At 40.0% G+C, this 128,335-nt stretch overlaps 1 protein-coding gene and 1 long non-coding RNA gene across 5 annotated transcripts; one reads left to right on the forward strand and one right to left on the reverse strand.

Moving 5' to 3' along the window:
• Positions 1-32,377: 32,377 nt before the first annotated feature.
• On the forward strand, positions 32,378-118,563 carry LOC143023158 (amino acid transporter heavy chain SLC3A2-like). Of its 3 annotated transcripts, XM_076181674.1 has the most exons (7): positions 32,378-32,484; positions 73,310-73,391; positions 97,929-98,146; positions 112,931-113,266; positions 113,422-113,589; positions 114,086-114,157; positions 114,521-118,563. In XM_076181674.1, the coding sequence occupies exons 2-7, from the start codon at positions 73,331-73,333 to the stop codon at positions 114,746-114,748; spliced, it is 1,083 nt and encodes a 360-aa protein (XP_076037789.1). In that variant the 5' UTR covers positions 32,378-32,484; positions 73,310-73,330; the 3' UTR covers positions 114,749-118,563. The 3 variants fall into 3 exon arrangements, with proteins under 3 accessions (XP_076037789.1, XP_076037788.1, XP_076037790.1); XM_076181673.1 differs by lacking the exon at positions 32,378-32,484 and having other exon boundaries at positions 73,257-75,183; XM_076181675.1 differs by lacking the exons at positions 32,378-32,484; positions 73,310-73,391 and adding an exon at positions 84,507-85,903.
• On the reverse strand, positions 38,850-40,572 carry LOC143023310 (uncharacterized). 2 transcript variants are annotated; one of them, XR_012966174.1, is made up of 2 exons: positions 39,994-40,572; positions 38,850-39,854 (listed from the first exon to the last, which is right to left on the reverse strand). It is a non-coding gene; the product is annotated as an uncharacterized LOC143023310 (long non-coding RNA). The 2 variants fall into 2 exon arrangements; XR_012966173.1 differs by lacking the exon at positions 39,994-40,572 and adding an exon at positions 39,902-39,938.
• Positions 118,564-128,335: the final 9,772 nt, after the last annotated feature.

Here is a 128,335-nt window from a genome sequence, read left to right on the forward strand (position 1 = left end):
CTTCGTATCTTTCAGCATCAAGTTTTTTCTTAACCTCTTCACTCCGGGGCACATCGCACGTCTGGCAGCATTAGCTGCCTAACGTGTGATGTTGCGTCATAATAATCGTATTATAAAAAATAAAGTCAGTCCTCAATTGTTCATTCTCTTTCACCCATGAATTTTGATAACAATAGAAAATATGATGAAGCCAGTTTAGAGATAATGGAGGTTACTTAGGTATGACTACAATAAATATAATCAAGACGCCGACGTCGGCATCATTGCGTACCCACTTGCTCCTCATGATGCCTACGTAGGTGTCACCATATGGAAGTGGTTAAAATCTTGAATAGTGTTTGCACACACAGTTTCTTTATCTAAATTATTCCAGGTATCCAGCACTTTATGTGGGAAGCTATTCTTTTTTAGATCTCTTCTATAGTTATCCTTTTAGAGTTTCTTTTTGTGTCCTCTTGTTTTTCCATTGTCCTATTTTAGTAAATCATTCCTATTAAGGATTTCTATTTCTTTCATGACTCTGTAGATCGTCTGTAGGTTTTCTCTTTTTCTTCTTTGCTCCAGTGTTGGTAATTCCAATGTAGACAATCTTTGTTAGTATGTTAATTTGGAAAGAGCTGGTGCCAACTTTGTTGTTGCTCTCTGTATTCTTTCTAATTTCTTTATATTCTTTTTAGTATTGGGTGCCCATAGTGATGCTGTGTATTCCAGTTTTGGTCGTGTGCAACTAATATTTTTTCAATAATTTCTTCATCCAAATAGTCAACTGCCACTTTCATTGATCTTAATAGGTTGAAGGTTTCTTCCAATAATTTTGTTGATATGTTTGTCCAGTGTTATGTCTTTGCTGATTATTACTACAAGGTCTCTTTCCAAGTTCACTTTTTTGACTTCTTCACAAATTTGATAATTTTTTTATATTCTGTTTTACTTTTTCCAGACTCCATTATACTACATTTCTTGATATTGAATTTCACTTCCCATTTTTGAGTCCATTTCCAGATTTTGTCCATGTCTAATTGTAATGATTCACAATCCTTCTTTGTTCTCACTTTCTTTAGTATTTTTGCATTATCTGAGAAGAAATTCATATAACACTCTAGTCCCTCATCCATGTTGTTTATATATACACTACGACCGGAGATAATAGTCCATGATGAATTTTTACCATATCTCAATAACTACTACGTCGATTTAGATGAAAATTTACATGGCATTAGATTACACTATCAGTAGCCTTTCATTAAAATTTGAAGTCAATATCTTTGTTAGTTTTTTAATAATCCAATTTTTTTGTTTTTCAGGTGAACAGAGATAATAGTCCTGTTAAAAGGATTTATGTATTTTTGTTAATTATAAGGATAAATATACAAAGTAAAGCAAAGTAACAATTTTAAACAACCCATACCATAAGTATACAACATAACAATCAATTACAAGAATGAAATATTAAATATACATCTCATGAATTTATTATTAGTATTTGATATATGATCCCTTTTGTCTGATGACCTCAAATATGCAATTGGTAGTTGAATCAGTCAGTTTTGTGATAGTGGCGGGTGGTACTGTTCTAGCAGCTTCTTTTATTGCTTCCCACAGTGAATCCTTAGACGTATATTGCTCGCCATTTAAGTAGATCTTCTTTTTTATGATACTCCACAAGTTTTCAATCGGATTTAAATTCGGATAACAGGCTGGCCACTTCATCAAAGTGTCTCCATTAAATCCCATGGAAGAGAGCATTTCCGTTGTTCTCTTGGCAGCATGTGCTGGTGCATTATCATGCATAAAAATGACTTTTGTGAGCTTTGATAATGGGAGTTCATCTAGCCAGTCTGAGAGGACATTTTCAATAAAGTCACAGTATGTTGTTGCAGTAATTTTCACACCTTCTGGCACTTTAAATGGGCCAATCATAGTGTCTCCCATGATACCTGCCCAAAACATTACTCCTCCACCCCCTTGTTGACGCCACAAACGCATGTGAGCTGGGTTATCATTAAATATCCAACCTTTGCTCCATCCATCAGGCCCGTCTAACGTGGCTCGGCACTCATCTGTAAATAATATATTCTTAACATCGGTTTTCATGTGTTTCCTCGCCCATTCTAGCCTAGCTTTTTTATGTTTCGGTGCCAATGGAGGCCTACATGTAGGTTTATTATATTTAGCAAGTTTAGACAATATCTTATTTCGGGTTGTTTTGGAGACATCTTGAATTCCAGCATCTGCAAACAAGGTTTTACTTGTGGTTCCAGGGTTTTTCTTTACGCATCGCTTAAGATGAGAGATGTCACGCGATGTAACAGACTTGAACTTCCCTTAATCACTGCGCACTTTCCTAAATTTGGGATTTTGTAAAAATCTACGAATTGTCTTTATACGTCGACCTAGTTTCTTGGCTACTTCACCAGCTGACTTTCCTTGCGCTATTTCCTTTATAATTTTGTTTCTCTCACACTCTGTAAGATCTTTCCCACGCCCCATTCTTTAATATTCAATAGGAGGACTATTATCTCTGTTCACCTGAAAAACAAAAAAATTGGATTATTAAAAAACTAACAAAGATATTGACTTCAAATTTCAATGAAAGGCTACTGATAGTGTAATCTAATGCCATGTAAATTTTCATCTAAATCGACGTAGTAGTTATTGAGATATGGTAAAAATTCATCATGGACTATTATCTCCGGTCGTAGTGTATATGGCAAACATGATTGGAGCCAGTAGCCATGCGGCACACCAGTTATCATTTCATCCCATTTCGAGCTATTTATCTCTTATGAAAATTACATACATACACATACCAAGGCTTTTTCCCCCTTACAAGGGGGATAGCCAAAAAGAAAAAGGCATAAAATCATTTCCACCCATTCCATCCCTGAATACACTCCACACCCCTCCACCCTCCCTCTTATCTTAGCACCTCCTGGATGACGGGTCATCCCTCCACCTTGTCCACTGCCCTGGGTCAGAAGCAGTGTTGCAAGACACAGCACATCCACAGCAAGGCCGCTTCATTAAATCGGCGACCCCCCCTCTCCGTCCCCCCATTGCATAAAAGGAGAAGACAGGGAGAAATCCCTTCGGGCTGTGTCAAATTTGCTCACACATACTACCTCACCCTCCATCCCCCCGCCCATTCCACCTCATGCAATCACAACATCATCCATATACAACCATCCTAATACTCTTTCATCAACCCTATCTCCCAGCTCCCTTTCCACCCCTGTTCTCCTCCTCACCCCCTCATTTCTCACCCCCCATCCCCCTGCCCATTCCACCTCATGCAATCGCAACATCATCCATATACAACCATTCTCCATTCACCCCTGTCTTCTGTCCTCTCCCGTCCTTCCTCAACAGACATTCCCCTCTTCCCCAAAGCCCCCTTCACCCCATCCATCCACCTCATCCTAGGACGTCCCCTCATGTTCACTTCCTCCACATCTGCCTTCCATACTTTTTTTTTACTAGTCTTTCTTCACTCATTCTCTCCATGTGTCCAAACCATCCTAATATTCTTTCATCAACCCTATCTCCCAGCTCCCTTTGCACCCCTGTTCTCCTCCTCACCTCCTCATTTCTCACTCTAGCCTAGTAACCCCCATCATACTTCTCAGACACCTCATCTCAAACACATTCAAACTCCTTCTCTCTTCTTCTCTTATGTTCCATGTTTGTGCCCCATACAGTGCTGTTGGCACAATCACTCCTTCATACAGTCTCCTCTTCGCATCCATTCCCAAATGTCTATTCCTCATTACACTTTTTAATCCACCAAGGCATTTACTCACTTCTCTCAATCTACATTCTACCTCGACCTTCACTCCACCTTTTCCTGCCACATTTGCACCAAAGTGTCTAAAACTATCCACTTCCTCCAGTTGCTCTCCCTTAATGCTCACTTCCAGTCTACTGCCACTTTCACCCCTTGTACATCTCATCACCTTACTTTTACCCACATTTATCTTTAGCTTTCTTCTATCACATACTCTCCCAAACTCTGCCACCAACTTCCTCAATCCCTCCTCCGATCCTGCCACAAGTGCAGTGTCGTCCGCAAACAACAGCTGGCTCACCTCCCACTTTTCTCCATTTTCTTTAACCATCTCCAATCCCTTGTCCACTACCCTTGCATTTACCTCTCGCACCATCCCATCCATGTATAAGTTGAAGAGCCAGGGCGACATAACGCATCCTTGACGAAGTCCCACCTTTACCTCGAACCACTCACTCTCTCCATTTCTGATCCTGACACAAGCTCTACTACTCTCATAAAAACTCTTGACAGCTCCCAGAAGCTTTCCTCCTATCCCACAGTGCCTTTCTGTCTACCCTATCATAAGCCTTTTCCAGATCCATAAAAGCCCAAAAAACATCCTTCCCCTTTCCTATAGCTTTCTCACATATCTGTCTTACCACAAAGATCTGATCTACACAACCTCTACCTGTTCTAAATCCACACTGTTCCTCACCAATTACTCCTGTTCCTCTCCTAATCCTCTCAATCAAGATCCTCCCATAAGCCTTCCCAACTACACTTAACAAGCTAATCCCTCTGAAACTACTACATTCACACTTGTCCCCTTTTCCCTTGTAAAGGGGAACTATACAGGCACTCCTCCAGTCCTCCGGCACTCTACCCTCTCTCCAGCAAACATTGAATAACCTCACCAGCCAGTCCACCATCCAGACCAGGTGCTTTACCTGCTTTCATCTTAACAACTGCCTTCACTTCATCCTTCCTTATTTCTCCTCCATTCTCCTCACTCATCACTCTCATTTTCTTCGCATTTCCCACTGCAACTATCTTTCCTTCCCTATCCTCCTTCACATTTAGCAACTCCCTAAAATATTCTGCTCATCTTCCCCTTACTGCCTTCTCTTCCATTATCATCTCTCCATCTGCACCTTATACCTTTTCTTCTCTACTTGATTTGCCTCCTCTTCCTCTCTTAATTTCTTTCCAAAAGATCTTTTTATTACTTTCAAGATTTTCTGTCATACTCTTACCCCATTTCACATCTGCTCTCCCCTTTGCCTCCTTTCCCTTTTGCTTTACTTCTCTTTTCTTTTCTTTGTACCTCTCATACGACTCCCTCGTCCTATTTTGTAACCAATCTGTGAAAGCTCGCTTTTTCTCTTCTACAACCTTCTTTGTTTCCTCATCCCACCATTCACTAACCTTCCTTCTATTTCCTCCTGTCCTTCTTGTTCCACACACCATCCTTGCACACTTTATGACTCCCTCCTTGAACCATCCCCATTCCTCCTCCACACCTAGCTCTACTCTATCCTTCACTCCCTCCCACTCCTCCTTCAGCTTCTTTTTGTACTCCTTCTCCTTTTCCTTTTCATTCAAAGAGTTCACTCTAAGAACCTCCCTACCTTTTGTCCCTTTCCTCTTTCTCCATCTATCCTTCACTCTCAACTTACCTTCCACCAAAAAATGATCTGATATTCCCCCACCCTCTCCCCTTAGCACATGTACATCCTTAACTCTTCCTATCATAATCCTATTTACCACTACATAATCTATCAACGCTCTATCTACCAACCTTCCATCCACCACCCTCTCCCTTGTGTACTTATGTTTGACTTTCTTCCGAAACACTGTATTTGCTATCATCAACTCTCTTTCTAGACACATTTCCACCATCAACTCTCCACTACGATTCTTTCCTGGAACTCCACATTTCCCAACCACTCCATCAATTGGAACATTTCCTACCCTAGCATTAAGGTCTCCCAGTACTATTACATTGACATATCTTCCTAAATCCTCTATGCACTCATTTTAATCTATCCAAAAAGCCTCCCTTTCTTCTATACTCTTCTCACTGCCAGGCCCATATGCACTTACAAAGACCCACATCTCCTTTCCCAGTTTCACCTTCATCCACATTATCCTTGAGGAAACCTCCTTCCACTCCACTACACGTTTACCTATCTCTTCACTTACTAGTATAGCTACCCCTTCCCTCCCTCGCCCTCTCTTCACTCCTGATAACCTCCCACTCACACTCCCAAACTTACACTCACCCTTCCCTTTCAACTTAGTTTCACTCAAAGCCAACACATCCATCTTTCTTCTCACAAACATACTACCTATCTTTTCCCTTTTACTCTCATCTGTACCACATCCACGCACATTAAAAGACCCAAACCTTAGGGTGCTGGTTGGAAAACTCCCAGACCCTCTCATGCCTTTACTTTTTTGTTTAGGAATATCCCCTGTGGGGCTACAAGGAGAAGGATGCCTAGTCCCAATCCCCATCCCTTTCTTCTCGCCTCTTACGATCCAAGTGGGAATACTTGGTGGCAGTATTCTTTTCCCCCACCACAGGGAATTCCCCCACCACAGAAAAAGAATACTCAGAGAAATGGTACAGGACAGCAACAAGGGGTTTGGGAACAGCATAACGGATGGACAGTCGTAGTATAAAAGTGTCATCATTTCTCTATGAACAGAGTTTTCCTCTATCATAGACAAAATGATGTGTGGCTCTGGTCCGTAGGGGTGCCCCATATAGACCCTAAAGTATCAACTGCATGCTACTTTGCCACAATAACAAGCATCCAATACCCCAAAAAACTGAGGTTTGATAAATATAAGAATACATTTGAGAACTTACCGGTCACTTTTATACCAGGTTAGTTGCTCAGATGGTGGTATCTTGAAATTTTAAGATCTTGGAAGCCTAAAAAAAAAAAACGAAGATGTAAGGTCCCTTGCCAAGAGGTTTCTAAATTAGAGGTCTGTCTGGAACCAGAGCTCTGGGATGTCTGTCTCGACGTTGGTGCGGACTGTATTCGGAGGGACTCTTACGAGTTCCAAAAAGAGCTTAAATGGCCATGGGTTAATATTCACTTTCAGTAATTTCTCAAATTTAATCCCCGAATTATCAAACTAAATTTATTACATAGATTTAACAAATAAACATAGAGAAGGGGAGTTAAATCATATCTTATTTAAAGTTACAATAGGCGTGGTTCGAAGTTTCTGGAAAGACTCCTGAATCAAAATAAATAAGCACTGAGGGAAAGTTTCCCGAATGAAGGTAAGCACTAAGATTCCCAATAACAATTACCACAACCTCCCTGACAACAAAAAGAAAGTGTTTAATGAATACAACACTTTAGAAGAAAATTGACAATAATCCTTATGCAGCTAGAGACATTACTTGGTCTCTAGAGGCTAGCGCAGTCTTACGAGGTTTCAAAGAGGTAGGTTCTGAATCAACATAGTCGTCTTCCAAAGAAATAACCTCCTTCAAGTTTGAGGCCTCTTCAAAGGGCTCCAACTCACTAGCCTGCAAAGTAGGATCCACAGGGGATTCATCCTCATGCAAGGAATGTAACTCAGCATGGAGCTCTAGTGGCATTAAAAGTCTAACATTGACCTTAACAGAGTTTCCATCAGGGTTAATGACAGAGACTGTACGAATCACTTGATCTTGGTCAGGATAAGTGTCAACAACACGAACCAAGGGCCAGAAGGATCTGGTCTAAAAGGGCAGTTTCAAAAAGGCAATGTCACTCTTTTCTCAGTTTCTAGAATTGTTGTAGGTAGGCAGCTCTATGCCTTTCTCTTAAGCTGACCAAGTACTCTGTCAGCCAATGTTTCTTAAACTGTTCATAAAAAAAATCCCTAGAGTTCATGACTAAGAAGAGAAGGATAGTCTTCTCCTAATTCCCATTCAGGGACTTGTTCCAAGTCACCAAACATCAAGGAAGGAATGGTCCTTCCTATAAGGAAATGATTAGGGGTAATAACATCTACTTCATTTTCACAGGAATGATAAGTTAGAGATCTATTCTTCAAAATTTTTAGAACATTGGACAAAGGAGTGGCACTCTCTGCCAGGGAAGGAACAGACCTATCCAAAACCTTATAGAGACATTGTTTCACCATCTGAATCAACCTTTCCCAAGTAGCACCACCATACTATTCAGCATAAACAGGGATGGTTGTGTGCTGAACAATGGAAGTTTTAAACTTCTCTTCAAATTCAGATGATGATAGAATTTGTCCAATAATACTTCCCGCTTGTAGAAAGGATTTGGCATTATCCAAATAAACCACTGAAGGAATTCCATATTTGTTTGTAAATCTAACGAAAGTGAAAATAAACTCAGCAGTGGACTTAGAATCCACAACCTCCAAATGGACAGCTCTTGTATCAAAACAAGTAAATATCAAAATATAAGCCTTGACCTTATCTCCATTCCTGTCTCTAACTCATAAATGCCCCATGTAATCCACACCAGTATGGTAAAAAAAAAAAAAGGCACACTTAAATCTACTCTAGAGGCAGGTAAAAAAGAAGGAGAAGGATAGGTAACAGCACGGGAATTATATTTCTTACAGACTATACAATCCTTCAAAGTGTTTAAAACTGCTTGTCTGGCCTTAAAGATCCAGAATACATGCATACGAAGGAAATTAAGAGTAGCTTGCAGTCCCAGGTGCATTATTTGGCAATGAGCAAAAAGTATCAAGATTTTTGTCAAGTGATGGGATTTGGACAAAAAAGGGGGTTCACAACCTCATATTTGAGGTCAATGTTCTTGTCACTTCTGCCCTTGGACCATATCAAACCATTATTGTCCAAAAACAAGTCCATTTGACTTACCAAAGGTGGTATGTCATTAGTATTGGTGTTCTCTAAATATGCCAATTCAGTGGGGAAGGCATCTTTTTGCATCATACCCATCAAAGGAACAGAAGCGGCTTTAACAGGGTCAGCATTAGATTTCTTAAACAAAAAGACAGCTTTAAAGATCAAGAAAGTATGGCGTAAAAGTTTGCTGTAAGAAGAAAACTTTAAGACATCAAGTAGAGGAGGAATGTCAACTTGCACAACAGCCGCATTGACAATGTCTCCCTTGATGTTGGAGGGAATACGTCCCAAGTGACACTTCGGCCAAGCATGAGGTGGCAACAACAACCATTCCAGTCCATAAACCCACCAATTGAATCTTTCCTTAAACACCCTAGCACTGCAAGGTTTGGTTACAAAATCAGCCATATTATGTTCAAAAGGAACAAGGTAAAGGAAATAGGAGTATACTTTGCCTTGAAATTTTCCAAAAGATTGGAAATTTCCTTCAATCTATTATTAACAAATGTATTCTTCTTAGGAGCTTTGTTGGTCTGGATCCAAGAAAGAGCAGCTTGACTATCAACAAGGAGTATAACAGAATCAACCAGAGGGGCAGACACCAATCCCTGCTCAAAAATGGTTGAGGCATTTTAAAGATAGTAAAGCTGTCATAAGCTCCAGAGAATGCAATGTTCTTGGCAAATGACCTTGGCAAATAAAAGAGAGCCATTAGACTCCTTTATCTCTCTTCTTTCGTGCCCTGCATAGGTGGCACAGCCATAAGCTTCCTTAGAAGCATCAGCAAAAACAAACAACTTAGGGGGAGATTCCGAATAGAAGGTTTTCCTTATAAAGGAAAAGTCATTAACCTCCCTAAAGTTTTCACATAACTCCTACCATCTTGTAAGCAATTTGCTATCGAATTTCAAATCCCAATCTACCATTCTTTGGCACATCTCTCTAATAAGAATTTTTCCTTCTAATAATACAGGAGAAAAAAGACCTAATGGATCAAATATAGAAGACAAAACCTGTTTTGGTTGAGGCATCTTTGTTAAGGGAAACCTCTGATTCTCAAGGTATCATAATTCTTATTATGAATATATCCCAACACCTTTACCTCTTCCTTATTGCAAACTACTTCTTGTTCAAGTCTTGAAAGAATAGAAGAAAAGTTGCATGTCCACTCCGTAAGAGGTAAACCTCCATTAACCACTTCCATACGGTGACGCCTACGTAGGCGTCATGAGGAGCAAGTGGGTACACGATGATGCCAACGTCGGCGTCTTGATTATATTTATTGTAGTCGTACCTATGTAACCTCCATTCTCTCTAAACTGGCTTCATCATATTTTCTATGGTTATCAAAATTCACGGGTGAAAGAGAACGAACAATTGAGCACTGACTTTATTTTTATTATAATGCGATTATTATGATGCAACATCGCACATCGGGCAGCTAATGCTGCCAGACGTGCGATGTGCCCTGGAATGAAGAGGTTAAGCATGATCTTATTAATCCTCTCGACCATAACAGGGATGGAACGAAATTCATTGGAAGTGTAGATCAGATTGTCTACATAGAATTTATCCTTTGAGAGTCAGCCTGCATGGAAAGACAATTTTGGATGATGAAGTTCAGTATAAAGGGAGAGCAGATGAAACCAAAAATAATAGTATTATACCTATAAGGAATATATTGGTTGTTAATCCTAAAGAAACAGAACCTATTACAATCACCCTCATCCTCCAAAAGGATCTGCAAGAAGGCCTTCATAATATCTGCTAAAATAACAAAATTGTTGGTTGTGAAGTACAACAAGAGAGAGAGGAGGATGTTCATCAAATCAACTCCTGGGAATGCAGCCTCATTTAAGGAAGGGGCCTTTCCTATTTTAAGAGAGCAGCTGAAAACAGGTCTTGTTTTAGAGGTGGCAAGATCATCATTCTTGAGCACATGTCTATGGGGTATAAAAATTTGGCCAGGGACTCTTTTAGTAACTGGTTCAATAATGCCCAAGGCCTCTTGCTGATCAAACATAGCCTCATATTCCTCCCTAAGGCCCTTTTACTCAAGCTTATCATAGACCTTGTGTGCCACTGCCAAAGCTATCTTTAGATTTGAGGGAACAAGGTCCACCAAATCCTTCTTCCACAGGATCTTTACATAATAATGACCATCCTCAACAGATATGGACTTTAAATTTATCAGCTTCCAAAGCATCAATGTCAGTGGTTTATTATTCTTTAATGCCAGTGGATTCTAAAGAATAAAAATTATCAAGACCGTACTCTACATTAGAGTTAACAAAAACTTCCTGCTAAGGATCAAATTGTAAACTTACTGGTTCTAAACAGAAACTGACAAGTAACTTTTCCTTGCCTAACCTTTTGGGAGGAAAGTATTTAACAGTCCTCTTAGACTGAGTACATGAAGTTCCTTTTTCAGGTTTCTTTAGAGAAATTCCATTGGCTTTCAAAGAAGTATTGTAGGAAATAAGAGAATCCCCATTGTATTTCTCAAAACAATTTAATAAATCTACTCCAAGGTCTGATTCGGGATTTATCCTCAAAGGGTTTCCTTTAAATTTGAAACCATCAGACCTTTGTACTTCAGTAGAGGACATTTCAGAAACCCCTGTTATCATCCCTCTTATATAGAAAGGTTTCTTGCTAGGAGGGATATATTGAACCCCAGTCCCCTAAGGAATGAAACCATCAGCAAGTTTAATAACCTTGCAAGGCGGGCTACCATATAAGGGGGCTCTTTCAATAGAAAACCGCTGAAAGTTTTGCGGAATGGCATTTCCAGTAATCTCCAGAACCTTCTGTTGATATCCTTTCACCTTGGGAAAACTAGGGGAAACAAAAAATTCATGATTATTCACACTTTGGAGTACAGAGTACAGTAGAAGCCCGATTTAACGAACTAATTCAGCCAAGGTCCAGTCCGCTAAATCGAATTTTCCATTAAATTGAGTGAGTGAGTGTTGGTGTAACAGTGTTGCCAGAGCGGATTATAAAAATGATACGTACCTAAAAATTCCGTAGTGTACACACACACATACAATATATATATTATTGTAAGTGAATTATAGGCAGCACAATTGTGAATTGCAAATGAACAGCAACGTGCAGTAATTTGTTGCATAATGTGTGTGTATTTACCTAGTTGTATTTTACAGGAAAGGGAGCTATGCTCATGGTGTCCCGTCGTCATATCTCATTTTATCTAAACTATTTTTAGATTCATGTATTGTTTTTGCACACACCACTTTCTCATCTAACTTGTTCCAACTGTCTATTACTCTGTGAGGAAAGCTGTTCTTTTTCAAATCTCTTCTATAGCTGTCTTTCTTAATTTTCTTTCCGTGCTCTCTTGTATTTCTATCATCCCATTTTATCAGATTCTCTATATCAATAATTTCTATGCCTTTCATGATTCTGTAAATAGCTATCAAATCTCCTCTATCTCTTCTTTGCTCTAGTGTCTGTAGTTCAAGTTTTGCTAGTCTCTCTTCATATAATAGTTTTGAGAGTGTTGGTGCCAATTTTGTAATTGCTCTTTGTATTCTTTCAAGTTTTTTTATACATTTTTTTGTACTTGGTGACCACATCATTGCTGCATATTCCAATCTTGGTTTTATCAGAGTGATTAGAATTTTCTTCATTTCTTCATCCAGGTATGTAAATGCCACATTAATTGTTCTTATTAAATTATAAGTTTCTCCAAAAATCTTATTTATATGTTTCTCAGGTGACATATTATTCATAACAATGACTCCCAGGTCCTTCTCATTTTCTACTTTTTTTTATTCCTTCTTCTCCCAATTTATATGATCCTGTTATTCTGTTTTTGCTTTCTCCAAATTCCATTATACTACACTTTTTAGTGTTGAACTCCATCTCCCACTTCCTACTCCATTCCCATACTTTATTTAGATCACTCTGTAGTGACTCACAATCTTCTTATGTGTTCACTTTTTTTAATAGTTTTGCATCATCTGCAAAGAAGCTCATATAACTTTCAGTTTCTTCATCCATATCATTAATATATATAGCAAACATTATTGGGGCCAAAACTGTTCCTTGTGGAACACTGCTTATTACATCATCCCATTTTGAGTGTTTGTCTCTTATCACTATTCTCATTTTTCTTTCTTGTAAAAAGTCTTCCATCCATTTAAGCAGTTTGCCCTGTATTCCTCCTTCAGTTTCTAATTTCTTAAGCAACTTCTTATGTGGTATGTTGTCAAAAGCTTTTTTTAGGTCTAGAAATGCACAATCAGCCCATCCATCTCTTGTATTATATCTATTAGCCTTGAATAGAAACATATTAAATTAGTGATGCATGATCATCCTTGTCTGAATCCAAATTGCCTTGGATTTAGCACGCTGTTTTTTTTCTCAATATTTTACCCATTTACTTTTGATAATTCTTTCACAAATTTTTACTATTGTGCTTGTGAAAAAGGTTTTGGGAGAGAGGGTTGATGAAAGAATATTAGGATGGTTTGGACACATGGAAAGAATGAGTGAAGAAAGACTAGTGAAAGAGGTATGGAAGGCAGATGTGGAGGGAGTGAACATGAGGGGACGTCCTAGGATGAGGTGGATGGATGGGGTGAAGGGGGCTTTGGGGAAGAGGGGAATGTCTGTTGAGGAAGGAAGGGAGAGGACGGAAGACAGAGGTGAGTGGAGAATGGTTGTATATGGATGATGTTGTGACTGCATGAGGAGGAATGGGCGGGGGGGTGGGGGGTGGGGTAGTATGTGTGAGTAAATTTTGACGCGGCCCGAAGGGATTTCTCCCCGTCCTCTCCTTATATGCAAGGGGGGACGGAGAGGGGGGGTCGCTAATTAAATGAAGCGGCCTTGCTGTGGATGTACTGTGTCTTGCGACACTGCTTCTGACCCAGGGCGGTGGGCAGGGTTCAGGGATGACCCGTCATCCAGGAGGTGCTCAGATGAGAGGAAGGGTGGGAGGGGTGTGGAGTGTATTTGGGGATGAAATGGGTGGGAGTGTTTTTATGCCTTTCCCTTTGTGGCTACCTCCCTTGGAAGGGGGAAAAAGCCTTGGTATATGTATGTATGTATGCTTGTTATAGAGACTGGTCTATAGTTGATAGGGTCTTCTTTATTACCTCCTTTATATATAGGTACTATATTTGCTTTTTTCCAATCTTCTGGAACTTTTCCTTCTTTCAAGGAACTATTTATTATGCTATGTATTTTGTCTGCCAGTTCATTTCTGCATTCTTTCAAAATCCAGTTTGCTATTTCGTCTGGTCCATGCGATTTTCTAACATCAAGATTACTCAAGTGTTTCATTATTTCATTCTTTGTTACTTCTATTTCTTTGATAGGGGGGACTTTCTCTTTCCATTCGATCTCTTCCGGTTGTATATTCTCCCTTGTAAACACTGATTTAAAATGCTTGTTCATAATTTCCGCCATTTCTATTTCCTCTGTGTATTCAACTCCTCCTTGTCTTAATTTCTCCAAATTTTGTTTGTTTTTTCAGTTTGTTGTTTACAAATCTGTAGAATAGTTTTGGTTGATCTTTACATTTTTCTATGACATCTTTTTCATATTTTCTCTTTTCCTCTCTGCACGCTTGTACATATTCATTTCTATAACAAGTATATTTTCCATTTTTCAGGTCTTTTGTGTTTTTTCCATTTGGTCCAAGCTTTGTCTCTTTTGTCTTTTAACACTCTACAACTTTTGTTGTACCAGCACTTTACATATTCTTTTTCTTTTTTTTTTTTTGTCTTGGGACATACTTTTCCATTCCTTTTTTTTTTTTATAATTTTTTGTCAAAATATTCCATTTCTCTTCTACTGTTGTATCTTCTTTGTGTATTCTTTCCCAGTTTTCATTTTGAAAGAATTCTCTTATTTTATCAAAATTTGTTTTTTCATACATCAATCTTCCTTTTCTATATTGTTAATTTCTTTTCATGTATTTTTTCTCATTTAGTTGTAGTTCTATCAATATGTGGTCACTTTTACTTATTGGTGCCTGGTATTCTATCTTTTCCACTATTTCAGGTTCTGATGTGATTATTAGGTCTAGTCTCAATGGTTCTTCATTTCTATACCTATATTCTCTTGAATCCATTGTGTCATTGTGTGGTCAATAATCATCACAAGTAGAACATTTCCCCATGAGTCTTCTCCACCCTTGACGGTCATCTCTTCCCAGCAGATTTCTTTGCAATTAAAGTCACCCATCATAACTATTCTTCCTCCATCTTCCATGATCTTGTTTAATGTTATCTTTGTGTCTTCTAACATACTTTTATGTTCACTCTCTTCCCACGAGGCTGTTTTTGGGGGCACGTAGTTTATTACAAACTTGCTGCTCTTCTTATCTCTGTCTTCTACTTCTATCATAATCATCTCTATTCTTTCCATATGTGACACTCTTCACATTTATATCCTTCTTAGTCAGGAACATAACTCCACCCCCTTGTTTTATCTCTCTGTTTCTAATTCAATAATGATATGGATTGTGGCCTATGCTGTTGGGTGGTAGTGGACCTTTTAATTTTTTCTCTACAAATCCCATTATGTCCGGTTCTTTTTCCTTCAGATACTCGTTCATTTCATTCAGTCCTGTTACTAATCCATCTATATTTGTGTAGGACACTCCTAACTTTCTGTTATTTCCATTGTATTCTCTGTTTCTTTTTTGTTTCTCTCTGTTATGGTCCATTTCCTCAATTTTATATTCACAACTCTCCAGTAGAATTCTTCTTTTTCTGACTCCATTTTGGTCTCGTTTTTTTCTTTAGCTTCTTTCCTTTTCATTTTTTTCTTCCTCTCTTTCCTCTTTATTCATTTCTCTTTTTATCCATACCTTTTTATATTGTTCACTTGCTGCTAGCTTCCCTGTTTTTGCTAAGATATTCTCTGCTGTTGTTTGTGATCTGAATTTAATCTTAATTAGTCTGGTCTTATCTGTACCATATTTTCCGAGCCTAAACATCTCTTCGATTTGTTTCATTATTTCAGGTTCATCATCCTGAACTAATTCTAGTAAACTGCTTACTTTTTCTTTTTCCTCACTGATTCTTGAAGTTCTATCTAGGTTATGTTTCTCTTCCATTCCTAATATAATTATACATTTCTTTTTATTGGCTAAGTCTCTTACTATATTCTCCTTCTGTCTCATCACTTTGATAACTAAGTCTTCAGATTGTTCTTTCATTTGCTGTTTAATTATATCAGTAAATGCAACTTTACTGTTTTCCTGGATTTTTCTCCAACCCTGTGCTTCTTTTGCTATGGCCTCTTTATTGTCTTTATTGTTCCTTTTTGATTCTTCATTCTCCTCTTTTACTTCTTTTAACTGTCTTTTTAATTCTTCTATTTCATTAGTTAAATTTTTGTTCACCTTCTCTAGTTCTTCCAATCTTTCAACTCTGCGCAATGTTGGTTACGTTACCGAACCTGTCTTCCCAATGTTCGACCATCTTATCAAGTTTCTACTCTAGTCTTGTCAATCGGGGAGGTTGGTATCCCCCCCCACCCTCATTAAATCCCTGGAAATTATCATCCTCACCTTCCATTGTGCTGCTCTTATCTATATTTCTAATCTTTACAATTTTGTTAATCCCATCACCAGAATCATTGGTCCTTCGTTTGTTTACAAGACGTCTGGCCTCTTGGGCCAAGTCCTGCCCTTCCTCATTTCCTTCCATTTCTGTCAGTAATCCCTCCCCTTCTCCTTTTTCCTCACTTTCCCACGACACCACAAGTTATCCCCTTCCCTGTAAATACAATAGGTACTTTGCATTGAGGTCCACGAATATTTCACTTTTTCTTCAGAACTCCAATCCTCGCCGTCCATCCGACAAAAGTGTATTTACCTAGTTGTATTTACCTAGTTGTATTTTACGGGAAGGGGAGCTATGCTCGTGGGGTCCCGTCTTCATTTCTCATTTTATCTAAACAATTTTTAAATTCATGTATTGTTTTTGCACACACCACTTTCTCATCTAACTTGTTCCAACTGTCTATTACTCTGTGTGGAAAGCTGTTCTTTTTCAAATCTCTTCTATAGCTGTCTTTTTTTATTTTCTTTCCGTGTCCTCTTGTATTTCTGTCATCCCATTTTATCAGATTCTCTCTATCAGTAATTTCTATGCCTTTCATGATTCTGTAAATAGCTATCAAATCTCCTCTCTCTCTTCTTTGCTCTAGTGACTGTAGTTCAAGTTTTTGTAGTCTCTCTTCATATGATAGTTTTGAGAGTGTTGGTGCCAGTTTTGTAATTGCTCTTTGTATTCTTTCAAGTTTTTTTTATACATTTTTTTGTACTTGGTGACCATATTGTTGCTGCATATTCTAATCTTGGTCTTATCAGGGTGATTAGGATTTTCCTCACCATTTCTTCATCCAGGTATGTAAATGCCACTTTGATTGTTCTTATTAAATTATAAGTTTCTCCCAAAAATCTTATTTATATGTTTTTCAGGTGACATATTATTCATAACAATGACTCCCAGGTCCTTTTCATTTTCTACTTTTTTTATTCCCTCTTCTCCCAAATTATATGATCCTGTTATTCTGTTTTTGCTTTTTCCAAATTCCATTATACTGCACTTTTTTGTATTGAACTCCATCTCCCACTTCTTACTCCATTCTTGTACTTTATTTAGATCTCTCTGTAGTGATTCACAATCTTCTTCAGTTTTCACTCTTTTCAGTAGTTTTGCATCGTCTGCAAAGAAGCTCATATAGCTTTCAATTCCTTCATCCATATCATTAATATATATAGCAAACATTATTGGGGCCAGGACTGTTCCCTGCGGGACACCGCTTATTACTTCATTCCATTTTGAGTGCTGGTTTCTTATCACTACTCTCATTTTTCTTTCTTGCAAAAAGTCTTCCATCCAATTTAGTAATTTACCTTGTATTCCTCCTTCAGATTCTAGTTTCTTAAGCAACTTCTTATGTGGTACTTTGTCAAAAGCTTTTTTTAGGTCTAGAAATGCACAATCAGCCCATCCATCTCTTTCTTGTATTATATCTATTAGCCTTGAATAGAAGCATATTAAATTGGTGACGCATGATCGTCCTTGTCTGAATCCAAATTGCCTTGGATTTAGTACGTTGTTTTTTTCCAAGTATTTTACCCATCTATTTTTGATAATTCTTTCACAAATTTTTGCTATTGTACTTGTTAGAGAGACTGGTCTATAGTTGGTAGGTTCTTCTTTATTTCCTCCTTTGTATATAGGTACTATATTTGCTTTTTTCCAATCTTCTGGAACTTTTCCTTCTTTCAAGGAACTGCTTATTATGCTATGTATTTTGTCTGCCAGTTCATTCCTGCATTCTTTCAGAATCCAGTTTGCTATTTCATCTGGTCCATGTGATTTTCTGACATCAAGATTACTCAAGTGTATCAATATTTCATTCTTTGATACTTCTATTTTTTCTATAGGGGGGATTTTCTCTTTCCATTCAATCTCTTCAGGTTGTATGTTCTCCCTTGTAAACACTGATTTAAAATGTTTGTTCATAATTTCCGCCATTTCCATTTCCTCAGTGTATTCAACTCCCCCTTGTCTTAGTTTCTCCAAGTCCTGTTTGTTTTTCAGTTTATTGTTTACAAATCTGTAGAATAGTTTTGGTTGATCTTTACATTTTTCTATGACGTCTTTTTCATATTTTCTCTTTTCCTCTCTGCACTTTTGTACATATTCATCTCTATAACTGGTATATATTTTCCATTTTTCAGGTTTTCTGTCTTTTTTCCATCTGGTCCAGGCTTTGTCTCTTTTGGGGGGGAGGGGGGGGGTTGTGTCCCCCCCACCCTCTTTAAATCCCTGGAACATATTCTCGTCACTTTCTACTGTATTGCTCCTCTCTATACTTCTAATCTTTACATTTTTATTTGCCATTTCGTCATCACTGAGCTGGTCCGGTGGTCGTTTCATGTTGACCTTACGCTTGTCTGCTTGGGCCAAGTCCTCCACATCCTCATTTCCTTCCATTTCCCCAGCAATCCCTCCCCTTCTCCTCTTTTCCTACTTACCTACTGCCCCACGAGCAATTTCCCCCCACCCTGCAAATACAAAAAGGTACTTCTCTTTGCGTTGGGATCCACAATCGGCACTTTTCTTCAGAACGTTCTTCAAGCCGTCCGTTCGTTGAAAGTGTGTATTTGCCTAGTTGTATTTACCTAGTTGTATTTTACGGGAAGGGGAGCTATGCTCGTGGGGTCCCGTCTTCATATCTCATTTTATCTAAACTATTTTTAAATTCGTGTATTGTTTTTGCACACACCACTTTCTCATCTAACTTGTTCCAACTGTCTATTGCTCTGTGAGGAAAGCTGTTCTTTTTCAAATCTCTTCTATAGCTGTCTTTTTTTATTTTCTTTCCGTGTCCTCTTGTATTTCTGTCATCCCATTTTATCAGATTCTCTCTATCAGTAATTTCTATGCCTTTCATGATTCTGTAAATAGCTATCAAATCTCCTCTCTCTCTTCTTTGCTCTAGTGTCTGTAGTTTAAGTTTTTGTAGTCTCTCTTCATATGATAGTTTTGAGAGTGTTGGTGCCAATTTTGTAATTGCTCTTTGTATTCTTTCAAGTTTTTTTATACATTTTTTTGTACTTGGTGACCATATCGTTGCTGCATATTCCAATCTTGGTCTTATCAGGGGTGATTAGGATTTTCCTCACCATTTCCTTCATCCAGGTTATGTAAATGCCACTTTGATTGTTCTTATTAAATTATAGGTTTCTCCAAAAATCTTATTTATATGTTTCTCAGGTGACATATTATTCATAACAATGACTCCCAGGTCCTTCTCATTTTCTACTCTTTTTATTCCTTCTTCTCCCAAATTATATGATCCTGTTATTCTGTTTTTGCTTTTTCCAAATTCCATTATACTACACTTTTTTGTATTGAACTCCATCTCCCACTTCTTACTCCATTCCTGTACTTTATTTAGATCTCTCTGTAGTGTTTCACAATCTTCTTCAGTTTTCATTCTTTTCAGTAGTTTTGCATCATCTGCAAAGAAGCTCATATAGCTTTCAATTCCTTCATCCATATCATTAATATATATAGCAAACATTATTGGGGCCAGAACTGTTCCCTGCGGGACACCGCTTATTACTTCATTCCATTTTGAGTGCTGATCTCTTATCACTACTCTCATTTTTTTTTCTTGCAAAAAGTCTTCCATCCAATTTAGCAATTTACCTTGTATTCCTCCTTCATATTCTAATTTCTTAAGCAGCTTCTTATGTGGTACTTTGTCAAAAGCTTTTTTTAGGTCTAGAAATGCACAATCAGCCCATCCATCTCTTTCTTGTATTATATCTATTATCCTTGAATAAAAAAAATATTAAATTGTTGACGCATGATCGTCCTTGTCTGAATCCAAATTGCCTTGGATTTAGTACGTTGTTTTTTTTCCAAGTATTTTTACCCATCTACTTTTGATAATTCTTTCACATATTTTTGCTATTGTACTTGTTAGAGAGACTGGTCTATAGTTGGTAGGTTCTTCTTTATTTCCTCCTTTATATATAGGTACTATATTTGCTTTTTTTCCAATCTTCTGGAACTTTTCCTTCTTTTAAGGAACTGCTTATTATGCTATGTATTTTGTCTGCCAGTTCATTCCTGCATTCTTTCAGAATCCAGTTTGCTATTTCATCTGGCCCATGCGATTTTCTGACATCAAAATTACCCAAGTGTGTCAATATTTCATTCTTTGTTACTTCTATTTCTTCCATAGGGGGGGACTTTTTCCTTCACTCAATCTCTTCAGGTTGTATATTTTCCCTTGTAAACACTGATTTAAAATGTTTGTTCATAATTTCTGCCATTTCCATTTCCTCAGTGTATTCAACTCCTTGTCTTAATTTCTCCAAGTCTTGTTTGTTTTTCAGTTTATTGTTTACAAATCTGTAGAATAGTTTTGGTTGATCTTTACACTTTTCTATAACATCTTTTTCATATTTTCTTTTTTCCTCTCTGCACTTTTGTACATATTCATTTCTATAACCAGTATATATTTTCCATTTTTCAGGTCTTCTGTCTTTTTTCCATCTGGTCCAGGCTTTGTCTCTTTTGTCTTTTAACTCCCTACAACTTTTGTTGTACCAGCATTTTTACATATTCTTTTTCTTGTTTTTGTCTTGGGACATACTTTTCCACTCCTTTTTTGTAAATTTTTTTTGTCAAGATATTCCATTTCTCTTCCCCTGATGTTTCTTCTTTGTATAGTTCTTCCCCGTTTTCTTGTGGGAAGAATTCTCTTATTTCTATCAAAGTTTGTTTTTTCATACATCATTCTTCCTTTTCTATATTGTTCATTTCTTTTCATATATTTTTCTTCATTAAGTTCCAGTTCAATCAATATGTGGTCACTTTTACCTATTGGTGTTTTATATTCAATCTTGTCCACTATTCTAGGTTCAGATGTAATTATTAAGTCTAGCCTCGATGGTTCTTCTTCATTTCTATACCTAGTGTTCTCTTGTATCCATTGTGTCATTGAATGGTCAGTAATCATCTCAAGTAGAGCATTTCCCCATGAGTCATCACCACTCTTTACTGTCATTTTTCTTCCCAGCAGATTTCTTTGCAATTAAAGTCGCCCATCATAACTATTCTTCCTCCGTCTTCCATTATTTTAGTTAATGCTATCTTTGTGTCCTCTAACATACTTTTATGTTCACTCTCCTCCCATGAGGCTGTTTTCGGAGGCACATAATTGATCACAAATTTTCTGCTCTTCTTATCTCGGTCTTCCACTTCTATCATAATCATCTCTACTGTATTCTTTCCATATATGACACCTTTCACGTTTATATCCTTCTTTGTCAGGAAACATAACTCCACCCCTTGTTTTTTCTCTCTGTTTTCTAATCCAATAATTGTATGTATCATGTCCTACACTGTGGGTGGTAGTGGGCCTTTTTTAATTTTGTTTCTACAATTCCCATTATGTCCGGTTCTTTTTCTTTCAAATAATCATTCAGTTCATTCAATCCTGTTATCAATCCATCTATATTTGTGTAAGACACTCTTAGTTTTCTGCCACTTCCATTGTGTTCTCTGTTACCAATATGTTTTTCTTTAATATGTAGAACAGATTTATATTCATGTACAATACTCTCCAATAGAATCTCTCTTTCTCTGACTCCGTTCTTTCCTCGTTTTTTGCCTTAGCTTCAATTCTTTTCTTCTTTTCTGCGTCTCTTTCCTCCTTATTCATTTCTCTTTTTATCCATACCTTTTTATATTGATCATTTGTTGCTAGTTTCCCTGTCTTGGATAGAATTTTCTCTGCTGTTGTTTTGTGACCTGAAATTTAATCTTAATTGGTCTGGTCTTATCTGTACTATATTTTCCTAGTCTGAATTTTTCCTCAATTTCCTTTATAATTTCTGGTTCATCTTCCTGGACTAATTTTAATAAACTGCTTACTCTTTCATTTTCTTCCTTGATTCTTGCGGTTCTATCTGGGTTATGTTTCTCTTCCATTCCTAATATAATTATACATTTCTTTTTGTCAGCTAATTCTCTTACTATATTCTCCTTCTGTCTCATCACTTTAATAACTGAGTCTTCATTATGTTCTTTCAATTGCTGTTTGACTATGTAAGTGAATGAAACCTTATTTCCTTCTTGAGTTATTCTCCAATTTTTAACTTCTGTAGCTCTTTTCTCTCTATTTTTCATTACAATTCTTCTTCAATTTCTCATTCTCCTCCTTTACATTTCCTAACTGTCTGTTTTTAGGTCCTCTATTTCTTCAGTTAAGTTTCTGTTAGCCTTCTCTAGTTGTTCCAACCTTTCAATTCTCTGGAAAATGGAGTCTTACATTACCTAACTTACGTTCCAAGTCCCTCGATCACCATATCAACTCTCTCCTCTAGTCTTATAAGTCGGGGGGGGGGGGGGGGCCTTGTGTCCCCCCCACCCTCTTTAAATCCCTGGAACATATTCTCGTCACTTTCTTCTGTATTGCTCCTCTCTATACTTCTAATCTTTACATTTTTATTAGACATTTGATCCTCGCTAAGTCTTTTGTTTACCTTCCGCTTGTCTGGCTGGGCAAAGTCTACTCCCTCCTCATTTCCTTCCATTTCCCTCAGTAATCCCTCCCCTTTTCCTCTTTCCCTACGTTCCCACTACTCCACGAGCAATTTCCCCCCCACCCTGCAAAAACACTAGGCACTTCTCTTTGCGTTGGGATCCACAGACTTCACTTTTCTTCAGAACGTCTTCTAAGCCGTCCATTCGTTGAAGTGTGTGTGTGTGTGTGTGTGTGGTGTAACAATGATATGAGCTGTCTGTGAATTTCATGGAATATTAGTCATAGCTTTGTGTTTGGTTCGATATACTTAATTCTAGCAATTAATAGGACTGGGCAGTTGGTTTTTGGATAGTGAGTGTTATTGTTGTGTTGTTGCAGAAAACGTAGTTCATTGTTATAGAAGTGTTTTTCGTGGTGATTACTCTCATGTACTAATTTTGAATTTTCCCATCAACTTACTGTTTCATTATTTTGTTTTCCCATTATACCGTCTATTTCTACTTGAATATATTTATGCTACTATTATACTTTATACATATACTGAATTATATATTATTGTATATATATTATAGTACGTATATATATATATATATATATATATATATATATATATATATATATATATATATATATATATATATATATATATATACACCTCCAAAGTACTAAATTATAGATTTTTCCTTGACTCCACCACCACAATCTGGTAACATCTGGTAACATTGGACTCTGAGACACGCATGTGGCCAGTTGACGGAAAATGCTCAGCTTAGCTTGCCGTTCCCGCTAAATTGAGCTATTTCCGTAGATGCGCGTCTGGCCAGCTAGCGGAAAATGGTCAACTTAGTGGACCATTCTATTTGCAGTTCGCTAATTTGAGCTTCCGCTAAATTGAGATTCGTTAAATCGGGCTTCTACTGTATAAAGAAGGAATTAGTATGGACAATTTGAATCCTATTGCTAAAAACAAACTAAACAGATTCATCCCGGAGGAAAACTGGGCTCCAGTGTCTAATAGGAAAAGACAATGGGCAGTTCTCTTGCCTCTACTAACTGGAAGGGAAACCAAAGTAACAGTTGAATCGGACAAACCATGGAAATTAAACATTTACCCTTTGGAAGGAGGCAAGTTGTTGGCCATAGGACACATGGCTCCATGGTGCTTGGATTTGCTACACACACAACATTTATAAGGCAGAGCAGCCTTTAACCCAGGGCATTCCAAAGAGCCATGTCCATGATTCTAACATTGATTGCACAGTCCTAATTGAGCTTCTCTATCTCTTCTGTGTTCAAGAGAAATATAGGAAGAGCACTTTGAGTTTGCATGGTCAGAAGCAGGGCAAAATCTACATCTGAACATTGACTTCTTAACGGACTCTGGATTAACTGCAAGGGAATGGCTAACTCCCTTGCTAGAATCAACAGCAGGTTTTTTCAATGAATTTTCCTTGAAGGCAAGGGAGCTGCTAGCATCACTTTGTCTGGGTTTGACATTAAGGTCATCAGAACCCATTTTAATTCAAACTAAAACTAGGGTAATTCGAATTAATCATCTGAGACAATTCTTTCAAGAAAAATTTGGGTAGTTTATTCAAAATTAACTTGCTAATCAAAAAGAGGCCCTTTCTTCCAGCCTTAGTAAAGTCAACTCCAATCCCTTTAAGGTCTTGTAGTTGAGAATCTACAGACCTAATATAACCTAGGTCCTTCAATTTAGAGACCGCAGGTGCATTAATAATAGAATTTAACACCTTGTCTAAGATCTCTTCTTTATTAAAAAGCAAATCATCAAGAAGAAGGAACACAGTGTCATAATTAGAATCATCTATTGGTAAATTTTTCACTAAGTGAAAAGCATCCCCTCTGAGATACCCTTTTAAATAAATTGATTTCTGACTGTTAGTCAGGTTAGGAATGCCAGCAATGGCATTTTGAAAACCCTTTTTTAAAATTGAAGTAGGCAAAGGGATTGTGAGAATTGCTCTCAAAATGTTGAAGAACAATAGGAGGGGGGGAAGTTTTACTGAATCAATTTCATTGGCCTTGCTAGAACTACCAACCTTAGAAGTTTAGACTCCCTTTAATTCTTCTCTCTGTTCTTTGAAAGGAGATTATTCTAGGAGGATAGACAGGCAGTAAGCCCTGGAATTTTCCATATCCTCATCCTTTCTTTCTTCAGGGAGTAACAAGTAAATGTCATTGTCAAATATTTGAATTTCCATGAGGAAATTTTCAATTTGGGATCAAATGGAATCAAGGACAGAGAGTGATAAAGTATCAAGTTGAGAATTCTTCAGAGCTTTTAAGTCTTTTGTGATTAAGCATTTTTTGTGGGCTCTTTGCCTTCAGACTTTTTTTAAGTCCTCAGACTCAGGAAATAACTTTTCATTGTTTGCCATTTTGAAACAACCACCCAAACAAAGACTCGTCCCCAATTTAAGTGTGTATGACTGTTGTACTGAAAACTGTCTTATAGACCAACCAATAAGTCAGATCTTGGAGAAATTTCATCAAGAGATAATTTAAAGACATACTTATACCAAGGCTTTTTCCCCCTTACAAGGGAGGTAGCCAAAAAGGAAAAGGCATAAAATCATTTCCACCCATTCCATCCCTGAATACACTCCACACCCCTCCACCCTCCCTCTTATCTCAGCACCTCCTGGATGACAGGTCATCCCTGCACCTTGTCCACTGCCCTGGGTCAGAAGCAGTGTTGCTAGACACAGCACATCCACAGCAAGGCTGCTTCATTAAATCGGCGACCCCCGCCTCTCCGTCCTCCCATTGCATAACGGAGAAGACGGGGAGAAATCCCTTCGGGCTGTGTCAAATTCTGCTCACACTTACTACCTCACCCCCTGCCCATTCCACCTCATGCAATCACAACTTCAACCATATACAACCATTCTCCATTCACCCGTCTTCTGTCCTCTCCTGTCCTTCCTCAACAGACATTCCCCTCTTCCCCAAAGCCCCCTTCACCCCATCCATCCACCTCATCCTAGGACGTCCCCTCATGTTCACTCCCTCCATATCTGCCTTCCATACCTCTTTTACTAGTCTTTCTTCACTCATTCTTTCCATGTGTCCAAACCATCCTAATATTCTTTCATCAACCCTATTTCCAAACTCTCTTTCCACCCCCCCTCTTCTCCTCACCTCCTCATTTCTCACTCTAGCCTAGTGACCCCCATCATACTTCTCAGACACCTCATCTCAAACACATTCAAACTCCTTCTCTCTTCTTCTCTTATGTTCCATGTTTGTACCCCATACAGTGCTGTTGGCACAATTACTCCTTCATATAGTCTCCTCATAGCATCCATTCCCAAATGTCTATTCCTCATTACACTCTTTAATCCACCAAGGCATTTACTTGCTTCTCTCAATCTACATTCTACCTCCACCTTCACTCCACCTTTTCCTGCCACATTTGCACCCAAGTATCTAAAACTATCCACTTCCTCCATTCGCTCTCCCTTAATGCTCACTTCCAGTCTACTGCTACTTTCACCCCTTGTACATCTCATCACCTTACTTTTACCCACATTTATCTTAACTTTCTTCTATCACATACTCTCCCAAACTCTGCCACCAACTTCCTCAATCCCTCCTCCGATCCTGCCACAAGCGCAGTGTCGTCCGCAAACAACAGCTGGCTCACCTCCCACTTTTCTCCATTTTCTTTTACTATCTCCAATCCCTGACCCACTACCCTTGCATTTACCTCTCTCACTACCCCATCCATGTATAAGTTGAACAACCAGGGCGACATAACGCATCCTTGACCAAGTCCCACCTTTACCTCAAACCACTCACTCTCTCCATTTCTAATCCTGACACAAGCTCTACTACTCTCATAAAAACTCTTGACAGCTCCCAGAAGCTTTCCTCCTATCCCGTATATCTGCATAACCTCCCACAGTGCCTTTCTGTCTACCCTATCATAAGCCTTTTCCAGATCCATAAAAGCCCAAAAAACGTCCTTCCCCTTTCCTATAGCTTTCTCACATATCTGTCTTACCACAAAGATCTGATCTACACAACCTCTACCTGTCCTAAATCCACACTGTTTCTCACCAATTACTCCTTCAGTTCCTCTCCTAATCCTCTCAATCAAGATCCTCCCATAAGCCTTCCCAACTACACTTAAAAAGCTAATCCCTCTGAAACTACTACATTCACACTTGTCCCCTTTTCCGAAAGTAAATGGAAAAGAACAGACAAAGCAAAGGAAACGAAGATTAGAAAGAATAGAGGCCACCAAATTCTATAGAACAATTCGATAAACCTTGTAAAAAAAATATGGGAATAATTTGTGCCCCCTTAGTGCCGGTTACCTTCCATCAAGGGGAAAGCAAGGTCCTCAAATGAGGAAATGACCAAAGTCCAAACAAACTCTCAAAATGAGAGAATATCAGGAAGCTGGCTTTTGTAACCACTTATCATACATACATATACCAAGGCTTTTTCCCCCTTACAAGGGGGGGTAGCCAAAAAAGGAAAAGGCATAAAATCATTCCCACCCATTCCATCTCTGAATACACTCCACACCCCTCCACTCCCCCTCTTATCTTAGCACCTTCTGGATGACGGGTCATCCCTGCACCTTGTCCACTGCCCTGGGCCAGAAGCAGCATCGCAAGACACAGCACATCCACAGCAAAGCCGCTTCATTAAATCGGCGACCCCCCCCTCTCCGTCCCCCCATGCATAAAAGGAGAAGACGGGGAGAAATCCCTTCGGGCTGCATCAAATTTTGTTCACACTTACTACGTCACCCCCCATCCCCCCGCCCATTCCACCTCATGCATCACAACATCATCCATATACAACCATTCTCCATTCACCCCCTGTCTTCTGTCCTCTCCTGTCCTTCCTCAACAAACATTCCCCTCTTCCCCAAAGCCCCCTTCACCCCATCCATCCACCTCATCCTAGGACGTCCCCTCATGTTCACTCCCTCCACATCTGCCTTCCATACCTCTTTTACTAGTCTTTCTTCACTCATTCTTTCCATGTGTCCAAACCATCCTAATACTCTTTCATCAACGCTATCTCCCTGTCAACCACTTATCGTAACTTTAAATAATAAAGTGCTAGATTGTAGTTTACGACAAAGGGGGAATTAAATTAAAAGTTAAAATCGACTACAAAAAATTATTAACAAGTTGAATTCAAACATTGAGAAGATTAATCCAACCAATGTTTGTAAAGATTAATTTCATCAAGTTTGAGAAAGATAATTTCATGACATTTGAGAAGTTTTGACAATGTTTGAGAAGGTTAAACCTATGAAAATTGAGGTTTAATAAATACAAGAATATGTTTGAGAACTTACCGGTCACTGTTTTCTACCAGGTTGGTTTCTCAAATGGTGGTATCTTGAAATTTGAAGATCTTGGAAGCCTAAAAAAACTCTGAAGATATAAGGTCCCTTGCCAAGAGGTTTCTAAGTTAGAGGTCCGTCTGGAACCAGAGCTCTGGGAGGTCTGTCTCGCCATTAGTGCAGACTGTATTCGGAGGGACTCTTACGAGTTTGAAACGAGCTCAAAAGGCCATGGGTTAATATTCACTTTAAGTAATTTCTTAGTTAATCCCTGATTTATCAAACCAAAATTTATTACATAGATTTAACAAATAAATAAAGAGGAGGGGAGTTAAATTGTATCTTATTTAAAGTTACGATAGGCATGGTTCAAAGTTTCAGGACAGGCTCGGCTCTTGAATCGAAAGAAATAAACACTTTGAGGGAAAGTTTCCCGAACAAAGGTAAGCACTAAAGATTCCCAATAACAATTACCACACTCTAATTACTACCCTTATTTTTCTACCAGTCAGGAAGTCCTCCATCCACTCCAATAATTTTCCTCCGATGCCACCTTCTGATTCTATTTTTCTTATTAATTTCTTGTGTGGTACCTTATTAAATGCTTTTTGTAGGTGATAGGCACAGTCTGCCCATTCATCCGTCTCTTGTATTATTTCTATTAGTCTTGAATAGAAGCAGATAAGGTTTGCTGTACATGATCTTCCTTGTTTAAATCCAAATTGATTTGGATTGAGTATAGTTTTTTTTTCCAGATGTTTGACCCATCTACTTTTCATAACTTTTTCACATATTTTTGACCGGTCTGTAGTTAGTTGGATTTTCCTTGTTTCCTCCTTTATATATTGTTACAATATTTGCATATTTCCAGTCTTGTGGTACCTTTCCTTCTTTGGGCAAGCATTTGATTATGTTGTATATTTCATCTGTTAACTCCTCTATGCATTCTTTCAGTATCCAATTTGCAATATCATCCAGACCATGCAATTTTCTGACATAAAGGTTTTTTATTTGGTGGCTGGTTTCTTTCTGTGTTACAGTTATTTCTTTCATTGGGAAGGATTTCTGTCTCTCTATTCCCTCACAGTTAGGTGAGTTCTCAATATACCTAGTATTTACTTAGCTGTATTTACCTAGTTGTATTTTGCGGGAAGGGGAGCTATGCTCGTAGTGTCCCATCTTTGTATCTTGCAGTGTCTAGTTTGCTCTTAAACTCATGAATGGTTTTTGTGCACACTATTTCATTGTCCAGCTTGTTCCAAGTGTCCACCACTCCATGTGGAAAACTTTTTCTTCAGATTTCTTCTGTAGCTATGTTTTTTTATTTTCTTTCCATGTCCTCTTGTGCTTCTCATGTCCCAGATTAACAAGTCCTCTCTATCGAGTATTTCTGTGCCCTTCATGATTCTGTAGATGGTCAGTAGGTCACCTCTCTTTCTTCTTTGCTCCAGAGTTGGTAACACCAGTTTAGCCAATCTCTCCTCATATGACAAGTTTGCAAGTGCAGGTGCCATTTTTGTGGCTGCTCTCTGGATTCTTTCTATTTTCTTTATATTCTTTTTGGTACTGGGTGACCACAATGTCGCTGCATATTCTAGTCTAGGCCTTATCAATGTGACCAATATTTTTTTAATAATTTCTTTGTCCAGATACGTAAATGCCACTTTTATTGATCTTAGCAAGTTGTGGGATTCTACGACAATTTTGTTTATCTTTTTATCATAGGACAAGTTGTTTGATGTAATTACACCCAACTCTTTTTCGGATCTCTCCTTCTTTACCTCCTTGGTTCCAATTTTATATTGTCCTGACATTCTATTTTTGCTTTTTCCAAACTCCATTATGCTACACTTGTTAATAAAGACCACTTTCCATTTCTGACTCCAGTTCCATACCTTATTCAGGTCTTCCTGCAGTGATTCGCAATACTTTTCAGTTTTTACTTACCTTAACAGTTTGGCATCATCTGCAAAGAAGCTCTTGTAACCTTTCACATCATCATTCATCTCATTCACATAAATAGCAAACATTAAGTGAATATTTTTCTCTGAGCACTACTCTCATCTTTCTACCAATCAGGAAGTCCTCCATCCATTTTAGTAGGTTCCCTTGTATCCCCCCTATATGTTCCAATTTGAAATGATTGCTCATAATTTCTGCCATATCTTGTTCTTCTGTATATTCATAATTTCCCTGGCACAGCTTTTCTATTTCTTGTTTGTTATTTAGTTTACCATTCACATATCTGTGAAATAGTTGAGGTTGTTCTTTGCATTTTTCTATTATTTCTTTTTCATAGTTTCTCTTTTCATCTCTGCATGTGTGTGTATTGCCATTAAGCAGTATGTTAGGTATGTGACAAACAAGAAATATTGCAGGTGACAGCAGCAAGGGATAGCAGTACTAGTACCCCTGTTCTACAGCCAGGCTCCAGCAGTGACCCTGTTCTGCAGCAAGGTGCCAGCAGTGACCCTGTTCTGCAGCCAGGTAGGTGCCAGTTATGCTTCACTCTAGCCATACTCATCCCCATCATATGTAGGTTATCTTGTTGTTTGTATTATTCCAGTATCACACAAACACTTTTCTCACTTCTTTTGTTTTTGCATTTCAAAGATCTATTTTTTCTATGAAATGGTTATGTTAGGTTTAAGTTAGGATATATTAGATGAGTCAGCCCTGTATTTTGCCTACTGCCCTGGTTCAGAAGCAATGAAACAAGACACAGTACCGTATTTTTTGGTGTATGACCCGCGGCTTTTTGCCTCAGAAAGGGGCCAAAAATCGGGGGTGCTGGTGATATAAAGGTGTGGGTCATCTGTGGATTCTGGTTAGAAATTGCCCTCTTATGCAATAAGAAAAAAAAAAAAAAAAATTGAACGATTATAGTCAACGCAAGGAGAAATGACCGATAAGGCGTGGCTTGGAGATTTCCCGGTGTTGCCACATATGGGCATCCATGGCGAGAACGTGCGTGTGGATGCAATGTTTTCTGAATGCAGTGTGAGGGGGGCGGGGCCAGAGATTAGATGTAGTGGCAACGTCGCTCTCGCATGCACATATGCCATATCTACACTTAAAGAAACGAAACCTTTGTATAGAAAACATTGCTTTGATTTTTATCTCAGTGGTGGTGTGTGACAAAAAATCATAATATAATCATATGAGGCAACATTATAAAATTATAAAATAGAATTATATAATAAAATAAAACTATAAAATAATTATATGTGGCACCACAGGGGAACTCCCAGTGGTCCGCCCTAACGGCCAGATCTCAGTGCATAGGGTATAGTTTAGTTTAGTTGGGTGCCCTCTCGGATCGGGGATTTGCAGGAGGACCGACCGGGTTCGTTGAATGAAAGTTGATCAATGTCATAATACAGCGCGCACGATCAAGACAAACGACAAAGAGAAGGTAGGATTTGTCAGTATCTTACCCACTTTACATGTTCTTGTTATTAATAAAGGCATTGTCACAAATAAAACAGGCTTAACTAAACAGCATGAACATACAGTACAAGACTGACTGGTACCAACACCAACATCGTGTGCCGCAATCAAACAAAAACAAGCGGGCAGCCATTTTCGCAGTTACAAATTACAAATTGTACCTGATTCCTTAATGCTAAATTTGTGCATTACATGTGCATAATGGGTCGTTCAAGCATGGAGAAAAATTAAAGAATCGACTATTCAGAACGATTTCCGTAAATCAGAATTGTGCCATCCTGCAATGTTCGATGCATGCTACGACTCGGAAAAGGAATCGGACAAATCCGAAATGGAAATGGAAACGGATGAGGTCACTGCATCAGAATTGGCCGATTTATACCACAACCTCTTCCATGACGAAACAGAGGAAGAGGAATTCGATGGCTTCGTGAGCGATGATAGGCCTTCATAAACATTATTGACTCTGTCGTCTGTGATCACTGATTGTGCTTTTTTTCTAATAACGATGTGCTCCATTGACTCTGTTCATAACAGTTCAGTAATGTGCTCTATTATTGTTCTATTCTATTGATGAAACAGAAAATTTAGAAAAAGCCTCAGCTTTGAAATTACTTTGATCACCACGTCAACGGCCGGCCATAACAACAACCGCCGTGAGCTGTGCCTGGGGCCACCCATGCATGGGTAGTATACATCGTCGGATCTACAGTGCCGTGCATGCCATATGACTGCAGGTCATACAGCGGTGTGGGTCTTGTGTGGATTTTCACTAAGGTGTAAGGGGGTGCAGGTCATATAACGGTGCGGGCTATAGTCCGAAAAATCTCTGCATGTGTGTGTATTGCCATTAAGCAGTATGTTAGGTATGTGACAAACAAGAAATATTGCAGGTGACAGCAGCAAGGGATAACAGTACCAGTACCCCTGTTCTGCAGCCAGTCTCCAGCAGTGACCCTGTTCTGCAGCAAGGTGCCAGCAGTGACCCTGTTCTGCAGCTAGGTAGGTGCCAGTTATGCTTCACTCTAGCCATACTCATCCCCATCATATGTAGGTTATCTTGTTGTTTGTATTATTCCAGTATCACACAAACACATTTCTCACTTCTTTTGTTTTTGCATTTCAAAGATCTATTTTTTCTATGAAATGGTTATGTTAGGTTTAAGTTAGGATATATTAGATGAGTCAGCCCTGTATTTTGCCTACTGCCCTGGTTCAGAAGCAATGTAACAAGACACAGTACATCTACAGCAAGGCCATTCCAGTTAGCAACCTCCCCTCTTTGTCACCTCATGCAGAAAAAAGAGAAGACGGAGAAATTCCTCTGGGCTGCATCAAAACATCATTCACACTTAACAACTCCATCCCTCTATCCCCCACCTGCTCCCATCCTTGCATCATGGTGTATGCATGTAATAGTTATGTCATCTGTATAAGAAGAAATGTTCATTTCTGAGGTGTTGGGTGTAGGTATATTGTATATGTAAAGATTAAAGAATGTGGGAGATAGAACTGATCCCTGTGGTACTGTTCCTAAAGTTTCTGGTGTGCAATGATTGGACATTATATGACATGTAGACATTTCTACACAGCCATTCTCCACTCACCCCTATCTCCTGCCTTCTCCCTTCCTTGCCCAGCAGACATTCCCACATTGCTCACTGCCTCTTTCACCCCAAATATCCATCTCATCCTTAAGTTCTTCACTCATTCTTTCCCTATATCCAAACCATCCCAGTACTCTTTCATCAGCCTTATCTGCCATCTTCTTTTCTGTTCCTGCACCCCTCCTCAGCTTGTTTCTCGCTCCAACCAATGTTGTAACTCCTACCATACTTTTTAGACATTTCATCTCACATTTAAACTTTCCCTCTCTGCCTTAAATTCCAGGACTCTGCCCCAGACAGTGCCATTGGCACAATCACCACTTCATATAATCTCCTCTGCATCCATTCCCAGGTGCCTATTTCTCATGACACTTTTTAATCCCCCAAGGGATTATCTCCACCTCCACTTCCCCCAATCCTACCACATGTGACCCCAACTACCTCCAGCCACTCTCCTTTAAGACTTACTTCCAACTTACTGCCATCCTGTCTCCTTGTACATCTCATCACTTTACTTTTACCCATATTTACCTTCAAATTTTCTCCTATTGCATACTCCATCACTAACAATCTTAATCCCCCTCTCACCAAACCACAAGTGCAGTGTCCTCAAAGAGCAACTGACTCACCTCTCAATTTTCTCCATTTTTTTAACCACCTCCAGTCCCCTGCCCATTACCCTCGCATTTACCTTCTGCACCATCCCATTCATGTACACATTGAACAGCCATACCAACATGACGCATCCCTGTCGCAGTCCCACCTTTACCTCTAACCACTAACTCTTTCCATTTCTAATTCTAACAAAGGCTCTACAACTCTCACAGAATCTCTTGAATGCCCTTGACAGCTTCCTCCAATCCATATATGCAAAACCTCTCATAATGCCTCTCTATTCTGTCATAAACCTTTTTCTGATCCTTAAAGGCCCAGAAAAGATCCTTACATTTTGTTAAAGGTTTCTCATATATCTGCCTTACCACAAATATCTAATCCACGCAACCCCTACCTTTCCTAAACCCACACTGTTCCTCAACAATTACTCCCTATGTTCCTCTCCTAAACCTCTCAAAACCCTCTCAACTAGTGTAGTCTTCTCAACTACACTCAACTAGTGTAGTCTTCTCAACTACACTCGACAAAATTATTCCTCTGAAACTACTACTCACATTTGTCCCCTTTTCCCTTGTAAAGCAGATATATATAGGCACTCCTCCAGTCCTCTGGCACTCTACCCTCCCTTAGAGACACATTAAACAACCTCACTAGTGCATATGGGCCTGGCAGTGAGAAGAGTGTAGAAGAAAGTGAGGCCTTTTGGACAGAATTAAATGAGTGCATAGAGGATTTAGGGAGAAATGTCAATGTAATAGTACTGGGAGACCTTAATGCTAGGGTAGGAAATGATCCAATTGATGGAGTGGTTGGGAAATGTGGAGTTCCAGGAAAGAATCGTAGTGGAGAGTTGATGGTGGAAATGTGTCTAGAAAGAGAGTTGATGATAGCAAATACAGTATTTCGGAAGAAAGTCAAGCATAAGTACGCATGGGAGAGGGTGGTGGATGGAAGAGTGGTAGATAGAGCATTGATGGAATATGTAGTGGTAAATAGGACTATGATAGGAAGAGTTATGATGTACATGTGCTAAGGAGACAGGGTGGGGGAATATCAGATCATTTTTTGGTGGAAGGTAAGTTGAGAGTGGAGGATAGATGGAGAAAGAGGAAAGGGACCAAAGGTAGGGAGGTTCTTAGAGTGAACTCGTTAAAAGGAAAAAGAGAAGGAGTACAAGAAGAAGCTGAGAGAGGAGTGGGAGGGAGTGAAGGATAGAGTAGAGCTAGGTGTGGAGGAGGAATGGGGATGGTTCAAGGAGGGAGTCATAAAGTGTGCAAGGACGGTGTGTGGAACAAGAAGGACAGCAGGAAATAGAAGAAAGGGTAGTGAATGGTGGGATGAGGAAACAAAGAAGGTTGTAGAAGAGAAGAAGCGAGCTTTCACAGATTGGTTACAAAATAGGGCGAGGGAGTCATATGAGAAGTACAAAGAAAAGAGAAGTAAAGCAAAAGGTAAAGGAGGCAAAGAGGAGAGCAGATGGGAAGTGGGGTAAGAGTATGACAGAAAATTCTGAAAGTAATAAAAAGATGTTTTGGAAAGAAATTAAGAGAGGAAGAGGAGGCGAATCAAGTAGAGAAGAAAAGGTAAAAGGTGCAGATAGAGAGATGATAATGGAAGAGAAGGCAGTAAGGGGAAGATGGGCAGAATATTTTAGGGAGTTGCTAAATGTGAAGGAGGATAGGGAGGGAAAGATAGTTGCAGTGGGAAATGCTAAGAAAATGAGAGTGATAAGTGAGGAAAATGGAGGAGAAATAAGGAAGGATGAAGTGAAGGCAGTTGTTAAGATGATGAAAGCAGGTAAGGCACCTGGTCTGGATGGATGCCATGCAGAATGTCTAAAAAAAGGAGGTACAGTGATGGTGGACTGGTTGGTGAGGTTATTTAATGTTTGCTGGAGAAAGGGTAGAGTGCCGGAGAACTGAAGGAGTGCCTGAATAGTTCCACTTTACAAGGGAAAAGGGGACAAGTGTGAATGTAGTAGTTTCAGAGGGATTAGCTTGTTAAGTGTAGTTGGGAAGGCTTATGGGAAGATCTTGATTGAGAGGATTAGGAGAGGAACAGAGGGAGTAATTGGTGAGGAACAGTGTGGATATAGGACGGGTAGAGGTTGTGTAGATCAGATCTTTGTGGTAAGACAAATATGTGAGAAAGCTATAGGAAAGGGGAAGGATGTTTTTTGGGCATTTATGGATCTGGAAAAGGCTTATGATAGGGTAGACAGAAAGGCACTGTGGGAGGTTATGCAGATATATGGGATAGGAGGAAAGTTTCTAGGAGCTGTCAAGAGTTTTTATGAGAGTAGTAGAGCTTGTGTCAGAATTAGAAGTGGAGAGAGTGAGTGGTTCGAGGTAAAGGTGGGACTTGGTCAAGGATGCGTTATGTCGCCCTGGTTGTTCAACTTATACATGGCTGGGGTAGTGCGAGAGGTAAATTCAAGGGTAGTGGGTCAGGGATTGGAGATGGTTAAAGAAAATGGAGAAAAGTGGGAGGTGAGCCAGCTGTTGTTTGCTGATGACATTGCACTTGTGGCAGGATCGGAGGAGGGACTGAGGAAGTTGGTGACAGAGTTTTGGAGAGTATGTGATAGAAGAAATCTAAAGATAAATGTGGGTAAAAATAAGGTGATGAGATGTACAAGGGGTGAAAGTGGCAGTAGACTGGAAGTGAGCATTAAGGGAGAGCGACTGGAGGAAGTGGATAGTTTTAGATACTTGGGTGCAAATGTGGCAGGAAAAGGTGGAGTGAAGGTGGAGGTAGAATGTAGATTGAGAGAAGCGAGTAAATGCCTTGGTGGATTGAAGAGTGTAATGAGAAATAGACATATGGGAATGGATGCTAAGAGGAGATTGTATTTACCTAGTTGTAATATACCTGGAAGGGAGCTATGCTCGTGATGACCCGTCTTTGTATCTCTCCGCATCAAGTTTTATCTTAAAATCTTTTAAAATGTTTGCACATACTGTTTTGTTGTCTAATTTGTTCCATGTATTAATCACTCTGTGTGGGAAACTGTTCCTTTTCAAGTTTTTTCTATAACTCTTTTTTCAGTTTTTTTCGTGTCCTCTCGTTTTACCGTTGTCCCACACTAACAAGTCATTTCTGTCTAAAACTTCCATTCCTTTCATTATTCTATAGATAGTCAGCAAATCTCCTCTTTCTCTTCTTTGTTCCAGAGTTGGTAGGTTCAGTTTGGATAGTCTTTGCTCATATGTTAGTTCGGCGAGATTCAGTGCTAGTTTGGTTGTCGCTCTTTGTAATCTTTCTAGTTTCTTAATATTCTTTTTGGTACTGGATGTCCATAGTGATGCTGGGTACTCAAGTATTGGTCTTATTAGTGTAGTTAGTATTTTCTTTATCATTTCTTCATCCATATAAGTAAATGCCACTTTGATTGACCTCAATAAATTTTAGGTTTCTCCGAATATTTTATTCATATGATTATCAGGTTTCATGTCCTTTCCAATCATCACTCCAAGATCTTTTTCAGAGTTTTCTTTTTTTCTTTTTTCTTCTCCAATTCTTTAATCTTTTGATATTCTGTTTTTACTCTTCCCAGATTCCATTATACTGCATTTTTTTATATTAAATTTCACTTCCCACTTTTGAGTCCAATTCCATATTGTGTCCAGATCTTGTTGCAATGAGTTGCAGTCCTCTTCCGTTTTTACCTTCTTAAGTAATTTTGCATCATCTGCAAAAAAAATTCATATAGCACTCCATGCCTTCATTCATGTCATTGATGTATACGGTGAACATGATCGGGAGTGATTGTGCCAATAGCACTGTATGGGGGATGAGGTAGTATGTGTGAGCAAAATTTGATGCAGCCCCTTCTCCTTTTATGCATTGGGGGATGGAGAGGGGGGGTCGCCGATTTAATGAAGCGGCTTTGCTGTGGATGTGCTGTGTCTTGTGACACTGCTTCTGACCCAGGGCAGTTGACAAGGTGCAGGGATGACCCGTCATCCAGGAGGTGCTAAGATAAGAGGGAGGGTGGAGGGGTGTGGAGTGTATTCAGGGATGGAATGGGTATCTATACTTGTTTGTCTTCAAATTGTGCTGTGTTAGGGGTGCATGTCGTGGGAAATGCAAGGTAAGCAAGAGGAAGTCTCGCTCTGTTGCAAGCATGTGGATCACGTGCGTGGTGGGTGATGATTAATAATGGTGAAGGATACATTGCCTCCCTGACCTTTTTGAGGTACGTCCTCGTACCTTGGGTTAAGGTCGTGACAGTGGGGATGGCATACATAATTGAATATAGATATGATAATTTGTAAGTTTGCTAGTGGGTGATATTGATCAACAAAATATGTTTGAATGAGTAAAAAAGGTGGGATTTTTTTACGTATATTATCATATCTTTTTTTTTTTTTTTTTCAGTAAGCTATGTACAAAACATTTTACACTAGTATAATCTCTTTTCAATGAGGACAAATTTCACTGTTCACCATACACTTGTTTCTCTGTTCAATGAGAATTTATTTTATAATCTCTTTTCTATGAGATAGTACTATTTCACTACAGTCATAGCTTACTGAAGACATGACATCCTAAGTGGTTAGTGTGTTTTTAATTAATATGTTAGTTTGTGTAGAGCTAAAAATACATATTATTATAACATTTTATAGACATATAAACTTATACAAGTTTGTTATTTAAGGCAGTTAATTTATTTTATTTATCTATTAATATATTTTTATTTATTCATCTTGTTTGAGTGGGTGGGGTTTTGAGTGTATTATTCCGGGGCTTCACGGTCGGAAGGAAGTAGAGAAGTACTTTTATAGTTATTTAAAATAAAAAAAAAAAATTTATAAGGAAATGATCGTGAGGACCTATCCCATCGAATCGCATGACGTCCTGCGTCCGATGGGGGAATAATTTTTACGTGTTGGATATGTTCATCTTGGGAATTGTCGTTGTATATTGATTTATCTTAATTTACTATGTTTCGGGTGACTGCCTGGGAGATTTCTTCGCAGTGACATTTTGATATTCTAATTCTACGTTAAAATTGAAAAAGTATTTGTAAGTTAAAATTACATAGTGGATGTTTTGATTATTAGGTTTTGTTTATCGTGGACTTTGAATTTCTATAATTGTAACTAATAGATAGTTCTACGTGAGCTAATTTACATTTAAAAAAAAATTGTAATTAAAATTATTATTACATTTGTTATGCATATACACTATGGGTGTATGATGTACAAGAATAAGATTAAATAATTACTTAACGCAGGTCTGCGCTGAATTCTGGAAGCACTGTTCTGCTCTGTTGGTGAATGTGACACTGTCGTGGGTTAAGTTGTTGACGTCCAGCTGACGCTGAACAGCAGTGTCAGCAATTCTCGGTATGCCAAGGGTGGCGGTTGTGGTTGGGGTGGGTAAGCGAGAATGCTGACCCGATGTAAGCCTCTGGTCTGGCCGGTCATAGCGAAGCTTCCGGTCTGGGTGGACTTGGAGGGGGGGGGTGGAGGTGGTTTCTCGTCCGGCTTCTGAATTATATATAAAAAAAGGGGGGAATTAGTGGGAGTCTATGGTTTATACTCACGGAGATTGGTGACGGTAGTTTGGGTGGCGGACGAGTGTCTCGTCGGCCTGGGTTTTCGTCTTGACTGAAGTCGTGATGTCGTGTTGATCTAGGAGTTGGTGCGCTGGATCTCTACAGGTGATTAGCTTGGGTTTACTGCTTGAAGGGATATAGGTTAGATATGCTTACCGAGGTGCTGAGCTTGCAGATTTCGCGTTGTTCTCAGGTGAAGTTCTATCTCTTGGTTTGGAGTCGTGATGAGGTGCGGTGTAGAGTTGACCGGTTCTTCTATGTCGCTGTAGATATCTGTCTACAGAGACTATGGTAGCGTACTGCCACCAGGTGGTTCAAAATCGAATGGGTTCGATTTCACCACCGTTGCTCCTTCTGAATGTTCTGAATGGTAGGCGTGGCTTGAATGACTGAAGAATGTATTCGGCCTTCTGTGGTAGGCATGTGTGAAACCAGTGTTTCTTGGTATAAGGTAGGCTTGTATCTTCGGAGGTTGGAATAGAGTACCGCTCGCCAGTTGGATTGGTTGTGTAACCTTGTGTAGTATGGCTGATGACGGCGCTTCTATTCAGGACGTGGGCGAACCGCTGCTGCCGCCAGTTGTATACCTGTATAGGTATGGGGTTGTGGCCACCGCTCGCCACCAGTTGTATACCTGGTGTATACCAGTGTATATCAGTGTAGTATGGTTGAATAACCGTTAAAATATGGTGTGGGTGAGAGCACCGCTGGACACCAGTTGTATACCTGGTGTATACCAGTGTATACCGTTATGGTATGGTTACGTAGGGAAGTCTTAATGTGGCGAGATAGACTCCAAAGCGGGAGCTTTCTATTTTATTTTAAACAAGAAGAATTTCAGGTTGGTACAAATGCAAATGGCCCTTTGGGGCTAAATACAATAAGTGCCAGGCCTTGACCTAGGGCACGATAGCTCTGACCTCCGGCCGGTAGGTTCGTGACCTACCCAGCCTCTGGCAGTAGGTTCTTCACCTACTCCAGCTCTCCCAACATTACATGGATGTCATAGAATATATAGGGTTAGAAGGGTTGCTGTAAGCAAGGGCGTTAGTCTCGTTAATCTATGGATTGGGGACGGTTTAGATATATAAGGGTTAGTTGTATAATTGGTGGATATTGTTAGGTATATTATATCTATGTTAGTTTATGCGTAATACACTAGGGCAGTTATAATAAAAGGATTTATGATACGTGTCTGGTGACACTAGGTATCTATACTTGTTTGTCTTCAAATTGTGCTGTGTTAGGGGTGCATGTCGTGGGAAATGCAAGGTAAGCAAGAGGAAGTCTCGCTCTGTTGCAAGCATGTGGATCACGTGTGTGGTGGGTGATGATTAATAATGGTGAAGGATACACCCCCCTTGTAAGGGGGAAAAAGCCTTGGTATATGTATGTATCCGACCTAGATATGGACCAAAAGGTCTCCTGTCGGCATGCTCCGCCTTTGTAATCCTTTGTATGTATGTACTAGTGGAGGAGGAATGGGGATGGTACAAGGAGGGAGTTGCATGGCGTGCAAAAACTGTGTGTGGAACAAGGAGGATGGGAGGAAATAGAAGAAAGGGTAGTGAGTGGTGGGATGAGGATGCAAAGAAGGTTCTAGAAGAGAAGTGAGCTTTCACAGATTGGTTACAAAATAGGACAAGGGCATCATATGAGAGGTACAAAGAAAAGGAAAGAGAAGTAAAGCATTAGATAAAAGAGGCAAAGAGGAGAGCAGATGTGAAATGGGGTAAGAGTATGAGAGAAAATTTTGAAAGTAATAAAAAAATATTTTGGAAATAAAGAGAAAGAAGAGGTGAATCAAGTGAGAAAGGGTGAAGGGTGCAGATGGAGAGTATGGTGTAGGAGATTGCAGTAAGCAGAAGATTGGCAGAGTAGTTAAGGGAGTTACTAAATGTGAAGGAGGATGGGGAGAGAGGGGTGGTTGCAGTGGAAAGCACTAAGAAAATGAGTGATGAGTAAAGAAAATAGAGGAGAAATGGGGAGGGATGGGGTGTGGGTGGTTGTTTACCTAGCTGTATTATATGGAAAGGGAGCTATACCCGTAGTGACCTGCCATTGTATCTTTCAGCATCAAATTTGTTTTTAAATTCTTGAATAGTATTTGCACACACTGCCTTATCTAATTTATTCCAGATATCCACCACTCTGTGTGGGAAGCTATTCTTTTTCAGATATTATCCATAACTATCCTTTTTGAGTTTCTTTTCATGTCCTTTTGTTTTTCTCTTGTCCCACTTTAATAAATCTAAAGGACTTCCATTCCTTTCATGATTCTATAAATAGTTGCTACAGTAGATATCCTCTTTCTCTTCTTTGTTCCAGAGTTGGTAGTTCCAATTTGGACAATCTTTGATCATATGTCAATTTGGAGAGTGTTGGTGCCATCTTTGTCGATGCTCCGGGGTATTGGCTGCATGTTATTGTGGCAAAGTAGCATGCAGTTGATACTTTAGGGTCTATATGGGGCGCCCCTACTGACCAGAGCCACACATCAATTTGTCTGTGTTAGAGGAAGTCTCTATTCATAGGAAAATGATGACACTTATTATACTGCGACTGTCCCTCCATTAGGCTGTCCCCCCACCCTTTGTTACTGTCCTATACCATTTCTCTGAATATTCAATTCCTTTTTTTCACCTACCCTGTGGTGGGGAAAAAGAATGCTGCCACCAAGTCTTCACACTTGAGTTGTATGAGGAGACAAAAACGGGATGGGGATAGGACTAGGAATCCTGCTACCTGTAGCCCCAAAGGGGACATCCCTAGAAAAAAGTAAAGGCATAAGAGGGTCTAGGAGTTTTCTAACCAGTGCCCTAAGGTTTGGATCTTATAATGTGCGTGAATGTGGTACAAATGAGAGTACAAGGGAAGAGATAGGCAGTATGTTTGTGTGAAGAAAGATGGATGTGTTGGCATTGAGTGAAACTAAGTTGAAAGGGAGGGGTGAGTGTGAGTTTGGGAATGTAGTTGGGAGGTTCTCAGGAGTGAAGAGATGGACGAGGGAGAGAAGGGGTGGCTATACTAATAAGTGAAGAAATAGGTAAGCGTGTAGTGGAGTGGAAGGAGGATTCATCAAGATTAATGTGGATGGAGGTGAAGCTGGGAAGGGATATGTGGGTTTTTGTAAGTACGTCTGGGGCTGGTAGTGAGAAAAGTGTAGAGGAAAGGGAGGCATTTTGAATGAAATTAAATGAGTGCATAGAGGGATTGGGGAGAAATGTTAATATAGCAGTATTGGGAGACCTTAATGCTAGAGTAGGAAATAAACCAATAGATGGAGTGATTGGGAAGTATGTAGTTCCAGGAAAAAATCATAGTGGAGAGTTAATGGTAGAGATGTGTCTCAAAAGAGAGTTGATGATAGCAAATACAGTGTTTAGTAAGAAAGTTGAGCATAAGTACACATGGTCGAAGGGTGGTGGATGGAAAGGTGGTAGAGAATTAATGGATTATATAGTGGTAACCAGGAGTATAGTAGGAAGAGTTAAGGATGTACATGTTCTAAGGGGAGAGAGTAGGGGAACATCAGATCATTTTTTGGATGGAAGGTAAGTTGAGAGTGGAGAATAGGTGGAGAAAGAGGAAAAGGTAGGGAGGTATTTAGAGTGAACTGCTTAAATGAGAAAGAAAAGGAGAAGGAGTAGTAGAAGAAGCTGAGAGAGGAGTGGGAGGGAGTAAAGGAGAGAGTAGAACTAGCAGTGGAGGAAGAATGGGGATGGTTCAAGGAGGGAGTCATAAGGTGTGCAAAGATGGTGTGTGGAACAAGGAGGGCGGGAGGAAATAGAAGGATGGGTAGTGAGTGGTGGGATGAGAAAGCAAAGAAGGGTGTAGAAGAGAAGAAGCAGGCTTTCATAGATTGGTTATAAATTAGGATGAGGGAATCATATGAAAGGTACAAAGTGAAGAGAAGAGAAGTAAAGCTAAGAGGCAAAGAGGAGAGCAGACGTGAAATGGGGTAAGCGTATGACAGAAAATTTTGAAAGTAATAAAAAAATGTTTAGGAAAAAAATTAAGTGAGGAAGAGGAGGTGAATCAAGTAGAGAAGAAAAGGTAAAAGGTGCAGATGGAGAGATGATAATGGAAGAGAAGACATTAAGGGGAAGATGGGCAGAATATTTTAGGGAGTTGCTAAATGTGAAGGAGGATAGGGAGGGAAAGATAGTTGCAGTGGGAAGTGCTAAGAAAATGACCGTGATGAGTGAGGATAATGGAGGAGAAATAAGGAAGGATGAAATGAAGGCAGTTGTTAAAATGATGAAAGCAGGTAAGGCACCTGGTGTGGAAGGATGCCATGCAGAATGTCTAAAAAAAGAAGGTACAGTGATGGTGGACTGGTTGGTGAGGTTATTTAATGTTTGCTGGAGGGTAGAGTGCCGGAGGACTAGAGAAGTGCCTGTATAGTTCCACTTTACAAGGGAAAAGGGGACAAGTGTGAGTGTAGTAGTTTCAGAGGGATTAGCTTGTTAAATGTAGTTGGAAAGGCTTATGGGAGGATCTTGATTGAGAGGATTAGGAGAGGAACAGAGGGAGTAATTGGTGAGGAACAATGTGGATTTAGGACGGGTAGAGGTTGTGTAGATCAGATTTCCGTGGTAAGACAGATATGTGAGAAAGCTATAGGAAAGGGGAAGGATGTTTTTTGAGCATTTATGGATCTGGAAAAGGCTTAAGTCAGGGTAGACACGAAGGCATTGTGGGAGGTTCTGCAGATATTCGGGATAGGAGGAAAGCTTCTAGGAGCTGTCAAGAGTTTTTATGAGAGTAGTAGAGCATGTGTCAGGATTAGAAATGGAGAGAGTGAGTGGTTCTAGGTAAAGGTGGGACTTCATCAGGGATGCGTTATGTCTCCCTGGCTGTTCAACTTATACATGGATGGGGTAGTGCGAGAGGTAAATGCAATGGTGGTGGGATAGGGATTGGAGATGGTTAAAGAAAATTGAGAAAAGTGGGAGGTGAGCCGGCTGTTGTTTGCTGACGACACTGCACTTGTGGCAGGATCAGAGGATAAATGTGGGTAAAAGTAAGGTGATGAGATGTACAAGGGGTGAAAGTGGCAGCAGACTGGAAGTGAGCATTAAGGGAGAGTAACTGGAGGAAGTGGATAGTTTTAGATACATGGGTGCAAATATGGTAGGAAAAGGTGGAGTGGAGGTAGAATGTAGATTGAGAGAAGCAAGTAAATGCCTTGGTGGATTAAAAAGTTTAATGAGGAATAGACATCTGGGAATGGATGCTAAGGGGAGACTGTATGAAGGAGTGATTGTGCCAACAGCACTGTATGAAGCAGAAACGTGGAACATAAGAGAGGAAGAGAGAAGGAGTTTGAGTGTGTTTGAGATGAGGTGTCTGAGAAGTATGATAGGGGTTACTAGGCTAAATAGAGTGAGAAATGAGGAGGTGAGTAGGAAAATAGGGGTGGAAAGGGAGTTGGGAGATAGGGTTGATGAAAGAGTATTAGGATGGTTTGGACACATGGAAAGAATGAATGAAGAAAGACTAGTAAAAGAGGTATGGAAGGCAGATGCGGAGGGAGTGAACATGAGGGGACGTCCTAGGACTAGATGGATGGATGGGGTGAAGGATGCTTTGGGGAAGAGGGGAATGTCTGTTGAGGAAGGACGGGAGAGGACAGAAGACAGGGGTGAATGGAGAATGGTTGTATATGGATGATGTTGTGATGCATGAGGTGGAATGGGCGGGGGGATGGGGGGTGAGGTAGTATGTGTGAGCAAAATTTGACACAGCCCGAAGGGATTTCTCCCTGTCTTCTCCTTTTATGCATTGGTGGGACGGAGAGAGGGGGTCGCCGATTTAATGAAGCAGCCTTGCTGTGGATATGCTGTGAATTGGAACACTGCCTCTGACCCAGGGCAGTGGACAAGGTGCAGGGATGACCCGTCATCTAGGAGGTGCTAAGATTAGAGGGAGTGTGAGGGAGAGTGGAATGTATTTAGGGATGAAATGGGTGGGAATGATTTAATGCCTTTTCTTTTTGGCTACCCCCCTTGTAAGGGGGAAAAAGCCTTGGTATATGTATGTATGCATCAACAATTCGATTAAGGTAGAGGACTGTACAGAATCTATTTGGGTAGAGATTATAGGCAAGAATAAGAAAGTTATTATTGGCGTCTTTTATGGGCCTAACCTCAGCATTGAGCAGACTGACCCCCTGATTCATGAAATTTGCAGAGCATCCTAGTACAAAAATATTGTGATCATAGAAGACTTTGATTATAGAAAAATTGACTGGGAAACTTTTAGTAGGAGATCAGGAAAGGAAACTGTTCTTATATGTGGTGTAGGATAATTTCCTAAAACAAATAATTACTGATCCTATGAGGGGAGAAAATACTCTGGACTTACTTTTAACTAATAATGAGCACCTAATGAGTAACATAAAAGTGGGAGATAGTCTAGGGCTCTAGGCTCTAGAGATCATCAAGAAATAAGATTTAATATTATTTGGGAAGAATTAAAAAGCACGAACAATGTCCAAGTACCAGACTTCAGGAGAGCAAACTTTGACAGTATAAAAACCTATTTGAAATTGAATATGAAATGTCATATAGGCGTTACGGACGTTTCGGGCATTATCTTCACGGTTAGGTCTCGGTACATGACCAGGGGTCGGGTCACGGAGGGTAATATGCATACCTTGGGTCAGGTCACTTGGGGGGCCGAGGCTCAACAGACATGTCAGCAATTTGAATGAAATGTATTGCAATCTAAATTATTTAATTATTACTACACAAAATACATTTATCCCCCTGAAGTCAATACAGAAAAATAGTAATACTCCCAAATGGATGGTTGACAGATTGAAACATGAGATTGGAATGAAAAGAGGACTTATCGTAAAAATAAAAAATGGGGAAATGCATCTTGGATCAAGATATAACGAAATGGCAGTGTGGGTTAAAAAGAATACACATACAGCAAAACGTAATTATGAAATTAAGGTTGCCAGTCAAGCAAGATCCAATCCAAAGGGTTTCTTTCATCTCTATAGAACAAAAAATAAAGAAAGAATAGGACCAATTAAAAATTATGAAAATGTCATGACAGAATCGGAGGAAAAAATGAGTGAGGAGTTTAACAAATATTTGCTCTCAGTGTTTACTAATGAGAGGTTATATAAAGTACCTGACTGCGATCCGATTTTCAGTAGGGATGAAGAAAGTAGTCTATCTAATAGTAGCATTAGTAAAGTAGAAGTAGTCAAGCAGATTGAAAGGCTTAAAGCCACAAAATCCCTGGGTCCAGACGAAGTTTTTCCGAGAATGCTTAAGGAGTGTAAATTTTGAAATCTGCGACCAGTTAACTAAAAAAAGTAGGTACACTGATGGTGGACTGGCTGGTGAGGTTATTTAATGTCTGCTGGAAAGAGGGTAGAGTGCCAGAGGACTGGAGGAGTGCCTGTATAGTTCCATTTTACAAGGGAAAAGGGGACAAGTGTGAATGTAGTAGTTTCAGAGGGATTAGCTTGTTAGTGTAGTTGGGAAGGCTTATGGGAGGATCTTGATTGAGAGGATTAGGAGGAACAGAGGAAGTAATTGGTGAGCAACAGTATGGATTTAGGACGGGTAGAGGTTGTGCAGATCAGATTTTTGTGGTAAGAGATATGTGAGAAAGCTATAGGAAAGGGGAAGGATGTTTTTTGGGCTTTTATAGATCTGGAAGAGGCTTACAACAGGGTAGACAGAAAGGCACTGTGGGAGGTTTTGCGGATATACGGGATAGGAGGAAAGCTTCAAGGAGCTGTCAAGAGTTTTTATGAGAGTAGTAGAGCTTGTGTCAGAATTAGAAATGGAGAGAGTGAGTGGTTCTAGGTAAAGGTGGGACTTCATCAGGGATGCGTTATGTCGCCCTGGTTGTTCAAATTATACATGGATGGGGTAGTGCGAGAGGTAAATCCAAGGGTAGTGGGTCAGGGATTGGAGATGGTTAATGAAAATGAAGAAAAGTGGGAGGTGAGCCAGCTGTTGTTTGCTGACGACACTGCACTTGTGGCAGGATCGGAGGAGGGACTGAGGAAGTTGGTGACAGAGTTTGGGAGAGTGTGTGATAGAAGAAAGCTGAAGAGAAATGTGGGTAAGCGGTAAGGTGATGAGATGTACAAGGGGTGAAAGTGGCAGTAGACTGGAAGTGAGCATTAAGGGAGAGCAACTGGAGGAAGTAGATAGTTGTAGATGCTTGGGTGCAAATGTGGCAGGAAAAGGTAGAGTGTAGGTGGAGGTAGAATGTAGATTGAGAGAAGCGAGTAAATGCCTTGGTGGATTAAAGAGTGTGATGAGGAATAGACATTTGGGAATGGATGCTGAGACTGTATGAAGGAGTGATTGTGCCAACAGTACTGTATGGGGCAGAAACATGGAACATAAGAGAGGAAGAGAGAAGGAGTTTGAATGTGTTTGAGATGAGGTGTCTGAGAAGTATGATGGGGGTTACTAGGCTTGATAGAGAGAGAAATGAGGAGGTGAGGAGGAGAACAGGGGTGGAAATGAAGTTTGGAGATAGGGTTGATGAAAGAGTATTAGGATGGTTTGGACACATGGAAAGAATGAGTGAAGAAAGACTAGTAAAAGAGGTATGGAAGGCAGATGTGGAGGGAGTGAACATGAGGGGACGTCCTAGGATGAGATGGATGGATGGGGTGAAGGGGGCTTTGGGGAAAAGGGGAATGTCTGTTGAGGAAGGACAAGAGAACAGAAGACAGGGGTGAATGGAGAATGGTTGTATATGGATGATGTTGTGATGCATGAGGTGGAATGGGTGGGGATGGGGGATGAGGTAGTGTGTGTGAGCAAAATTTGACACAGTCTGAAGGGATTTCTCCCCGTCCTCTCCTTTTATACATGGGGGGATGGAGAGGCTGGGGGGTCGCCGATTTAAGGGGGTACGCGACAACTGGAGGTCATTTTCTAAAATATTTAGAGTAAAGAGCTGAAACTTCTCAGGTAAATAGGTATCCATATTGCCTACATTTTAGGTGAAGCAGAATGATGTATGTACACATGTACACATGTACGTATACCAGTAGCGACATTTAAAAGTGCACAGCACCATAATACGTGGACCAATTTGTTTTATATTTTGGCTATGATTAGTCAGTAGGCACACCTAGGGCCGGTCATTGAGTAATTGAACAATTTCCTTTATACTTTTGCATACAGGCATTTCAATTTAAATGTCTGGCAAACATCGTGAAAAATACAATTTTTTTGCTCTTGTTTCCATTATTACTCCGAACTCTTTCATCTTATTCAAAATATTCGAACGATCGGCCCTAGCAGTTACTATAAGTAATATTCCCTGTAAGTTTCATCTAAATTTAATGTATATTAGATTTTTTTATGATTAAAAAAAGTAGAAAAATATCGAACGGAGATATGGCAACTTGAAATATGAATATATCTGTAACTTGCTTATAGTTTCACCAATTTGACTGATTTTTTCATGGCTTAATTCTTATTATATAATAAGTAAGTACAGTAAAAAATATCAACATATTTTAATTATAAGTACTTTAAATACTGAAAAACTAAAGTATAAGTATGTCACAGTAGTGATGACGCACAGACGACAGCATCATATAATTTGCTTTTTTGCACCTTTGGCGGTTTCTTCATATGAAACCTCTCTGCTGGGGGTCTTCAGGGTATCTAAATCATTGGAAAGAGGTTTATTTTCCAGTAGTGGGCGCCTTCTCTTTCCTCATCAGATTCCCCTCGCCAATCTATGTTGGTAGGGCACCCCCTCCAGCATCATATGATGTCCCTTCTTCTTTCTTCTTCCTGTATAGCCTTGATCTTTTTCCTCTTGCTTTCTTCTTTGGATTTAATCTTCCTCTTTGAATTGTTTGGTCTAATGTTGTCCTTTACCTCTGTCACCGTCACAGAGGTGCAGGTGAGGGCAGTGGTGGAGTGAGAGGTGGTGAGATCTTTAGTCGTCTTTGACTGCTTGCCATCTTTAACTGCTGTTTTTTGTCATTGTGATGTTCTTTTGTTCTTTTTGCTACCCATGATGACTGTACTAAAGAGTAATATGTACTAGCTAAAGTAATAGATTGCAATGAGAGCTCATGAGACATGCGTACTTCCTTTTCAGAGCTAGCCGGGAACTAACGCTTAGTTTCGCACAAAGTTGGCAAAATATTCTCCCTCCGCCTTCCTCCCTTCCCCTCCACAATCGTATTGGCCGTTGATACACGGGCGAGTGTAAATTCAATCAAATTTCAATGTTATTCGCTGCGCCTGAAGGTCCTAAGTGGCACGCCTCCCTCTAGTGTGGGTTGCGCCTTTAAACCTCACCCAGGACCTTTAAATTGCGCGCGGCTGGAAAATTATTTGTCGGGATTTATTTCTAAGTGGTATACGAACATTTTGAACACAGTTTTGAAAAATGCCATATCTTGACCAAATTCACCCCCCCAGGTGTCGCGTACCCCCTTAATGAAGCAGCCTTGCTGTGGATGTGCTGCGTCTTGTGACACTGCTTCTGACCCAGGGCAGTGGATAAGGTGCAGGGATGACCCGTCATCCAGGAGGCTCCAAGATAAGAGGGAGGGTGGAGGGGTGTGGAGTGTATTCAGGGATGGAATGGTTGGGAGTGATGTTATGCCTTTTCCTTTTTGGCTACTTCCCTTGAAAGGGGAAAAAAGCCTTAGTATATGTATGTATGTTAACTAAAATATTTAATGAATCGGCACAAACACGCAAACACCTCCGTCGTCGTCGCGTGACCAAGAAGAAGAGGATTTATGATGATAAAGGAAACCTGGTTTGTATTGTAGGGGTGGGGAGTGATCGTGAGTGTCCGAAATGATATCTCTGCAGTGCTAGTCAATTGTATTAACATGGAATTAGCGAAAATGAATGAAAATAAAGACTTGAAAGCCAGTCACGAACCAGAGCCATCTGGCGTCAGTCAATCGAACTGCGACGTAAACAAACCTTGTACTAACACGTGCGATGGAAAAGATTTTCCAGGATTTAAGTATGAAAGCAGGAACTTAAGTCGATTATTAGAGATAGAGAGAGATATGAGCAAAAATAGGATTCAGTGGGAAAATGAAATTATGGACTTAAGGAAAGATATCATAGGATTAATAGACTGCTTAGCACAGGCGAATCACGAAATTTCTGACCTAAGAAAAACCAACTTGGATCTTACAAACGAGATTAAAGAAATGAAAAGGGATTTAAATGAGTTGAAGAATGATAACGAAAAGAAGAAAACTAATGAAAATAACAGCAGCGAAAATTTAAAGATAGTAGTGAACAATAAATTACAAGAATTGACACAAAAGATTGAAGAGAACCTAGGTGAGGAAAGTATTCAGAAAATTAAGTGGAAGGAAAACATCGAAAACAAGGAAATTGCTTTTAAAGAAATAGTCAAGCAGCAAATGCAGGATAATGCAAAAGACACAATTATCCAAGTGATTAACGAAAAAGCTAACTGGGTCAGGGATACAGTAGATAGGAAAAAATGTATTGTGGTTTATGGACTAAAAGAAAAACAGGGATTGGCGAGGTACATGAGAGAAAAAGAGACTGCAGTAGAAATCCTAAATGAAATTCAGGGAGGAGAAAGAGATGCAAGCACAGACCTGGAAGAGAGGTATAGAATCGGTCGTTATTCTAAGAATAGAAATCGACCTCTAAAGATAAAATTATGGTCACAGATGGTAGTAGAAGACATATTTGAAAAAGTAGGCAACTTGGCAAAGAGTGAAAAATACAATAAGATATGGATAAAAAGAGAAATGAGTACTAAGGAATTAGAAAAAGAAAAGTCACTAAGAGAAGAAGCAAAGGAAAAAAACTTGATGAGAATGGAGACAGAATGCAAAGAATTCCATTGGAGAGTAATCGACATGAGATTGAGACAATGGCACATCAAAACGAAAAAACCTAGGACAGAAAAAATAATGGAGAAGGAAGAAAACTAAAAGTGGCCTATACTAACATTGATGGATTAATTTCAGGTCTGAACGAACTCAATGATTATCTGTTAGAAGAAAAACCAGACACAATGGGAATTGTAGAGACTAAACTAAGAAGTGAAATACCATCCATTGTTATAGGAGAAGGCCTATATAATTACTGGATAAAAAACAGGGATAAGAAACAGGGAGGGGGAATCATGTTCTTGGCCAAGAAAGACCTAAACGTGACAAAAATTGCAGAGGGCAAAGGTAATGTTGAACTGATCATGATAAAAGTCGAAGGCAAGAATATGAAAAGTAGAAAGATTGTGGTGACCTATGTACCCCCAAAAACGAATGCTTGGAAAGAGAACGAACATACAAAAATGCTAAAAGATACAAGAAAATCACTAAATGAGATACTAATGGGTAAGGGTAACCTGGTAATTATGGGGGACTTCAATTGCAAAGAAATTTGTTGGGACAACATGACAGTGCGAGGAGGAGATGACTTGTGGGGCAACGTACTGCTAGACATGACCATGGAGTACACAATGACCCAATGGGTCAATGAAAACACAAGGTACAGAAACAATGAAGAGCCATCAAAACTAGATTTAATATTTACAACAGAACCTGAAATAGTGGACAAAGTCCAGTACAAGACACCAATTGGAAAGAGTGACCATGTACTCATCGAAACTGTACTAAAGGAAGAAATAGACATGGAGAGGAACGAAAAGCATAGGAAAGGAAGATTGATGTACAACAAAACAGACTTTGCAAAACTAAAGACATTCTTCTGGAATGAAAACTGGGAAAAACTCTATATGGAAGAGACAACAGTGGAAGAGAAATGGAATATATTGATGGATAATTACAATGAAGGGGTAAACAGACATGTACCAAGACAAAAGTGAGAGTGAGAGTACATTAAATGTTGGTTCAACAAAAGATGCAGTGAAGCAAAAGACAGAAGGGATAAAGCTTGGAAAAAGTGGAGAAAAGACAAAAAACAAAGCAAATGTCAAATTTACATAAACTATAGAAATGAGTATGTTAACTTGAGAAGAGAGAAAAAAAGGAACCGTGAGAAGGATATTATAGATAAATGCAAAGATCAACCCAAGCTATTCTATTGGTATGTGAATGGTAAACTTAAAACCAAACAGGAAATGGTGAAACTACGCCAAGGAAATATAGAATACACAGAAGAATTAGAGATGGCCGAAGTCACCAGAGAGAAAATACAAAACTAGGACGTAGATAATAACAAGCAATCTCCCCACATGAGTGAGTTCACAATATCACAAAAAGAAATATCAGAACATCTATCGAAACTGAACGTCAGAAAATCACATGGCCCGGATGGTATTTTAAATTGGATTCTAAAGGAATGCAAAGAAGAACTAACAGACAAAATACACATCATAATAAATAGCTCACTCAAAGAAGGAAAGATACCTAATGACTGGAAAAATGTTAACATTGTACCAATATATAAAGGAGGAAACAAGGAAGAACCCACCAACTATAGGCCAGTATCACTAACAAGCACTATAGCCAAAATTTGTGAGAAAATCATCAAGAATAAATGGGTAAAACATCTGGAAGACAACAACATATTAAACCCAAGACAATTCGGGTTCAGACAAGGAAGATCATGCACCACAAACTTAATATGCTTCTACCCAAGGCTAATAGATATAGTGCAAGAAAGAAATGGATGGGCTGATTGTGCATTCCTAGACTTTCAAAAAGCCTTTGACAAAGTACCACACAGAAAATTACTAAAAAACTGGAACACATAGGAATACAAGGGAACCTACTAAAATGGATGGAGGACTTCCTGACTGGAAGAAAGATGAGAGAAGTGCTCAAAGAAAAATATTCAGATTGGAAAGAGGTGATCAGTGGAGTACCGCAAGGATCTGTACTGGCACCAATAATGTTTGCTATCTATATGAATGACATGGACGAAGACGTGAACTGTTACATGAGCTTCTTTGCTGACGACGCCAAACTGTTAAGGAAAGTAGAAACTGATAAGGACTGTGAAGCACTGCAAGAAGACCTGAATAGGGTATGGAACTGGAGTCAGAAATGGGAAGTGGACTTTAATACTAAGAAGTGTAGCATAATGGAGTTTGGAAAAAGCAAAAACAGAATATCAGGAAAATATACAATTGAAACCAAGGAAGTAAAGAAAGTAGGATCCGAAAAAGACTTGGGAGTAATTATCACAAACGACTTGTCCTATGATAAACAGATTAACAAAATTGCCGGGGAGACTTACAACTTGCTAAGATCAATAAAAGTGGCATTTGCATACTTGGACGAAGACATGATAAAAAAAATATTGGTTACATTGATAAGGCCTAGACTAGAGTATGCGGCGACATTGTGGTCCCCCAGTACCAAAAAGAATACTGTATAAAGGAAATAGAAAAAATCCATGGGTGCAATATACATACATACATATACCAAGGCTTTTTTCCCCTTACTAGGGAGGTAGCCAAAAAGGAAAAGGCATAAAATCATTCCCACCCATTCCATCCCTGAAAACACTCCACACCCCTCCACCCTATCTCCCATCTTAGCACCTCCTAGATGACGGGTCATCCCTGCACCTTGTCCACTGCCCTGGGTCAGAAGCAGTGTCGCAAAACACAGCACATCCACAGCAAGGCCGCTTCATTAAATCGGCGACCCCCTCTCTCCGTCCCCCCATATAAAGGAGAGGACGGGGAGAAATCCCTTCGAGCTGCGTCAAAATTTTGCTCACACATACTACCTCACCCCCCATCCCCCCGTCCATTCCACCTCATGCATCACATCTTCCATATACAACCATTCTCCATTCACCCCTGTCTTCTGTCCTCTCCCGTCCTTCCTCAACAGACATTCCCCTCTTCCCCAAAGCCCCCTTCACCCCATCCATCCATCTCATCCTAGGACGTCCCCTCATGTTCACTCCCTCCACATCTGCCTTCCATACCTCTTTTATTAGTCTTTCTTCACTCATTCTTTCCATGTGTCCAAACCATCCTAATACTCTTTCATCAACCCTATCTCCTGACTCCCTTTCCACCCCTGTTCTCCTCCTCACCTCCTCATTTCTCTCTCTATCTAGCCTAGTAACCCCCATCATACTTCTCAGACACTTCATCTCAAACACATTCAAACTCCTTCTCTCTTCCTCTCTTATGTTCCATGTTTCTGCTCCATACAGTGCTGTTGGCACTATCACTCCTTCATACAGTCCCCTCTTAGCATCCATTCCCAAATTTCTATTCCTCATTACACTCTTTAATCCACCAAGGCATTTACTCGCTTCTCTCAATCTACATTCTACCTCCACCTTCACTTCACCTTTTCCTGCCACATTTGCACCCAAGTATCTGAAACTATCCACTTCCTCCAGTTGCTCTCCCTTAATGCTCACTTCCAGTCTGCTGCCACTTTCACCCCTTGTACATCTCATCACCTTATTTTTACCCACATTTATCTTCAGCTTTCTTCTATCACATACTCTCCCAAACTCTGTCACCAGCTTCCTCAATCCTTCCTCCAATCCTGCCACAAGCGCAGTGTCGTCCGCAAACAACAACTGGCTCACCTCCCACTTTTCTCCATATGGGCGCAATATAGCAACAGAAAATTAAGTACAGTATTAATTTTGTAAATTAAAATGTATCAATGTAATATGCAATTTTGTGGGTGGAAATTAAAATAAAAATACCTTGCTACAAGCAATTATGCTAATGAACAAAGTCAGTAGCATAGGATCGGGACACCATCTTGTCGTCTGTCAATTGACGGCCTCGGTACTTCCGACAGTACCTCGGCAGGTACATTTTCTTGAAGGAATGTTATGGAGCGGAGATACATGCATTCCTTCAAGCTGCAAGAACTTTGTATACCCCACAAGCTGAGAGAGTGGTTGAAAAGCCCGCCAACGTCTCTCACGACGATGACAACGAGGACGAGCCGGATGACATTTAATTTGCAGGTAATGATTTATTAAACACAGGTTAGGTTAGGTTAGACGAATTTATCATCCTTTCATTTCTTCGACGTCAGCATCTATCATAACAAACATGGCGTAGCATTCGTCTGACATGACTTTGTTACTTATGAAATCTGTTTTAGCACCTTTTTTGTTTTTAATTTCCACTCACAAAATTGCATATTACGTTGATACATTATAATTTACAAAATTGATAATTAATTTTCTATTGCTATATTGCGTCCATGGTCAAAACTAAAAATTTACCATCATTTGTAATAAATCTTGTGTTTTTAAGTGAATAGAGAATTCCAGGAATAAAACTGCTAATGTTAGTTTTACTCCCCACAATTCCTTTAATGTGTTTATGTTGTTTTTTAGGGGTATTGGCAGGGCAGACCATCCATGGAGGTGGTCTGATTTCACTGACCAAAATAAAAAAATATATCATTTATTTTTGTAATTGTGCTAAATCCCAACCGATTTATCTCGTTCAACAACAAAAATGTTTAGTTCTGAATGCACTCACATATGCATGATTATCTGATGACGAGACCAGGTGCGCCTTATTGTCAGGCGCCTTATGTAAGGACAGGGAATAGCAATTTACGGGTACGCCTTATGGTACAAAGCGCCTTATGGTCTGAAGAATATGGTACTGTTTAATCTTCCTCATTGTTTGCACTATCATCCTCATCACTCTGAGCAGAGCAGTCAACACAAATGTGCATAGCATGTTCCAAGCAGATGGGTTTGTAACACTTCTGGCAGCAATTTCTTGTCTTGCGATCTTTTGACCTTGGGCACAATGAGCATCTTTGAATGGATTCTTCATGATGACGTTTTGGAGGCAATTCCTTTGATGCCGAGATATGATGAATCTTCCTTTTCAAGTCTTTCCTCAAATATGGGTTTGTCTTATGATGATGAATGTGGTCCTCCACCAACTTGAGTCCCAATTCCTTTAGAAACTTTTGGCACCTAATAGCTGTTTAAGAGTTGGCCATGAATATATTGTATGCATTTATTCCTGCAATATTGAGTATGGTGTAGAAAACTACAACTAGCAAACGCCGAGTATTTCTGGAAACATTGTAGATGGAACACAACTGATCCACAGTGTCTACCGCTCCTTTAGTACTGTTATAAAAGGTAATAATCTCTGGTTTCTTTTTTTCTTTAGTGCTCTCATCAATTGGAGCGTCATGATGCATTGTGCTCAGTAAGACAACATTTTTACCTTTCTTGGGAACATATGAGGTCAGTGTAACATCCTTGTGGAAACCAAACAAACTTGTGTATTCAGTTCTGCCTTTTGTGGCAACAGACTGAGGGGGAAGTTCTGGCTTATTCTTCCTCAGAGTGCCAACTAATGTTAATCTATAATTCTTCAAAAGATCAACTGCAAGTCTGTAACTGGTAAACCAATTATCCATTGTGATATTTCTTCCAGACCCATTTATATGAGACACCAACCATTTTACCCCTGCTGCTCCTGAATTATTGACTACAAAGGGGCCCTCTGCTTGTTTCCCCAAATAGACCTCTATACGTGACACATAGAAAGTTTTAGCATCTGCCTGAATAAATATTTTTATGCCTTATTTGGCTGGCTTACTTGGCATGTACATCCTAAATGAACAGTTCCCTCTAAAGGCAGCCAACATTTCATCAACTGTTGCATACTCGGAGACATTATGATTGGAGATACAATTATCAAAAAAAAATTCAAAGAACTTTCTAAAGGGTGCAAACTTATCTTTTAGCCTTCTTTCAGCCTGAGTGTGTAAGTCATCAAACCTCATAGACCTCAGCAAGAAACGAAATCACTGCAAAGACATAGTTGTCAGAAAAATTTCAATTCCTGTACCATCGGTTGCCCAAGCATCTTCAATATTCATTCGGTTAGCTCTAAAAACTCCTAACAGATAAATAAGTCCTATTGCAGCTTTCATCTCCCTTTCATCAGTATGTTTCTCTTTTGACTTATCTTTATATTTTCCTTGCTTACTGTCAATGTACATATTAGTGCAGACAACTAATTCATTCAGAAGTTCTTGAGTGACGAACAAAGACTGGCAGTCTTTTACAGCATGTACATGTTTTGCTGCTCCTTTTGGTCCTGGTGAACCCTGATATATGTTATGTGCACGTGTACGCCGTTGATGACGTGGAGGAACTTCTTTCCAGAGTTTTATTTTTGCCAACAAACTGTTTTTCTGCATATCTGGTTGCTTGCTGCTCATCTTCATCATTAGATTCGTCTGCATCTTCGTCAGGTAAAATCTGCAACACATCATCTGCTTCAGCACTTCCCTCTTCATCGGCTGTTTCTTCTTCATCTACTGTTTCTTCCTGAGCCACTCCGTCTTCTTCCTCTTCAGATTCCTCTTCATCTGGCTCTTCATCAAGAAATGATCCTGTGTCTTCTATATCTAGTTCTCTCTCAACCATTTCTCTCTGTTTTTCCATTTGTCTTTCATAGTCCATTGTGAATCTGTAATAAAAGAACATCATTTTCTTACTTTTTATATGTTGCTCAAAACCATAGACTAACAAAAAAATGTTTGAACAATTGACAGTAATATACAATTTTATGTGAGAAATTATCAACCTTTCAAATATATTGATAGATAAGTAAAATAAACAATAATAAGAATAATGTACCTCTCAATAGATAATGCCATGAATGGTGTTGTGGGGTTTGCTATACCCCAGAGACAAATAACATCCCAGTAAACATGCCCGAAATGGCCCGCTTTATGCCCATTTCTGGTTTCCCTCTTAGCCAAAAGTGGGCCTATTCAGGCTTGCTATTATGCTGTAACGGTACCGTTTTGGAACCTTAATGGCATCGGCAGTGTTTGCACACAGGCTTTTAAACGGGCCGGTTATGGCTGCCGTCATTGGTCAACAAAGGGACCAGTTCTGGCCCCTTTCAGGTTTTCCTTAATATAGCCGGTTCAAGTCCAATAACAGGCCGGTTACGGCAGCCGTAACTGGGCCACAACGCGCCGGTTCTGGGCCTTTTTGGGATTCCCTTAACGCAGCCATTTATATACAGATACGGCCCAGTTATGGCAAATGTTATCCCCCCCGGCAATGGCTCATTCACGGTTAACCACAAATATCACCGGTGCTGAGAAATCATATTTTCTAAATTTGCTAAAATTGTTTGAATAACTATTATATATACACGATGCCAAAATTGAATGTACAAACTATAATTATCAGCGACTAACACACACACAAATGATTAGTCAATGTTTATACAGCCTTTGTCTAAAACTCAGTCCGTTATAAACAGACATAGTAAACATGGCGTTTGTCTCTGATATTAATAAGCTTACATTTTGATATTTCGCATATCGCATATATCCTAGACATACACAAATTTGGAAACAAATTCTCAACACCCGTTAAATTGGTCATATATTTCGGCAGAATTTCATTTTACATGTGATCATTTTAATTTACATACATACATATACCAAGGCTTTTTCCCCCTTACAAGGGGGGTAGCCAAAAAGAAAAAGGCATAAAATCATTCCCACCCATTCCATCCCTGAATACACTCCACACCCCTCCACCCTCCCTCTTATCTTAGCACCTCCTGAATGAGGGGTCATCCCTGCATCTTGTCCCCTGCCCTGGGTCAGAAGCAGTGTCGCAAGACACAGCACATCCACAGCAAGGCCGCTTCATTAAATCGGCGACCCCCCCTCTCCGTCCCCCCATTGCATAAAATGAGAGGACGGGGAGAAATCCCTTCGGGCTACGTCAAATTTTGCTCACACACACTACCTCACCCCCCATCCACCCACCCATTCCACCTCATGCTAACACAACATCATCCATATACAACCACTCTCCATTCACCCTTGTCTTCTGTCCTCTCCCGTCCTTCCTCAACAAATATTCCCCTCTTCCCCAAAGCCCCCTTCACCCCATCCATCCACCTCATCCTAGGATGCCCCCTCATGTTCACTCCCTCCACATTCTGCCTTCCACACCTCTTTTACTAGTCTTTCTTCACTCATTCTTTCCATATGTCCAAACCATCCTAATACTCTTTCATCAACCCTATCTCCCAACTCCCTTTCTACCCCCGTTCTCCTCCTCACCTCCTCATTTCTCACTCTATCTAGCCTAGTAACCCCCATCATACTTCTCAGACACCTCATCTCAAACACATTCAAACTCCTTCTCTCTTCTTCTCTTATGTTCCATGTTTGTACCCCATACAGTACTGTTGGCACAATCACTCCTTCATACAGTCTCCTCTTAGCATCCATTCCCAAATGTCTATTCCTCATTACACTCTTTAATCCACCAAGGCATTTACTCGCTTCTCTCAATCTACATTCTACCTCCACCTTCACTCCACCTTTTCCTGCTACACTTGCACCCAAGTATCTAAAACTATCCACTTCCTCCAGTCGCTCTCCCTTAATGTTCACTTCCAGTCTACTGCCACTTTCACCCCTTGTACATCTCATCACCTTACTTTTACCCACATTTATCTTTAGCTTTCTTCTATCACATACTCTCCCAAACTCTGCCACCAGCTTCCTCAATCCCTCCTCTGACCCTGCCACAAGCGCAGTGTCGTCTGCAAACAACAGCTGGCTCACCTCCCACTTTTCTCCATTTTCTTTAACCATCTCCAATCCCTGACCCACTACCCTAGCATTCACCTCTCGCACCACCCCATCCATGTATAAGTTGAACAGCCAGGGCGACATAACGCATCCTTGACGAAGTCCCACCTTTACTTCAAACCACTCACTCTCTCTATTTCTAATCCTGACACAAGCTCTACTACTCTCATAAAAACTCTTGACAGCTCCCAGAAGCTTTCCTCCTATCCCATAAATCTGCATAACCTCCCACAGTGCCTTTCTGTCTACCCTATCATAAGCCTTTTCCAGATCCATAAAAGCCCAAAAAACATCCTTCCCCTTTCCTATAGCTTTCTCACATATCTGTCTTACCACAAAGATCTGATCTACACAACCTCTACCTGTCCTAAATCCACACTGTTCCTCACCAATTACTCCTTCTGTTCCTCTCCTAATCCTCTCAATTAAGATCCTCCCATAAGCCTTCCCTACTACACTTAACAGGCTAATCCCTCTGAAACTACTACATTCACACTTGTCCCCTTTTCCCTTGTAAAGAGGAACTATACAGGCACTTCTCCAGTCCTCCGGCACTCTACCCTTTCTCCAGCAAACATTAAATAACCTCACCAACCAGTCCACCATCACTGAACCTCCCTTTTTCAGACATTCTGCATGGCATCCATCCAGACCAGGTGCCTTACCTGCTTTCATCATCTTTACAACTGCCTTCACCTCATCCTTCCTTATTTCTCCTCCATTCTCCTCACTCATCACTCTCATTTTCTTCGCATTTCCCACTGCAGCTATCTTTCCTTCCCTATCCTCCTTCACATTTAGCAACTCCCTAAAATATTCTGCCCATCTTCCCCTTACTGCCATCTCTTCCATTATCATCTCTCCATCTGTACCTTTTACCTTTTCTTCCCTACTTGATTCGCCTCCTCTTCCTTTCTTAATTTCTTTCCAAAACATCTTTTTATTACTTTCAAAATTTTCTGTCATACTCCTTCCCCATTTCACATCTGCTCTCCTCTTTGCCTCCTTTACCTTTTGCTTTACTTCTCTTTTCTTTTCTTTGTACGTCTCATATGACTCCCCCGTCCTCTTTTGTAACCAATCTGTGAATGCTCGCTTCTTCTCTTCTACAACCTTCTTCGTTTCCTCATCCCACCATTCACTACCCTTTCTTCTATTTCCCCCTGTCCTTCTTGTTCCACACACCATCCTTGCACACTTTAAGACTCCCTCCTTGAACCATCCCCATTCCTCCTCCACACCCATCTCTGCTCCATCCTTTACTCCCTCCCACTCCTCCTTCAGCTTCTTTTCGTACTCCTTCTCCTTTTCCTTTTCATTCAAGGAGTTCACTCTAAGAACCTCCCTACCTTTTGTCCCTTTCCTCTTTCTCCATCTATCCTCCAATCTCAGCTTACCTTCCAAAAAATGATCTGATATTCCCCCACCCTCTACCCTTAGCACATGTACATCCTTAACTCTTCCTATCATAATCCTATTTACCACTACATAATCCATTAGCGTTCTATCTACCACCCTTCCCTCCACCACCCTCTCCCATGTGTACTTATGCTTGACTTTGTTCCGAAACACTGTATTTGCTATCATCAACTCTCTAGACACATTTCCACCATCAACTCTCCACTACGATTCTTTCCTGGAACTCCACACTTCCCAACCACTCCATCGATTGGACCATTTCCCACCCTAGCATTAAGGTCTCCCAGTACTATTACATTGACATTTCTTCCTAAACCCTCTATGCACTCATTTAAATCTATCCAAAAGGCCTCCCTTTCTTCCACGCTCTTCTCACTGCCAGGCCCATATGCACTTACAAAGACCCACATCTCCTTTCCCAGTTTCACCTTCATCCACATTATCCTTGAGGAAACCTCCTTCCACTCCACTACCTGTTTACCTATCTCCTCACTTACTAGAATAGCCACCCCTTCCCTCCCTCACCCTCTCTTCACTCCTGATAACCTCCCACTTACACTCCCAAACTTACACTCACCCTTCCCTTTCAACTTAGTCTCACTCAAAGCCAACACATCCATCTTTCTTCTCACAAACATACTACCTATCTCTTCCCTTTTACTCTCATCTGTACCACATCCACGCACATTAAAAGACCCAAACCTTAGGATGCTGGCCCGAGGCCCTCCAGCACCCCTTATGCCTTCACTTTTCTTTTTAGGTTATATGCCCCGTGGGACTACAAGGAGAAGGATGCCTAGTCCCTCTCCCCGTCCCTTTCTTCTCGCCTCTTACGATCCAAGTGGGATACTTGGTGGCAGCATTCTTTTCCCCCACCACAGGGAATTCCCCCATCACAGAAAGAGAATACTCAGAGAAATGGTACAGGACAGCAACAAGGGGTTGGGGGACAGCATAACGGAGGGACAGTCGTAGTATAAAAGTGTCATCATTTCTCTATGAACAGAATTTCTTCTATCATAGACAAAATGATGTGTGGCTCTGGTCCATAGGGGCACCCCATATAGACACTAAAGTATCAACTGCATGCTATTTTGCCACAATAACAAGCAGCCAATACCCCAGACGGGGTATTGCCCTTTAATACATTTGATAAAGGATCGTGCTGGAGCATCACAAACAAAAGCCTTTATAACTACCTGATAGGTCTTATCTTCATATTTTATTCCATTTACCTTTAACTCTATCATTTCATCAATGAAATAAGAAAGAAATTCTTCAACACTACCTGGCTTTGAATCACCACAAAATATACCAATAGCAAAAGTTTGTGATTTTGCTGTTCCTGGAATTAACCCCAGAATAGGCCAAAACTGAGTTTTGGCACTTTTAAACAGTGGTAGACCATCAATGTTTATTTGTAACTTTAGTTCGACTTGCTCCAGTAAATAACTACGGTATGTCAGCTGATTTAATATACCAATAGCAACACCAAAATGATAATACTCACCACCATATATTTGCACAATTTTATCAATCTTCCCTATTTTAATTAGTGTTCTTGGATCTTTAGGGAGGTATGGTAGTACTAGACTCAAAATTTTAAGTAGTTCTTTTAGTGCAATATGAGTTACATTAAACAATAAATCCATCAACTCATTTTGAAAAGTCTGTGAGTCACCATTTCCATCATTATCGGATGATACATAATCATAGTCAGAAGAATCATAATTATTATGACAATCACTATCATGCAGGATAGTATTGTCTTCCTCAATTTCAAAGCCAACCATTTCTTTATAAGACTCTTGTGAAGTTTGATGTACCTCATTACTATCTTTATATCTAACTGTATTTTGTACATAAGTAGAACTAGATGGCAAACTATGTGCTACTTTCACAATGTTAACATTTTGGTTATGACTAGAATCAACAATATCCACATTTTCTGAAGACTTCTTCATAATATTTTCTAAATGATGATTTACATAATTTTTTATTTTTTGACGTTTTGTCCAAATTGACATTGCTAATTTTTAAAAATATTGAATACTAAATTGTTTAATACTTGAATTATTTTATACAGCTCTATACAGCACAATAAACAAATAACTCAGATATGCTTCAGTGATTATACCAAACAAAAAATTTATAAGTAGAGCTCTAGCCTTACCCAACACAACTCACTAGTATTAGTAACAGTAACAAGTAGTATCAAATAGAGCCCACAACTGATATAAAAAAGGCTGTGGTTGAGATGTTTTGACTATAGGCCTACTAGTTTAGTAATATTAGTAATAGAATTATTCTAGTGTAGGTGTAGAATTGTTTTTTTTTGAGTTTTTAATAACTGTTAGGCCTATACATGATAATATTGCTTAACCTAATTTCAAAATTCAGGAATTAAAATAAAATTTACTTAAGCTGGCGTTGATAGCTTACAACGTTATAGGCCCAGTGTCTGATAAACTGATAAAGTGCCAGACTTACACATTATCGCTCACCCAAGGAAATTTAATGCAACAGACCCGCTATAAAATCATTACCAAACAAACTGCTGCCACTGAAGTGTAATCACTAGGCTATAATGTATACGTTATGTCATTGCTTTGTTACCTGGTAATAAAAAGTGGAATCGACACAGCAAAATGAAAAATATATCAGCCAGTGAAAAAACACTCCGCTCTTGTAGTTTCTTTGGATTCAAAATGTGAGATCGGAACTCTTTGGAGCATGCTTCAAAGGCTCGGACGTTATCTCCGTAGATGGAATGGTGCGAGATGTAACGTTATAAACACTGCAATCTATCTTAACCGGGCCAGAACTGGCCCATTTGTACGTTATGATTAAACGGTAGCATTCCGGTATGATAACGGTACAATTTAAAGTCGGTTATAAAATGGCAGCATTTAACTGGCCCCGTTACGGTTAGCTTAAGGCAAAACAGAACCCGAACTGCCTTAACATGCCGCAAGGAAACTAGAAATGGCCCATTTTAACCATGTTTACTGGGATCCTTCCCGCAGATGTGCAAGGGACAAAATGTGTTTGATATGTGCTTAGCCTGAACATGGGGATTGTTCCTGCCCAACAGTTTGTATAAATTGTAAAGAAGAGCATGATGCCAGAAATAAGAACTGTATAATTTATAAGAAGGAACAGGAAATACTACTAAAAGCTCATGCAGTACATATAAGCATAGGATATGCTAAAAGACTATTAAGTAATTCCAAAAGATACAGTAATGTTGTTAAAACAAATAGTAAAGTGGATCAGCCTACAATAGAAGGCAATGGAAATAAAAATGCCAATATGAATGGTTTTGTTAACACTGAACCCAAGCCTCACTGTAAAAGTGTAACTATGAAACCTAATGGTCTTTCTTCTTCTCAAGGAGGAATTTCTAGTACTTCTGAAGCCTCCTGTGCAGAGGTTTCCTCACCCCTTGTTGAAGGGGTGTCCCATGCCCCATCTGAGGGGCACCTAAGGTTTCTATTGTAGAAACCTCACAGGCTTCTTCTAATGAAGCCTCCTCTCAGGCAATCTCTCTTCCAGACTTGGGGGATTCCCCAGTAGAGGGATTGCTGACTAGTGTGCCTCACTCGGTTGAGGTGCACAGAAGCAATGAGGATCAAGGAAATGCTGAACCCAAGCCTCAGTGTGAAAGAGTCACTACTAGACCAAATCGGTCTTCCCCACAAGTTGGAAATTGTAGTACTCGTCAACCCTACTCTGCGGAGGTTCTCCCATCCCCAGTTGAGGGAATACCTCCTGCCCCATCTAGAGGGGCACCTAAAGTTCTCATTGCTGGGACCCCACAGGGTTCCCCTAATAAAGCCTCCTCTCAATCAGTCAAACTTCCAAACTCGAGGGGCTCCCCAATAAAGGGATCACGGACTGTTGTGCCTCACTCGGTTGAGGCACACAGAAGTGAAGCAATGGAGTCTGAAGCTGTGCGCAGTAAAAGACTCCACAGTTCACCCTCATCTCCATTCCCTTCCCCAAATCGCGATAAGCAATCTAAGAAAGAAACTAATAACCCAGACTCTACATTGTCGGTCGGACCATCGTCAGAGAGGAGGATGCCACCCGCGAAAGCAAAGAAATTAGAAAAGAACCCACCTTGTAAACCCTCTCTCTCCCAGACTTCTCTTACCAGACCAGTAGACCCAAAAAAGAAAAAGAAAACAGTATAATGTCCATAATTCAATGGAATATGCAAGGTTTTAATTCTCATCGAGAGCAGGTTGGGATTCTCTTTAAAGAACATGATGTGTCTGTTTTTTGTCTGCAAGAAACTATGCTTAGCAATTTATCCCCTAATGTTGGACTTAATTATAAATTTTACAGATCTCCTCCTATGATTGGGGGCCGTGCCCATGGAGGTACTGGTATCATTGTTAAGAAATGTGTAAACCACAGAAGTGTCCAGCTACATTCAGTGTTGCAGGCTTGTGCAGTACAAATCTTTACCACTAAATGGATCACTTTATGTTCTTTATATTTGGAACCTGAACTGGAACATCGACTCGTAGACATATATAAGCACCCCCGTCAGTTTGAGTTAAATGACCTACAATCTTTGGTTGACCAGCTCCCTGAGCCTTTTATTCTAATGGGTGACTTTAACGCCAAGCATCCTCTATGGAGTGAATCAAGGTGTGACCCCTGGGGCAATATAATTGAAGAATTTATTGATAATAACGATGTCATTTTGATGAATGACTGTTCCAAAACTAGGTTTGATGTCTTTCACAACTCAAGTTCTGCTATAGACCTAACTATTTATTCATCATCCTTAAGATTAGATTACAGTTGGTCAGTAGATGAAGAATTACATGGTAGCGACCACTGGCCTATCCATATTAGATATTTAAAGAACACTCCCTCCTCTTGCTTACCTAAATGGAAGACAGGAGAGGCTAATTGGGAATTATTTAGGAGATCCACAGAGATTAATTATAAGACTAGTGATTTTGGTAGTAACTGTGATGCATATGACTACCTGGTAGACATGATACTCTCTGGTGGTTTCTCTTCCATTCCTAGGACAGCTGGTAAACCTCAACGCCCAGTAGTCCCCTGGTGGAGCGATGAATGTGCTATAAGCAGAAAGATTACAAGAACTTGTTATAAGAGATATCGGAGATACCCTTGTTTAGTCAATAAGATAACATACAGAAGAGCTCGAGCAAAGCAGAAGAAAATCTTCAAGAAAGCAAGGAGGGAATCCTTCATTAAATATATTAGCGAATCGAAATATGACTCTTCCCCTACCTTAGTATGGAATAGGATTCGAAAATTACAAGGAAAGTTTACTCCATCTCCCTTACCCATTCTGAAGATAAATGACTGTTTTATATCAGATACAAGAAAAGTAGCAGAGGCTTTTGGAAGACATTATGCTGATATTTCAAACCCACTACATTATTCAGATAAGAAGAATTAGAGCCAAGACCACGATTATTCCTCCTACCAATACGAACTCGGAGGCATATAATCTTCTCTTCACCTTGGATGAAATAGATCATGCTTTATCTCTATCCTCCCCAACCTCTCCTGGAGAGGATAACATTCTTTATTCCATGGTTGGACACTTATCCATATCGTCGAAGAAATTCCTTTTAAATGTGCTGAACAAATTTTGGTCTTCTGGATCTTCTCCTAAATCTTGGAAGACTTCAATCATCATAGGAATCTTAAAGGCAAGAAAAGACCCTCATGACCCACAAAGTTACAGACCTATTGCTCTCACAAGCTGCATTTGTAAGATCTATGAAAGAATGGTTAATACGCGTTTAATTTGGTTTTTGGAATCTAAAAATCTGCTATCTAACAGACAGTTTGGATTTAGAAGAAATAAGTGCACTCTGGACCCCTTACTTTTTATCACTCGTGAGATTGAGAATGCCTTTGCAATTGAGAACTCGAGCATTGGTGTGTTTTTTGACCTGAAAAATGCTTACGATACTACCTGGCGGGGAGGCATTCTGAAGCAAGTTGCAGAGTGGGGTATCGGGGGTAATATGTTCAATTGTTTAAAGGACTTCTTATCTGACCGTTATCTAAAAGTCCGAGTGGGCTCTTCTTTCTCTTGTGCATACCTTCAAGAGGAAGGGATTCCCCAAGGAAGTGTTCTGAGTCCTACACTGTTCAGCATAGCCATTAATAGTTTATTAGAACAAGTTCCCACAGGAGTTCATGGATTGGCTTATGCTGATGACTTCGCTATTGTGTGCAGCAAATCGACAACATTAGAAACGGGCCAAAAGATTCAAGAGGTTATTAACTTAGCAACAGCATGGGCTAATTGCAGGGGCTTCAGATTCTCTGCTGAAAAAACCAAAGCCATAAGGTTTTCCAGACTAAGACGCAAGGAAGAAATACCAACACTATTCTTAGAGGGTGTCATATTACCGTATGAAGATGAAGTAAAATACTTGGGTCTGGTATTGGATAAAGGTTGACATTCACAAATCACATAAACGAGGTTGTATACACTGTCAAACAGCGACTTAATATACTAAAAGTAGTGTCTAGTTTCAACTGGGGAGCAGATCGTGTTACTTTAATAAGGCTTTACCAAACATTGTGCCTTGGCAAAATGGATTACGGATGTCAAATTTATGGATTGGCATGTAAAAGTTCACTGAAGAAGCTTGATATAGTCCACAATATGGCTTTACGGATCTGTTCAGGAGCCTATAGAACATCTCCAGTGGATAGCTTGTATGTGGACGCAGGAATTCCTCCCCTGTATATTCGCAGGGAGGAATTAAGCCTTAGATATATATCTCGTGTCTTGACATCCAAACAGAATCCAAATTTCAAATTTGTAAAGCAGCCGGTAGACAGAGCTCCAAGGAAAAGTACTCTGCCGAAACCTTTAGAAGTGAGATGTGAAGTTGGGACAGGGAAGGTAGGACTTGTTCCTAACACAATTGCTGAGATCACGCCTCCCAAATTCCCTCCTTGGAACCGATGCCCCATTGAAATATGTCCTCTTAAAAAGAAGAAAAACAGAACTGCTGTAGAGCTAAAAAATGAATTTTTAGAACATTTATCAGTACATGCTGATGCAATTTTTATATATACAGATGGATCAAAATCCCAAGACGGTGTTGGTTGTGCTGTTGTAACTGATAGCACAGTTTTAAAGAGAAAGTTGACTGATTTTAGCTCTGTTTTTACTGCTGAACTGCTGGCAGTCAGCAACACCCTGATGTTTGTTTTTAATTCTGTTCCGAGTGGTAGGAACGTTGTTATTTTTACGGATTCCATGAGCGTTCTATCCTCTGTAAATAATTTGTTGCCTCATAATTTTTTAGTGCAAGAAATACAGGAATGGCTGATTCTCATAAACAACAGAAAGAAGATAAAAGTAAACTTTTGCTGGGTGCCGTCCCATGTGGGTGTCACTGGAAATGAAAAGGCCGATGCTGCAGCCAAAGCCGCCACTAGGCTCACCCATATAGCAGACCGAAAAGTCCCACATACGGACTTGAAACAAGTGATCCATTGTTATACAATGAAGAGGTGGCAAGAGCAATGGACAAGGCTGGACGGCAGTTATAAATTAAAAGAAATTCATCCCTTAGTGAACCCTTGGAAGTGTCCTCCTTTGGACAGAAGGTCAAGCATTGTCTTGACAAGACTGAGAATTGGCCATTCCTACATTACACATAAAATTTTAATGGCAAGTGGGGCAGAAAGGCTGGCCCCCCAATGTCCCACTTGCCAAGTAGTTTTGACAATAAGACACATTTTAGTTCAGTGCCCTGCATTCTCTAATAAGCACAGGGCAAATTTCTTAACAGATTTATCTTTTAAAGAAATTTTAGGGGAGGAAGCTTGTGTGAAGAACATTTTAAAGTTTTTAAAAGACATAAATTTATTTTATGAAATTTAAAATTGTGTGTGAATGCTTGTGAGTGTGTGTTGTTGAAGTGTGTTCGTGAATGTCTATTGTTTTAATTGTTTTACTTGAACTTTATTTTTATTTTATTTTTTAAACTAAAAGATAAATATGCGCTGAATGGCCTACCGGCTCCGGCGCTTGGCCTTCGAGCCAAAAACTCCATAAATCCTCCATCCAACTGTCTAGGAGCCATAGACGGGAAACATATATCGATAAGGCCTCCACAAGACAGCGGGTCGTATTTTTTCAACTATAAGGGTACCCACAGCATCGTCTCACTTGCAGTATGTGATGCTAGTCTGGAATTTATCTATGTAGACATTGGTGCAAATGGGAGAGTTTCAGATGGTGGAGTGTGGAACAACAATGATCTCTGCCATCGTATTGTAAACAACACTGCAGGCCTACCGACGGACAAACATGTTCCGAGGAGTGACAGAATCTTACCTTATGTATTTGTGGCAGACGATGCTGCTTTCCAACTGCAGAGGCATATAATGAAACCCTTTCCACACCAAAACCAAACATGAGAGGAAAGAATTTTTTCTTATAGACTTTCCAGGGCTAGGCGCACTGTTGAGAATGCATTTGGCATTCTCACTAATAGGTTTAGGGTGTTTTTATTGCCAATTAGTCTATCCTATGGGAAAATTGAAAAAGTTGTCCTTGCATGCACAGCACTGCATAACTACCTCAGATGGGATTTTGGTAGCCAATACACACCTCAGGGAGCTGTGGACTCAGAGGATTTTCGTAGGGGAATAATAATTCCTGGTGACTGGCGCGGAGCACCGCAGTTGTTGGAGTTGCAACGATGTGGTTTGGGATCTACCACTATTGGCAACAATATCTGTACCCAGTACATGAACTACTTCAATGCAGAGGGTGCTGTGCAATGGCAGTATAGAATGGCAAATGTGTAATTGTGTAGGTGCCCCTCCCCATTCCCCCAGATAACCCTCCTTCCCCGCACTCACCACCTCGGCCTCTATGCCCTGTCACACTTTTCCCTCATCCCCTCGTTGTCCACCATCACTTTTGTTATCAACACTCCCTCTATCACATTTACATACGAATTATGTATCAGGAATTATTGTTGATGGGACTATTGTTCATACTGTGATTTTGTACCTTATGATGAAAATTAATTCAGACACCGAATACACATTAAAAGAGTGGGACTATGAAATGCTTGTTTAACGTGAACCATTGCAGTCTCCCTTAACTCAAGACACCTATTTTACATGGTAAAACTGGCTGATTTTGTAATATACCTATACAGGCTGTCTGAAAGTAATTGTTGGATTTCATTACCCTTATGTGAAGCATATGATTGAAAATTAGTTATATACTTAGAGAGAGAGAGAGAGTGAGAATAGTAAGTACATACGTACCTCAGAATCAGAAACATCCTCGGATACTGTTTCTGTAGTCTGATTGCTAGTGGTGCTTGACATATTTGACACAGCTGGCCGCACAGAATCACCATCGTTCAGGAATGACAATATGTCAAAGCACCACAACTTGGGTGTATGAATTTCATCTGACCCAGCTCCAGATTTCTTTGATGTGCACATTAGCCTCAATTCTCGCCGATGTTGGTTTCTGAGGGAATCCAATTTCTTTTTTACATCATAAACACTCCTGCTTATTGTATGTGCTATATCCCTTATTGCTGCAGCATGTTTGTCTCTATTTCTGTAATCAAAACACCTTACATTCCACAGACATTCATGTGTTTTATATATCAATCAAAGTTATAGTGTCTTGTCATGACCAATATGCACTAATACTCGGTGTGGACATGGTGTACTAATAACGTGGTCGTCAGTGGATCTGCCTGCACCTTACCTCATGTGTTTGGCAGTTTCAGAAGACCTCCATCCACTGTCCTCTATTGGCGCAGGGAGTGGACAGTTTGATGGTTTGCCTGCTGAAACTGCTCGTACAAGGGCAAAGCCTTCGTGCCCGACGGACATTGCTCGACTGTGTGGACATGGCTTGACAGTATAGATTTTTTTTTTTTTTTTTTTTTTTTTTTTTTTTTTTTTTTTTTTTTTTTTTTTTTTTTTTTTTTTTTACTGAATTCTCTTCAATATCCTTTCAAAAATTTTGTCTCTACTTCACTTATAAAGTATTAATGAAGAGGTCAAACATAGGAAAGCCACACTATAACATATATGTTTAATATTTGATATAAACCAGTTATAATGATATAAGTCTACTCAAGATTGGAGTGAATGTGTGTTGTATAGGCTTTATAAAATATGTAGGCTATAATCAGTTAATTACACGAAGAGGAGTCGGAGTCGGTAGTGCCAAAAATACGAGTAGAGTCGGAGTAGGAGGGTTTGAGTCACTCCACAACCCTGCATGGATGGGTTTACAGATCTCCCTTTGGAAAAAAAAAGAAATAAAAAGACTGACAAGGAATCCATATCCATACGTTGGATGGCAGCAAAAGGTACCATCAGGTATAGTGTTTCACTCCAAAGAGTGTTATATCAAGTATTTACTGTATCTGCTGAATAACATCTGCTGTTGCCCCGCAAGTTTCAAATGAAGGTGTTACTGCTGTCAGTACGAGGCAGGGAATTTGAGGTAGAATCTTTGCAGCTGACTTTCCACTCCGTCAGTAATACTTCCTGCTTTATTTTCTCATTGTCACTGATACAAAATCCACTTGAATCATCTGTGTACAATGCAGTTGTGACCTGGTTGTGGAGGAAGGCAGTGGTGACATACCACCATTGGTACTTCTTTTCCTCCTAGCTGTGGGTAATGCACTGTTACCGAAGGAGGGACCCACCCTAGCTGCACTCCTCTCTGATTACCAGCAGTGAGTGACTGTTACCTGTTGCCCCAATGTTCCCTCAAAACACACAATGCAGAGATGACATTTTTGGCTGCTGCTATGGGGTATGTGCCTCCTAACATATGCTCTTTTGGAATAGTGGGGGGGGGGGGCAAGTACCATTGATTCAATCAATTATATACACTTGACCCTCCATTTAATGGACAAATGCATGCAGAGTGGTCCATTCCTGTCAAATGTAAGCAGAACGGAGATAATTGGTAAATAACAGACAAATGACCATTGTTGGTAATTTGGTACAGTATACATTTATTAATTTCTTTGACTCTACCTGAAAAGGATGTAGTAATATTGTATTATTGATTAGTTGTAACACACACAACAGGCCTGGTGTTGGTGGCCTGGACTTGTCTTGTATCAGACAACTGTAGGCAGCATCGGATTATTGGTCCATCATTCACCTCTAAAGGACGGAATAATTTGTTCACTAAATCGAGGATCTGTTGCATTGGGATCCATTAATATGAGGGTAGTGTGTATATGTGTGTGTCTGGGCATGCACACATGTGTTAGACATTCTGATAGGTTGACATAAATGTGAAGAGGAAATGTAATCATCTTAATGTGAGGTTATTTCAGACTAGTTTCACAGATTATCAGCAGAGCTAGTCAGGAATAATCTCTGATTAACCTCTTTAATAAAGGGCAAATTATTGCATGCAGCAATGGATGCCTAATGTACAATACATCACACTACATGCATTATAAAATCACTGTTGTGTTACTCCTCTTTCACTCTGAGAAATAAAACACAGAAAACATGATCAAACCAGTTCACAGAATTCAGAGTCACTGCTACAGCTACAAATGGGCTCTATCTTAGAATGACAGTGATTGTCATTTGGAGAATAGCTCCATTACTTTTGAATGTAATATAGAACTCATAAAAGGCCTGGCTACAGATTCAAACTCCCCATGATGCCCCCCAACACAGAGGACACACAATACTACAATGCCCCACATTAACAACATACTATATCGTCCCTGTGTGACTTGTGAACCTGCCTGGAGGAGGATGTCAGGCCCACAGGTTTTCTCCAAGAGATCAGGGGTAATGGGTTAATTGATTGTAATGTAAAAACTCTTGCTGGAAGATGAATGGGCATTAGTTTTAATTTGTTTTTGTTCATATCATTATTTTCCTTTTCTGTCTGTCTTCTTTCTCCAAGATTCAGCCATAGTTTGTGCTACCTCTTTGCTGTACTGAGTGTGTCCTCTTTTGCAGTTATGGCCGACTCTTTAGAGCATGCTACTGGGTTGGAGAAGCAGGAACTCCTGTCCAAAGTGGCTGGTAATAGGAACCTATGGTAAGTCAGATATGCCTACAGCTACTCCAGTGAGGTGGGCCCCCATTGCAGCCCAGCTAATAATAGTAGGTGTAACCTTCACAACTGATTTTGCCACAACCTGGTCCTCTTGCCTCCGAGTGCCACTGCATCTATTGTAAACCTCCCGACCTTGCCAGTACTCCATCATCCCATATGCAGAGAGCCCACTGGAGGGTCACCTGAGTCTGAATTGATGTGTTCTAGGGCCACATTTGCAAGGTAACCCACACAGCAAGCAAGTTTGGTGGTTGTGACATGGGGTGTAGGTTGCAAAAACCCCTTCCCTCCAGCTTGAAGTTATATCCCCCTGCATCTATTCTACGTCTATTGAACAAGAAAGGATTGGGGGAGTGGAAAGTTATAGTGTATTTACCTAGTTGTATTATACGGGAAGGGGAGCTGTGCTCGTGGTGACCCATTTTTGTATCTTGCAAGATCAAGTTTGTTTTCTTGTATTGTGTTAGCACACACTATTTCTTTATCCAGTTTGTTCCATATATCTATCACTCTGTGTGGGAAGCTGTACTTTTTCAGGTCTCTTCTGTAGTTATCTTTTTTGAGTTTCATTGCATTTCCTCTTGTTTTTCCTCTGTCCCACTTTAGTAAGTCCTCTCAATCAAGGCATTCCAAAGGGATTTCTCCTTATCTCTCTCTCTCTCTCTCTCATCCATGAGACCCAAAGATGAGAGAAAGAGAAGGATGTTGGATAGGAAGGGAATGGTTGGGAGTGGGTGTGAATATGTCTTTTGACTATGCTACCTCCCATGTAAGTGAGATAAAGCCCTTGGTGTGTAGATGTATAGATTTGACTTTGTGCAATGTCCTTCCTTGAACAAGGATCAAGGAGATAGGGGCGAGTGGAAAATGGCTGTGTGTGGATGATACTGTGATACAAGGAAGGAAGGGAGGTGGTGGGGGATGGGGGCATTAAGAAGTAGTTGTGTGTGAATGATATCTTGACACAGCTGGAAGGGAATTCTCCCTAGCTTCCCCTTTTCTGCATGAGGGGAGGTCACTGAACAAGTGACCTGGCCTTGTAGTGTCTTGCTGCCTAGACCACTGACCCAGGGCAGTGGGCTAAGATGAGAGGAAGTGGAATGGATGGGAGTAGGTATACGACTTTTGACTTTGGCAACCTCCCTGGTAAGAGGGGGGAAAGCCCATGGTATATGAAAGAATAAATAAAATTTAATTTTTAATACAAATGTTTCAGCCTACCATCTTCATACCCTTTAACACTTTATTTTGTAGCAGGGCCACATGTCCACAATATTGTACAGTAAGTCCTCATTATATGGTACATATGCGTTCCTGAAAAACTTACCACAAATTTAAATTACTGCATACTGAACCCATTATAACATGTAATAACAGGATATGGCAGACCTACCTTCTCACTGCTCTTTCCTCTTCAAAATATCTAGTGGATACCATATCTGTGAATTTTTCTTATCGTAAATAGCATCGAGGGTAGTAATTACCAAATACCGTAATTGTGAATTTATCGGATAAAGAATTACCGTATAAGGAGGACTCACTGTACTACTAATGGTGGGGATTCTCCTTTTGGAACTAATGCTGCCTTTCATATCCGGCAGCAGAACCCCTTCGATATGCGTGTGTACAAGTGTGTGAGTGGCGATTCCTCCAACCAAACAATGGTGCCCTCCTTCTATGCCTTGCAACTGGTGGGCTGCATCTGTGAGGAGGATGCGACCTGCGTCAACCGGATGTGGCTGCACACGGGAGAGGCCAAACGCTGCGAGTGCGGGTACTGGTTCAAATTTGATGATGCCAAACCGATGGTGTAGGCGCGTTACCCATCTCCAGAGGCCAGCTGTCTGCCTCCTACAGTTGGCTTCTTAGTTGTCACTGCATATGTCAGGGCAGCTGCAGCAAACCTGAAGAGGAAGTGGGTGGGCTGTGTTGTAGGTGTCAAACATTTGATGATAAGTGTTGTGCCCCTTCCCCCCTCCCCTCTGCCCACCCCCCAAGAATGGGAAAGATTGAATTGTAAAATGTGTGCCAGTGGAATTGGGACTTTCATATTGTAGTTGATGCAAGTAGGGAAAAAGAGAGGCTAGGGGGGTGGGTGACCTTTTGTATTTGTAAATAGTCATGTACATGTGGACTCTCTCTCATCCTATTTTATCATTCCCCCCTAAGATGAAGGCAACTTGATCCTGTAGGCATTGGCAAGTGCAGGATAGGGGCCATGTATGAACATCATTTGATATATATAAATGCAACTGGTTTGATTGCCCTCTCACTCTTACGATAGATGCTGCCAGTGTCCTGTTTATCTAAAGCTCGTCAATGTGCTTCTTTGCATCTGTTGGCATTACAGCTCATGTGTAATGAACAGCTGTTGCCTTGTCAATCCCAGAAAAGGAGCCTTACTAACTACATCGCAACACATAGTCCACCAGTGGAACCTAGATTGACTTGCAGCCAATAGAGCAAAAAAGATTGCCTTCTATTGATTAAAAAATAAATAAATAAAAAAAATTGAACGTACATAAAAATATATGCCAAAGCTTTTTCCCCCTTACAAGGGAGGCGGCAAAAAAACAAAGGCATAAAATTCACTTCCACCCATTCCATCCCCACATACTCCACTCTCATCCACCCCCCTTCCTCCCTCCCTCCTTCTTATCTTGGCAAAGGCAGAAATTAGAAAAAAAAGTCTCCAGTATAATGGTTTCATATTCTCTTGATCCTCAACAATGGCTCCCTCGCTACTTCCAATAACCAAGAGTAAATATTTTATGTACTACTAGCTTAGTGAGGGATACCTGACTCCATGAGTAATACCATCCAAATCTGCGTTCACTCATAACTGTTCTGACCTCCCCCCCCCCTTTTTTTTTGTCCTTCAGAAGTTTAGTTTAGTACAACAATGATGTTACAAATTGGTTTCCACCTTTGTTTTGCTAGTCATAGTACGGTATATGTCTCAGGTAGGGTCCGAGAACAGTTATGATTTGACCATAATACAAGTCTGGTGAATCAGGGCACCAGGCAACGAGGTAATTGGACTTTTTCCTCGTTCTCCTTGTTGTTTTATTCATACGAGTACTGGTCCCCGGTACCCTACTTCTGGTGCTTCAGGTTATAATGTACTACTTCCTAGTGCTCATACTAATTGCCCACTCCTTCCTGAGATACAGACAAGATTTTAGAATTAATAGGTGACCCTAGCTGCAATGTAGCATTCACTATAACAACATGTTGATGCAGCTGTAGAATAATGTAGTATATCATTAATGGCACTACTCTGATATGGTACTCACTCATACTGTTTTGTTACAATTTAACATTATTTTGTTGTTCCTTTGCTTAATGCAATATTCCTTATTGTGATGGTGCTCAATTTTTGGTCTCAATATCCTATGTGTTACGAACATTTTAGTAATATTAGCAAAACTATAACAATGTTTATGTCTCATATGTGTACTGACTGGTATTACTCATGATTGTCTCCTGTATAACAATCTAATGAGGACCACAATGTGTTGGCATGATGTGTAGTAAAATTATATTGTATTATTTTATTATTTGTCGTAATATTTATATTATGTATGGAATTTATTTGTGTGAGATATCGCAAATGCGATGCACATTTTTCGCGCGCAAGGTAAGCTTGGTGCATCAGTTTTCGAAGACATCTTGTAGCAAGTGCACGCGTTTGTTGATAGTGTATATCCAAATATAAACTGACAATTTATTCGCGCATTCATTTAGCCACCCAGAACATTTGGTGGCAGCGGTGGGATATTTCATGTTTTCCGTGTATTGTGTATTTAAACTCTATGCAGAACTCTCGAATTGTGACATTTGAAAATTGCCAACCGGTGATATGGTGCATGTTAGCGTCCGTCCTTTTTTTTTTTCTCTCCCATTTTCATTCCACAGGCTACAGGATTTGCTTAGTAGTGAGATGTCATAGTGCTTTCTCACTTTGAACAAGTGACTTTTTATTTACAAAGAAAGAAAAACAACCAAAAACAGGCGGTGTTCAGGAACATTGTGGTTGCATGGTGCCGTGTGATTTTTTTAACATACATGCTTTTTTGTGGTATCCTCGGCAATTTTCAATTATTATTTCAAATTACAACCACTCCTCGTTTAACGACGACAATTGGGACCAGCGCACCGTCGTTAACCGAATTGGTCGTTAAGCGAAAGTGTATATACGTACATGTACTGTATGTACCATGTCCAGTAATACATGTATCTTTATTTTCGTGTATTTCCCTCTTTTATACAGTACATTAAAGCTTTATTTACTGTTTATTTACAGTGGTTATGTTCCCAAAATTACCGTATATGACCAAATCCGCGTATGCTGACATTCCATATTGAATACCGGGGTATTTTTTTTAGTTTCAACCATGGGCGCAATATAGAAATAGAAAATTAATTATTAATTTTGTAAATTAAAATGTATCAACGTAATATGCAATTTTGTGGGCGGAAATGAAAGTAAAAAATACCATGTTACAAGAAAATATGCTAATGAACGAAGTCGGTAGCATAGGATCGGGATGCCATCTTGTCGTCTGCCAACGTCTCTTACGACGACAACAACGAGGATGAGCCGGATGACATTTAATTTGCAGGTAATGATTTATCAAACACAGGTTAGGTTAGGCAAATTTATCATCCTTTCATTTCCTCGACATCGGCATCTATCATAACAAACCATTCATCCGACATGACTTCGTTACTTACGAAATTTGTTTTAACACCTTTTTTTTTTATTTCCGCTCACAAAATTGCATATTACGTTGATACATTATAATTTACAAAATTAATAATTAATTTTCTATTGCTATATTGCGCTCTTGGTCGAAACTAAAAATTTACCACTACCGGTATATATTGTACCCCAGGTAGTTTTTCCAGCTTGCAGGATGGTAATGTAGACCTAAGCTTCAGAACACTTTACCTCACAGCTAATATCCACAGTACAAGTTCATTTATAACATCATACAAATTTGCCTCAGCCAACTTAATTATCGTACACGACGTCGTAACTTCGGGAGATTTACGTTAAACGAATATTGGTCTGTCATAAAGCCCGTCGTTACTCCACGTTGTTGTTAACCGAGTAGGTCGTTAAACGAGGAGTGCCTGTATGTGTTCTTGTCATTGTCTGCACTTTATGTATATTGATTCTTTGCCAAATAAAGACTATCTATCTATCCGCCTGTGTCGGCAGACTACGGCCATCAAAGCCCTCATGCAGAGGAAGCTTGACCTGTTGGTCAGATGGTAAGTCGAAGTACAATAGTACTAGCAGACTACTAATACACTAGTATACTACTAGTACACTAATACATGTACTACACTAGTATTAATACACTAGTACTAGCACACCAGTACTATGATAATATTAATACTACACTAGCAGTAGCTCACTAGTACACAAATTTACTAATACTAGCATGCTAGTACTAGTACTCTACTGGTATTTTACAAATGCACTCAAATAGTGTACTACACTAATACACAAGTACATTAATATACTACCACTAGTACATTAGCACACTAGTACACATATACCAAAGGCTTTTTTACCCCCTTACACAAGACACAACACATCCACAGCAAGGCCGCCTCATTAATTTGATGACCCCCCCTCTCTGTCCCCTTGTGCAGAAAAGGAGAAGACTGGGAGAAATCCCTTCAGGCTGCATCAATTTATTTCTCGTACATACTCCCTCACCCCCATCCCCCACCCACTCCCCTTCATGCACCGCAGCATCATCCATACACAACCCTTCTCCATTCACTCTTATCCTCTGTCCTCTCCCATCCTTCCTCAACAGTCATTCCCCTCGTTCCCAATGCCCCTTTTACCCCATCCATCCATCCATCTCATCCTAGCTCGCCTCCTCATATTCACTCCTTCCACCTCTGCCTTCCACACTTCTTTTACTAATCTTTCTTCACTCATTCTTTCCATGTGTCCAAACCATCACAATACTCTTTCATCAACTCTATCTCCTAGCTCCCTTTCCACCCCTGTTCTCCTCACTTCCTCATTTCTCACTATTCAACCTAGTAACCCCTGTCATACTTCTTGGACATTTCATCTCAAACACATTCAAACTCCTCTCTTATGTTCCATGTCTCTGCCCTGTACTGTGCTGTCAGCACAATCACTCCTTCATACAGTCTCATCTTAGCATCCATTCCCAAATGTCTATTTCTCATTACACTTTTTAATCCACCAAGGCATTTACTCATAGTCCAAGAGCTGGGGGCCATTTATTTTCTGAAGAGTACCAAATTTCTTATGGGTGTTTTTGGAAAGGGTCTACCTTAGGACATCTGAAAATGCGGTTCTTAGATTTGGCCAGTGGTGGATCTGGGTTTTATTAACCCTTTATGCTCGAAAATGGACTTGCCAAATGTACCGAAAAAATGGGGGTAGGGGGATACGAAAAGGGCCCTTACACAATTACCTCCTGGTGGTATGGTAACAAACTATATATCAAATTAAAGGTCTTTAAATGCTCTTTAAGATGATATACAACATATGCAAATTAAGTCCATATCTGGGTCACCAGGGGTCAAAAGGTCATGGACAATGATCAAAGTCCGTCAATTTGGAATGGTTCCATATGTTGGCTAATTATCAGCCCCAGATCAGTAAATAGCCACTAGCTACACTTGAAATGTGAATATTAGATATCTAGGCAGTTTTTAATACTGATATGATGCCAATAATGCCAATATATGCAATGTAATAGGGCCTTGTATTGATCACTTAATTTCAGCGCCACCACATCAAGTTCAACATTTCGCCACCAGATGGCTATACGTTAGGGAAACATTTTTTTCATGCATAATAAGCTTTATTTTTGATGAATATTATTTATTTGCCATCACAAACCCAGACCTAAACATGTTCTACACTACATGTATCCTGTATAAATGAATTCAATAAAGAAAATCTATCCAAACAGCAGTCATTGACAACGTATAAGCCTGAGTTTCATGAACATATTTTTGTCAGGTTGGCACTGCTACATTATGATTCTGCAAGAATGTTAGCAGCTACCTAAAAGTCCGGGTCTTCTTCTTCGTCGGAGGAATATGACTCCTGGATGTCAATTTCCTCTTCATTATCTTCCTCCGATAGCAAGTCAGAACTTTCAATTTCTATGTTTGCCGGGACACTTGGACCTGAAAACCACAGAAGTTTCATTCTGCCTTTCTCAACTTCCCATCCATGGCCCTCAGGACCAAATGCCACTGGTTTAGCCTCTCTAGCATTCTTCCAGACAAACGCTACAAAATTGGTTCTTCGGAGCTTTTGCTGAAGAACCTTCTCACAAGGTGGCATGCAGCAAGGATTGCTAGTTTTAAGCTTCTCAAGGGGGTCATTGGTACGTTTAGGTGCATACAATTTATTGAATAGTTGAAGCCTTGCTTCATTGACACCACTGACGTTACGAGCCCCATATACTGAGCACAGGTACTCTTCTACAACTGCTGAGATGTCTTGGTCAATCACATCAGTTTCCCCAAGTTTGCTAATAGCAGCAGTGAATTTTTCACTCTTTTTCATTATTTCAAATGGTCTCCATTTTGCCTTTCTCATGAAGGATGCAGTATAATCACACCCCGTCAGCGCGTGGAAGCTGGGGAGGGTATCGCATACTCTAGATGTGAGTATGTTTGCAAGATGTGACACATCTATCATCCGCCTAGTATTCTTAGAGTCCACTCCTGCGTCCATCAAAAGGTGAAACGAGATGAACCTGCAATGGTAAACAAGAAGAATGAAGACGTCTGTGTCATCACTGCGAATGACAATCACAGGGGGCTTGTCATGTACAGCTACACAGAAAACTATCGTTAGTAGGGGTGTCGAAACATTCGCTAATGAACATAACCTTATGATACCGAAGGGTTGGTATTTCTGGGGTTCAAATTGTTCGAATTCCTTCTGAATTAATATGAATCGAATAATAGTTCCGGAGTTCATATGGATTCACTATGACATGATAATCTTATTTCCGATGGAGACTTCAACTTGTCTCAAATAGTTTCGTTGTTTTGTGTCAAAATGATTAGCGTGATTTACTAACGATAGTTTTCTGTGCAGCTGTACTTGTGCAACAAATTGGGCATGAAATATAACTTGGGTGTCAGCTTCAGTGTGACCACTCTCAAGTGGGCGCACTTGGGTCCTACTTATGACTTTCCCATCAGATGTGTGTAGGTAACACTCATTCTCAAGGGCAAAGTAGAGCTGATGCCCTGCAATGATTGGTGCATACGCCTGAGACATCCATTCGTCTCTCAAAAAGATGAAGAGGCCTTTCTTGAATTGAGGAGAACGCCAAGCACTTTTCAGGTCAGCTGGTCTCTTTTGAGATGGCCCTATGCAATATGAAGAACAACTAGGTGACGCATTTTCTTCCCGCAAATCATGTTCAACATCTTTGATGTTAGGACCCTCGGGGTACGTGTCAGCCACAATATGCACCACAGCTGCATTTTTGCAGGCTTGTTGCAGAATTGTCCTGGCCATACCTGCAAAGGTTGGTGGCATGCTAAGGGTTCTCAGCCAAAACATGAAGTCTATTATATACGCATCAGGTTCATCTGGTGGTGTAGCATCTGATGTCCCAGTTGCCTCTAGCTTCGCCCAGAGATTGCTCTTGGATGTCTTGTTCATATCGCTCGTGATATGGCACAAAGACAGTGGAACAGGGGTCAGGGGGTAAGAAAGGACATAGGCAAGGTTGAGTTTCTGAGAAACTGCCAGGTACAACATAAGTCCAAAAAGATCGCGTGTACACTTGGCTTCTTTGATTTGTTTGTCCTTGGTGGTCACTTTGAATTTGACGGCATCTTGGCTGAAGTTTTTCACCTTTTGGCGTTTTATGGGGTGTTCAAATCGCCCACCATCTGTTTTGCAGGCATCAACAAACTCATTGTGCAAGGCGGTTCCCTTGTCAACGCAGTGAAGAAGATCATCTTTTACACTGTTGGAGGCTGCTTTCCCTGTACTGAGACAGTAGAGGGAATCGTCATCAATGCTGAAAGGGTTCAGGGTGTCTTCTATTTGGTGAATTGTGTTTCTAAGGTCACCATCATCCCTATTGATCCTGGATGGCTTCATCTCTTGCACGGAATCATCAGTCAGGATGATACCTGCTTTCTCCAGCAGACAGCTTACGACTGCCCCTCTGAAAGATCTTGTTACTGTCCACCTCTTGCGGGCACTGACATTTTGTGTGAAAGAACCAATACCACCATGCCTAGATGCTGCATCACGGTTTATTGTTTGTTCCAGTGTGATGTCAACAGCGCTTCTAGAGAAGGGGTGCCTAGACCTTCGAACCGAGAGTGCTCCTCCCTCAAAACTAGCAGTGATTCCAGGATGTGTTGTCTCCATGTTGAGAAGATTCAAATAGTAAAGTGACATCCAACGAGCATAGTTAGGCTTGTGGGTTGAGAAAAACATTGGACACATTAACCCCAAAGCATAGATGAAGAAGGCTACATCATTTGTTCGGCAGGCCCTGTCAAACAGCAGAAAGATGTGCACTAGGTCTATGTACATGAACCAAAACTTAGCTGTAACCCCATGATCTCCCCGATGCGTCTCTTCACAATACTTGTCATACCTCGCAAGAAGACCACAAATTGGTTCAGACTCCAGAAGAGTGGAGAGACTACTAGCTGAAGGTGACGTTCTGAATGAGTTAAGCAGGGCAATGCAATCCTCAGGAATTCCATCAGAAGACTCGAGAAACTGCCTGAAGTGCAGAATCTGCATGGCAGCTGCAAAGAGAGGGTGGATCCGCTTACACCTATTGTAATGCTTTCCTCCAAGGAAGCCACACACAGAACCATGTGCCAAGACATCAGCTGAACACAAAACCTCAGTGCAACCAGAAGACTCCAAAATATAACCTATGGCACTGAAAAATGCCATTGCAATATGAAAAGTGCCAAAGCAGGCAAAAACATTGTCGAATGCTGGAGATTCTTGAGCTTGAATCTGAAGTGCTGGCTTTGCTATAGCAAGATCATATGTGACGATTGCGTATGTCTCACCACAATCAGAGGCAACCTTCTGAGACCTGACTAAGGTTTCTTTGACCACATCCAACCTGGTGGGAGGGAGTTCAATATTCTCCATATAACCAATTTGCTGCAGTGGAAGACTGTCTTTAGTGACCTGTGAATTCCATCCACGCCACATGGAAGTTTTGGTCAAATGGCAAAAGATTATCCAGATGAGGTCCATTTTCCTTGCTGTCTCAAGGCTAGCTGGTGGGTCTCTTGAGTAAAGCTCAAAGCTGAACTTAGAGAGCGATGGTCGTCTTTTGTAGGGCACAATGTGTCGCTCAGGAGCTTCAAACTGTCGCCTCCTTTTGACACCTCGAGTTGAGCTCACAGTGGGTATGGTTTGTGAGGATGGAAGAGATACAGGCCTGTTTTGGTAACAGATACCCACCGTATCATGGAGGGTATCTTTCCCAGACAGGGTTTCTGTCAGTTCGTCATAATTATCCCCTGGAGGCAAAGCCAGTGGATAAACCCTGTTGAGGTAGCAGCATATCAGGCAGGAGCTGCCCCTCTTCTACAAATTTAGCGGCAACTTCAGTCTCAATTGATTCTGCTGTGTGGTAATTAATTGCATGACCCATATATAGCCATCTGGTGGCGAAATGTTGAACTTGATGTGGTGACACTGAAATTAAGTGATCAATACAAAGCCCTATTGCATTGCATATATTGGCATTATTGGCATCATATCAGTTTTAAAAACTGCCTAGATATCTAATATTCACATTTTAAGTGTAGCTAGTGGCTATTTACTGATCTGGGGCTGATAATTAGCCAAAATATGGAACCATTCCAAATTGACGGACTTTGAGCATTGTCCATAGCCTTTTGACCCCTGGTGACCTAGATATGGACTTAATTTGCATATGTCATATATCATCTTAAAGAGCATTTAAAGACCTTTAATTTGATATATAGTTTGTTACCATACCACCAGGAGGTAATTGTGTAAGGGCCCTTTTCGTATCCCCTACCCCCATTTTTTCGGTACATTTGGCAAGTCCATTTTCGAGCATAAAGGGTTAATAAAACCCAGACCCACCACTGACCAAATCTAAGAACCGCATTTTCAGATGTCCTAAGGTAGACCCTTTCCAAAAACACCCATAAGAAATTTGGTACTCTCCAGAAAATAAATGGCCCCCAGCTCTTGGACTATCACTTCTCCCAACTTACATTCCACCTTCACTCCACCTTTTCCTGCCACATTTGCACCCAAGTATCTAAAACTATCCACTTCCTCCAGTCGCTCTCCCTTAATGCTCACTTCCAGTCTGCTGCCACTTTCTCCCATTGGACATCTCATTACCTTACTTTTACCCACATTTATCTTCAACTTCCTTCTTTTGCATACTTTCCCAAACTCTGCCACTAACTTCCACAATTCCTCCTCTGATCCTGCTACAAGCGCAGTGTCATCAGCAAACAGCTGGCTTATCTCCCACTTTTCTCCATTTTCTTTAACCATCTCCAATCCCTGGCCCACTGCCCTTGCATTCACCTCTAGCACCACCCCATCCATGTATAAGTTGAACAGCCAGGGCAACACTTGGTACACACTAGCACATAAATACACTAGCACAGAAGTAAATTAGCACAAGGACACTAGCACACACTCGTCGAAGCAACACCGCCCGTCGTCGCTGTCGTCGCGCGACCAAGAAGAAGAGGATTTACGACGAAAAAGGAAAACCTGGTTTGTATTGTAGGGGTGGGGAGTGAACGTGAGTGCCCGAAATGGTATCTATGCAGTGCTAGTTAATTGTATTAACTCGAAATTAGCAAAAATGAATGAAAACGACTCGAAAGCCAGTTGCGAATCAGAGCCATCTGGCGGCAATCCACTGAACCGCGATGTAAACAAACAACTAAACACGTGTTACGACAATGACTTCATAGGGTTTGGTAAGTACGAAAGAAAGAACTTAAGTAGATTATTAGAGATAGAGAGAGAGATGAGCAAAAATAGGACTCGGTGGGAAAATGAAATAATGGACTTAAGAAAAGAGGTCATTGGGTTAATAGATTGTATAACTAAGGCTAATCTTGAAATTTCTGACCTAAGAAAAACTAACTTGGACCTTACAAACGAAATTAAAGAAATGAAAAGAGACATAAATGAACTGAAGAATGATAATGAAAAGAAGAAAACTAATGATAACAATAGCGAAAATCTAAAGCAGGAAGTGAACAACAAATTACAAGAATTGACACAAAAGATCGAAGAAAACTTAGGTGGGGACAGTATCCAGGAAATTAAGAAGTGGAAAGAAAATATTGAAAATAAAGAAATTGCTTTCAAAGAATTAGTCAAGCAGCAAATGCAAGATAATGCAAAAGACACAATCATTCAAGTGATTAACAAGTGCAAGGATGAAAAAGTACATCAAGTAAGTAATCTTGAACAATTAGTTGAATTTCAAGAGTTCACATTCCTTAATCTTCTAACACAAACATAACCATGAACACTACAACTAACACAAAAACTAAAACAAACATATCAAAAAACTGTTCTTCATGCCATACCCTTGTCCCTACCAATCACCTCAAATGTACATTATGCAAACATTTATATCATTTCATGTGTGCAAATATACCCGTAAATACTGCCAAAAATAACCCCAATATTTTCAATAACTAGTTCTGCCTAGACTGCTCAAAAACATTTCCCTATCATGCCATCTCAAACACAGAAATTAATATTTTGTTTTCCGCGCCAAATCTCGCATCAAAAAACCCAGATGTATATACCGCCATTAAGAAGTATAAAGAAATAGACAAAATATCAGAAAAGGAATTTTCGATATTTAATCACAATAATACCCAAATTGACCCCGAATTAAATTTTTACTCAAAACTAACAAAAGACAGCGATTACTATAGTGATACACAATTTGACACGGTATTTCGTGATATTGATGGTTTCACACTAATTCACATCAATGCAAGGAGCCTAAACGCCAATTATCAGAAAATTGACTGTTATCTCAAGTTACTCAATAAAAGCTTTGACGTTATAGTGATAAGCGAAACATGGATTGACCCAGGATGTCTAGTAAACTTCTTACAAGACTATACTCCTTACAGTGCTAATAGACAGATCCAAAAAGGCGGCGGAGTCTCTATCTTCATAAAAAAATCAATTTCATGCAAACTAATAAATCAATCCACTAATTCGTATGAAAACCTATTTGATTGCGTAGCTGTTGAGATTTTCAGTAAAACTAAAAAAAATACAGTCATAACAAGTATTTACAGAAAGCCAGGCACAAACATCAATGAGTTCACAAATATGCTTGAAGAAATCATAACTCCATTCAGAAATAAAAATCTATATCTCTGTGGTGACTTCAACATAGATTTACTTAAGTATGAGACTCATGAACAAACAAGACACTTTACAGATATGATTTTCTCTTTAGGTATATATCCTTTGATAAATAAACCAACCCGAATAACAAATACAAGTGAAACATTGATAGATAACATTTTCACCAATATTGTAAACTCCGAGATTCATAGTGGTATCTTAATAAGTGATATAAGTGACCATCTACCGGTATTCACTATCAGTCCAAAAGAAATGCACTGCATAACAAAACCCAGAATTGTACTTAAACGTAAAATTGACGAAAAAGATATTGCAAAATTAAATCAATGCTTAAAAGAAGAAAATTGGGATCAGGTTTACGAGTCAGAAAATGCCAATCTATCATATAACGAATTTGTAAGCATTATCATGAGTAATGTAAACAAATGCTGCCCAGAGAGAGAAGTAGAAATAAAACCACGTAACGTAAACTCAAAACCATGGTTTACAAACGGTCTTAAGAACGCGTGTCGAAAGAAAAACCAACTTTACAAGAAATCAATTCAAAGCAAGTCCTTGACAGACGAAAACAAATACAAAGTGTACAAAAACAAACTTACAACAATTTTACGCAACTGTGAAAAAAAATACTATGACACACTGCTTGAAGGTTATAAAGGTAATATAAAAAAGACATGGGAAGTAATAAACAACTTAACTAGGCACAAAATTAATAACACCAATGAATTCATAGACATTATTAAAAAAGGAAAAACTAAAAAAGAAGTGGCAAACGAATTTAATGAATTTTTCTCCCATGTAGGACTTAACCTCGCGAAACAAATAAAGACAACACATCAAACTTACGAGACATTTTTGAAACACCGAATAAATAACCAGGGTTCCCACGGTCCTTGAAAATTCTGGAAAGTCCTGGAAAAAAAAGTGATCCTGGAAAGTCATGGAAAAGTCCTGAAATTCTGCCAAAAATCAAGTGGTCCTGGAATTAGGACTACCAGCTAAAAAAGTCATTGAAAGTCCTTGAATTCAGTGTTGCATGGATGTTGGTTGTGCTCAATATTCTATAGTGTGCAGTGTCTGACATAGCAAACATAGGAGTTTCCGCTCTGAGAAGTCATATGAAAAGCAACTTTCATAACAGGATCAGCCAGTCAAGGCAAAACCCATCAGCAATCCGCAACTTCTTTGGAAAGAAGCAAGACAAAAAGGCAGATGATGCTGCAGCCAATGTCACCTCCAGTGCACCAGTTGCTAGTACAAGTACAGCTCCACAAAGATCAGAGGTTGCAGCTGCTGTGTCAGATGCTGCCCTCCACGCAGAGGTTCTCTGGGCTCTGAAGCTTGTTATGAGCAACTACTCATTCAATTCATCATCTGATGTGGGCATGTTGTTCCCAAGAATGTTTCCGGACAGCCAAATTGCTAAAACTTTCTCATGTGGTGCTACAAAGTGTGCTTATCTAGTTTGTTTTGGCCTGTCTCCATATTTCCATGATCTGCTAGTGGAGAAAGTCAGAAGTGCGGAGTGCTATACCATATCCTTTGATGAGTGCATGAACCCTGTTTCACAGAATGAACAAATGGACTTCATAGTCCGTTACTGGGACAATGATTCTGGTCAGGTCAGTGTAAGGTACTTTGGGTCACAGTTCTTGGGGCATGCTCGAGCAAGCGACCTACTCAACAACTTCAAGGAAGGGACACAACAACTAGATCCCAAGCGTCTGCTTCAGGTGTCAATGGATGGACCTAACGTCAATTGGAAAATTTTCAATGACCTGCAACAGGAGCGCAAAACACAGGATCTCCCAGAACTTCTGAACATCGGAAGCTGTGAACTCCACACTGTCCACGGAAGCTTGCAGAAAGGGGCCAACGAGACTGGATGGAAGATTGGAAACCTGCTAAGGTCTCTGTGGCAGCTCTTCCATGATACCCCCGCAAGAAGAGAGGATTTCACCACTATCACAGGGAGCAAGCTGCCATTGCAATTTTGCCAGCACAGATGGGTTGAGGATGCAAAGGTTGCAGAGCGTGCATTGCAGATGTGGCCCAACATGGAGAAATTTGTGGCATCCTTCAAAGACCCCAAGAAGGCCCCTAGCACTGCCTCATTTGCATCAGTGAAAGCTGCCTGTGAGGACCCACTCTCCGTCGCAGAGCTACAATTCTTCATCTATCTAAACAACTCCAGCCATTCCTTCAGAGGTTTCAAACAGATGCACCCATGGCACCGTTCTTGGGACAGAAGCTAAAGGAAGTGGTTGTTGCGCTCATGGGACGTTTCATCAAAAAAGAAGTTCTGGACAAAGCAGACACCATGCAGAAACTGGCCAACCTGGACCCCAAGGACCAGAAGAAGCAGATGCTGCCAAAACTTGTAGATCTGGGATTTGCTGCTCGAGAGTCTGTGAAGAAAGCTGCTGAGAAGAAACTGGTCAGTGATTTGAAGGTCCTGGCATTCAAGAGTGAGTGTGTGACACTGCTATCAGAGCTCACATCCAAGATGTTGGACAAGAGTCCCTTGAAACTGTCCCTGGTTCGATATCTCTCTGCACTGGCTCCAGATAAACTAGTTGCTCCTTCTACAGATGCGGCGACGAAGTTCCAGAAAATCCTCCAGATGCTTCTGAATGCCAACAGGCTGTCCGGGGAAGAGTGCGATGAGCTCCTTGCTCAGTACAAGGCGTTTGGCAGTGAGATGAGGCAGGAACATGCAGTAGATTTCAAGAACTTCACCCCAGATAGTGAGAGGCTGGACATATTTCTGGGCCAGTACTTTAAAGACCACAAGTACAGCAAGCTCTGGTCTGTTTTCAAGATGCTTCTCACAGTCTCCCATGGTCAGGCATCAGTAGAAAGGGGTTATTCTGTGAACAAGGACCTCCTGGTTCAGAACATGCAGAAGACTATTGTAACTCTTCGTACAGTCTATGACAGTATCCAAGCCACGGGCCAGCACTTCACTGAGTTACCCTTCACTCCCAGACTGAAAAGGCATGTCAGGGCATCAAGGATGAGATACCAACAGTACCTCGCGGATCAGAAGAAGTCACAGACAGATAATGAGAAATCCTCAAAGAGAAAGGCACTACAAGAGGATATCCAGTCAGCAGAGAAAAAGAGGAAGCTCTTGAAAGATAGTATGGAGTCAATGACCAAGGAAGCAGACCAGCTGGCAAAGAAGGCAGAAACAGAGCATGACTTCACTTTGCTGGCTAAGTCCAATGCTTTCAGACTGAAAGTTTCTGAGAAGGCGGATGAAAATCTCAAACTGGAAAAGAAACTACAAGACCTCAAGCAGAAACTGAAATCAATGGAGTGACTATTTTCAAGAAAGAGCAAAGAATGAATTATACCTGATACTCTGATATATATATATATATATATATATATATATATATATATATATATATTGTAATCTAACAGAGGAAGACTGCATAGTGTAATAAAGTGGGTGGAATCGGCTGGCTGTAAGGGGTGGAGGAGGCCAGAAAGATCAGTTTGTATTTGAAAATTGTTTCAGATATTCCACTCAAAGTCCTGGAAATTTGATGATTTTTATCCTGGAATATCCTGGAAAAGTCCTGGAATTTAGTTTTCAATTTTCTGTGGGAACCATGGAGTGAATGGTTTGAGGTAAAGGTGGGACTTTGTCAGGGATGTGTTATGTCACCCTGGCTGTTCAATCTATACATGGATGGGGGTGGTGTGAGAGGTGAATGCAAGGGTGGTGGGTCAGGGGTTGGAGATGGTTAAAGAAAATGGAGAAACGAGGGAAATAAGCCAGTTGTTTACTGACGACACCGCACTTGTAGCAGGATCAGAAGAGGGATTGAGGAAGTTAGTGACAGAGCTTGAGAAGGTGTGTGAAAGAAGGAAGCTGAAGATAAATGTGGGCAAAAGTAAGATGATGAGATGTAAAAGGGAAGAGAATGACAGCAGGCTGGAAGTGAGCATTAAGGGTGAGAGACTGGGGGAAGTGGATAGTTTTGGATACTTGGGTGCAAATGTGGCACGAAAGGGAGGAGTGGAGGTGGAGGTAGAATGTAGATTGAGAGAAGCGAGTAAATGCCTTGGTGGATTAAAAAGTGTAATGAGAAGTAGACATCTGGGAATGGATGCTAAGAGGAGGTTATACAAAGGAGTGATTGTGCCGACAGGACTGTATGGGACAGAAACATGGAACATAAGAGAGGAAGAGAGAAGGAGTTTAAATGTGTTTGAGATGAAATGTCTGAGAAGTATGATAGGAGTTACTAGGCTAAATAGTGAGAAATGAGGAGATGAGGAGGAGAACAGGGGTGGAAAGGGAGTTGGGAGATAGGGTTGATGAAAGAGTATTAGGATGGTTTGGACACATGGAAAGAATGAATGAAGAAAGATTAGTAAAAGAGGTGTGGAAGGAGTGAATATGAGGGGGGTCCTAGGATGAGATGGATGGATGGAGTAAAAGGGGAATTACAAAAGAGAGGAAGGACATGAGAGGACAGAAGATAGGGTTGAATGGAGAAGGGTTGTGTATGGATGATGCTGTGATACATAAGGGGGAGTGGGTGGGGGATGGAGAGTGAGGAAGTATGTATGAGAAATAATTTACGCAGCCTGAGGGGATTTCTCCCCGTCTTCTCCTTTTCTGCATGAGGGGATGGAGAGGGGGGGGGGGTCGCCGAATTAATGAAGTGCCTTTGCTGTGGATGTGCTGGGTCTTGTGACACTGCCTCTGACCCATGGCATTGGACAGGATGCAGGGATGACCCGTCATCCAGGAGGTGCCAAGATGAGAGGAAGGGAGAAGGGTGGAGGGGAGTGGAATATGTAGGGGATGGAATGGGTGGGAGTGGTTTCTATGCCTTTTTCTTTTTGGCCACCCCCCCGTGTAAGGGGGAAAAAAGCCTTTGGTATATGTAGGTATGTATGTCTCTTACCCAATCTCTTTTTTCCTTTATTAATTCTATCACAGTGTCCTTTGTACTTTCATTCATTTGTTCGTTGACTATTTCTTTAAATAGTATTTTATGGTTTTCTTTGTCTTTCATTTGGTTTTTAATTTCTATCATGTTTGGTTTTTCTATATTTTCACCAACTTTGCCTGCTTCTATTAGTATCTTCTCATTAACTTCCCTCAACAAAGTTTCATTTATATTTGTGTCATAATTTTTCATCTTTTCATTATAGTTTTTTACTTTAGCCAGTAACTTTTTCATTTCTTCCATTTCCCTAATTAATAGTGCATTTTCCTTTCTCAATTCACTTACTTCTTTGTATAATTGGTTATGTTCCCTTTCCCATTCAACAATATCCCTTTTCATTTCAAATATTTCTTGGTTTATTAGTATGCTTTTGAGGTCCATAGCTCTTCCTGTCCTGAATCCATGGAATAACTCGTCTTCATATCTAGGACTATCATACATACATACATATACCAAGGCTTTTTCCACCTTACAAGGGGGGTAGCCAAAAAGAAAAAGGCATAAAATCATTCCCACCCATTCCATCCCTGAATACACTCCACACCCCTCCACCCTCCCTCTTATCTTAGCACCTCCTGAATGACGGGTCATCCCTGCGCCTTGTCCACTGCCCTGGGTCAGAAGCAGTGTCGCAAGACACAGCACATCCACAGCAAGGCCGCTTCATTAAATCGGCGACCCCCCCTCTCCGTCCCCCCATTGCATAGAATGAGAGGACGGGGAGAAATCCCTTCGGGCTGCGTCAAATTTTGCTCACACATACTACCTCACCCCCCATCCACCAGCCCATTCCACCTCATGCAATCACAACATCATCCATATACAACCACTCTCCATTCACCCCTATCTTCTGTCCTCTCCCGTCCTTCCTCAACAGACATTCCCCTCTTCCCCAAAGCCCCCTTCACCCCATCCATCCACCTCATCCTAAGATGCCCCCTCATGTTCACTCCCTCCACATCTGCCTTCCACACCTCTTTTACTAGTCTTTCTTCACTCATTCTTTCCATGTGTCCAAACCATCCTAATATTCTTTCATCAACCCTATCTCCCAGCTCCCTTTACACCCCCGTTCTCCTCCTCACCTCCTCATTTCTCACTCTATCTAGCCTAGTAACCCCCATCATACTTCTCAGACACCTCATCTCAAACACATTCAAACTCCTTCTCTCTTCTTCTCTTATGTTCCATGTTTCTGCCCCATACAGTGCTGTTGGCACAATCACTCCTTCATATAGTCTCCTCTTAGCATCCATTCCCAAATGTCTATTCCTCATCACACTCTTTAATCCACCAAGGCATTTACTCGCTTCTCTCAATCTACATTCTACCTCCACTTTCACTCCACCTTTCCCTGCCACATTTGCACCCAAGTATCTAAAACTATCCACTTCCTCCAGTCGCTCTCCCTTAATGCTCACTTCCAGTCTACTGCCACTTTCACCCCTCGTACATCTCATCACTTTACTTTTACCCACATTTATCTTTAGCTTTCTTCTATCACATACTCTCCCAAACTATGCCACCAACTTCCTCAATCCCTCCTCCGATCCTGCCACAAGCGCAGTGTCGTCCGCAAACAACAACTGGCTCACCTCCCACTTTTCTCCATTTTCTTTAACCATCTCCAATCCCTGACCCACTACCCTTGCATTTACCTCTCGCACCACCCCATCCATGTATAAGTTGAACAGCCAGGGTGACATAACGCATCCTTGACGAAGTCCCACCTTTACCTCGAACCACTCACTCTCTCCATTTCCAATCCTGACACAAGCTCTACTATTCTCATAAAAACTCTTGACAGCTCCCAGAAGCTTTCCTCCTATCCCGTATATCTTCGTAACCTCCCACAGTGCCTTTCTGTCTACCCTATCATAAGCCTTTTCCAGATCCATAAAAGCCCAAAAAACATCCTTCCCCTTTCCTATAGCTTTCTCACATATCTGTCTTACCACAAAGATCTGATCTACACAACCTCTACCTGTCCTAAATCCACACTGTTCCTCACCAATTACTCCTTCTTTTCCTCTCCTAATCCTATCAACCAAGATCCTCCCATAAGCCTTCCCAACTACACTCAACAAGCTAATCCCTCTGAAACTACTACATTCACACTTGTCCCCTTTTCCCTTGTAAAGAGGAACTATACAGGCACTCCTCCAGTCCTCCGGCACTCTACCCTCTCTCCAACAAACATTAAATAACCTCACCAACCAGTCCACCATCACTGTACCTCCCTTTTTCAGACATTCTGCATGGCATCCATCCAGACCAGGTGCCTTACCTGCTTTCATCATCTTAACAACTGCCTTCACTTCATCCTTCCTTATTTCTCCTCCATTCTCCTCATTCATCACTCTCATTTTCTTTGCATTTCCCACTGCAGCAATCTTTCCTTCCCTATCCTCCTTCACATTAAGCAACTCCCTAAAATATTCTGCCCATCTTCCCCTTACTTCCTTCTCTTCCATTATCATCTCTCCATCTGCACCTTTTACCTTTTCTCTACTTGATTCGCCTCCTCTTCCTATCTTAATTTCTTTCCAAAACATCTTTTTTATCACTTTCAAAATTTTCTGTCAAACTCTTACCCCATTTCACATCAGCTCTCCTTTTTGCAACCTTTACCTTTTGCTTTACTTCTCTTTTCTTTTCTTTGTACCTCTCATATGACTCCCTCGTCCTATTTTGTAACTAATCTGTGAAAGCTCGCTTCTTCTCTTCTACAACCTTTTTTGTTTCCTCATCCCACCATTCACTACCCTTTCTTCTATTTTTTCTAACCACTGCCAAAGGCATTTCATACTCATATCTAATCTTCTTTTGGTTGTCTCAGCGTATGTCTTTTTTTTTTTTTTTTTTTTCTTAAGCACTTTACTACATCATGGTTCCACTCACCATTGCTCCCCTTTAGTGTGTTTACAACTAGGTAAAGCTCCACTTTTTGGTCGATGAATCGCTAGAATTAGTGCTAGCTCGTGGACCGTTCTCAGGTACATCCGATTTGTTCGACTGTCAGTGTGTGTATGTGTTAATGATATTTTGATGCAGTCTGAAGGGATTTCTCTCCATCTTCAATGTTTCTGCATGAGGAGACAGAGAAGGGGGTATCATTGATTACATGAAGTGGCCTTGCTGTAGATGTGCTGTGTCTTGCTGCATTGCCTCAGACCCAGGGTGATGGACGAGATGCAGGGATGACCTATCATCCATGAAGAGCCAAAATGAAAGGGAGGGAGTGGTGGTGGATGGGAGTGGAATGGGTGGAGATGAAATGGTTGGGAGTGGATTTATGCCTTTTGACTTTAGCTATTTCCATGGTAAGAGGGAAAGAGCCCTTGGAATGTGTATATATTTATTTTCTTATTTCCATTCTTTCCACATCCATGGAAAGAATGAGTGAAAAGAGACTAATTAAAGAGGTGTGGAAGGCAGAGGTGGAGGGAGTGAACTTGAGGGGTGACCAACGATGAAATGGATAGGATAAAAGGGGCATTGAGCAAAAAGGAAATGTCTTTTGAGCAAGGAAGGGAGAAAACAGGAGATAGGGTTGAATGGGGAATTGCTGTGTACAGATGATACTGTGATGCAAAGTAGAGAGGGGGTGGAGGATGTGGGGAGTTAGAGAGTGGTTATGCATGAACGACATTTTGACGCAGCCTGAAGGGGTTTCTCCCTGTCTTCTCTTTTTTTGCAAGAGGGGACAGAGCTGGAGGGTTGCCAATTAAGTGAGGGATCCTTGCTGTGAATGTGTTGTGTCTTGCTGCATTGCTTCTGACCCAGGGCAGTAGACAGGATGCAGGGATGACCTGTCATCCATGAGGAGCTAAGATGAGAGGGAAGAAAAGGTGGTGGATGGGTGTTGAATGGGTGGGAATGAAGTGGGTAGGAGTGGGTATATGCCTTTTGACCTGGCTACTTCTCTGATAAGGGAGAAAAAGCCCTTGGTATATAAATATATATATATATATATATATGTATACTAGTCTTTCTTCACTCATTCTATCCATGTGTCCAAACCATCCTAATATTCTTTCATCAACCCTATCTCCCAACTCCCTTTCCACCCCTGTTCTCCTCCTCACCTCCTCATTTCTCACTCTATCTAGCCTAGTAACCCCCATCATACTTCTCAGACACCTCATCTCAAACACATTCAAACTCCTTTTCTTTTCCTCTCTTATGTTCCATGTTTCTGCCCCATACAGACTAGTAAAAGAGGTATGAAAGACTAGTAAAAGAGGTATGGAAGGCAGATGTGGAGGGAGTGAACATGAGGGGACGTCTTAGGATGAGGTGGATGGATGGGGTGAAGGGGGCTTTGGGGAAGAGGGGAATGTCTGTTGAGGAAGGATGGGAGAGGACAGAAGACAGGGGCGAATGGAGAATGGTTGTATATGGATGATGTTGTGATGCATGAGGTGGAATGGGCGGGGGGATGGGGGGTGAGGTAGTATGTGTGAGCAAAATTTGATGCAGCCCGAAGGGATTTCTCCCCGTCTTCTCTTTTTATGCAATGGGGGGACGGAGAGGGGGGGTCGCCGATTTAATGAAGCGGCCTTGCTGTGGATGTGCTGTGTCTTGCGACACTGCTTCTGACCCAGGGCAGTGGACAAGGTGCAGGGATGACCCGTCATCCAGGAGGTGCTAAGATAAGAGGGAGGGTGTGGAGTGTATTCAGGGATGGAATGGGTGGGAATGATTTTATGCCTTTTCCTTTTTGGCTAGCTCCCTTATAAGGGGGAAAAAGCCTTGGTATATGTATGTATGTATCGTATATTTCCGTGTATAAGACGACCTTTGTATAAGACGAGATACAAAATTAGAGCAAATTTTTATTAATTTATCTCATATCGGTAGTATAAGACGACTGTTAAAATACAAAAGCATCAGTGTATCAAACCTACCGTACAAAAATAATTGTTTTGATTACGTTTATCAGCTGTTTTTTCCGCTTTTTCTCTTTCTTTCTTACTTAAACGTTTTACTTACTGTATCCTTAAATTATTACTGTACCTTATAAAAATAAATGAAATAAAGCAAATCATGTATCATGATTTTCTGAGAACACACGTCAACTAACAAAAATGATTTGTTTACGCTCCTGGTTCGACTACTGTAATATACTTTTTTTATTGATAAACGTTTTATGTACTGAAATCCAAAGTTTCTATTTTCAGTTTTAAAAATTACTGAAAAGTTATCAAAAGGAAAAGGTTGCTATGAACGCAACCAGTGCTCGATGTTTACATTTTTTTCAGCTGATTTAAATGTGTTTACATAGAGTACTTAAAAGTACTGTAGTTTCATTAATATAGAATTATTCCTCAAATTTATTAACAATTGCCATTTACTATAAAGATATGCCAATAATATATAAGGTAAATATGGTTTAATTACCTTTATTACCAGCTCGCTGGCTGAGTGGGTTAGGGTGTCGTTACTTGCGGCGAAGGTCGAGGGGATGGCGGTTTGAATCCTGCCACCAGCGAAGTTGAACCAAGGGCATGGTTCGTTAAATTCCACGCTACAAAGCCCTCTGTGAGGGGCACCGTCCTAGCCTCCCGATAGGGGGGAGTTTGTGACGTTAAACCATATCATCATTACCAGTTCTTATCATAATGTGAATCATTTCCTGTGTATCGGTGGTTATCGGCAGGCTAGCCTACCAAGTCATCTCATGTAGAATTCAAGGTCTGATTTTTATAATGGTAGTATAAGACGACCCCCCATTTTAAGGGGTGAATTTTTGGATTTTAGGGTCGTCTTATATGTGGAAATATACGGTATGTATGTGTATATATATATATATATATATATATATATAAATTGATTTATTATTCATGCCTGTCTGCAGTGCGAGTATTAGTGTTTGGAGTATCCTGATATATAGCCATTCTAAAATGCTTTTGTAATTTTTGTTGATTTCTGTTTCCCTTTTTTTAGTCTGTTGCTGGTCAAAAGCCTTATTATCTATTGCCAGTATGACTTATCAAGTGCCAATTTCTTGCTGAAGCCTGCCAATACACTTTTCTTGCTCAAATATTTTTAGATATTAATTTATTGAAGGAAAGTTGATATTAAAAACAAATCTTGATCTTATTTCAGAAAATGTAGATGTATCATTACATACAAAGAGGGAAGGAGCTGCCAAGCTGGAGGTGGTTCCTGCCCTTCTTCACCAGTGGCTTAGTCTTGGTATTGATGGCTTCATGTTCCTTGACATTGAAAAATTGGTGTCTGAAGATGGGCTCCTTAACTCAATGCATCAGTGGCGCAATGTCCTAGATTCTTACCACCGAGGACATTTAGACCGGATAATGATGGTGAGTGTGATCAGATCTGTGTTGTAAGTTGTCGTCAGTTCCCTTTTCTAGAAAGGGTCTTCGTACACCATTTCCATGCACATATCAAACATGCACAGGTTCCCACAGATTGCATGTGTGTATGCATTCATTGTGCACATGCATCCCTTCAAATGTGCACATCTGACTCGCAGATTGTTAGTATGTGTGTTTCACCTGAGCACACTCACACACCCACAGTTTGCATGTGTGTTTGCATGTCCATGACTTACATATAGTGAGCTCATATGTGTGTTAATGTGTATTCATGCATACACACACAGACATATCATTTGCGAGTTGTGAGTACCTGCTTGCCTGCATGTGATACATGGACATGTCCAACTCACAGGTTGCATATATTTACCTAGTTGTATTATACAGGAAGGGAAATTATGCTTGTAGTGACCCATCTTTGTATCTCTCAACATCTACTTTGTTCTTATTCTTGTATGGTGTTTGCACACACTATTGTTTTGTCTAATTTGTTCCAGACATCCACCACTCTGTGGAAAACTTTTTCTCTTTTTTTGTCAGATCTCTTCTATAACTCCTTTTTGAGTTTCATTTCATGTCCTTGTTTTTCTTTTATCCTACTTTAATAAGTCTTCTCTGTCAAGGACTTCCATGCCTTTCATGATTCTGTAAATGGCCAACAGATCTCCTTTATATCTTCTTTGTTTCAGGGTTTGTAGTTCTAGTTTGGACAATTTTGTTTGTATGTCAATTTTGAAAGTGTTGGGGCCATCTTTGTCGTTGCTTTATGTAATCTGTGAGGTGTTCTTGTGTGTGGCATTTGCATATGTGCATGCATGCAAATAAACACATGGGCACACATGCATATGTTTCTATGAGTGTGCACATGTACAGGCATGTATTTACCTATTTGTATTTTAAGGGGTGAGAGCTATGCTCATAGTGACCCATTTTTGTATCTCTCCACATCCAGTTTGTTCTTAAAATCTTGTATACTTTCGACACTCGCTATTTCCCTGTTTAGTTTGTTCCAGACATCAATCACTCTGTGTGGGAAGCTATTCTTTTTCAAATCTCTTCTGTAACTGTCCTTCTTTAGCTTCTTCTCGTGTCCTCTTGTTTCTCTTCTGTCCCATTTGAATAAGTCATCTCTATCAAGAACTTTCATCCCTTTTATAATTCTGTTGATAGATGTAATTTATCTAATCTTTGTTCATATGTCAAATTTGAGAGTGTAGGTACCATTTTTGTCACTACTCTTTAAATTCTTTCTAATTTCTTTGTTTTTTGTACGAGGTGCCCATACTCCAATTTAGGTCTTATCAATGTAATTAATTATTTTCTTTACCATTTCTTTATCCATGTAGTCGAAGGCCACTTACATTGATCTTAATAAGTTAAAAGTCTCTCCAACTAGTTTATTGACATGTTTATCAGGTGTGAAGTCACTTGAGGTAATTACTCATAGGTCCTTTTCTAAGTCGACTTTTTTGACTTCCTTGGTACCAATTTTGTATTGACCTGATATTCTATTTTTGCTTTTTCCAAATTCCATTATACTGCATTTCTTAATGTTAAAGTTCACTTCACACCTCTGATTCCATTTCCATATTTTGTCTAGGTCTTCGTGAAGCATTCTGCAATCTTCTTCTGTGCTTACTTTCTTAAGTAATTTGGCATCATCAGTAAAGAAGTTCATGTAACACTTCAGTCCCTCATCCATATAATTTATATATATGGCAAACATTAAAGGAGCCAACACAGAACCCTGTGGGATGCCACTTATCATATCTTCCCAGTTTTAGTTCTTGTCTCTAAGTACCACTCATTTTTCTCCCACTCAAAAAATCTTTCATCCATTCCAGTAGCTTACCTTGTATTCCTCCCATTATTTCAATTTTTCTTATTAGCTTTCTATGTACTGTAGTACTTTGTCAAAGGCCTTCTGCAAGTCCAAGACGGCGCAATCTGCCCAGCCATCTCTTGTATTATTTCTAGGAGCTGTCAATAGTTTTTATGAGAGTAGTAGAGCATGTGTCATGATTAGAAATGGAGAGAGTGAGTGGTTCGAGGTAAAGGTGGGACTTCATCAAGGATGCGTTATGTCTCCCTAGTTGTTCAACTTATACATGGATGGGGTAGTGCGAGAGGTAAATGCAAGGGTGGAGGGTCAGGGATTGGAGATGGTTAAAGAAAATGGAGAAAAGTGGGAGGTGAGCCAGCTGTTGTTTGCAAACGACACTGCACTTGTGCAGGATTGGAGGAGGCATTGAGGAAGTTGGTGGCAGAGTTTGGGAGAGTGTGTGAAAGATGAAAGCTGAAGATGAATGTGGGTAAAAATAAGGTGATGAGATGTACGAGGGGTGAAAGTGGCAGCAGACTGGAAATGAGCATTAAGGGAGAGTGACTGGAGGAAGTGGATAGTTTTAGATACTTGGGTGCAAATGTGGCAGGAAAAGGTGGAGTGGAGGTGGAGGTAGAATGTAAATTGAGAGAAGCGAGTAAATGCCTTGGTTGATTAAAAAGTGTAATGAGGAATAGACATTTGAGAATGGATGCTAAGAGGAGACTGTATGAAGGAGTGATTGTGCCAACAGCACTGTATTGGGCAGAAACATGGAACATAAGAGAGGAAGAGAGAAGAAGTTTGAATGTGTTGGAGATGAGGTGTCTGAGAAGTATGATAGGGGTTACTAGGCTAGATAGAGTGAGAAATGAGGAGGTGAGGAGGAGAACAGGGGTGGAAAGGGAGTTGGGAGATAGAGTTGATGAAAGAGTATTTGGATGGTTTGGACACATGGAAAGAATGAGTGAAGAAAGACTAGTAAAAGAGGTATGGAAGGCAGATGTGGAGGGAGTGAACATGAGGGGACGTCTAAGGATGAGATGAATGGATGGGGTTAAGGGGGCTTTGGGGAAGAGGGGAATGTCTTTTGAGGAACGATGGGAAAGGACAGAAGACGGGTGAATGGAGAATGGTTGTATATGGATGATGTTGTGATGCATGAGGTGGAATGGGTGGGGGGATGGGGGGTGAGGTAGTATGTGTGAGCAAAATTTGACGCAGCCCGAAGGGATTTCTCCCCGTCTTCTCCTTTTCTGCATGGGGGGACGGAGAGGGGGTTGCCGATTTAATGAAGCGGCCTTGCTGTGGATGTGCTGTGCCTTGCGACACTGCCTCTGACCCAGGGCAGTGGACAGGGTGCAGGTATGACCCATCATCCGGGAGGTGCTAAGATAAGAATGAGGGTGGAGGGGAGTGGAGTGTATTTAGGGATGGAATGGGTGGGAATGATTTTATGCTTTTTTCTTTTTGGCTACCTCCCATATAAGGGGGGAAAAGCCTTGGTATATGTATGTATGTAAAAACAAATTAAGTTTGTGGTACCCGATCTTCCACTTCTAAAGCCAAATTGTTTAGAGTTTAGTACTTTATTCTCCTCCAAGTGTTTGATCCATTTATTCCTGATAACCTTTTCACATATTTTTGCTACTGTGCATGTAAGGGGTACTGGTCTGAAGTTTGTAGGGTTTTCTTTGTTTCCTCCTTTATATATTGGTACAATGTTTGCATATGGGGTATTGGCTGCATGTTATTGTGACAAAGTAGCATGCAGTTGATACTTTAGGATCTATATGGGGTGCTCCTATGGACCAGAGCCACACATCATTTTGTCTGTGATGAAGGAAAACACTGTTCATAGAGAAATGACACTTTTATACTACAACTGTCCCTCCATTATGCTGTCCCCCAACCCCTTGTTACTGTGCTGTACCATTTCTCTGAATATTCATTTCCTTTTTTTGCCTACCCTGTGGTGGGGGAAAAGAATGCTACCACCAAGTCTTTCCACTTGAGTCATAAAAGGCGACAAAAATGGGACAGGCGATGGGATTAGGAGTCCTGCTACCTGTTGCCCCAAAGGGGACATTCCTAAAAAAAGTAAAGGCATAAGAGGTCTAGGAGTTTTCCAACCAGTACCTTAAGGTTTGGGTCTTTTAACCTCTTCACTCCGGGGCACATCACACGTCTGGCAGCATTAGCTGCCCGACGTGTGATGTTGCGTTATAATAATCGCATACATGCATACATATACCAAGGCTTTTTCCCCCTTACAAGGGAGGTAGCCAAAAAGAAAAAGGCATAAAATCATTTCCACCCATTCCATCTCTGAATACACCCCACACCCCTCCACCCTCTCTCTTATCTTAGCATCTCCTGGATGATGGGTCATCCCTGCACCTTGTCCACTGCCCTGGGTCAGAAGCAGTGTCGCAAGACACAGCACATCCACAGCAAGGCCGCTTTATAAAATCGGCGACCCCCCCTCTCCGTCCCCCCATTGCATAAAAGGAGAGGACGGGAAGAAATCCCTTCGAGCTGTGTCAAATTTTGCTCACACATACTACCTCACCCCCCATCCCTCTTTCCATTCCACCTCATGCAATCACAACATCATCCATATACAACCATTCTCCATTCACCCCTGTCTTCTGTCCTTTCCCGTCCTTCCTCAACAGACATTCCCCTCTTCCCCAAAGCCCCCTTCACCCCATCCATCCACCTCATCCTAAGATGTCCCCTCATGTTCACTCCCTCCACATCTGCCTTCCATACCTCTTTTACTAGTCTTTCTTCACTCATTCTTTCCATGTGTCCAAACCATCCTAATACTCTTTCATCAACCCTATCTCCCAGCTCCTTTTCCAACCCTGTTCTCCTCCTCACCTCCTCATTTCTCACTCCATCTAGCCTAGTAACCCCTATCATACTTCTCAGACACCTCATCTCAAACACATTCAAACTCCTTCTCTCTTCTTCTCTTATGTTCCATGTTTCTGCCCCATAGAGTGCTGTTGGCACAATCACTCCTTCATACAGTCTCCTCTTAGCATCCATTCCCAAATGTCTATTCCTCATTACACTCTTTAATCCACCAAGGCATTTACTCGCTTCTCTCAATTTACATTCTACCTCCACCTTCATTCCACCTTTTCCTGCCACATTTGCACCCAAGTATCTAAAACTATCCACTTCCTCCAGTCTCTCTCCCTTAATGCTCACTTCCAGTCCACTGCCACTTTCACCCCTTGTACATCTCATCACTCTTACTTTTACCCACATTTATCTTTAGCTTTCATCTATCACATACTCTCCCAAACTCTGCCACCAACTTCCTCAGTCCCTCCTCCGATCCGGCCACAAGCGCAGTGTCGTCCAGAAACAACAGCTGGCTCACCTCCCACTTTTCTCCATTTTCTTTAACCATCTCCAATCCCTGACCCACTACCCTTGCATGTACCTCTTGCACCACCCCATCCATTTATAAGTTGAACAGCCAGGGCAACATAACGCATCCTTGACAAAGTCCCTCCTTTACCTCGAACCACTCACTCTCTCCATTTCCAATCCTGACACAAGCTTTCCTACTCTCATAAAAACTCTTGACAGCTCCCAGAAGCTTTCCTCCTATCCCATATATCTGCATAACCTCCCACAGTGCCTTTGTGTCTACCCTATCATAAGCCTTTTCCAGATCCATAAAAGCCCAAAAAACATCCTTCCCTTTTCTCACATATCTGTCTTACCACAAGGATCTGATCTACACAACCTCTACCTGTCCTAAATCCACACTGTTCCTCACCAATTACTCCTTCTGTTCCTCTCCTAATCCTCTCAATCAAGATCCTCCCATAAGCCTTCCCAACTACACTTAACAATCTAATCCCTCTGAAACTACTACATTCACACTTGTCCCCTTTTTCCTTGTAAAGAGGAACTATACAGGCCCTCCTCCAGTCCTCCAGCACTCTACCCTCTCTCCAGCAAACATTAAATAACCTCACCAGCCAGTCCACCATCACTGTACCTCCCTTATAATCGCATTATTGAAAATAAAGTCAGTGCTCAGTTGTTCATTCTCTTTCACCCGTGAATTCTGATAACCATAGAAAATATGATTAAGCCAGTTTAGAGAGAATGAAGGTTACTTAGGACTACAATAAATATAATCAAGACGGCGACGTCGGCATCATCGTGTACCCACTTGCTCCTCATGACGCCTACGTAGGCGTTACCGTATGGAAGTGGTTAATGTGCGTGGATGTGGTACAGATGAGAGTAAAAGGGAAGGGATAGGCAGTATGTTTGTGAGAAGAAAGATGGATGTGCTGGCTTCGAGTGAAACTAAAATGAAAGGGAGGGGCGAATGTGATTTTGGGAGTGTAATTGGGAGGTACTCAGGAGTGAAGAGGGGACAAGTGAGGGAAGGGGTGGCTATACTAGTAAGTGAAGAAGTAGGTAAATGTGTAGTGGAGTGGACGGAGGTTTCTTCAAGGTTGATGTGGATGAAAGTCAAGCAGGGAAGGGAGATGTGGGTTTTTGTAAGTGCGTATGGACCTGGTAGTGAGAAGAGCGTAGAGGAAAGGGAGGCTTTTTGGGTAGATTTAAATGAGTGCATAGAGGGATTAGGGAGAAATGTCAATGTAGTTGTATTGGGAGACCTTAATGCTAGGGTAGGAAATGAACCAATAGATGGAGTGATCAGGAAATATGGAGTTCCAGGTAAAAATTGTAGTGGAGAAATGATGGTGGATATGTGTCTTGAAAGAGAGTTGATGATAGCAAATACAGTGTTTAGGAAGAAAGTCAAGCATAAGTACACATGGGAAAGGGTGGTGGATGGAAGGGTGGCAGATAGAGCATTAATGGACTATATAATGGTGACCAGCAGTATGGTAGGAAGAGTTAAAGATGTACATGTTCTAAGGGGAGAGAGTGGGGGGAATATCAGATCATTTTCTGGTGGAAGGTAAATTGAGAGTGGAGAATAGGCGGAGAAAGAGGGAAAGGGCAGAAGGTAGGGAGGTACGTAGAGTGAACTGCTTAAATGAGAAAGAAAAGGAGAATAAGTATAAGAAGAAGCTGAGAGAGGAGTGGGAGGTAGTGAAGGATAGAGTAGAACTAGGAGTGGAGGAGGAATGGCAATGGTTCAAGGAGGGAGTCATAAGGTGTGCAAGGATGGTGTGTGGAACGAGGAGGGTGGGAGGAAATAGAAGGAAGGGTAGTGAATGGTGGGATGAGGAAGAGAAGAAGGGTGTAGAAGAGAAGAAGCAGGCTTTCATAGATTGGCTACAAATTAGGACAAGGGAATCGTATGAGCGGTACAAAGTAAAGAGAAGGGAAGTTAAGCATAAGATAAAGGAAGCAAAGAGGAGAGCAGATGTGAGATGGGGTAAGACTATGACAGAAAATTTTGAAAGCAATAAAAAGATGTTTTGGAAAGAAATTAAAAGAGGAAGAGGAGGTGAATCAAGTAGAGAAAAAAAAGTAAAAGGTGCAGATGGACAGATGATAATGGAAGAGAAGGCAGTGAGAGGAAGGTGGGTAGAGTATTTTAGGGAGTTGCTAAATGTGAAGGAGGATAGGGAGGGAAAGATAGCTGCAGTGGGAAATGCTAAGAAAATGAGAGTGATGAGTGAGGAAAATGGAGGAGAAATAGGGAAAGATGAAGTGAAAGCAGCTGTTAAGATGATGAGAGCAGGTAAAGCATCTGGGTTGGATGGATGCCATACAGAATGTCTGAAGAAAGGAGGTACAGTTACGGTGGACTGGCTGGTGAGGTTATTTAATGTTTGTTTAAGAGAGGGTAGAGTGCCGGAGGACTGGAGGAGTGCCTGTATCATTCTGCTTTACAAGGGAAAAGGGAACAAGTGTGAGTGTAGTAGTTTCAGAGAGATCAGCTTGTTGAGTGTAGTTGGGAAGGCTTTTGAGAGGGTCTTGATTGATAGGATTAGGAGAGGAACAGAAGGAGTAATTGGTGAGGAACAGTGTGGTTTTAGGACAGGTAGAGGTTGTGTAGATCAGATTTTTGTGGTAAGACAAATATGTGAGAAAACTATAGGAAAAGGTAAGGATGTTTTTTGGGCTTTTATGGATCTGGAAAAGGCTTATGACAGGGTTGGCAGGAAGGCATTGTGGGAGGTACTGCAGATATGTGGGATAGGAGGAAAGTTGTTAAGAGCAGTCAGGAGTTTTTACGAGGGTAGTAGAGCTTGTGATAGGATTAGAAATGGAGACAGTGAATGGTTTGAGGTAAAGGTGGGACTTCGTCAGGGATGTGTTATGTCGCCCTGGCTGTTCAATCTATAGTACATGGATGGGGTAGTGCGAGAGGTGAATGCAAGGGTAGTGGGTAGGGCGATGGAGATGGTTAAAGAAAATGGAGAAAAGTGGTAAATAAGCCAGTTGTTGTTTGCTGACAATACTGCACTTGTAGCAGGATCAGAGGAGGGATTGAAGAAGTTAGTGAAGTTTGAGAAGGTGTGTGAAAGAAGGAAGCTGAAGATAAATGTGAGCAAAAGTAAGGTGATGAGATGTACAAGGGGAGAGAGTGACAGCAGGCTGGAGGTGAGCATTAAGGGAGAGCAACTGGAGGAAGTGGATAGTTTTAGATATTTGGGTGTGAATGTGGCAGGAAAGGGAGGAGTGGAGGTGAAGGTGGAATGTAGATTGAGAGAAGCAAGTAAATGCCTTGGTGAATTGAAAAGTGTAATGAGAAATAGACATCTGGGAATGGATACTAAGAGGAGGTTATATGAAGGAGTGATTGTGCCAACAGCACTGTATGGGGCAGAAACATGGAACATAAGAGAGGAAGAGAGAAGGAGTTTGAATGTGTTTGAGATGAAATGTGTTAGAAGTATGATAGGGGTTACTAGGCTGGATTGAGTGAGGAATGAGGAGGTGAGGAGGAGAAGAGGGGTGGAAAGGGAATTGGGAGATAGGGTTGATTAAAGAGTATTAGGATGGTTTGGACACATGGAAAGAATGAGTGAAGAAAGATTAGTAAAAGAAGTGTGGAAGGTAGAGGTGGAAGGAGTGAATATGAGGGGGCATCCTAGGATGAGATGGATGGATGGGGTAAAAATGGCATTACAAAATAGATGAATGTCTGTTGAGGAAGGACGGGAGAGGACAGAAGATAGGGGTGAATGGAGAAAGGTTGTGTATAGATGATGCTGTGATGCATGAGGGGGAGTGGGTTGGGGATGGGGGGTGAGGAAGTATGTATGAATAATTTGACGCAGCCCGAAGGGATTTCTCCCTGTCTTCTCCTTTTCTGCATGAGGGGATGGAGAGGGGGGGGTCACCGAATTAATGAAGTGGCCTTGCTGTGGATATGCTGTGTCTTGCGACACTGCTTCCGACCCAGGGCAGTGGACAGGATGCAGGAATGACCTGTCATCCAGGAGGTGCTAAGATGAGAAGGAGGGTGGAGGGGAGTGGAATATGTAGGGGATGGAATGGGTGGGAGTGGTTTCTATGCCTTTTTCTTTTTGGTCTCTTTTTATTTGGTCTCTTATTTCTTTCTGTGTTACCTCTATTTCTTTCATTTTGGGGGATCTTTCTCATTGTCCATCTTCCCAAATTTGTGAGCTCTCAATTGTAAAAACAGACCTGAAATATCTGATCATAACTTCAGCCATTTCTTTGTCATCTATGTATTCTTTATCTCCTTCACGCAGTTTCACTATTTTGTGTTTGTCTTTTAATTTATCATTTACATATCTGTAAAAGAGTTTGATGAGATGTACAAGGGGTGAAAGTGGGAACAGACTGGAAGTGAGCATTAAGGGAGAGCAACTGGAGGAAGTGGATAGTTTTAGATACTTGGGTGCAAATGTGGCAGGAAAGGGAGGAGAGGAGGTGGAGGTAGAATATAGATTGAGAGAAGTGAGTAAATGCCTTGGTGAATTAAAAAGTATAATGAGAAATAGACAATTGGGAATGGATGCTAAGAGGAGATCGTATGAAGGAGCGATTGTGTCAACAGCACTGTATGGGGCAGAAACAGAGAACATAAGAGAGGAAGAGAAGGAGTTTGAATGTTTGAGATGAGATGTCTGAGAAGGTATGGAAGGCAGATGTGGAGGGAGTGAACATGAGAGGACGTCCTAGGATGAGATGGATGGATGGGGTGAAGGGGGCTTTGGGGAAGAGGGGAATGTCTTTTGAGGAAGGACGGGAGAGGACAGAAGACAGGGGTGAATGGAGAATGATTGTATATGGATGATGTTGTGATGCATGAGGTGGAATGGGTGAGGGGATGGGGTGTGTGTGAGGTAGTATGTGTAAGCAAAATGTGACACAGCCCAAAGGGATTTCTCCCCATCTGCTTTTCTGCATGGGGTGACGGAGAGGGGGGGTCGCCAATTTAATGAAGCGGCCTTGCTGTGACTTGCAACACTGCCTCTGACCCAGGGCAGGGGACAAGACACAGGGATGACCCATCATCCAGGAGGTGCCAAGATAAGAGGGAGGGTAGAGGGTGGAGGGGAGTGGAATGTATTAGGGATGGAATGGGTGGGAATGATTTTTTTTTTTTTTTCTGCAGAAAAAGCCCTTGATATATGTATGTAAAAGAGTTTAGGTTTATCCTTGCATTTGTCTATAACAGCTTTTTCATAGTTTCTTTTTTCTTTCCTACATATATTCACATATTCGTTCCTAAATTTATATATGTTTGCCATTTGGGCAAGAGTGTGCTCAGTGAATGTACATACATATGCAGACAGGCAAATATACACTCATTGCTTGTGTATGCACATGGACACCTCAGTGCATGGACATTCCTGAACACACAAGCACACATATGCATGTACTTTTGTGTTCATTTGTGTACATGCACACTTACAAATGGGCACACACGTGAGTACAGCATTGGGACGAAGGAAGTGAAGTGTGATCTCCCCCATGAGGGAAATAACAATAACACAAAAAGAAATAATGGATCAATTAACGGACCTTGACATTAAGAAATCACATGGCCGGGACAGAATTGCAAATTTCATACTAAAAGGATGTAAAGAAGAACTAATGGACAAAATATACAACATAATAAGTTCCTCATGCAAAGAAAGAAAAATACCAAAAGACTGGAAAAATGCCAACATTGTACCAATATATAAAGGAGGAAACAAGGAAGAACCAACTAATTACAGACTGCATTGTACACAATCATGCATGCCAACAACACAATATACATTTTATAAGGGATTTTTAGGAAAAACCCATTCCAGCTGTGTCGTTCCTCAGGAAGACCGGATTGTTCAGCCTGACAGTCTAGGGAAGGACGACAACAACATCTACGACAAAGTCACTTCACTTTCATGACAGCCTCTTTCCTCGTCCCCTCATGCGGAAAATAGAAAAGACAGGGAGAAATCTTTTTGGGCTTCATCTAAATATCTATTCACAACTATCCTCCACACAGTCTATCCTTGCCTCCTCCCTTCCTTGCTCAACAGACATTCCTCTCTTGCTCAAAGCACCTTACACCCATCCATCCATCACATCCTTGGTCGTCCCCTCAGGTTCATTCCATCCACTTCTGGTTTCCATACCTCATTTGCTAATCTTTCTTCACTCATGTGTCCAAACCATCCCAGTGCTCTTTCATCAGCCCTATCTGCCATCTCCCTTTCCACCCCCACTCTCCTCCTCACCTCATTTCTTTTTCTATCCAACCATGTCACTCCAACCATACTTCTCACACACTTCATCTCAAGCACATTCAAACTTCTCCTATCTGCCTCTCTTAAAATCCAAGTCTCCACCCCATACAGTTTCATAGGCATGATCATCTCTTCATATAATCACTTTGCATCCATTCCTAAATCCTGATTTCTCATGACACTTCTCAGTCCCCCAAGACATTTACTGGTTCTCTCAATCTGCACTTTACTTTCACCCCTACTCCATTTCCTGGTACATGTGACCCCAAATACTTACAACTATCCACTTCCTCCAGCCTCTCTCCTTTAACCTCTTCAATATGAATCAAATTCTCATGTGCAGTATTGAATGTCTGATATACAATGATTTGATGATGCATCACAATACTCATGTTATGAAATATAAAGTCACTGCTGATTTACTTGTTCTCTTTCACTCTGAGTAATAATAATCACAGAAAAAGTGATCAAGCCAGTTCACAGAATTAGGGGGTCACTCAGCTACAACTACAAAATAAATATAATCAGGAAGCCAATGCCGACATCCTTGTATATCCACTTGCGCCTCATGACGCCTATGTAGGCATCATCATACGGAAGAGGTTAAGGCTTACCTTCAACTCACAGCCACTCTCTCCCTCTCACGTGGTACATCTCATCACCTTACTTTTACCCACATTTACCTTTAACTTCCTCCAATTGCATACCTTCCTGAACTACGTCACTAACTGCCTTAATCCCTACTCTGACCCCACCACAAGCACAGTGTTGTTTCCAAACAAAAACTGGCTCATCTACCATTTCTCTCTGCTAACTCTATCTCCAATCCTTTGCCCATTCCCCTCCTATTTACCTCCCATACCACCCCTTCCAGGCACCCATGGAGCAGCTATGGTGACATGACACAGCCCTGATGCAGCCCTACCTTTATTTCAAACCACTCGCTCTCTCTATTTCCAGTCCTAACACAGGCTCTACTACTCTCATAAAGAATCTTGGCTGCCCATAACAGGTTTTCTCTAATCCCATGTAGCTGCAATACCTCCCACAGTGACTTTCTGTCTACACTGTTAAGCTTTTTCCAAATCTATATATAGGCCAAAAAACATCCTTACCATTTACCAAAGCCCTCTCACAAATCTGCCTTACCACAAAAATCTGATCCATACATCTTCTTTTTTAAACCCATACTGCTCCTCGTCAGTTACTCCTTCTGTTCCTTCCCTAATCTTCTCAGTTAAAACCTCCTCTTAAGCCTTTCCAAATGCGCTCACAAACTGATCCCTCTAAACCTACCACAATTACATTTGATTCCTTTTCCTTTGTAAAGTGGAACTATATAGGTACTCCTCCAGTCCTCCCAGCATTCCCATCCCTTAGACACACATTTGTTATTTGAAACCAATTAAAAACAAGGAATTACCTTAACTCTAACCTCCCTTATTTCCATTGTTCTTAATGGGGAAATTATGATTAATTATGCAATATCCACTTAGGCAAGGTTTTTAGGAATGTATTCCTTATGTAATGGAGAATTACCTGTATTACATTTCACATTAAAACACTTAAAGGAGTTACCTGTTGGATATGTGTGGTCGATGGTTTGATGCAGCCTAAAAGGGATTTCTTCCCATCATCTCTATTTTCTTCATGAAGGGATGGAGAGGAGGGGTCGCCAATTAAGTGAAGCAGCCTTGCTGTGGATGTACTGTGTCTTGCTGCATTACTTCTAACCTGGGCAGTGGGCATGAGACAGGGATGACCCTTCATCCATGAGAAGCTAAGAGGGAAATAAAGGTGGTGGGTGGGAGTGGAATGGGTGGGAGTGGATGCCTGCCTTTGACTAGCTACCTTCCATATAAGGGGAAAGAAGCCTTTGGTATATAGATAGACAGACATATTGAGCATGAGGAGACAGAGTGTGTGTGTGTGGGGAGGGGGGCACTGTGTAAGTGAGAGCCCCTGCTGTGGATGTGCTGTGTCTTGCTGCATTGCTTCCAATCCAGGCAGTGGGCAAGAGATGGAGATGACCTTTCATCCATGAGAAACTAAAACAAAAGGGAAACAAGGGTGGTGGTTAGGAGTGGAATGGGTGGGAGTGGTTTTGTGTCTTTGACTTGGCTGCTGCCCCTATAATTGTGAAGAAGTCCTTGGTGTACTCGTATAGATAGATATACAATAGAAGCCCGATGTAACGGATATCAATTTAGCGGAAGCTCAAATTAGCGAACTGCAAATAGCAATAACGAAAATGCTCAACTTAGCGGAAATGGTCCACAAAGTTGACCATTTTCCGCTAGCTGGCCAGACGCGTGTCTACGGAAATAGCTCAGTTTAGCGGGAACGGTCCTCTAAGTTGAGCGTTTTCCGTCAACTGGCCACATGCGTGTCTCAGAGTCCAATGTTACTAGATGTTACCAGATTGTGGTGGTGGAGTCAAGGAAAAATTTATAATTTAGTATTTTGGAGGTATATATATATATATATATATATATATATATATATATATATATATATATATATATATATATATATATATACGTACTATAATATATATACAATAATATATAATTCAGTATATGTATAAAGTATAATTGTAGCAGAAATATATTCAGGTAGAAATAGATGGTCTAATAGGAAAACAAAACAATGAAACCGTAAGTTGATGGGGAAATTCAAAATCAGTACGCGAGAGTAATCACCATGAAAAACACTTGTATAACAACGAACTACGTTTTCTGCAACAACACAACAATAACGCTCACTATCCAAAAACCAACTGCCCAGTCCTAATCGCTAGAATTATGTACATAGAACCAAACACGAAGCTATGACTAATATTCCCCGAAATTCACAGACAGCTCATATCATTGTTACATCACACACACACACACACACACACACACACACACACACACACACACACGTTGCAACAAAGTACTGCACATTGCTGTTCGTTTGCAATTCACGATTGTGCTGCCTATAATTCACTTACAATAATATATATACTGTAAGTGTGTGTGTGTACAGTAGGGAATTTTTAGGTACGTATTATTTTTACAATCTGCTCTGGCAACACTGTTACACCAACGCTCACTCGCTCAATTTAACGGAAAATTCACTTTAGCGGACTGGACCTTGGCTGAATTAGTTCGTTAAATCGGGCTTCTACTGTATTGAGCAATGTATTACCTCATAGTTTGTTCACTAGATTTAATGTTTATGTACATTTATATGATGAATTATAGAAAATAATGTATATATGTGATTCAGGTACCTGTAGGGTTTTTGGAGAAGATGCGTGAGTTTGAATTCCCTCATCTGGATCGCCTCATCACAATCGTGGACTTGATCGATGCCCCACTGGACATGAGTGGCATTGAAAAGCTTCCAGAACGGATCCAGTCTGTGGTGGCTTGGGATGCCCACCAGTCTTTCCCATGGATCAACTGGCATGTTGCTACTTTGGCTGCTGGCCACTCGAGTCCTGGTGCACAACACTATAGCTCCATTGGGGCTACCATATTTCTCTTGACTTTGCCTGGCACTGTCTCTGTTCATTATGGAGATGAAATCAACCTCCATGGCCCTAAGCAAGGGAAAGTGGAGGTAAGAAATTGCTTTGAAGTTAGGTGGTGCAAGGGAACATCTTTTTACAGAGTAACTCATTTATTCATGTATCTAGGAATTAGAATGAATATATATTTTTTTCCTGTTAAAGTGTCATTTAACATTGGTTTTAATTCCTATGGTTTATATTTCAGCCACATAACTGGACTTCAATTATGCAGTGGACAGACCAAAAATTTGCAGGCTTTAGCACTACAGATCCATGGAAAAGCCTTAGTCCTGGATGGGATTTTAACAATGTCTACAATCACAACCACACAATAGAACCAGTTAGGCAGATGATAAAACTCCGGCAAGAAAAGGTGCTTTTCTAGTTATGTTCCTCTAGTCAATCAACCACCACCCACAAAGCAAGTTGGATGGTCATAAAAGTAAAATCCTCCCCACTCTTTTTGCTTCTGTCATATGCATCCATTTTACTTTTTTCTGGTTAAACCATGCAAAAATTGCACCTCACCTCTTTTCCAGCATAACTCTTCATCCCTAATGCATCCCTCTTAAGGAGTAGGTCATTTTTTTGTCCATGCATTCCTCTGCAGCTGTCATTCATACATTTTGACTTGTTTAGTATCCTCACTGTGTGCTCTTATAACATCATTTATCCTATCCACCTACTTTACCCTTTGTCTATCCAAGTGAGATGCTTGTTTTTTAATAGTTTAGCAGCACTGAACCTTAGTCTCGGATATTATTCACCAAAAGATGTGTTGGTCATTGTATAATACATGTATACCAAAATCTAGATTTATTTTAAAAGTTAGTTTTATGTAGAGAGGTTTAATTGATTTTATTTTACAGGTTCCAATATATGTTAATGGGATCTTTAACTATGAAGGTGATTATCACCCAACAAAATCAACAAATTACAAGGTAAGAACCTTTGTTATGGAAACTGATATTACACATAATTGGCCTCTTTTTAACCTACAGATTTTATTCATATCTCCAGATGAATCACTCGGATGCTTTAGTTCTCTTCCAGGAGATCTGTGGCCACCAGTTCAGCCTATAAGTGACTCAATGAAGTGATTATGTAGCTCAATCAATCAATTTTGTGTTGCTATCTAGAAAGAGTGAATGTAGGACAGTGTAATACAAAGTACTCTGTGGTGGTTATATCTAGTTTCATGAAGAATACACTTTTATTTACAACATAACTGAGACCATGAGAAATAGTCATCAGTATGCCTAGGCAAACCAATGCTAATATGTGTTGTGTATGTATTTATACAGATGAGGATTGCAAGAGATGGCCTGGTAGTACTTGACCGTTTCTACCCACGGCGTCACCAGTATGCTGTCATCTCTAATCTAAGTCCACAGCTGCTGGATGCGGATATATCTCACCTTTACTATGGTGGAGCTGTTGCAGTGTCATCCCATGATAAGGAGGGTTACCTTATCTTTAAGAATGTCACTTTGGCACCTGGGGAAGGACTTCTTTGTATTTTGGACAAGTAACAGCAGACTCTTGTGGGATTGAATATTGAAAAAGTGTGCGTGTTAAGCATAATGGCTATATTTTCATGATCTTTATGAACTGTAGGGTTTCTCATGACTGCACCTGTGGTATAAGGCTGTCAACAGCTGTGCAGTGAATTGTTTGTTGTCTCTTTTTAAGGAAAGAGGGTGAGGGTATTTGCTGAAGATGGTTATGACAATATTGTATATTTTTTACAGGTTCATGTGACAACATTTATAGAACAAAATGATATGACTGTTGAAAAAGAATTAAGTTGCTCAGGGTATAATTGCACAATACCTTGAAATATTATATGAAATAGATTGAAATATGCTATTAGTATTCTTTTATGAAGTAGGAAGGTGGAAAGAAGGATAGCATGAAGCCATTTTGTTTAAGGGAAGATGGAGGAAAAACTAGTCAAACCTGTACAGCAGAATATTTAATCTTTTGAGTTTTACTTGTTTCCTTACTATTTCATAGGGAATTGAGAATAATGATAATAATTATTGCCTTGGGTTTCACTGACTGGAAACCTACTGTAGTAAAGAGTGAGCTTTGGGCTTTCCCATAGATCTGAGAAGAAATAGACTGATGTAATTTTTTAATTTCTTTATTTTATTTATTTATTTATTTATTTATTTTTTTATATATTTATTTATTATTTATTTATTGATTTTCTTTTCTTTTTCTTTTTTGTGGGTCTGTTGCCTGTTATCATGAGGTGGGGAGCAGTTACCGATTGTCAGCTCCCCTCATGTGAGAATGTTGAGAAACGGTAATCAAAGTTGATAGAGCTTTTAAGATTGGTCTGGAGACAGAGCGCCCTTTGGAGCTACACTTCCAGATGGAGGTGAAGGTATCAATGGGATATGAAGGCAGGTGGCAGGGAGACCATTATTTTTGACATCCATTTCCCTGGACCACCATATATTGTAACAAATGTCTTGTGTGAAGAGTTTGTTCAGTTTGAATGCTTATTAGTCTTGTCTGTTCAGTAATGGTATTTTATGCCAAGTCCCATTAAAAATAAAATAAAAAAGTGCTGTAACTGTTTTCAAGTGGAATTTACTAGGTGGATACTGATACTGATGGGTTTGTGAATGGGAGTGGAGTGGGTGGGGATAGAATGGGTGGGAGTGGAATTATGCCTTTTGACTTTGGCTACCTCCCTTTAAAGGGGAAAAAAGCCCTTAGTATTATGTATGTAGATACTGATGCATTCATGTCTTTAGTACGGGTTGATTTTAGGAGGTGCTGAGATAGGAAGGGCATTGAATAGTAATTAATGTGTATGAAGTTGGTGTGTGTGTGTGTTAATGTGTCCATCTCCTGTGTAGGAGAAAAAGTAGCCTACAGTATTTTTTCAGCCTCGGAGTCTCCTGAGAAAGCCGACAACAGCCATCAGTAGAGGTGATATATTTCAAACTGGAGTGTTTTAAGTTAACATGAAAGCTATTGTCTAAGAAAGAAAAGGGTGTTTAGAATAACTTGTTTTTGTGCTGTGGTCTAGGTGGAAAAGGATATATGGAAGTTAACAGATTTGTCACCAATATGGAGTGCTTGTAACTGAAGATATTCTGGTTAAGGGATGAATTATCCATAGACGATGTACTTTTTATTGCAAATACCAGCAGATTCCCTGAATTTTATTACTCGTTTTTGTCTTTATATGTGGTGATGTTGTTGAAAATAAGTGTTGTTATTGTTTTCAAAACTTGTGGATGCTTTGTGTGTGTGTATGTGTGCATGTGTATGTCTGTATGTGTAGGACAAAGCGTACATCATGTATTTTTGTTATTTTAGAAAGTAATTCTTTCCTTAAGTTGATGTACTTCATAGGTATTTGTTCAGGCTAAGACCAGATGATGTTACTTAGTTCATGGGTGAACTTAGGACAAAAGGACAGGTTTAGGGGGTGGAGGGGTTCTTTATCTATTAAGAATCCCTTTTTGTCCTAATTTCATCCCACAACTGAGTAAATTATCAAATTTTTGCCTGGAGGAAGAAAAATAAATAAATAAATTGAAAATAATAAATGTATATACTCCCTCAAGCTCTATCCACATGAGCATGCAGTGCCTGTAGACACAAGTGAGAAATTTGTTTTATTATGGATGAAGGTAGAATCTATCACACAATGAATTTCTAACTTGTGTATGCAAGCACTGCTTATGTGGATGGGGCTTAAAATAAATGGGTTAATATTTATACTTGCCATGGTGCAATAATGAGGCTTTGTATATTTTTATCACTATTATATTGTATATTTTCACTATTCTAATCAAAAACAGTATTCAGCATTCTGAATGAACATAACAGTTTACAGTTTTTCTTTTCTTTTTAAGAGTAAAAAACCTCATCACCAAAATTGTCACAAAAAAGTATATTTTGTTAGATATATGTTGCTTGCCCATAGATCCCCAGTTTTACTTTGTTTAAAGAAAATTGGAAAATTATTTACAATTGTACCTAACTCTATATAATCTAAATTGAATGTAATTGGAATTTTTGGTTCATCATTAATACTCAGGAGGCCAAGTGCAATGCAGAGCAGAAGTACTGACTCTGCTAAAAGTATAAGGAGAATTGCAAGTTTACTTCCTTGTGGGTTTGATGATGTTGTTTAAACCAGGAATAGTTTAAATTGCTGAAGTTCTCTCAATATATCCTACTTTCTATTCTTTTTTATGACAAGGAAAGGTAACTACATCTGTATGTGATAAGAGTTGTTGTAGTTCATTAATATATAGTGATGAGTATTTAAAAAACTTTTATACATGTCATTAATGCCTTATTCCCAAAAAGTGCACATCTTAACAAGGTGAATTTCAAGGGTGAGGTAATTTTATTTATCAGTTGTTATAAGACCACTGTACAGCTGGATTCCAAAGTTTGGCTACTGTTGTGTGGCATCTTTATCTACAAATGGATGACACCAGATGATATTGTCCTTATTTTGGCAATATTTCAAGACAGAACTCTTTATCAGATATATTTGTAACACTGGAAGCAGTGATTTTGACACCATCTTTTACCAAGGTTTTAGGGTGGGTGTATGCTTGGCTTGGCATAAGGGGGAGAAGGCCTTTTGGCATGTATGTATAATAGCAAAGGAGGTACATATGGTCACTGCACAGTGGAATCTGGCTGCACATAATAGCTTACATTGAAGAGGGTGTTATTTTATAATTAGAATAAACACTCTTGTATAAGAATTCCATAAATTATGGATGTATGAGACTAAGTATCACACTGTTTTGGCTCAGAAATGGAAGTTTGACAAGTATGGAATAATAACAACAAGAACAACTGTTACCTCAAGTTTTACTGACTGGAAAGTTGCAGCACCACAATCACTGGCAACAGTCCTGGGGCCTTCCCATCACTCTGTGTGAGAAGAAACTTTGGACTGTTGTGTTGTTGTAGTGTGTGACATTTTCTGTGTTACGGACTTGTAGGAGGAGAGCATTCACTGGAGTGAAATGTTGAAGTTGAAATTGATAAGAGATCTTGGACCTAGTCTGGAAAGTGTCTGTCCATTGGAGTTGCACCTCTAGATGGAGGTGATGATGGTGACATGTTCTGAAGATGGGCAGCAGGGAGACCGTTATCCCTTTGATGTCCGTCTGGCAGGTACTTGTCAGAGTATTTAGTGGTGCTCTTGGTGTACATTAACAAGACCTTACTTCGTCATCCATCTGGAGTTGTCATGCAGGTCATACCATCAGTACCTGTCACTACCAGGAATCAAGTCATAGATACAAAGTTTGTTGGTTGTGATATTTTCCCACAATAAAAGGTATAAAAATTGTATATTTTTATTTTGTCTCCTTATTAAACCTTTGGCCATCTTTTAAACCTTTAAGAAACACAGCACACCCACCGCACTACATAGCAGAACATCCACACATACTAAGATATTGCTCACTGCTCCATCAATAAACTGACTAAAAGACAATACATTGTTGCGTGCCAGACCCCTTCATGTCCATTCATCTGAATCTTCTCTCCCTTGAAAAGACAGAGTCCACCTAGCCAGATTGCAGTGTGGCCACCATCTAGCCCTTCTAAGCTACCAGAGGAGGAAACTAACAATGTATATCCATTTCCATTAGTATGTGCAACTCAAATATGTTCAATATTGGGTGTCATGATACAATTACTGACACCTTTTCATTAGGTTATCGGTATTATATATATATATATATATACTGTATATATATATATATATATATATACTGTATATATATACTATATATATACTGTATATATGAATACATATATATGTGTGTGTGTGTGCGCGTTCATGTATTTACCTAGTTGTATTTACCTAGTTGTATTTTACGGGAAGGGGAGCTATGCTCGTGGGGTCCCGTCTTCATATCTCATTTTATCTAAACTATTTTTAAATTCATGTATTGTTTTTGCACACACCACTTTCTCATCTAACTTGTTCCAACTGTCTATTGCTCTGTGAGGAAAGCTGTTCTTTTTCAAATCTCTTCTATAGCTGTCTTTTTTTATTTTCTTTCCGTGTCCTCTTGTATTTCTGTCATCCCATTTTATCAGATTCTCTCTATCAGTAATTTCTATGCCTTTCATGATTCTGTAAATAGCTATCAAATCTCCTCTCTCTCTTCTTTGCTCTAGTGTCTGTAGTTTAAGTTTTTGTAGTCTCTCTTCATATGATAGTTTTGAGAGTGTTGGTGCCAGTTTTGTAATTGCTCTTTGTATTCTTTCAAGTTTTTTTATACATTTTTTTGTACTTGGTGACCATATCGTTGCTGCATATTCCAATCTTGGTCTTATCAGGGTGATTAGGATTTTCCTCACCATTTCTTCATCCAGGTATGTAAATGCCACTTTGATTGTTCTTATTAAATTATAAGTTTCTCCAAAAATCTTATTTATATGTTTCTCAGGTGACATATTATTCATAACAATGACTCCCAGGTCCCTTCTCATTTTCTACTCTTTTTATTCCTTCTTCTCCCAAATTATATGATCCTGTTATTCTGTTTTTGCTTTTTCCAAATTCCATTATACTACACTTTTTTGTATTGAACTCCATCTCCCACTTCCTACTCCATTCTTGTACTTTATTTAGATCTCTCTGTAGTGATTCACAATCTTCTTCAGTTTTCACTCTTTTCAGTAATTTTGCATCATCTGCAAAGAAGCTCATATAGCTTTCAATTCCTTCATCCATATCATTAATATATATAGCAAACATTATTGGGGCCAGAACTGTTCCCTGCGGGACACCGCTTATTACTTCATTCCATTTTGAGTGCTGATCTCTTATCACTACTCTCATTTTTCTTTCTTGCAAAAAGTCTTCCATCCAATTTAGCAATTTACCTTGTATTCCTCCTTCATATTCTAATTTCTTAAGCAACTTCTTATGTGGTACTTTGTCAAAAGCTTTTTTTAGGTCTAGAAATGCACAATCAGCCCATCCATCTCTTTCTTGTATTATATCTATTAGCCTTGAATAGAAACATATTAAATTGGTGACGCATGATCGTCCTTGTCTGAATCCAAATTGCCTTGGATTTAGTACGTTGTTTTTTTCCAAGTATTTTACCCATCTACTTTTGATAATTCTTTCACATATTTTTGCTATTGTACTTGTTAGAGAGACTGGTCTATAGTTGGTAGGTTCTTCTTTATTTCCTCCTTTATATATAGGTACTATATTTGCTTTTTTCCAATCTTCTGGAACTTTTCCTTCTTTTAAGGAACTGCTTATTATGCTATGTATTTTGTCTGCCAGTTCATTCCTGCATTCTTTCAGAATCCAGTTTGCTATTTCATCTGGCCCATGCGATTTTCTGACATCAAAATTACCCAAGTGTGTCAATATTTCATTCTTTGTTACTTCTATTTCTTCCATAGGGGGGACTTTTTCCTTCCACTCAATCTCTTCAGGTTGTATATTTTCCCTTGTAAACACTGATTTAAAATGTTTGTTCATAATTTCTGCCATTTCCATTTCCTCAGTGTATTCAACTCCTCCTTGTCTTAATTTCTCCAAGTCTTGTTTGTTTTTCAGTTTATTGTTTACAAATCTGTAGAATAGTTTTGGTTGATCTTTACACTTTTCTATAACATCTTTTTCATATTTTCTTTTTTCCTCTCTGCACTTTTGTACATATTCATTTCTATAACCAGTATATATTTTCCATTTTTCAGGTCTTCTGTCTTTTTTCCATCTGTTCCAGGCTTTGTCTCTTTTGTCCTTTAACTCCCTACAACTTTTGTTGTACCAGCATTTTACATATTCTTTTTCTTGTTTTTGTCTTGGGACATACTTTTCCACTCCTTTTTTGTAAATTTTTGTCAAAATATTCCATTTCTCTTCCACTGTTGTTTCTTCTTTGTATATTTCTTCCCAGTTTTCTTGTTGGAAGAATTCTCTTATTTTATCAAAGTTTGTTTTTTCATACATCATTCTTCCTTTTCTATATTGTTCATTTCTTTTCATATATTTTTCTTCATTAAGTTCCAGTTCAATCAATATGTGGTCACTTTTACCTATTGGTGTTTTATATTCAATCTTGTCCACTATTCTAGGTTCAGATGTAATTATTAAGTCTAGCCTCGATGGTTCTTCTTCATTTCTATACCTAGTGTTCTCTTGTATCCATTGTGTCATTGAATGGTCAGTAATCATCTCAAGTAGAGCATTTCCCCATGAGTCATCACCACTCTTTACTGTCATTTCTTCCCAGCAGATTTCTTTGCAATTAAAGTCGCCCATCATAACTATTCTTCCTCCGTCTTCCATTATTTTAGTTAATGCTATCTTTGTGTCCTCTAACATACTTTTATGTTCACTCTCCTCCCATGAGGCTGTTTTCGGAGGCACATAATTGATCACAAATTTTCTGCTCTTCTTATCTCGGTCTTCCACTTCTATCATAATCATCTCTACTGTATTCTTTCCATATATGACACCTTTCACGTTTATATCCTTCTTAGTCAGGAACATAACTCCACCCCCTTGTTTTTTCTCTCTGTTTCTAATCCAATAATTGTATGTATCATGTCCTACACTGTTGGGTGGTAGTGGGCCTTTTAATTTTGTTTCTACAATTCCCATTATGTCCGGTTCTTTTTCTTTCAAATAATCATTCAGTTCATTCAATCCTGTTATCAATCCATCTATATTTGTGTAAGACACTCTTAGTTTTCTGCCACTTCCATTGTATTCTCTGTTTCCCTTATGTTTTTCTTTAGTATGTCGAACTGCTTTATTTTCATGTTCACTACTCTCCAATAGAATCTCTCTTTCTCTGACTCCGTTCTTTCCTCGTTTTTTGCCTTAGCTTCAATTCTTTTCTGCTTTTCTGCCTCTCTTTCCTCCTTATTCATTTCTCTTTTTATCCATACCTTTTTATATTGATCATTTGTTGCTAGTTTCCCTGTCTTGGATAGAATTTTCTCTGCCGTTGTTTGTGACCTGAATTTAATCTTAATTGGTCTGGTCTTATCTGTACTATATTTTCCGAGTCTGAATTTTTCCTCAATTTCCTTTATAATTTCTGGTTCATCTTCCTGGACTAATTTTAATAAACTGCTTACTCTTTCATTTTCCTCCTTGATTCTTGCGGTTCTATCTGGGTTATGTTTCTCTTCCATTCCTAATATAATTATACATTTCTTTTTGTCAGCTAATTCTCTTACTATATTCTCCTTCTGTCTCATCACTTTAATAACTGAGTCTTCATTATGTTCTTTCAATTGCTGTTTGACTATGTCAGTGAATGAAACCTTATTCCCTTCTTGAGTTATTCTCCAATTTTTAGCTTCTGTAGCTATTTTCTCTCTGTTTTCATTACTATTCTTCTTCAATTTCTCATTCTCCTCCTTTACATTTCCTAACTGTCTTTTTAGGTCCTCTATTTCTTCAGTTAAGTTTCTGTTAGCCTTCTCTAGTTGTTCCAACCTTTCAATTCTTTGGAAAATGGAGTCTACGTTACCTAACTTACGCTCCAAGTCCTCGATCACCTTATCAACTCTCTCCTCTAGTCTTATCAGTCGGGGGGGGGGGTTGTGTCCCCCCCACCCTCTTTAAATCCCTGGAACATATTCTCGTCACTTTCTTCTGTATTGCTCCTCTCTATACTTCTAATCTTTACATTTTTATTTGCCATTTCGTCATCCGGTGGTCGTTTCATGTTGACCTTACGCCCGTCTGCCTGGGCCAAGTCCTCCACATCCTCATTTCCTTCCATTTCCCTCAGTAATCCCTCCCCTTCTCCTCTTTCCTTACTTTCCCACTACCTCACGAGCAATTTCCCCCCCCCTGCAAATACAAAAAGGCACTTCTCTTTGCGTTGGGATCCACAATCTGCACTTTTCTTCAGAGCGTTCTTCAAGCCGTCCGTTCGTTGAAAGTGTGTGTGTGTGTGGATGTGTGAGTCTATCGGCGAGTACCACAAAATCCAATATTAGGACTTATTTGCTTGTCTTTTTTCAATGCCAGGAATATGGAAGATTGAATAACGCTGATTCACCAAAGTAGCTCAATGTGGCGAACTAATAAGAACATTTAGACATACAAATGTCACGTACCATGTGTTCTAAATGGAATGATAAATAGCGTAATAAGAATATAAATGATAATCACAAAACGAGAAGATAGTGTTTATGTATTTGAGGAAAGACTATGCATCTGTGGCCAATTTATTGAATGTAATGAGTTAATGAATTTGATAGTTATAAAAGTAAACTTGGTGAATGCTATATGAATTATGTTTGTGCGTGCAACAAGTTACTTTGAAATTGTACCTGTATATATAGTATATATAAATGATAAGCTTAAGGCATATAACAAATATAGAATAAAGGAGTTAATGAAGCTGATAGTTATAAAAATAAAGTTGATAAATGCTAAGTAAATTGTGTTTGTGCGTCCAATAAGTTACTTTGAAATTGTAGCTGTACATACAGTATACAAATGATAAGCTTAGAATATATAAGAAATATAGAATAGAGGAATATGTGTACATGTTAAGATATGCATATATACATAAAGTTGATGAATCCTACAACGATTATGTTTATGCATCCAATAAGTTGTTTTAAAATTGTAGCTTTACATACAATATAGAAATGATGAACTTAAGAAATGTAGAATATATTTGTATATGCAAAGATATATCTATATGCATATATTGGTGATGCGTGGGAGGCAGGCAGGAGATTATTTTTCAGTCATGTTGTGTGTGCAAGTTATGACAGCTAAGAAGCGGAGAGGGGAAGAAGTAAATCTCCAAGATTGATTGATTGGGAAGTTAAAATGAAGAGAAAAGACAAAAGGCTGAAGACAAAGAAAAAAAAGTGATAGTTGGTGCTGTCGCGATCAGAAAGTAGAGAAATGGAAGGAGAGTAATTATTACACGTAGATAAGTTGCATATACATTTGGTGATACATGGTGACTTGCGAGTCCTGAGAATGAGAGATACAGTCAAAGACTTAGCATATATAGAGCGAGGTGCGTGAGTGGTGTATTTATATGTTTGGAAGTGGTGAGTTGGCAGTGAGGGTGAATGAATTAATGAGATGGAAATGATGGTGAATGAAGTGTTGTGTTGAGACGTTGGGTCGTGCGTTGCATTTGTGAGATTTGATGTTTTTGTATGTTTGACAGCGGTAGGTAGGGGTTGTGGTTGGTAGCCATTGTTAGGTAGGATAAAGGAGATGTAAAGAGCAGCAGCAGCAGCAGGAGGAGGAGGAGGCATATTGGTCGTTACGAGGGGGGTGGGGGGCTGCTTGCGAATTGAATGGGGGTGTAAGGAGTGTCAAGTGTCAAGAACCACTGACTTACTTTAAGTGTCAATTGTATTTAAAGTTACCACTTGAAGAGGTACTTTGTTGGAAAGATTTACGATGCGGTTAAAGAAAAGATTGCTTGGTGTTTGATCTGTTATGGACTCTTTTGTAGCCATGATTATTTCTTGTGATACTAGTACTACGGGCCACAATAAAATAATGGTCTATATTGATATTAAGGAAGCCATGAATAAGTTAGATAGGCTTAACGCTCTTGATAGGGTTTATTTATTACGAGGTCGATAAGTATTTGTGGCCAAGCTGGTTTAGATTGACCAAGAATCCTAGGACAGAGCAGACAGAGAAAGTGGAATATGAGCCGTTTGTTTGTATTTAAATTGGTATAAATGAAAGCAAAAATGTAGGACAGAAAGAGAAGAGAGGATAAATAGATACCAACAGCAGCATCTGGTGTTCCCAGGCGGTCGTCGTCACCCATCCAAGTACTAACTAACCAGACCCAACGCTGCTTAATTAACTTGGCTGATCGGACGAGAAGCGGCGTGTGTCTTCAGCCGTTGGCGCCTATAGTCATATCTTTTCTCAAACTAAAGAACATTTTGTGCCTACTTGTACACTATCACAACCTTACTTTGCTTCATTTTTTACACCATAGCATTAATGACCAACAATTGTCTATTGTCTACGTCCCAAGTGTCGTCTCTTTCTTTTCTCCTTTTCACTTTTATTTCTTCCTTACTTGCTACACTGATCATATCAACCATGCCTTAAAGTAGTCTCTCTTCCTTGTTTAGCTAAATCATCAGCTACATCATTGACATATATTCCACACTGTAATGGTGCTATCCATACAAAAGTTACATTGGTTGCATGTCCTTCATTAACTTTTGATTTACACTTAAAAACAAGACGGCTGTCATCACTGGAGTTTTGAATCAAATGCAAGTAATGCACTCTCACTATCTACAAATAGATATAATGATGACCGTCCTCTGTTGGAGGTTATTTTTCAATTTTGATGTATTGCATGTCATTCTGCTGCAGTTCTACCTTCTATTCTTTTGGAATATCGCTCTTCATTACTTATACGATATTCATACAGTTCCCTGGTCACAATAGCACATCCAGCTTTTTGGCCGACAACAGACCCATGACACCAAATATTGATTACATTGCTTCCTGGGTTCGTTTAGGACACAATTTAGAATTTGCATTGTGCGAGTCTCCACAGTTGCAGCATCGTGTTGTTACGTTGACTTTTTGGTTAATTTGATCAATGCATTCTTTGGACGCGTGTCTTTGACTACAATACCCACACCTAAAGGTTTCATTGAATTTCCATGCCATATGTCCCTATTTGCTGCTGCATTTGTAGCATATTACAGGTTCCTCTTTGTAAATATCAGTTTTCTTGTCCCCTAAACACTTGATAGATATTTTGTCAGTCACCTGTCCTTTCATGAGTGCGATAAGCTGCGGTTTCTCCACCAATTCCCCTTCAATTTGAACGATCCTACGTTTAACTGATACAAATTTCTCATCGTCCAAACAATCATTATGATCTGCATAAAGAGGAAAAATTGAAAATGACAACTTTTGTAAGATTTTTGATTGTGTCTGGAACCACCTTCTTTATATTTTCAAACCCTTGGCTTGTTAAATGTGTGGCCTATTCTTCCCTTCCTTAAAGAAGACCTCAAATTGGGGATGTCTTTTGAATAATCTTAGGGTCCTCTTGATTTTCTTTTCCAAATTTAGTTCTGCGTCGGCTGTAGGGAAATATAGTTTTGGTCTTCTTTCACTGTTCTATTTTTCTTGCCGCTTGTGTTGTATGTTCTCCTCCTGATATCCTGGTGTTCTTCGCTCTTTTTACCCATGTCACTGGTCACTTGGTGTAGTCCGTTCCCAGATCCACTTGGCTCTTTGTAATCGTTATGTTTCCTTTTTCCTGTTGCTATGTTGTTAGTCTCGTAGTCGTCATCATCACTTATGATCAAGTCCAGTTATACAGTACTGTTGCTCATCATGGGAAGTACCTTAGGACGCCTATTATGATAATAATGATAATAGTAATGATAATAATAGTAATAATAATGACAATGATAATGATATGATAATGATAATGATAATAATAATGATAATGATAATAATGATGATAATGATAATGATAATGATAATGATAATAATGATTGATGATAATGATAATAATGATAATGATAATAATGATAATGATGATAATGATAATGATGATAATGATAATAATAATAATAATGATAATAATAATAATAATAATAATGATAATAATAATAATAATAATAATAATAATGATAATAATAATGATAATAGTAATAATAATAATGATAATAATAATAATAATAATAATAATAATAATAATAATAATAATAATAATAATAATAATAATAATAATAATGATAATAATAATAATAATAATAATGTGTATACATTGTGACGAATGTGGATAGGAGGTAAGGGAACACGGGCTGAGGGAAATACTTTTATTCCTGACTAGTTTCGCCTGAGTGGCTTCTTCAGAGGAACATAGTTTGAAGTCAAGTTGGTCAATATATATGGCAAAAGAAGGAACGTGGCAAAGTGTCAGGTTGGTCCCCCACTCGACCTCATCTGTCGGTGTGGCGGATTGTCACAGCGGGTGGACCAAGTATCCTCCTGTTGTTCGCGTGGCTGAAACGTCCGTCTGGATCAGGGGCTCTGTGTTTATTATTCATTACGATAAAGTGTGCTGCTGCTTTAGCCCATATTAAATCCCCAGTTCTCTTATTGATGTTATCATGGATGTTGATAAAAACGGACTCCATCGCCTTTCTTTCCTGCCGTGTAATGTTATCCATGAGAATTCTTGCCTGGTCCCATTTTGGTAGATGGCCTCTTTCATCGACATGGTTAACTAATGCACTACTAACCCTGTGGTGCCTTACATCTGCTCGGTGTTCTTTCAATCTGGTGTCTAAGCCTCTGCCGGTTTCACCGATGTATTTTCTGTCACATCCACCACACGGGATTTCGTAAACTACGCTGTTTGTATTTGTGGTTGGGTCTTTTTTCTTGATTAAAAGGTCCTTTATTTTCGTACCTGTGGAAGTTGCAAGACGAATGTTGGAGGACGATAAGATTTTGTCTAGATCTCTTGTTAGATTTGAATTTGGGACCACCCAATATTTAGCGTTGGACTTTTCTCTTTTGCTGCGTAGTATACTACGAGCCTTCTCCTCCAGGGTGCAAAGTAACCCTCTGGGGTATTTGAGCTTTTCAAAAGTTGTTTTAATTATTTCAATTTCATCCGCTAGAAATTCGTCACTGCAAATACGAAGTGCTCTTAAAAACAGGCCTATCACCACACCAGTCTTTGTCCTCTTATTATGTGCACTGTAGAAATGAATGAAGTCATTTTTATTTGTCGGTTTCCTGTAAACTTTAAATCTAACGCCGCATCCTGATCTTATTAACATGGTGTCTAGAAAAGGTAGTTGTCCGTCTATCTCATTTTCGATCGTGAATTGGATGTTAGAATTCACACTATTTAGATTAGATAATAAATTTTCAATTTTAGTATTGTAGTGGGTAATCACTAAAACATCGTCCACGTATCTCAGCCAAACAGTATTTTCAGATATCATGCGGAGAAAAAACTTGTTTTCTAACATCTCCATATATAGAGAGGCCATAACTGCACTGAGGGGAGAACCCATCGCTAAACCTGCATGTTGGCGGTATTCTTCACCGTTAAATTCACAAGCACCGA

The sequence above is a fragment of the Oratosquilla oratoria genome, unplaced genomic scaffold (genome assembly GCF_046742065.1).
Source record: "Oratosquilla oratoria isolate Oo_2021 unplaced genomic scaffold, ASM4674206v1 SCAFFOLD45, whole genome shotgun sequence".
NCBI lineage: Eukaryota > Metazoa > Arthropoda > Malacostraca > Stomatopoda > Squillidae > Oratosquilla > Oratosquilla oratoria.

Bases quoted from the DNA above. Each gene is read 5' to 3' on its own strand.
- LOC143023158 (XM_076181673.1), top strand. From the start codon at position 75,087: ATGCCTTGCAACTGGTGGGCTGCATCTGTGAGGAGGATGCGACCTGCG. The intron at 75,184-97,928 runs GTACTGGTTCAA...ATCTTATTTCAG, and splicing joins GCCAAACGCTGCGAGTGCGG to AAAATGTAGATGTATCATTA. The intron at 113,590-114,085 runs GTGCTTTTCTAG...TTTATTTTACAG, and splicing joins TAAAACTCCGGCAAGAAAAG to GTTCCAATATATGTTAATGG.